This window comes from Apium graveolens, chromosome 1, assembly GCF_009905375.1.
Source record: "Apium graveolens cultivar Ventura chromosome 1, ASM990537v1, whole genome shotgun sequence".
Taxonomy (NCBI): Eukaryota; Viridiplantae; Streptophyta; class Magnoliopsida; order Apiales; family Apiaceae; genus Apium; species Apium graveolens.
The window spans coordinates 37564803-37708981 of NC_133647.1; the positions used below are offsets into that span (position 1 = coordinate 37564803).

The following is a 144179-nucleotide window of genomic DNA, read 5'->3' on the forward strand; positions in this document are numbered from 1 at the left end:
GAGTTATGCCATGCTGAGTCCCCAACCATCTACTGTGAAGTTGTCGAGGAAATTTGGACTACAGCATTGTTCAACTCTAAGGACAAACTATTACCTTCACTCTCAACGTAATGAACATTGTGTTAATTGTGATGATATTGAAAAATGCTTTAAACTGCCTGAAATAACATACTTGCTCCACACCAGACACTGATGTGAGTAATATGCTAGTTTTTATGGGCTATGCTCTGGATGCCACTAAGTTAGGTGATGTTAGGAGATTGGGTCTTAGAAAAAAATGGAATTTTCTGTGTGATTCATTCATTAAGTGTTTTCTAGCAAATTAGCAATTTTGATGTTATATCTTACTCACTTTGTTCACATGCTTTATATGCTCCTTAGTGATATGTACTTCAATTGTAGCACTTCAGTTATGTATGAAATAGGGAGTAAATTATTGGATACTAAGAAAGGTCTAAGAATATTTATTTTGCTAGATTCTTCATGATGCTAGCTAATTTGTTCTGACAACCTCTCAATTAAGAACCCAACAAACAAGTTAGATTGTTGAGTCCAAGAGAGGAGAATTATTGCTGATTTAAACAGGGCAAATCATCACAGGATGTTACTCTTATGTACATGCCAATCATGGAACAGTCTCAGGTAAGTGAGGTAATGTTTATGTCCCTACTACTTCTCCACCTATTACTTTTTACAATCAATTGTGGCAATGGCATCTGTGAAAGTGACCAACAGATGCCTACCCAAGCCACAAAACCAAAATTTTCAAATCCAAGTCAAGAAGGCCTCATCTAGTTCTCTCAAAAGAAGCTAGTTATAAATCCACTAAAGACCAAGAGGAGTGTGAAGGGAAGTGAGTATGGTGAGGGATGGGTGATCATCAAAGAAACCCTAAGAATAAGGATGGAGAGGTGAGTGCATACCAGCCTAGCCACACTGCAGTTTCCCAACAAACTGCAGTGCTTAATAAGGACTAAGCTCATTGCTAGTTGCACCCTCCCAAAAGGGTGTCTATTGAACAAGCTCCCCAGTCAAGAGCACAGGCAAAAGCATTAGGGCACAAGCTCACCTCAGACTTATGCTAGAAAGAAGAAATCTAAAACCCTTAGGGATACACAGGGTGCACACACTGTGCAAACTGCAGTCAAGACTCAGTTATAGCACCTTCTCAAATTCAGATTGATGTGGCTCCTGTAAATATGGAGTCACAGCCAAAATATTAGTTATAGAAGCACCCTCACAACTCACTCACCCATAAATTCTCTGGACGTGGACATGATTTATACATCAATTCCTGATTCTCCATCTTTAACTCTCATGGAGGAGCCAAAATCTACAGCAAGTGAGCATCATCTTTTAGATGATTGTTGGCTCACTTGCCATTTTTTTAATTCTACTGAGAATACTGTGCAAAATCTCAGATCATCACCATAGATTCTACAGTAGTTTTCTACTCCAAACTCTGTCATTCTACTATCTCGATGGATATTGTTCATCAGTCGACTAGTGATTGTATCTCGACAGATGTGCTTAACAGCAGTCATCTTTTGACACTATCAACTACTACCTCGATGGATGTTTCTCATCCGTTGAACATCACTGCACCACTTCTAATTTCAGCTACTGTTACAAGTGCAGATGATCTAGTGGTTGTACGTCACTCTTAGGATTAAGGGAAGGAATGAACAGAGTGGGAGGCTGAGTTTCTTTCAGGGAAAGGAGAGGAAAGAGTGAAAATATACAAGCTATTTCTTCCATCTTGGTAAAGTGAGTGAGTGGAGTCCCACCTTAGTAGGTGAAGGTGAGAATGTAAGAGTGGGAACCAAAGGGAGCCCTTGAAGCAAAAATAGAGAAAATGAGAGAAAGCAGGTACAGAAGAGATAAGGGTGGAAACCACTGCTAGTGAGTCAATGAATGTCAGTGAAGCAAAAGGAGAAATTGTTTCAGCAAGAATATCAAGTTGTAATAAATTCTATCTCTTGGATGCTGAGATATTTACTCATCTTGTCCAGCATATCAAATTATGTCTGGACAAGGAAATGAGGAGGCTGAGAAGACATTGAACCTGGTGCACACTACTGCTTCTATGTAAGGGCCAAGGAGGATGTCGTCACTGCCATGCCATCCACAGCTGGTGATGATGTTGATTATCCAACTGTGGTTTTGAAGATATATTTGGGATGAAGATGATGATAAAGGAGATTCTGGATATAGGGGGAGAAGCAGGCCCTAGCTCAAAATCAAACATGCCATCTTGGGTGTTTGACAGAATGTGATGAGCACCATTTCTAATCCACTCTTTTTCACATCATTCAATAAACTCAGACAGCTCTTCAAGCTACTACAAATGCCAACACCAAGAGACTTCTTCAATGACATCTAAACTCTCTTCAACTGCACCAAATTTAATCTCTCAAGCAAAATCTAGATGTCACTGAGCTGAAGACATAAATTGATCAAGCAATAAAGATATTATTGTAAGATTGGAGGCTACCTTTCCTAACACAATAATGCTAGATATTAACAGACAATTTAGGAAAAACTCTGATCTAGCCAGCAAAGTGGACTCCTTAGACAAAGGCTCAAGACCCTGGAAACATCAATTACTGAAATCCATCTACATCAAGCCCACAAACTCTGCTCCTTCAAAACTGGTGGCTGCACAAACCTCAACTCAACTTGATGCTAACAAAAGGGGGAAAAAGACTCTATAAGTTAGTCAGGGGAGTCCAAGTGAGGGGGATAAAGTGCTGAACATTTAAGTCAGTAAAGTGATTGTGCCAACAATTGCTTTCTTTAAGTCACCAGCTCTTGACAGCATTGATCTGATCAAGATAGCAGCTGCTAAGTTGAATCAAATGAAAAATTGCAAAAGCTTGATGTAGCAGCAGTTGAGCAAGACTGGATGCCAAATGGAGGAAGCCTGATGAAAACATCAATAAGTTTGGTCCAATTGGGACAAGACCAGGTCTTCTCTCACTTCTCCCAATTGAGACAAATTTCAGCTAATGAAATGAGCTTAGGGAACATGGAAAGGGGTCAACCTCATCAATCAAGTCTCCAAAGGCCAGTGTGATTTTTCAGCCAAAAAGAATTATCCAAAGAATTCAGACAAAAATCCACTGGACCTAACTTATGAAACCCCTAGCCAGATGAAAAGAACTGCTTGCAAGGTCCATTGCATTTTCCAAAGATCCCAGAGACACAGTGTCAAGAACAGAATTTCAAAAATCTATAGAAATGGTAACTAATCTGTGTGGTGGCTGGACATCCACAGTTTGCAGAAGTTAAGAAAGAAGAAAAGGTGAGGCTCAAACAAAACAAAAGCAAGCTACTTTAGAAGCCAAGAACCTAGCCAAGAAGCCTGCAACCACAGAAGTTGCATTGCCAGCTGTGACACTGAGAATTTGAATGAAGGAAAGCAAGAAAAACCAAAGCATATAAAGAGATAAGGTACAAACTCCCAGCAAAGAGGAAGCTTGATTTCAATGAAGATAAGAAAGACTACTTGCAAACCCAATCTACAACTTCAAGTCAACTAGCCATACCTACATTGAAGGAGGATGAATTCAAGGTTGATCCTAACATCACCTTTCATTGTGACCTGTTATTCCTAAGGATGAACCTTTAGATTGGGATAGCTTGCCTCTTTCTAATCTAGATATTCCAATCTCATCCAAACCAAGAAAGACAAAGAAAAGAGCAGTCAAACAGTCAGCCTATCAAACTTCAATCCAGTCTTTGGCCAAACCCAACCTACTGTCAACAAGGGAGATCAATCTTCATTTGTGACATCAAAGAATTTTCAGACATAAATTTCTATCTTGATGAGCTAGAAAAAGTTAGAGCCATTGATGCCTACAAGCACCTTCCAGAGAGATTAGTCTTCAGGTATAAGGGTGGAAAAGAGCTAACTTGGCCACTTTACAGGATTCTCAATGAAGGCTATTCAACCTTGGTTACTGTCTTCTCCTCAATCAAGAAAAACTCTGGATTCAACATGGTTTCCAAAAAATAGTACTAAACAGATTGAGGAGATAAGAAATAGCTGGAAAGGACCAAATGCACTCCCAAGAGTATTGACAATCCTTTTTGCTGGAGATAGGGTGCCTTTGAGGCCATACTGGATTATGGAGTTCAAGGATGAAAAATACATTTGAAGATTCTTCAGATTGGAAGATCAGCTAAAGATTGCAAGTAATGAAACTCTTATGGAGATTCAAGAAAAGCTGGATCAGACAAATGAGGATAAATCTGAATTTTATAGACAACCCCAAAATCAAATGAGGAAAATAACGTGAAGTTGGAAAGAAGTCAAGGTAATCAAGGAAATTATCTAAATTTGCTCAGTTCTAAGGAGCACCTTGAAAATGATCTGTAAGACACTCTAAAATTCTTTCTTTGTGAGAATTTTCAATAAACTGCAACACCTGTAATTTTATCTACCTTATTTTATTCTGTATTCATAGAGTGTTTTTATCATCAAGTTTTTCTTAATTTATGGCTACAATTCCATAGACATAAATTGGGGGAGACTGTTAGGAATATGTTGTGTACTTGATGATACTTGAACAAAACACTAAGTAGATTTTATTTAAGTGAAATTGTAGCTTTCAACGGATGATCATTTCAACATCCGTTGAAAGAGTAGCGTATGTAACAATAAGATTAGTTGAACATTTCTGCATACTTAAATAGCTTAGTTGTAACGACCGAGGAATTACGCTTGTATTATATTATAATAATGATAAATTATGTGTATTATTATGTGGTTAAATGTGTTAAGTCGTTAAACCCTAACTGCTATGTGATATGTGTTGGCTGTTTTGATCCAAACGTGTTTTGGATATTTATTGAACATTTTATCATCAGTTATATATATATTATATCAAAACCTGTACAGCTCAAAACTATGTTTTAAAAGCCCGTATTTCAAACAAAATCATTGGCCCTATTTTGCCAAAAATTCCCTATCCCATATCGCTATTCTGAACCCCTAAACGTTTTACAAATTTACCTTTTTCGCGAAAAACGACTTTTCCGGACCCCTTCGGATACCAAAAGCCCCACAAAAATCACATTTTTATTTTTATATGATCATGAAATTATCATATATCATTTTTCTTTGCATTTTTGTAATATTCACAATTTTTGGGAATTTTTGACATTAATTTTGTATTTATTGGATATTTAAAAATTCATTATTAATACCCAAAAATTATAAAAATTGGGGCCAAATATTTTTATTAGAGGTATAATTAGACCCTTAATTTTATTTAGGGGTATTATTTTCATTAGTATAAATACCTATTTTATTATTAATTATTCATTAATTAATTGTTAAAAAAATCAGAAAATAAAAATTAGAAAGTGTGGGTGAAGTTTGTGTTCTTGAAGAAGGGAGAAGATCAAACTGTGATTTTGGGAGATTTACCAATCCACTGAAAACGCTCGAGTAACCAATACAATCCTTGTGAAGAGACGAATCTATTGATACTAATATCAACAACTGAGGTTTGTTTAATCTCAAAATCGATTTTTATGTTCTTGGCATGAATTTCGGTTTCTGATTTTGAAGAATCATTTGATTGTTTGGATTATGTAGTTAGTTTCGTGGTAGTGTTAGGAGTAATCAGGTATTTTTATTATGATTTTACAACCCCTGAATCGATATGTCGAGTTCTTGAGTTTAACTATTTTTGATTTTGTTTTTTTTAGATTTATATATGTTTTTGCTCGCGATTGATGTTAGAAAGTAATTGTAGAACTCTATAGCTTTAATTTGACACCGGAATCACGTTGTTTGGTTTTGTATTCGTCAAAAACGATTTCGCCGGCCATGGAGTTGAAGGTCGCCGATTTTGGATCGGTTTTCGTCGGGAAAGATGAGACAGGCGACGGGGAAGGAGGAGAATGGCAGGGATGAATGGCTGGGATGGTGAGGAATTGATTTGCAGCAGGAACGAGTCGAACCACACGGTTTTTGGTCGGGAATTAGTATCGCCGGAGTTGGGCTCCGGTGGCCGGAACTTCGCCGTGTTCTGGAAACATGAAGAACACCGGCGAGTGTTCTTGCCAACCCGGATCCGACCCGGTTGGGTTTTTATTTGACCCGGAGTTGATCCATATAACCCTAACCCTGTTTCTGTTTTCATGTTTCTAGTTTTTTTTTATTTTTATTTTTCTAAAATCAGAAATTAATTTTAGTAATTCTAAAAAGTAAATAAAAATCAGTTTTAAATTTGAAAAATATTATAATTAATTTTTAAATTATTTTATTAATTTTGAAATTCGAATTTAATTATTTAATTATTTATCTAATTATTTCTTAGTTATCTAAGTAATTACTAATTAGGTAATTAATTAATAATTAGGTAATTAATTAATAAATAAGGATTAAATAATATGATTAATAATCCGATAATTAGTTAATATTACGAGTAACTTGTATTCATACGAGTAGTGATTCGATAATGAGAATTATTATTCGAGCAATAATTTATTCGAAGGATATCGTTTTATTCGTATCGAATAATTAAATACAGATAATTAAATGATTAATTAATCGTATAGGTATAGTAATAATAATAACAGTTCGATAATAGTCAAGAATCGCGAGTAGCTCGTATTTATACGAGTAATTAATCATTGAGTTAGATTATAATTCGAGTAATTAGTATTTATTCGATAAATAGCGTATCAGTTAGTTGTATCGATTTTTATTTATAAATAATCGATCTGATCGAGTAAGTATTATTAATTTTTAAATAATTGTAATAAATAGTAATTAATCCTAATAATTAGGGATTAATTATTTTAAAATACAATAATTATTAGTTAATTATTTAAAAATGTAATTAAGGATTATTTAATTATAATTAATTATTAATTAATTAAATCTTGTTTAATTCATAATAATTCAACCGTTAATCCGATTTGAGCGAAACGAAGACCCCTAGACTCAGAAAAATGAAAAGAATCCAATAAAAATAATTGTGAGTTATAATTTCCTCCAAAAGAGAATGGTTTAGTGATAATTAATAGTTCGTAGGCCCTAATAGGGGTATAATTTAATCGAATAATCCCGAAAAATTATAATATAGTCAGATAAGGCTAGTTAATGCAGGTATGAGTCTAGAATCAATTCTAAAAATAATTATAAGTCTAAAAAATTGATTATGTGCTTTATGTGCTATGTGCTTTATGTGATTATGTGAACCTATATGCTATATCAATATATGTGTATATATGCGAATCAGATAGAAACGCATGGGTAGACTGATAAGGTTACGTGATATCAATTCCAGATACACGTATATAGTAAGTTATCTAAACAACTATCTTTCCATGATTGGTTTAGTGTTAGCAAGGCAGAGTAAGCTAGGGACAGAAGGCGGTGAGTTGAATCAGGTTAAGTACGCGCGAGGCAAGTTTTTCCCCTATTCTAAATTCAGAATAGTGAATTATATTCCATTTTACATATCAATTACACTTTGATAATTCTTGTTCATATGCACTGATACATATCTATTGATTCTTGTTTCTATTTCATTTCGATTCTTGATTTCTCCCAATTTATTGAATCCTCTATTCATATTCCAATATTTTTACCCTTATTACATATATTATGATATATCCTGATGTTGGGATGCATCAAAAGCATTCCGATTGTTCCGGATGCTAAACTTCGGACTGGATGGTTACGATACAGGCTGGGTTTTACTCAGACCTTTAATTAATAGGCCATAGCTGCCTGAGTACTCCTTATGTTGGTTGGATCTATACAGTTGGGTATAGATTCGCACTGTATCCTGACTGATCAGCGGGTTATAGTGCATATGTTGGTTCTTGTTTCCAGTCTTGTTCATTTGGCACTCACCAGTATTGGCAAATTATTAGTCTATACAGACTCAGATGGTTGATCAAACCAGCAGCTTATTGGTTCACTTATTTCTCTCTCTTTATACTATCTATATTTTTGCAGGCTTGTTGAGCAATTTTGGCTCATCCTCTTTTATTGTTATTCCTATTGTCTTACAGTTAAGGTAGAGAATGAAAACCATCAGAACCCGCGTAGTCAAGAAGCGAGTCAAGCAGCGGGACCCTCTTATACCATGGGTGTTCATCCCTATCCCTGAAGAGAGCTTTGAGTTATCAGATCAGGTGTAACAGGATAAGTACTATTATGGTTTGAATAAAAGTTGTGTGGTGAGCATGTAGATAGAATAAAGTTTTGTAATAAAGAGAGTTCTTGAGACGGATTGTTTTTATTTGGTTTGTAATAAAGTTAGTATGTGGTTCTTGTTTTCAGATCTTAACCTTAAAAGATCCTGATAGCAGTAGTTCGGGGTAATTATTCTATTTATATTCCGCTTGTGTAAGACTAATGTGTAGTTAATATTAGTAATGCCCCAAATCTATACCCCGGATTTGGAGGGTGTTACAGTTGGCATCAGAGCTTAGGTTTGACCTTTGAAAACAAGAACGTTAGGGCTAAGATAAGATAGGAAAATGAGATAGGATGAGAGTAAGAATGTTAGGATTGTTTGTCTATGTGATTAGAAGTTATGAGTTTAGGATTGTGATTTGATTGTTTTTGTGTTATTATTTTTATGTATATTAGATGGCTTCTTTATCATCATCTACGGAGAGGACCGAGACAGATCCAGGGGATGCACCGGTAGTAGCCCCAGTGTCAGAGCAGATCTTACCTCTATTGCCACCTGAGCCAGCACCAGAGATACCACTTCCCCCAGAGGTACCGGGTTTTGTAGATTATTTTCCATATTTTGAGCCAGAGATACCAGATTTTCCACCACTAGAGTTCCCGATGTTCGATATTCCTGACATGATTGATCTTCCGCAGTGGGAGGATTTAGAGCCTCAGATTCCTATGCCACCAGTCGAGATTCCAGAGCTGCCACATATGGAGCTAGAGGCAGAGCCGCCAGTGTATGTGACGATGGAGCAGCCTGTCTTATTTCCTGCCCCATTAGCCATTTATGCACCTGTTCCAGGAGTTTATCAGTTTCCTCAGCCAGAGTTTATGGATGATATTGTGGTGGATGGACCATTACCTTCTCGAGGTTCCAGCACTGATCTTCGGGAGCATCATACCGTGACTTACCAGCGCTTTCAGGAAGAGAGGGAGGAGAGGATTAGATGGCAGAACCAGTGTAGGGAGATCCTTGGGTTGTATGAGACACAGACGGATGGTCCTGTCAGAGCATTATGACCGGATTATATACTGAGAGAGAGGCTACATCATATTCACCGGGTTAGTTCGCAGCAGCTTACTGAGTTGAGACAACAGGATCTTAGTGCGGAGACAGCATATCGCAGAGCATTGGGACTTATCGAGGCAGTGCTAGAGGCATTGCAGGAGGAGTTGAGCCACGTACCACCAGGATTTTGAGACCAGCAGATCAATGAGTGTGGTATTATGTATATTTTGTAGATAGAGGCAGCATAGTGTTGTATGACTAGTGTGTATGAGTGTAGTTACTGACTTTGACCGATAGTAGTAGTAGCAGTATGACTGTTATATCATAGGTTTTTGTATCAAGCACTGACACCTGTAGCTGGTGTTCTACATATATATATACGAGATGATCTTTTGCACGTTTATTTATTTTATTTCCAGTTATTTAAGCATTTATATTTATTTCAGTACCATTGCATATTTACAAATATAGTTTTATTTACGATCATGTTGTATCCTTATGTAAAAAAAAAACACATCATACTGTTTTATCTATTCAGTTATTTAATAAGCTATTTTATTTTCTCAAATCGACTGTTTTAATATATGTTTAATATACTATTATTAAAGAAGACCATTGTTTATTTACCAGAAAGATGGCACCTAAAAGAAAAACACAACCCGATTCATCGAATGGGAACACCGAGGGCCAAAACAATAATAAACAGATGGATCAGATGTTTAATCTCATGCAACAGCAAATGTTGATGATGCAACAACAAATGCAGCAGCAACAGCAGCAGTTCCAGCAACAGATGTTACAGCAAGCCGCTCATCCAGGACATCAAGTACCACCAGCAGCGCCTATGACCACTTTCAAGCAATTTCAGTCGGTGAAGCCACCAGAATTTATGGGTTCCACGGATCCTACAAAAGCGAGAGCTTGGCTGAAAGAGATGGAAAAGGCTTTTTCGTTGGTAAAGGTTGAGGAAGAGCAGAAGACGGATTTTTCTAGCTATTTCCTGAAAGGCGAAGCTAATTACTGGTGGGAATCGAAGAAAGCTTTGGAAGAAGAAGGTGTGGTGACCTGGGATAGATTCACTGATCTTTTCTTGGAGAAATATTTTCCTCGTTTTATGAAAAACTAGATGGAGATCAAGTTCCTGGAGCTGAAACAAGACAACTTATCGGTTGCGGATTATGAGACCAAGTTTACTGAATTGGCAAGGTTTGTTCCAGAGCAGGTGGATACGGACGAGAAGCGGGCCAAGAGATTTCAGCAAGGACTAAAACCATGGATTCGTAGCAGGGTAGCTGTGTTTGAATTGACAACTTATACGGCTGTTGTTCAGAAGGCTATGATTATTGAAGGAGAAAGCGAAGCAGCTCAGAAAGAGAAAGGACTAGGGAATTTTCAGAATCGTTTTAACAAAAGGCCGGGAATTCAAGCTCGAGGAAAAGTAAACTTTAGGAGGCCAGAACAAAACAACCAGAGGATGGGTAATCGACTACCAGCCCCAACTCAGCAAAGGCTTATTCGACCGCCTGTACCGGATTGCAGAACGTGTGGTAGAAAGCATACGAAAATTTGTAACAAGCCAAATGTCACGTGTTTCAAGTGCAAGCAAAGGGGACACTATTCTGGAGAATGTCCGATGGGAAAAGCAAAAGTTACTTGTTTTCAATGTGGGAGAAAAGGACATATCGCCAGAGACTGCAGAGGAATTGCAATGGCCGCTAGTATTCCAAGAGTGTTAGCATTACCTCCACCTCCACTACCACAGCAACATCAGCCCAGAGCAAGGACTTTCAACATGTCAATGAAGGAAGCGGTACAGAGTCCGAATGTGGTTGCAGGTACACTTCCTGTAAATTCCGTGAATGCTTTGGTATTGATTGATTCAGGAGCTACTAGATCTTTTATTTCTGAAGCTTTTATCTCTAAAATAAATTGTGAGGTACAGTGGTTAGATGAAGTGTTAATCATAAAATTAGCGAATAATGATCAGGTTGCAGTAGATCGAGTATGCCCGAGTTGTGATATTGAGATAGGAAGATGTCATTTTTCAGTTGATTTGATACCTTTTAGGTTAGGGGAGTTTGATGTTATTCTAGGAATGGATTGGCTATCTAGTAATAATGCTCAAATTGATTGTGCGAATAAGAAAGTGAAATTGCAAATTGAAGAAAATGAAACGGTAATATTTAAAGGTGAGAAGCAAAAGCATAAATTCCTATCAATAATGTAGACGAGAAGATTGCTATGCCAAGGATGTCAAGCTTATTTAGCCTATGTACGTGATGCTAATAAGGGAAATCCAAAGATTGAAGATATTCCATTAGTTTGTGAATTTCTTGATGTTTTTCCAGACGAATTACCAGGACTTCCACCAGATCGAGAAATCGAGTTCACTATTGACTTGACGCCAGGGACCGAACCAATTTCGAAAGCTCCATATCGAATGGCACCTGTTGAAATGAGGGAATTAGCAAAGCAGTTGCAAGAACTTCTCGATAAAGGAATTATAAGGCCAAGTGTATCCCCATGGGGCGTGCCAGTATTGTTCGTGAAAAAGAAGGATGGCAGTATACGACTGTGTATTGATTATCGTGAGCTGAACAAGTTAACTATCAAGAATAAATATCCTTTAACTCGCATCGATGATTTATTTGATCAATTAAAAGGAGCAGCATGGTTTTCGAAAATCGACTTACAATCAGGCTATCATCAGTTAAAGATCAAGGCCGAAGATATTCCAAAGACAGCATTTAGAACGAGGTACGGACACTATGAATTTTTTGTGATGGCTTTTGGATTAACGAATGCACCTGCAGCGTTTATGGATTTGATGAATCGAATATTCAAGAAGTATTTGGATAAGTTTATCATTGTATTTATTGATGACATTTTGATCTACTCAAAGACGGGAGAAGAGCATGCAGCGCATTTAAGAACGACATTGGAGATATTACGAAAGGAGCAGCTTTATGCAAAATTTTCAAAATGTGAATTTTGGTTGAAAGAAGTGCAGTTTCTAGGGCATATCATCAGCAGAGAAGGCATTCAAGTTGATCCAGCAAAGATTGAAGCTGTGTTGAATTGGGAAAGACCAAAGACGTCGACAGAGGTTCGAAGTTTCTTAGGTTTGGCAGGATATTATCGAAGATTTGTCAAAGATTTTGCGAAGATAGCAACACCGTTGACCATATTAACTCGACAAAGTGAAAAGTTCGAATGGAATAGTAAATGTGAAGAAAGTTTTCAAGAGTTGAAGAATCGGTTGGTGACTGCACCAGTATTAGTACTGCCAGACGAGCAAGGAAATTTTGTTATTTACAGTGACGCTTCATATCGTGGTTTAGGATGTGTGTTGATGCAACATGGTAACGTCATTGCATATGCGTCGAGACAACTTAAACCTCATGAGCAGAAATATCCTACGCATGATCTGGAATTGGCAGCAATTGTATTTGCATTGAAGCTTTGGAGACATTATCTGTATGGTGAAAAATGCGAAATCTACACGGATCATAAAAGTCTGAAGTATATCTTCACGCAAAAGGAACTGAACATGCGACAACGTCGATGACTGGAATTGATTAAAGATTATGATGTTACAATCAGTTATCATCCAGGAAAAGCAAATGTTGTAGCAGATGCACTAAGCAGAAAAGAAAGATTGAATCGGTTAACTTCATGTGAAGAATTGGTTAAAGAATTCGACAAATTGGAAATTGAGATTCGTATTCCTCATGAATCTGCAGGAACTATTTACGCTATGACTTTTCAACCAGGGTTGCTAGAAAAGATTCGCCATTGTCAAGATAAAGTGATGAGTCAAGACGACAACTTAACAGGAGAAGAGATTACAACTCAGAAAGATAATGAAGGAATTTTACATTTTACGTCAAGAATCTGGATCCCTAACGTGGTAGAATTAAAAGAAGAAATTATGCGAGATGCACATAATTCGAAGTATTCCATTCATCCAGGAAGCACGAAAATGTATCACGATTTGAAGGAAAACTTTTGGTGGCCGAATATGAAGAAGGAGATAGCAGAATGGGTGAGTAAATGCTACACATGCCAGCGAGTTAAAGCAGAGCATCAATGTCCGAGTGGGTTATTGCAACCATTAGACACTCCAGAATGGAAATGGGAACATCTAGCGATGGATTTCGTAGTGGGACTTCCAAGGACGAAAGCCAATCACGATGCAATTTGGGTTATTATTGATCAATTGACGAAATCAGCACATTTTCTTCCAATTAATGAGAGATTTTCATTGGACAAGCTAGTGCATTTATATCTTAAAGAAATTGTGATGCGTCATGGAGTACCAGTATCAATGGTATCGGATCGAGATCCTCGTTTCAATTCAAGATTTTGGAGACAATTCCAAGAATGTCTAGGAACGAAGTTGAATATGAGTACAGCCTATCATCCGCAAACTGACGGTCAAAGTGAAAGGACAATTCAAACGAATGAAGACATGTTACGAGTTTGTGCGATCGATTTTGAAGGTAGTTGGGATGAACATTTACCCCTAGTGGAATTTTCTTATAATAACAGCTATCACGCCAGTATTGGAATGCCACCGTATGAAGCATTATATGGAAGGAAATGCAGATCACCAGTGTATTGGGATGAAGTTGGAGAACGCAAGATTTTGGGTCCAGAATTAATTCAGCAGACAAAAGAAAAGATTAAACTCATTCGAAAACGAATCGAGACAACACAAAACAGGCAAAGCAGATATGCAGACCAAGCAAGGAAGGATGTGGACTATCAGGAAGGAGAACGCGTATTGCTCAAAATATCGCCATGGAAAGGATTGACCAGATTTGGCAATAAAGGGAAATTGAAGCCACGATACGTTGGACCATTTGAGATTTTGAAGAAAATTGGGAAGGTTGCGTACGAGTTAGCTCTACCACCCCATATACAGCACATTCACAACGTATTTCATGTATCTATGCTTAAAAAGTATAATCCTGATACAAGGCATGTAATAGAATATGAACCAGTAGAACTTCAGGCAGATTTGTCATATGTAGAGCAGCCAATAAGAATTTTAGATAGGCAAGAGAGGATATTAAGAAATAAGTCTGTGTCATTAGTGAGAGTTTTATGGAGAAACCCAGTGGTTGAAGAATCAACCTGGGAGCTTGAGAGTAAAATGTTAGAAAGGTATCCTCAGTTATTTGCATAATGTGATTCTGAGGACAGAATCTTGTTAAAGGGGGGGGGGGAGAATGTAACGACCGAGGAATTACGCTTGTATTATATTATAATAATGATAAATTATGTGTATTATTAAGTGGTTAAATGTGTTAAGTCATTAAACCCTAACTGCTATGTGATATGTGTTGGCTGTTTTGATCCAAACGTGTTTTGGATATTTATTGGGCAATTTATCATCAGTTATATATATATTATATCAAAACCTGTACAGCTCAAAACTATGTTTTAAAAGCCCGTATTTCAAACAAAATCATTGGCCCTATTTTGCCAAAAATGCCCTATCCCATATCGCTATTCTGAACCCCTAAACGTTTTACAAATTTACCTTTTTCGCGAAAAACGACTTTTCCGGACCCCTTCGGATACCAAAAGCCCCACAAAAATCACATTTTTATTTTTATATGATCATGAAATTATCATATATCATTTTTCTTTGCATTTTTGTAATATTCACAATTTTTGGGAATTTTTGACATTAATTTTGTATTTATTGGATATTTAAAAATTCATTATTAATACCCAAAAATTATAAAAATTGGGGCCAAATATTTTTATTAGAGGTATAATCCGACCCTTAATTTTATTTAGGGGTATTATTTTCATTAGTATAAATACCTGTTTTATTATTAATTATTCATTAATTAATTGTTAAAAAAATCAGAAAATAAAAATTAGAAAGTGTGGGTGAAGTTTGTGTTCTTGAAGAAGGGAGAAGATCAAACTGTGATTTTGGGAGATTTACTAATCCACTGAAAACGCTCGAGTAACCAATACAATCCTTGTGAAGAGACGAATCTATTGATACTAATATCAACAACTGAGGTTTGTTTAATCTCAAAATCGATTTTTATGTTCTTGGCATGAATTTCGGTTTTTGATTTTGAAGAATCATTTGATTGTTTGGATTATGTAGTTAGTTTCGTGGTAGTCTTAGGAGTAATCAGGTATTTTTATTATGATTTTACAACCCCTGAATCGATATGTCGAGTTCTTGAGTTTAACTATTTTTGATTTTGTTTTTTTAGATTTATATATGTTTTTGCTCGCGATTGATGTTAGAAAGTAATTGTAGAACTCTGTAACTTTAATTTGACACTGGAATCACGTTGTTTGGTTTTGTATTCGTCAAAAATGATTTCGCCGGCCATGGAGTTGAAGGTCGCCGATTTTGGATCGGTTTTCGCCGGGAAAGATGAGACAGGCGACGGGAAGGAGGAGAATGGCAGGGATGAATGGCTGGGATGGTGAGGAATTGATTTGCAGCAGGAACGAGTCGAACCACACGGTTTTTGGTCGGGAATTGGTATCGCCGGAGTTGGGCTCCGGTGGCCGGAACTTCGCCGTGTTCTGGAAACGTGAAGAACACCGACGGGTGTTCTTGCCAACCCGGATCCGACCCGGTTGGGTTTTTATTTGACCCGGAGTTGATCCATATAACCCTAACCCTGTTTCTGTTTTCATGTTTCTGGTTTTTTTTATTTTTATTTTTCTAAAATCAGAAATTAGTTTTAGTAATTCTAAAAAGTAAATAAAAATCAGTTTTAAATTTTGAAAAATATTATAATTAATTTTTAAATTATTTTATTAATTTTGAAATTCGAATTTAATTATTTAATTAATTATTTAATTATTTATCTAATTATTTATCTAATTATTTATTAGTTATCTAAGTAATTACTAATTAGGTAATTAATTAATAATTAGGTAATTAATTAATAAATAAGGATTAAATAATATGATTAATAATCCGATAATTAGTTAATATTACGAGTAACTTGTATTCATACGAGTAGTGATTCGATAATGAGAATTATTATTCGAGCAATAATTTATTCGAAGGATATCGTTTTATTCGTATCGAATAATTAAATACAGATAATTAAATGATTAATTAATCGTATAGGTATAGTAATAATAATAACAGTTCGATAATAGTCAAGAATCGCGAGTAGCTTGTATTTATACGAGTAATTAATCATTTAGTTAGATTATAATTCGAGTAATTAGTATTTATTCGATAAATAGCGTATCAGTTAGTTGTATCGATTTTTATTTATAAATAATCGATCTGATCGAGTAAGTATTATTAATTTGTAAATAATTGTAATAAATAGTAATTAATCCTAATAATTAGGGATTAATTATTTTAAAATACAATAATTATTAGTTAATTATTTAAAAATGTAATTAAGGATTATTTAATTATAATTAATTATTAATTAATTAAATCTTGTTTAATTCATAATAATTCAACCGTTAATCCGATTTGAGCGAAACGAAGACCCCTAGACTCAGAAAAATGAAACGAATCTAATAAAAATAATTGTGAGTTATAATTTACTCCAAAAGAGAATGGTTTGGTGATAATTAATAGTTCGTAAGCCCTAATAGGGGTATAATTTAATCGAATAATCCCGAAAAATTATAATAAAGTCAGATAAGGCTAGTTAATGCAGGTATGAGTCTAGAATCAATTCTAAAAATAATTATAAGTCTGAAAAATTGATTATGTGCTTTATGTGATTATGTGAACCTATGTCCTATATCAATATATGTGTATATATGCGAATCAGATAGAAACGCATGGGTAGACTGATAAGGTTACGTGATATCAATTCCAGATACACGAATATAGTAAGTTATCTAAACAACTATCTTTCCATGATTGGTTCAGTGTTAGCAAGGCAGAGTAAGCTAGGGACAGAAGGCGGTGAGTTGAATTAGGTTAAGTACGCGCGAGGCAAGTTTTTCCCCTATTCTAAATTCAGAATAGTGAATTATATTCCATTTTACATATCAATTACACTTTGATAATTCTTGTTCATATGCACTGATACATATCTATTGATTCTTGTTTCTATTTCATTTCGATTCTTGATTTCTCCCAATTTATTGAATCCTCTATTCATATTCCAATATTTTTACCCTTATTACATATATTATGATATATCCCGATGTTGGGATACATCAAAAGCATTCCGATTGTTCCGGATGCTAAACTTCGGACTGGATGGTTACGATACAGGCTGGGTTTTACTCAGACCTTTAATTAATAGGCCATAGCTGCCTGAGTACTCCTTATGTTGGTTGGACCTATACAGTTGGGTATAGATTCGCACTGTATCCTGATTGATCAGCGGGTTATAGTGCATATGTTGGTTCTTGTTTCCAGTCTTGTTCATTTGGCACTCGCCAGTATTGGAAAATTATTAGTCTATACAGACTTAGATGGTTGATCAAACCAGCAGCTTATTGGTTCACTTATTTCTCTCTCTTTATACTATCTATATTGTTGCAGGCTTGTTGAGCAATTTTGGCTCATCCTCTTTTATTGTTATTCCTATTGTCTTACAGTTAAGGTAGATAATGAAAACCATCAGAACCCGCGTAGTCAAGAAGCGAGTCAAGCAGCGGGACCCTCTTATACCAAGGGTGTTCATCCCTATCCCTGAAGAGAGCTTTGAGTTATCAGATTAGGTGTAACATGATAAGTACTATTATGGTTTGAATAAAAGTTGTGTGGTGAGCATGTAGATAGAATAAAGTTTTGTAATAAAGAGAGTTCTTGAGACGGATTGTTTTTATTTGGTTTGTAATAAAGTTAGTATGTGGTTCTTGTTTTTAGATCTTAACCTTAAAAGATCCTGATAGCAGTAGTTCGGGGTAATTATTCTATTTATATTCCGCTTGTGTAAGACTAATGTGTAGTTAATATTAGTAATGCCCCAAATCTATACCCCAGATTTGGAGGGTGTTACAGAATAAGTATTTCATAGGTAAATAATCGACCTAGTTTTTTTTTTCTATCAAAGATAACTTATACGTCAACACGACCCGATTAGTGGTACTCATTCTCAACATCCATTCCAATACCACTCTCATGGTTGTAATAAGCTCATTACTCGCAGAATCATTGCTGCATTACTATGGTCCACCACTGACCTACTGTCGTCATTCACTTTCCATAAAATCTTAATATCTAACCATACGGAGTCCATACATGTCATATAGAATTCTTCTAAGGAGTTAACATAATCACCATTTATAATTTATGAAGAACACTCCAAATTCTGACGTACTTTCATGACATGAAGCAGATAAAATTGCAGAAGAGTTTCAATCAAAGCAACGATAGCAGGTTAATACCATTCTTAATTATATGCCCTAAATAGAAGACTTAACTCAAAGGTTCGTCTAGTCCTTTTTGAAACATGGTCCTGGCTTATCTCAAGATAGTACCTTCTGAGATAGATAGCCCGCTCATGGCGATTACACGAATTAAACCTTTACCAACTACTATTAAGGTTGGGTATTGCACAGTCATCAGAAGGAATGTCAATCTTCCAAACCATAATACAACCATCACATCTTTAACCATCATCACTGTATTCCTTTGGCACAAGAGCCTATAATTATCCTCTTACCTTTAAAGTATCAGCCACCTCTTTGGCTTTTCCTGATAGTAAAATTTCCTTACAGTCAATGTCATTTTAACCACATCCAACTATATTTTCTACCTCATTTCAATCACTGCTTATATGAAAATGCTTTCCTTAAAATCTGATGAGTAAAAAAAAAAATACCACCATTTTTCCATAAGTTATTGCCTCAGTCTTTAGAGGTTAATCATTGTCACGACTGACTCTCGATCGTACTTAGGACGTATCTTATCTTGGGTCCTTCTTATCTTCACCATTCTTGACCTTCGTTCGGTTCAATCTATACTTTCTCATGGTTTAACATGTGCCCCACTTGGCATTATTTTTATTACATCATATTTCCTTTATCAAAATTTCTATTCTTGAGAATTTTGAATATTACCTTTTTCCTTGTAAAACCTCTAAGGTTATCCTTGAATCGTTCCTCCTGTATTCCCTAGATACAGGGCATATCAAAATACCCTATACTAATACTAGAACCATTGTCTATATGTTTCTAAAAAAATTTTCTCCACTGATACTTAAAGGTTGTTATTACCTTAATCTTTTCCAATTCATACTGTCAAAGCTCATACTATCCCTATTAAGGGTGAAATGCCAACCTTTATGCATTCCCCTGGTATTCATTTTAAGTTACCGATGTTCTATCTTTAATTCCACCTTTAAAAAGGTACATGCATCCTTTCATGGATAAATCAAGTCATATATCCCTGATAAGGGTGCCTTACTCAATCCTTCCCACCTCGATAGTATATGCCTAATTTCACAATAACATCTGTATTCAAAATGAGGTCAATCAATATGGCCTCCAAAAGATAACTACGGTTATCTACTTTTTTTGCTTGATTTGGTAACGATAACAAGGATGTTCTGGAAGATATTGGTCGTGTTCAACGTGAACTTCTTCTTAATAATTCCGTATTTACTTTTGTTGCTTATTTCAACAGTCATCTCAATGTTGGGATATCTCTCATTCCTGGCGTCTCCCTTCCTGGGTATCAAGCCACCGCTCTTACACTTCACATTCTTGAAGGTCACTTCCTTCATCCAATTTTCCTAATTTCTTACTTCCTTGTCTCCTCAGTCTATCCGCGTCTCATTATTTATCATTCGAACCATCTCAAGGTTTCCTTGAATCCTCCCAACTTACAGGGGATAAAATATATGTATCTCTTATTCCTTCAATCATCAACTTTAACTCATGGTGAATCACCCTCATCCTGACGATTACATACTTTTCTATTTCTATTGCTACGAGTCTTTAGGGCTTCCTCATACCCAACTCCCTTATCATTCCTCAAACTCTATTGCCTTTATATTCCTTTCCACTTCAGTTTCTTTTTATTTATTTTCCTTTCTCTTACAATCATTTTATGAACCCACTAATCATTTACTTCAAACATCACGTCGTTCTGGGATTCTTGTCTTCAGAACGAATCTTGACAACTTTTACAACTTAGCTTCATATTTCATCATACTCGTCCGCCTTTGTTCTGGATCTAAAGCTTTTACACTCTCTCCATAACCTTGGGAATTACTTTCCCGAAAACAATTGACTGAACTTTAATCAGTTTATTCTAACCTCTGGCTCCGTGCCTTTCTTGGTCTTTCACCAGCGGGTGGCCCCTCTCTTAGGAGGGTAAGTGACAAAAACAGTCTTTTGTGATTCGTCCATCATTTAGAATCTCAAATAATTCCTCTATTTCCTTTAGCCAGGCTCTTGCCTCGACTGGGTCAGCTTGTTCCTTGGAACTCTAAGAGCTTAGCGACTTAAAGGTCCTGAAAGAATTTCTCGCCGCATTGTTTCCTCAGGGTGGTGGTTGGGGATAATAGTCTAAGTTCTGTTTAGGTAGGTCCATGAATTGCCCAATAGGAGTACCATCCTGATTCTCCCTATCTTGTTCAACTTCTGTTTTCTCAGTATGAACTGTTCCAACCTTCTCCCATAATCGGGGTTATCTTATACGTTAAAAATCCTTGTTTTCCACTTCATTATGTTATGGGTTCCTTCTATCTTGATGTCAACCTCCCTAACTATCACGTTCAGGGTTTGCTCTAAATCTTATTCCTCAAACTAGCTTTCATCTAAGATCTCATCTTTAAGCTCTTGACCATTTGGAACCCAAATTCTGTAGGAATACCTCATTATTCCCTTATCATCTTTCTCGGTATTAATCTTTTATCTAATTGTTGGCTCTCTACCTTCATTCATCACTTTTTCTGGCACAATATGTTCTCTTCCGATAATTTGGACTGTATTGCAATCTCAAACAGCTTTTCGGTACCGGCTCCGGTTACCTTCACTTCCATTTCCATTTTCTAAAAGTCTCTTATCAATTCTCCCAAAGACATTGTCATCTTGAGTCTTTCCTTTCTACTAAGGGTGTCAGCCACCATATTGGATTTCCCTGGATGATAAAAAATCTCCCAATCATAATTCTTGATTAGCTCTAACCGCCTCCTCTGGCGTATGTTGAGCTCTTTCTACGGGAAAATATACTAGAGCACTTATGGATTAGGTAAATCTCGCACTTCTCTCCATACAAGTAGTGCCTCCAATCTTTAGGGCAAAACTATTGCCACGAGCCCAAGCTCATGGGTGAGGATATCGAATTTTTATATTCCCTTAATTGTCTTGACGCGTACGCGATTACCTTGTTGTGCTGTATAAGAAGCACCCTAATTCCTTATGCGAAGCGTCACTACATATCACAAAATCTCCTTTTCCATCCGGCAACGCCATCATAGGGGCCGCCACCAATCTTTGCTTCAGTTCTTAAAAGCTGTTCTCGCATTTCTCAGTCCATTAGAACTTCTCAGTCTTACGAGTAAGCCGCGTTAAAGGGGCTACTATCTTTACAAACTTGAACGAACCTCCGGTAGTGACCGGCCAATCCTACCTCTGGTAGTTTCCCTAACCATGGTCATCAATTCCTCAGTGGTCCTTTATTCATTCTTGTCAGGATCCTCCACGGGATCCTCCTCAGCCACAATCTCTTCTAGGACAACATCCTCAACCGCTATATCCTCAATATGAACATCATCCGGTCATGCGTTAGGACGCTCTATCGGATCCACAATCCGATCTCCAATTAGTAATAAAACATCATCACGCTGTTGCTCCTCAAGCTCAGGGTTCAGAGTCCCGCTACCATATATGATAACAAACTACGCTTCTATCACGATATTTATAAGGGTTCCCATAAGGGTTTTAACTGTCAGTACTACGTTAGGTAGCCCGACTATGAACTTGGCAAGAGTTCTTATTATCTTAGTGAACTTATTATTTTAACGTCACATCTGAGGTTTATAACGCTTAGCTCTGATACCATTTCTGTAACACCCCCAAATCCGGGGTCGGGGATTCGGGTTGTCATGAGTTCCATTTCCCTTAATAACACCCAATCTAAATAAACAATCAACTACTCCGTACTGTGACCCCACAATACACACACACGCCACACGTTATAGTCTCTGAGATGAATACCAAAAAAATAACACAAGTCATTTTATTCCACATAATAAGCCATTACACCTCAAGAAGGTTCTGAATAAATTTACATTTCTTTGCCATTATTACAATTCATATTATACATAAGTCTGGTTCATCAATAGTTGAAAACCTAGCCTATTGGTAGCTCCTACCTCAGCTACAGCGGCATCAACGCTTCCAGAAAACTGCGGAACGTTTTCTAACCGCTTGCGAATTGGAAGCTTGGTCTTGTTCATCTTTTCTATCTGTTGTTGTGTGATGAAAGAAGAAAGCAAGGGTGAGCAACAAGCCCACCAAAATAATATGTATAATGATTAACAATATATGAACATTCTCACAGTACTCATGAAAGTCTTGGTCAAAAGAAATGAACCAAGCTGATATCTTAACGCGACCAAGTCGCAAAATATTCAATATATATATATATACTTTTCACAATATTTGAAATCCTCTGACATGTATAACATCCACAGAGTTCCAGTTTATAACTGTATAAAAATATCGTTGCAAGGTGATCTCATATATCTAACCTTGTTTCAACGTTTTTCTGAAACCTTTGTCATTCATAAGACAATCATTAACTAGATATAAGTTTAAAAGATGAAGTTACAAGATACTCCAATATACTTATATCTTTTCCGAATACTACTTGAACTACCACCGTTCAATGTATAAATAGTTTATCCCATAGATTAAGCTACAAGACAAAACTTGTATAGAATCAATCTTTAAAATATCATCAAAATAAAATGAAGTTATGAGATACTTTATTTGATGCAACATCATTTTGAAAACATGACCCTGCCAACACACAACAATCGCCCAACCGTAGCCTTTCTATCAAAGTGCTCTGGGTAGTGTTGCAGAAATATCCAATTGGATGATGAACTCATTACGGGAGTTTGCCGCGCCAGGAAGACCACTTACGATGATCAGTCGTAGTAGTGCAACCCTACCATTTTCTACATGTAGAGGAGAACCTGTCGTATTTACTTGTCAACCGAACACTGGACTCCTAAGGAATGGACCGTCTTAGCGGAACTTCCGGGCCATTTGGGCCAATATAATAAGGCTGGGCCGGCGCTACTCGACCACTTACGCCACTCCTAGTTCAGATGAAATCCATGACTCTGAAATGTAAAGCTCGTCCCCCCTTTCCCCAAGTAGAAACTTGTTGATACGGCTCTACCAAGAAATCGTATCTAGTTGGAAAGGAAAACTCACCGATATTTCCCAGGTGATGCCGGTTAATGGATTAACTTGTTCCAAGAATTTTACTTCCCGAGTGTTGGGTAAGTAATCAAAAACTCTTCTATCAAAATAGCAACCTTGTTGCGAATATGAAACACACCACAGAGCCAGATCCCTCAGGTTTTGAGCGAGTATTTAAATCCCCTTCGAAAGGAGGATCTTAAATATAAAAAAATGAGTTTTGGGATCCGCCCTAACCTTTAAAATCATTTTGAAGAATCGAAAATATTTTTAAGAATGTTTGGAGTAATGCTGATTTAATAAAATAAATCAGTCCCAATATATTAGAAAACATCTAAATATTATTATTTAAATAACATTCTCATAAAGAATAATCTTTATAAAAATAATTGAAGTAGAAGTTTTAAAACTTATACTTGCAATGATTATTAAATAACCAAAGATATACTTATACGAAAGTTCTATCTTTATTTGAATAATCAAAAGTGAGTTTGATCATCGACACATTATTCCTTAATAAAATAAAGAATAATAATTAGCAATTAATCGAAGTCATAAGTCCTCGAATGAATATTCAAAATAATATTCATTAATAAAATAAACGGAGTCATAAGCCCTCGGATGAATATTCAAAATAATATTCATTAATAAAATAAACGGGGTCATAAGACCTCGAATGAATATTCAAAATAATATTCATTAATAAAATAAACGGGGTCATAAGCCCTCAAATGAATATTCAAAATAATATTCATTAATAAAATAAACGGGGTCATAAGCCCTCGAATGAATATTTAAAATAATATTCATTAATAAAATAAAGTTATCGAATAAACCTTATTTGATTAATAATTTTAAAAACTATTCATATATATATATATATATATTATACTCGGGAGCATCGACCCCCGGTTTTAGAAAAATGTTCTCCTTTGGGTCCCCTATACTAAGGGTATATGCAAATTACCGCTTATCTCTAGCATATGTATTATCAACTGAATCAACAGATATATGTATCAAGAATACGAAACAGGCATGCATATATACCATATCATATGTTACAATATATCGCAAGAATTTGCTAATTAACCATCATGCATCTATCACAAGATAATGCATATACAAATGTATACATCACAACAACAGTATAACGGGTAGAAAACTTGTCTGAGTGCTCCCGGATAGACTTAAGCTTAGAGTGGGTCCGATAACCTATGAACAACAACATAAGTCGGAATTAAACCCCGGTCGCTTAAGAAACTAGACTTTAACCATTTAGAGTCCTAACGTTTGTTTTCGCGCTTAATGATTCACTTAAGTCGCTCGAGTACCCTCGGCTCCACCATTTTTAATAAATTAACCATTCAGGGTTTTAAGGCGATTCTTTCGCGAGTACCTTACCAACTGCCTAATCCACTTTACATAAATGTTTCATACCCCAATTAGTCATTTAAGATCCTTAACCAAGGTTTCAAAGTAAGGCGAGGGGTAATGGTTCGGTCGCGAAATGCCGTTACTTAAAACGGTCATTTCTCCTAAACCGTACATCGGATTCAAGCGTACCACATATCAAAACGAAGCTCGTAACATGAACTATCTAAACATAGAAATGGTCAAAACCTAACAGTGATTTCAAGGGTTCTGATGTTAAGAACAAAAACAGTCTACGGTAAATCGGGCATTACGACGGTTATGTTTACGCGATTACCCAAATTTATACCACCCCAAATCAACCCACAATCAACCCACAATCAACATCACAACCAAAATCCATACATACTTCACCATAACAGCCCCAACAACTTAATATTATCAACTTATACTACTTCCCAATCATGAACTAAAAGCTTACTTAAGTTCTTTAACTAATTAACAAGATTTACAACTCCAAAAACACCACAAAACCAACTAATCTATACATACACAACAATCAAGCCTCTCATGAACTATAATACTTATTTTATGCTCTTAACATTCAATAACAAAGCTAGGTTAAGAGATTATACCTTCCTTGTGAGTGGGAGTAACTAATTAGCTTGGAATCACCCTTGAAAGTCCTTATCCAAGCTTAATCTAAACAAAAATTCAAGAACAAAAATTTAAGTTCTTGAAAAACACTATTCACCCTCTTCTTCCATGATTTTTAGGAAGAGATTATGAAGGAAATTGAAGCTTAGATTCATGGGATAGCTATATCTATGTATAAGGAACCTTGGATAATTACCTCATGATTTAACAATGCTTGGATCTTGGATTTTGATTTTTTTCTCCTTGAAAATGAAGGAAAGCCGAGAGCTTGATGAAGAAAGTGAAATAAACTGTGTTTTTGTGTTTTTGCGTTTTGTGATTTGTGATTTGTTTGCTTGGTTGCTAGCTTTTGTTTTTGATTAATTACCTTTTTAACCATGAAAAATTGTGTGGGTATTAATCAACCACACCTCCTTCCCTTATGTCATGCTTAGGTCATCATGTGATGTCACTCTCTCACACTTGTCCTCTTCTTGTTGGTTTGATGACATCATCATCCCTAACCTCCTTGATTAACTCTTAATTGCTTGCCTAATGACCGCTGATCTGTTATACGGTTTGCTTAACTTTCGTTCTCGTTTATCGTTTGAGGGATCATACCCGGGATCTTATTCCTTGGGTTCCCTTAACCTTTCTCAATACATTATATTCCTTTTATGATCCTCTCTTAAAATCCTTGAATTTAAATCCTTATTATCCTGTTACCTTATACTAAATTCCTTCGGTATCTGGTGGATTTTCGGGAAAAATCAAAGTGTTTGGATTTGGATTCTGACGATCTTTACATACACTTATATACCACATAGAGTATTAATAATATCCTAGAAGATCAATAAAAGAACCCCTACATAGTGTGGCATGAAAAGTTTTCTTATTCAGCATAATCAGCAAAACACTATTCATAAGGGTTTCAAAAATTCCAAAAATTGGGGTTATTACAAACTCCCAACTCAAATCAAAGATCCATAAACTCAGGGTGACTTTCTTCTAATCAAGACCCAGTCACACATCAAGACAACAATGAGGCCTCTTCATATAGAGCTCATCTACCACAACAGAGAAAATGGACAAGAGATCACTCATTTGAACTGATCATTGGTGATGTATCCTCAAGAGTGCAAACAAGGAAAGCAACTCAAGAGGAATGTCTGTATAGCAGCTTTCTATCAAAGGAAGAGCCTAAAAAGGTAGAAGAAGCTCTATTGGATCCTGATTGGATTTTAGCTATGTAAGAGGAGCTAAACCAATTTGAGAGAAACAAGGTTTGGAAGCTGGTACCCAAGCCTAAAGGAAAGAATCCAATTGACACCAAGTGGTATTCAGAAACAAGATGGATGAAAATGGCGTAGTCATCAGGAACAAAGCTAGACTGGTTGCTAAGGGCTATCGTCAACAAGAAGGAATAGATTTTGATGAAATTTTTGCTCCTATTGCAAGACTTGAAGCCATCAGAATTTTCCTGGCCTATGCAGCCCATGCCAATTTCAAAGTCTATCAAATGGATGTCAAAAGTGCCTTTCGGAATGGAGATTTGGAGGAGGAAGTCTATGTCAGTCAGCCTCCTGGTTTTGAGGATCCAAATTTTCCAGAATATGTCTACTATCTTCTAAAAGCACTTTATGGATTGAAGCAAGCACCTAGAGCCTGGTATGATACTTTGTCAAAGTTTCTCTTAGAGAATCACTTCACTAGAGGTACTGTTGATAAAACTTTATTCTTTAGAAATGTTAATGGCTCTAGCATACTTGTTCAAATTTATGTAGATGGTATTATATTTGGCTCTACAGATGAAAAACTTTTCAAAAAGTTTGCGAAATTAATGCGCATGTATGCTATTCAAGCATCACAGAGTTCTCATTTATATATATCTCTGGTGGATAAGTTGAAATCCACCAGAAAGTTTTAAAGCCTTGTGTTTTATTGCTTTGTGTTTTGATTTCTATTTTCTTTTTATTCCGCACTTCTTGAAAAATCAAACACAGTTATATATTAAGTAAGAACATTCTTAAAATCAGAAAAAGAAGCCAGAATTACATTTAACCCCCCTTCTGCAATTCTTGTTACATTGATTGGGAATAACACTGTGTTTTGACTTTAGTATCACCATACCTATGATCAATGAGATGTGATCATCAGTCAACGTACTTATTATTGTCCCTTAACAATAATACTTGACCAGGGACCTTTAGGAATATCATTACTATTCTCATAATCTCATTTCTAAGTCACGTACTTAGAGATATAGATTTACATATCATATTCCAAGGACATTTATTAATCTAATATTTTATCACAAAAAATAAAGATATAATAAATTACTAAAGAATAATCCATAAAATCATAATTAATAATCCAAATGTTTCATAATATAAACCTAATAATGTTGTCTCTAGGGCATAAACACTAACACATGTGATCTTGGATTCTGAAGAAAAAGAAGAAGAAACATTTTATTTCCATGCAAGACAAATTGGAGGGTTATTCAAAGTAATACATCAAGATAAAATATAGCCTCATTTGTCAAGTTTTACAAGAAAGAATACAAAAGCAATCATACTGGACTAAGAAGACCGTGCATCGAATTGACTATTAAAGATTGTAACTTGGTGTTATATAAACCAAGATGTAGCAGTGTCTTCTCTAAGAAATAATAACTTAGAGTTTTTCATAAAACTTAGTTAAGAGCACTATCTCTGAGAGAAACACTATAAAAAAAGTGAAATTCTTCTAAATTGTACATATTATTTCTTCAATATATAACTCGGGTGGCAAGTCAAAAAATAAATCAGCTGAAATTTTTATGTCTTGTGTTCTTATTTCAGTTTAGTAATTGTTCGAGTTGTAAAAGTTAAAGTTATAATTTATATTCAACCCCCCATCTACAAATTTATCCCAGTATTGATTGTTAGTAAATAACATATACCTCCAATATATATATATATATATATATATATATATCCCTACATCCGGTCCCCGAGGCCCTCCCCGATTTCGAAAGTTATGACTAAAAACGAACTCCTTAACCTAGGAAAAGAAACCTTTACAAACCCTACCAATATCTATCTCAAAGCGTAACTTCCAATTACTTTTTCAAAATACAAGTATAAACCACTACTAACCTATCTTGGACCGTAACTCCCCGTTACCCCCTCAAAGTAAAGTAGCAAATATACAAGAATTATCTTGGAGCGTAACTTCCCATTACCTCCTCAAACTAATGTATAAAAATCTTTACACGATCTATCTCAGACGATGACTCCCCGTTAGCTCTTCACAGCCGATGTAGCTCTTGTGTAGTCCTTGTATCAATAATCTTTTTCGGTCTTGGATCTTAGGTCTTAAGTATTGGGTCTTTCTTTTATCTCACGGTACAAAAACACCCAACTCCCCGTCGGTGCTTTTAAGACTTGAGTCTTAGAATAAAGATCACCTCACTTCACTTTCACCTCACTGTTAAAGTTAATATACAATACTTATAAATGTCCATTTATAAAATAAAAGGATTGAACTAATATTACAACAATATTAACTCAGGAAATCAAATATATAACTAACAAGTCCAACCTATTAGAAATATAAATGCAAGAAATTTACAACATGATATACAAAAGATATGGCAATTTGCATTTTATAAAAAAAGTAAATAAATGAATTAATATCACACAAATATTAATTCAAGAGAGTTTATATGGATAGAAAATACATCTTAAAGACACATTAAATATCGTATTAATTACACTTGGGTTTCTTGTCTGAATTCCAGTAAAAACCTATCTGGTCCAAACTTATAGCAGACCCAAGACGACCTATGTAGTCAAAGCCCACCAGCAGAGGTCGTCAAGGTCCACGAACATGAGTTGTTTACGGACTAGGCCCAATACGGCTGGAAGAGTAGGGACATGTGTCCTAAATGGACTCAAAGTCCTACACATAAGGTTCAGGAGTTTCTTCCATTATAGGACTCCTAATCACCATCTAAGTTGGAGACTTGTCCACCAAGTCTCCCAACACAAGTTTAAGCCTGAACTCACCTCTATAGAAAGGGCTCTACCGCCCAATCTAGAACTGCATTTTTTTGGCTTGATTCTCTACTACACAGAGATACGTAGGCATCTTGCAAGGACCGATAGTCCCGAACGCGAGAGTAGTCATTAAAACTCGAAGCTCACAAACCCTAGCATTAATTACTAACACACTATAATTTTTATTTCATAATATTTGGCGCCGTCTGTGGGAAGACTACAATAACCATGGTGAACACACGGAGTAGAAACAATAGTGGAACAGACACCCCTGTCCCGTCGCGAACAATCGCATCGATGGTGGAAGTACCACCACTCTCAACCTATGAATCCACCCAAGAAGGAACCCTGGTAGGGGCAACTGAGGCTCAGCCATAAGGGACGGATCCCCCGGCTCCTCAAGGGATGAATCCCCAATTTCAACAGCTTCATGGACTCGTGAACCCTCAACCCGTTGGGTATGAGTACTCGACGATCGTAACAACTAACCCTCCTTACAGGATGCCTCTATACCCCGAGACTGGAGGAAGTGGACACTCTAATCGGAGTGAAGCACAAGGGCGGACGCCCCAATACATACGTGGCTTGACTCCTGACCCCAACACCCCCTTGCTGTGAGACAAAGAGATCTTCCTCCAATCATAGACCTGGATGGTCCAACACCAAGAAGGGTTGTTGCCCAAGGGCTAATACAAGTGATCTTATGTCCCTAGGAGATCCTGATGATCCAAACCCACCATTCACTAACGAGATAATGAATGCCCGTATCTTAAGAAAGTTCAAGATACCCACCATCAAAACATGTGATGGTACTGGAGACCCTGTTAATCATGTCAGGATGTTCTCTAACGCCTTGTTGCTACAGCCCATGAATGACGCTATTAAGTGTCGGGCCTTTCCTCAAATCCTATCGGGTATAGCTCAAAGGTGGTACAACCATCTGCCCCCAAACTCTATTGGATCCTTTAAGGACTTGAGCCAAGCTTTTATCAAGTAATTTATTAGTGGCAGAGTACACGAGAAGAGTTAGGCTTCCCTCATGGGCATAGTCCAAGGAGCAAAGGAGTCCCTGAGAGACTACCTGAACCGATTCATGAAGGAGGCTTTGAAGGTCCCTGATCTTGACGATAATGTGGCTATGATAGCTCTACAGCAAGGGACTAGATACGAGTTCTTTAAGATATCCCTGGACAACGCCCTGCTAAAAGTATGCTGTAGTTCAAAGATAAGGCCGAAAAGTATATCAAGGTGGAAAAAAGTATGAAGAAAACAACTGTGAGTAATGAACCTGCCGGAAACAAGAAGCAAAAGACGGATCAGGAGTATGATGCCAAGGACAAGTTTCCTCGAATTAGCAAAATCTCTGACTCCCCCTCTTCTAAGAAGAATTAGCAACCAAGGTTCACTGAATATGCGAGGTTAAATGGTCTAAGAAGCCAAATCCTTATGGAAATTGAGAAGGACAAAGAGTTCAAATGGCCGAAGCCACTAAGGGGAGGCCCCGAGAAAAGAGTTGATACTGCAGGTTCCACAAAGATGTTGGTCATGATACTGACGATTGTAGGCAACTTAAGGATGAGATTGAGTATTTGATCCCAAGAGGAAAATTCAGATGTTTCACCAAGGGTGAAGAGGCTGGAGGCCAAAAAAGAGACAATGACCGAAGAGATGACGATCGAAGGGGTAATGACAGAGATCGCAACCCACAGCCCTGAGGGCAGTAATCAATATGATTTCAGGAGGTCCTACAGCAGCTGGTACTACAAGGAACTCTCTAAAAGATTATGCGAGAGAGGTGATGAGCATACTTGGAGAACCATCTAAGCGCTCTAAGTCATCTCTTCGGTCATTGTCTCTTTATGATTGATGGGTTTATGAGCAGCTGGTAATGACGATTGATGGGTTTATGATTGAATACTTTGAAGTTAGACTTCCCAACTATGAACAAGGAAGCAGAATACGAAGCATTGATAGCTGGTTTAGGCTTGGCTCGAGCCGTGAGGGTCAAAAACCTAAAAGTCTGTAGAGACTCAAGACTTGTGGTTGCTCAATTTAATGGAGAGTTTGAGGCCAAAGATGATACTATGGCCAAGTACCTGAGAGTCGTAAAGGGAATACTGACTCAGTTTGATGAATGGTATGCTAAACATGTTCCGAGAGAGGAGAACACTACGGCGAATGCTTTGTCCTAGTTCGCCTCGTCTGGAATCGAGAACTATCCGAGAAGTATCTACTTCCAAGTCCTGAAGACCCCTACTATTCATGTCATAAATCTGATAGCATTGTTTGGTGTGACAAGCTGTTGGATAGACCCGATCAAGACCCACTTAGAGACTGGGTGGCTCCCCCGATGATGCCCAGGAGGCACGCAAGCTGTCGGTGAGAGCATTGAGATATTCATTGATTGAAGGCCTTCTCTACAAAAGGTACTTTGTTATTCTATACCTGAAGTGCTTGAGACCTCTTGAAGAAGAAGAGGCCCTTAAAAAGCCCATGAAGGAATTTATGGGCAGCACATGGGGGCAGACACAATATAACTCGATTATGATTCTACTAGCCAACTATGCTAGCCGATGCAAAGGCTTATGTGAAGAAATATGACAGGTACCAGAGGTACACTCCAATAGTATAACAGCCCCCAAAAAGGTTTACATCTATCAGCACACTCATCCATTTTTTAATATGGGGAATTGATATACTTGGACCATTTACAGTAGCGTTGGGACATAGAAAGTTCATTGTGGTAGCCATAGACTACTTCATAAAGTGGATTGAGGCTAAAGCACTAGCCAAGATAACCACCAAGAAAATTGCCAAATTCTTCTGGGAAAATGTGATATGCTGATTTGGGATCCCACGCATCCTTGTCACGGATAATGGACGACAATTTGATAATGCAAAATTCAGAGAGTACTGCGATGATAATAGCATAGAGCTTCGCTTCACCTCAGTTGCTCACCCACAAGCAAACGAGCAGGTAGAAGTTTATAAAAGAATCATCCTTGATGGACTTAAGAAAAAAGGTTGAACGCCCAAGGAACACCTGGGCAGATGAGTTGCTGCCTATACTATGGGCATATTGTACCACCTGCAAAGTGACTACTGAAGCAACCCCATTTATACTGGCTTACGGAGCCGAGGTCGTGGTGCCCCTCGAGATCAATCATGGATTCCCTCGGATCGAAGCTTATGAGCCAGAGACCAGCGAAGAAGGCATGAGGCTCGCTCTCGATCTCATTGATGAGGTCAGAGATGAGGCCAATGCCCGCAGTACAGAGCATCAATGAAGTGCCTCCTTCTATTACAATAGAAGGATTAAAGAAAGGTTCTTTCAGCAAGGAAATTTGGTTCTAAGGAAGATTGTTGCATTGGGAGTCGAGGAGAGAGGAAAGCTAGCCCCTAACTGGGAAGGACCTTATAAGGTTAGAAAGATATTAGGACGAGGATCCTACAAGTTGGAGACCCTGAACAGTGACGAAGTGCCCCGCACTTGGATGTTTCAAACCTGAAGCTCTAATATGTTTAGAAAATTTATGATGTGTTCCTAGTACTTAGTATTAAGTTTATAAATAAGGTCGACAAAACCATCTTATATAAGGGTTGAACCCGTTTCTCAGAGATATTATCTATTTATGCAAGTTTATTTCTATCATCTAGTCTACCAATTTATTTAAGTACGAGCATCTAAAGAATGCAAGTCCCGAAGGACCAAATGCCGAAAATAAAGACAAGTATGAAATGAAATCAAACGAAGTGCATAAATAAAGAACCTGAAGGATCACGAGTTAAGTCCTGAAGGACCAATAGGTTACAAACCAATACAGTTTTAAAAAGAAGTTCTTAAAACAAAGCCACATATGTCGATCAAAGCCGTTTAAGGCTATCATAGTCACTCCTCAGAATAGTCCTCCTCTTCCTCCCGATTCCCCGCTCCCTAGCCTTCTTGCTCCCATCCTCCTCCTCATCTTCCTCGTCCGAACTTGTCTCGGAGGAGGAGCTGCTGCTCTTTGCAACCGGCTCCCTAACTTTCCCGTAAAGAGCTTTAGAGCTGGGGCTACCCGTAGGGGCCTTGCCCTTAGAACCAGAACCCCCTTTGATGGAACTGGATTAAGGCCGTATGAGGTGAGTCATGGGCACGGACCCGGAGGCCTGCCCGGATGGGTCCATAACAGGTAATGACCAGGGGCAAGATGGGAGACTCGGGTCAACGAAGTCCGGCCATAAGCGTTGAGTATCGTTGATTCCCCTCTTCCAACCAAGAGTAAGGTTAACGGGGATCATCTCATCATCATGCTCGTCCATCATCTTGGTGAACAGCGAGGATCTGTGGTATGATTCGACGAGGTATTTGTATTCCTACTTCCTCTTCTCTTCCACTCTAGCACACTTCCTTTCCAAGGCAGCAATATTGCCCTCTGCTTCATGGGTTTTGAACTTCCATTCGTCTGAATAGACCTTCATCTTGTTCATTGAGGTTTGAAGCACTATATAATCACTTCTCATCTTTATGCTCTGAGTGGAGGTTGCAACAAAGTAAACATTGGCTTGCCAAGAAGAACATGGAAAAGAGTTATAAAAAGTGTAACTCAGATGTTCCGAGTCGCCAAGCACGAGGCCTAGGCCGACCAGCCTTGGACGAACAAAATAAAACAAGTCCCTTTGGCCGAGTAGGGCCACCTGAAAGGGTGATTCCTATGAAATTTCTACAAGTTCCCAAAAGAAGTGAACTCAAATAAAATTTTACACGAGTTAAAAGTGTACCTGATATAAGGCATGAGCCCCCAACATCTCAGCCTCAAGAAGTTTATCCCCAGAGGAGACAAGCAGAAGGTCGGGAGGAGTAACACAGTTCCTCGACCACTCAAGGGATATACCCGAACTGTCGAACACCGAGTCATTATTGGAGATACCCCAAGAAGGTTCAAAAGGGAACCTTGTACTCCCATCGAAGTTTTTGGTCCTCTTCTGGACAGATCCATATGCTTCAAGGAAAGCAGGAATCTTAGGGACGCGGTTGGCCTGTTTGGTTACATCACGATCCATCCTTCCCGTGACCACATCGCTCTTGTTGGCCTTGGTGCCAAGAGCCCCAACAACTAAAATAAGAGGAACATAACACATATATTGTGACACCTTCCAAACCCGGGTCAGAAGTTTGGGGTTCACAACACACACACGCAATATATCAACCTGTTTATGAAATATTATATGCAATGACCCTTCTTTACAGAATCACGGATCACAACAGGTTAAAGTATGAAAATAAGCCACAACCTTAACTTTTATTACATCGTACCAAATCCCAACTAGTTTAACTTATAACTAATAATGGAATCATTCTTACAAGCTTACATAACTCAAAACTAAATATAAAGCTCCTTCTAGCTCGATCCAACTCAACCTGGAATCCTAGCTCGCACACTGGACTGGGGATCTTTGCTACCAACCATTTCCTTTTTAACTGTAGAATAACATAATAGATTCGCAAGAGTGAGCTAACTAGCTCAGCAAGTTATAATGACAATAACTGAGGTTAAACAATGATCAATTGAAATGATTCAAAGGAATCAAGTTTTTTGTCAAATAATCATTAGAATTGGATATTCATTTTAAATTTTTTAAAATTAAGGTGAGGCTGCTGATCAGTCACGCACTAACCCCGAGTAAGGCACACAGTTCTACTCTATAAACGGGATCCAAGGAACATATTGGCCTAATACGACCACGAATCTGGTCTGACGACGAATCTAATCCACATAAAAAACTATCCAATTCTAAAATAATTCAATATGATAAACATTGTAATTCAATAAAATATAATCATAATGAACATTGATAAGACATTTGTCTTAGAGTATAATGTAATTCATAAGTACCGCCCAGGTATATCAAGGTATGTATGAAGAATGGCTTCAATCCTGTAGGAAAATCAGGTAATAGATGAACAATGGTTCAATGATTATACAAGGTTTAGATCTTTGATGTTACAAGGTATTGTAGATTATATAAGTTTCTGTATGTTCGAGCAATTATGTTCCAGTGTTTGGTATATGGTGTATATGTACTTGTGGAGTAGTATCGTATTTGTGTTGTTTAGAATCTGGGTATTCAACAATCAATGGTTCACAATGAATAAATCTTACAACTGAAGTATCAAATGATATGACCAGGGTTTAGGGTTAAGCAACTCAACTATCACATGCTAACATATGGTATGTCTCAAGTATATTCAAAGCATTTGCAATATAAAACATGAACATCAGGGTATATTTGCAATAAAACTCAAGAAGGTTTAAGGACACTTGCCTTATCACGAATGATTTCCAACTTCACTTGCATTCTTCTAACGGTTTTACTTAACACCACTTGTCTTCTTTTTTTATGCCTTGCTTCTATTCACTGATCACTTGCTTTCTTTTTTCTATGCCTCGGTTTTATATATTGATCACTTGTTTTCCCTTTTTATGCTTTGTTTCCTCTGCTAGGCATCACAAGTATCTATCAATACTCAATCTCATATTACTCTAATCGTCACACAGATGTTACAAGCTTGTATCTACCCTTTGTTTCACCCAAATCCAACGTATGGATTGAAAGTTATAACCAAAACAGCCAAACAATAAACACATAGGCATATAACACATTAATCAGATAGCACATAGCACATAGCAGCAAGGTATTCGATAAAAATATTTTTTCAAAGAAGGTTCGGGGTTAAAAATGTTTTTTCTAGTATTAAATACGAATTTTGAACATTTTTCGGAATTAAAACGATTAACAAAATCATTTTATAAATGAATAACAAGGTTCGAATACCCGAATCTGACTTTAAAATCATTTAACACTAATTATCGAGCCTTGAACATAATTTAGAAATGAATTTTAGAAATCAAATAATGAATTTTTGAATTTATTTTTAAATAAAAACTGCAATAACAGGTTTTCAGATTCGGAATAGAGGAAAAATGAATCAAAACGGGTTTTAAACGGGTCGATAACCGGGATGCCAATAACAACCAGGTTGTCGGCTGAATTCTGGAAAATTCCGGCGGCCCACAGCAGTTTCCGGCGAGCCCTGTTTTGCCCCAAACAACACAGTTTGAATAGAGTTTTTACTCGAATCGTATCACAAGTGTCACATAAGTTTAGATACAGCAATAATAGTCAAAATCAGTCCAAGAATCGATGATTCCGGCCAAACCACCATTAACACCGACGACCCCGACTTTTTCTGGTGAGCACAAACCAAGAATCTTTTGTACTTCGAACTACCATTAATCGATTCTTTTTTAAATGCTCTATAAACTGGTAACAATCAATTCAACTAATAACCCTCAAATCAAAAATGCCTAAATTTTAATTAAGTACATTCAAACTATATAAACCCTAATTTCTTTAATTCGAAGGTCAAATGCAATTTTGAACATGTTATTGAACTCCAAATCAAGCTATGATATACCAAAATGACCAGAATTTCATGATCTACAACACGTAATCATCAAAATACATTAACAACTTCAAAATAAAAAAGTCATAATTTAAATCAATTAAATTCGCATTTAATAAAATAAATAGAAAATTACTTGATGTTTCTGTAGTGGTATAGATCGTAGAACTTGATTGTAATCGTCAAGAGCTTCGATTCGACTACTTGCATGCCCAAATCGGAGTTCGATAACGCCTTTGAATCCTTGTTTGATTATGAAGAACGCGATGAATTTATGTATTTTCTCCGGATAATTAAAAGATTTTACTGTTTGTTTATGATTATCAGTACAGAATAAGATACTATATTGGCTATTGATATTTACGAAATATTGGTACCCCGTTGGATAATATCGGATATAAAAATGGAATACTTAATCATTAAGTATTGACAAAATTGATCCAGTTCGGTACCGGTTTTTAAAATAATTATCAAAACCAAGCTTTTTGTAAATGCAGTCTTGGTCTCAGCACTTTGGTTACATGAATTACGAGAAGATAATATAATAGTTTAATCAAAATATCCCATTTCTCGAAAATACGGGTTTTATCGATATACCGGAACGAAAATTGTATCGTAAAATATGTGCCTAGAACCGCACAGGTAAAACCGTACTCCGGATCGAAAAAGTTAAAACACAAAAAATGCTCGTAATAATCAAATTATGTTAGAAAGGAGTTTTCCCGAGACTTTCGGGTAGTAAAAACGTAAAAACGGTTGAAGTTGGATGATTCCCGATTATTCAAAATAATTTATAATTAAACTGAATAATAATTTATTAAATCTATAAATCCTTTATAAAATCATATAAAAACATATAAATTAACAGAAAAATATAAAAATTATCTATACTTCATTTTAGACATAAAAAATTAAAATTCACAAATTCTATAACATATAAACACCAAACACAGATATCAATTAACACATAATTCACCAAAAAATCATATAATAATCACATAAAATTTATTTATTGACACAAATAATTACACGTTATATCCTGGATATTACAACCTTCCCCCCTAAAAGGATTCTGTCCTCAGAATCACTTAAGCAATAATTGAGGGTACTGTTTCACGCATATCACCTTCTAATTCCCAGGTTGAATTTTCAACCCTTGGGTTTCTTCATAATACTCTTACTAAATTTACAACTTTATTTCTTAACGTTTTCTCTCTCTTCTCTAGAATCTCTATTGGATTCTCAACATAAGATAAATCTGCCTGAAGTTCTATCGTCTTATACTCTATCACATACTTATAATTTGGATTATACCTCTTAAGCATCAAAACGTGAAAGACATTATGGATATGCTCCATGTACGGGGTAACGCTAATCCGTATGCTACTTTGCTGACACATTTCAAAATTTCAAAAGGCCCAATGTATCTAGGGCTCAGCTTTCCTTTCTTTCTGAACTTGGATAATTCCCTTCCACGGTGACACTTTTAACAATACTAGATCTCTATCTTCAAACTCCATGTCTCTTCCTGGATTGGTCCGCATATTTCCTTTAATGATCTTGTGTTACAGTTAACCTTTTCTGAATAATCTCAACCACTTCCTTTGTCTGTTGCACCAAATCTGGTCCAATAAAAAGCTTTCCTTGTGTTACTTGGTTAGTCTCCCCACTATAACCCAAAAGACGTTGTGGTTCACTTTTGTTCTTGGTATTTTAACTATGAAATCCATAGAAATATCTTCCCATTTCCACTCTGGAATCTCTAACGGTTGCAATAATCCACTAGTTCTCTGATACTCCGTTTTAATTATTTGACATGCATAACACCTACTAATCCATTCTGAAATTTTCCTTTTCATATCTGATCACCAATATTCTTTTTTAAATTTCTGTATATCTTGACACTTCCTAGATATATTGAGTATTTAGAATTATGGGCTTCCTGTAGAATCTCATTATTTAATTTTGTCACTTGTGGAATCCAAATTCTAAAAGAAAATATGAGAATACCCTGTTCATCTTTCCGAGTGCATATCTTTTCCCCTATTAACTATTAACATCCTGATCCACTATCTCCTCTTGACATCTCTTCGTCTTTTCATATAACTCCGGTCGAAATGTCATACTATACATCCTTGCTTTTTTTGTATTAAAAATTCTGACTTCCAATTCCAAATTCTAAAATTCCTTATATAACTCTTCTGGTATAGTCAATACATTCACTTTCTCCTTTCTTCTTATCGCGTTGCCACTACATTTTCTTTTCCTAGATGATTGTTAATCATGCAATCATAGTCCTTGATCAACTCCAACCATCTTTGTTATCTTTTATTGAGTTCCTTCTGCGTGAATAAATACTTCAAACTCTTATGATCCGTATAAACTCACACCTTTCTCCACATAGATAGTATCTACAATTTTTTAAAATAAATACTATTGCTGCCATTTCCAAGTCATGAATGGGATGCTTCTGCTCATGAGGTTACAGTTGTCTAGACATATATGTAATGAGTTTATCATGCTGCATCAAAATACAACCTAATTCCTTATGAGGAGCATCACTATTACAAACTCTCCTTGATCGTCCAGAAGTGATAAAATAGGTGCCGTGATTAATCTCTTTTTCCATTCCTGAAAACTTTCTTCACACTTCTCATTCCATATAAACTTCTCACTTTTCCTAGTAAGCTTTGTCAAAGGTGTCACAATCTTGTAAAAATATTGAGCAAATTTTCGATAATATCCTGCCAATTCTAAGGAACTTCTTACTTCTGTTGGTGTTTTTGGTCTCTCCCAATTTCTAATAGCTTCAATCTTTATTGAATCCACTAACTATATATCTTAAGAATTAAACTTCCTGCAACCAAAACTCACACCTTAAAAACTCAACATAAAACTTCTTCACATAATTTCCACAACTATTCTTAAATATTCCACATGGTTCTTCGTTGACTTCGAGTAAATCACGATATCATTTATATACACAATTACAAACTTATCGAATATTTTTTAAAGATTCTGTTCATCAAGTCCATAAATGCTGTTGGGGCATTGGTCAATCCTAAAGACATCACTAAAAATTTGTAATGGCCGTACCTAGTTCGGAAAGCTGTCTTCGGTACGTCTTCAGCTTTAATCTTCAACTGATGGTACTCAGATCTTAAAGAAAGTGTTTGGCTCCTTTCAACTGGTCAAACAAATCATAGATTCATGGTAACAGATACTTGTTCTTAATATTAAGCTCATTGAGTTTTCGATAGTCGATACATAATCTTATGCTTCCATCTTTCTTCTTAACAACTAACACTGGTGCACCTAATGGGGATACACTAGGTCTGATCACTCATTTTTCTAATAATTCTTGCAATTGCTTTGCCACTTCCTTCATTTTAATTGACACCCTTTTGTACGGGGCCTTAAATATAGGTTCCGTTTCAGGTGCTAAGTCAATTACAACTCAATTTCTCTATCTGGAGGAAGTCCTGGTAACTTTTCTGGAAACACGTCTAGAAATTTATTGATTACTAGAAAATCTTCAAGTTTTTCTAGCTCCTGACTTCTCTTTATCACAAATCAATATAGTTCTCACACCTTTGCCACAATAACTGTTTACCTTGAATCCTCGTTAAAAGCTTATTTATTTGTCTTTGACCTCTAAAGGTCACCACCTTCTCATCCAGCGTCTTTAGAATTATCTTCTTATCACGACGGTCTATCTGAGTATCGCGCTTAGATAGCCGGTCCACTCCTAGAATAACGTCAAATTCTCTTCTCTTAAATGGTATCAAATCAGCACAAACTTGTTGCTATAAATCTCAATCTCACAATTGATACGCGCTTGGTTAACATATACACGTTCTTGATTCGCTAGTTCTACAGTCATAATCTTATTTAATAATACAATTGGCAATTCAACTTATCAACAAAACCTTGAGAGAATACAAGAAAATATGAATCTATTTGTTACTTCTAAACTAAGGACCAGTGCATGCTTTATACACTAGAAGCACGGGTTTACAAACCTTGCACTAAAATGTACTAAACTCTTTTCTCAGGCAACCTTTTTCTATTTCCATTTCTAGCTTAGAAGATCTGTGCGGCATCTTGTAGGTCTGTGACCATCCTTCTTCTAGTTAATCTTGGACCTTCATCTTGTATTCTCTCCAGCTACTTTGTAGACTTTTCAATCTAGCTGATAGATCGTTTGTTGACTGATAATCTTGAATCTTGAATTTATTTGCATTCTGTATTTGAGAGGCATATCGAGATCTCCAGTTTTTTTTATAGAGAAGTGACATCTTGATAAGTATAATGACTTATGGAGATCTCTGAGTCCTTTATAGGTATATTTGACTTCTCGAGGTCTCTTGATCTTTGCATGATAAATGACTTGTCGATATGTCTGAGATCTCTACATGTTCAATTGACTTATCAATATCTCAGAGATCTCTATATATATTTTGACTTATTGATATCTCTCAGATCTCTAATGAGAAATTGACTTGTCGATATCTTCAATCTTCACATCTTCATTTGACTTGTCGATATCTCCGAGACTTCTCTATAAGCCATTTTAGACTTCTCGATAAGCCATTCTGGACTTCTCGCATTAATTCTCTATATAGCTTGATCTGTGACGTATTGATATCTTGACTTATAACATTTTTCATAAAACAGTTTTATTCAATTTCAAACTTCTTTACTTTTCTCTGAGGCATGATCATGACTTGGTCTTCTTCTTGAGTTTATTCATTAGCTTGAATATGTTTATAGAAAAATACTCTAGTCTAAACTTCTAACCTTTTACAGAATCAAGAAATACAATACAAAATACAAAGTTGATTATCAAACAACTAAATCTTAGGGCAATCAATGTGACTTAGTCTTGTTAATATAGACATATCTTGCACAACAAAACCAAATATATTAAAATATTTTAAAAATTATTAAAGACCTTCCTAATATTTTATAATACATTCCAAAAAATTTGAATTTTTTTAAAGTAACACAAGTCGACTTATAATAATCGAAGTGAAATAATGAATAGTAACCACTAAAATGAAAAACGACTTCCGAAAAAATATTTTTTTAAAATTATAGAAATATTCCTAGAGCTTCCTAGACCTATTATAAGACATATCAAGAAGTCCTACCAAATTTCAACTCAATCTTGACTGTCAAAATTCGCTTACGCTCAGTTTTAGGGTTTGTCGGGTGACGTTTTCGCGTAGCCGACAACCACTATAGTTTTGGTCAACACCAGGAGACCAAATAATATATTTTGACTAAAATAAGTCATAACCTAGTATTATACAAAGAATATAAGATTTGAAGGTATTGGGAGAGGTACTAGCGTAATTTAAAATAATATTTCCTGAATAAATATAAGATTAGGGTCTTCCGAAGAACTGTATTTTTAATACGATACTGGACTTACATTAAAAGGAAATTATCATGTCAAAGAATTATGGATATTTATAAAAGAATTTCAAAGTGTGTAAGTCATGAAATATCCATTGGTACGCGTCGTCATTTAAAAAAAACCGTAAGGATTAGAACGACCAACACCAAATATAGATTGCCTCCTAAATGTCACTTCTAAAATATAATAAAATACCATTAAATGATATTTTTCATATTTTAGTTAGGTCAAACCGTAATACATATTTTTTTATTTTAAAGCACGTGTTTGATCGTGATTAACTCGGGTTTGGCCAATGTTTGACTTGTCAATAGATAAGACATTGACTCCTACTAGGAGATACTAAGTGACCTATTATTAATTTCTTAATAATTCAATAAATATAAAACAAGATATATTGAAATAATTATTTTTTGGTATTTATTCAAAATTATTAAGAAATAAAAAGTGTGCGTATGTGGACTCTCTTTTTTAAGCACATAAGCACATAAAGGTTAAGTTCAGAATTGTACCAGAATTCCTTTGATGTCAGTGCATAAAAATTAAAAATTAGGGTACTTTCCTGTTTGCAGCTTCCCCTTAAGGATTCCGGGAGGAATCAGTTTAGAAATAGGCGGGGATACGGTTCACTCATAACAACCTCGAGTTCTCATGTTGACTTCACAGTAGTTGATCTTTTCATTAAATTTCCACTTGTCCGTCAAATATATTTCCGGGTACTCGTTCTTGTAGACCTACGACCTCTACATGTTACTCCACATACTCTAAGTCTGGCTGCAAGTTTATTAGCTCATTTTAAATCATATGTTTGGCGTTGACGATTAAATTTCCTAACATCGATTCGTGGTACTCGTTATAAACTTGGAGACCGTTCGACGATGGTGCTAATTAATAAGACAACTTTCTTGGTCCTTTAAAGATTTCAACTGGTCCAATAAACCTTGGGTTCAACATTTCTTTCCCTTTCGAATCTCATCACTCCCTCCACGGGAGGCATTTTCAACAAAACTTGTTCTGTTACTTCGTACTCTCTGTCCTTATAGTTCTAGTCCGCATATCTCTATTGTTCATCCTGGGCTGCCACTAGTCGGGTTCTGATAAGTTCTAGGAATTTCTTTGGTCTATTGACTCAGCTATGGTCCAGTATCCTCTGCTTACCAATTTCTTCCCAACCTAAGGGAAAATGATTCTTTCTTTTGTGCAATGCTTTGTAGCCGTTCCAATGTCCGCATGATAACTCGTTATTGTCAGTAATTCGATTAACGTCAACTGGTCACTTCATCTACCTTAAGAATCTATAATATGGGCTATTAGCGCATCTTCTAGTGTTTGGAATGGTCCTTCAACTTATTTGTTCCCCTCCATGACTCTTACTAGTGCTAGAGTTTTGCTCCTTAACATTTGCTCATTTTGGCGCATCATCTCTATCGATTGTTTTATTTAAGAAGTTTCTATTATATTTCTACATGCTTGTATCATGTTACATGTTTAGCGTCAGATTTAACATTTCTTCCCGTATTAACGTAAGGCACGTCGGGATCTGTTGCCATCTTGAAGAAAGCACCATTTCATAAGCAATTGATTGATACATTTTAAAATCGTGGAACACTCAGCTTCCGCTATCGATCAGACTTCTTTAATCATTCCCCGTATAATATTTATAGTACTATGATACCTTTCGGGTTGTATTCATTATTCTCGCTAGCGCATTAGACGTATTCGCGTTTATTGGGAACTGCTAAAGGGCGGACGATCTTCTTTGCCTTCAGTCAGCTCTAACCATAACATCCTTCATTCGATGTTATCCTTCGTAAGGGATATCAGCGGTTATTTTCCTCATGCTAGCGTGGTAAGTATATCTACATGAATTTTCCGTCAACGATATGTGATTCTCCTAACTGTTCCAAATAAAAGGCAAGCCGATAGACATATCTTCAATGTTCTAGATAGTCCTCCCATTCTAGTTGTCGATTTGAGAACTCTAAGTCGTTCCTCTATTCGTCCTTTCTCGTAAAATATCTTGGAAAATAATCCAGTTATGGAATTAATTCTTAGGTCTTGCATGGCGCAATATCACGAGGTCTCTTTATCACCATTTATCTCTTCTGCGTTAATAATAATTTTATAGAGCGGAGATTTATCATTTGCATAATAAATTAAGCGGTCTTATTTAATCTATTACTCAAAATCATAATATAGCACGACGACTTACTTGGTTCTTGATAATCCTCCTCCAAAATTTATTATAATAAACTCTTACTCCCATTTGGGTCACTTACAAGTCGCAATCGCCAAAATTTTAATCCTCGCCTTTCTGTTTTCATTATCAACCATGTCGAGTACTTACTTACCTACTCAATGACATCCCTTTTCATATTCAGTCATGACTAATATCCTATTAAGTTTCTAGTTGTCTTTAATCCTTCCCGTTACATAATAATGGGTTCTCTTCACATTTTCTTACTTCAAATTCATCCGTGCGGTCCTCCTCATTAGTTATTCTGAAGTTTTGTCATCCTCAATCTATCTTCTCCTACTTAAAGTGTCTGCCACCACATTGGCCTTTCCTTAATGATAATAGATTTCTCAATTATAACTCTTGATCAATTTGACTATAGCCTCTATCTCGTGTTCAGTGTAAGAAAAAAATTCCAAATTTTCCTTATAAGTTAAACTCTTTGTCCCTTATAGTGCGAACCTTATCGCGATTATTCTAGATTATTACTAGAACACCTTGTGTCACGGTCTTAAGCCTCATAGTCATATCATTATACTTCACAAAAAATCCTCTTTTTATCGTCAGGTATGCTAACACGGGGTTGTTACTAATCTTACCTTCACTTTTTCAAAATCCTATTCCTCGAATTCATACATGCTTAGTCTTTCCAGAATTCATTAGTACCTACCCCAATAATGTTTCACAGAATCGTACCTCACTAATCACGTTGTATCTATATTATCGTCCTTCTATAACCATGTTAAAGATCCTTATGATAATAACTAAACATGGTATTCCTTTTTTTAAAAAAATAACTTACTCATTACGATGCTCCGATTGCACCATCATAGCACTGAGTTTTCAGTCTCATATTACAACAATCGGTTCTTAACTATACCTCTCTTTGTTCGGAAGGCAATCAACCCTGGAAGAATTATTTTCACTTTATCGATGTAATTTAGACAATCTTAACAAGATTTTAAATTTAATACCCGAAGAAATAACGAGATCTGAATAAAAGAGTCACAACACTCAAAAGATTATAACTTGGAAGAAAGAATACAACAAGGATTATCCTTCCATGTCCTTAGAACTTTATATTATGATATAATAAAGAATATCCCTCGAAAGCAATGATTGCTGAATAATAACATCATACGAATTATACTTGTAAGATTTCCCCATTGAAAGAATACTTTTCTTTTAGAATAATAAAAGAAATCTTGAATAACATCCTCAACCAAAGGTTAACCATTGAGGTTTCAAAGAGATGCTATTTTGGAAGAATGAATTTTATTCAGTGATTAACAAATAGGGAAGTATGTTGTTCTTCAATCACTTTAAGATTTTAATTGATATTCGTTATATAAACAAAAGAATAGAACATTTCATGAACAAAATATTTCATAAACTAAATATGAAACTACATTTGAGTGAGCGACCTAGCTAGGTTTCAATTAAATCATTCTTTGAAAATTTCATCAACAATTAAATTTTGCATATATAATGCACTATGGAATAATAAAAATTTGATTGGAAGTGGAACTAGCAAAATAATATTTAGTCCATATCAAGCAATATTATCAACCAGCTAAGAAAATGGCCAACTCAATTGGTTTGGCCCATAACAACAAGCTAGGACGATTAGCTAGGCTTCTGTCATATTAATTAAAATTTCAAGTAGTTAGTATAATTAACTAGCCATTCATGAAAATATATGCAACTAAGCATATTTCAGTTAGTTTGTAAAAAACAAATCTCAACATCGTAACCACTAAAGAAATTTATGGCTACCCGGATGACGATTTTGAAATAAAGAGTTTTAAAATTTGGGCCGAGAAGACAATTATAACTTTGAATCGAGTGGTCTTGGCATTGGAAGAATCAATAGCCCGTCATCAAATGTTTCTTGTCAATAAAATGGTACACTCAGAGGTACCCTCGTTTACATACTTTATCAAACTCAAGTAGAATTGAATTCAGAATACCAATATCAAATTGATACCCTTACCATGATTTTAAAGTTCAATATACAATCTCACCCCGAATAGAAGAAAAGGATTCCCGAGGAATATATGGATATTAGATCATCCACGTCTTTAACAATTTGTTAAATATTTAAAATCTTGAATGAGAAGAGTAAGTATGAAAGAAGAATCAAATGAAGTTATTCATTATAAATATTCATCTATTAATTAAGGAAAATTTATTAAAATTTCCTCGGATAGTTGGAATAAGGTATAAATAGCTTTGAGTTGAACCAGAAGAATATAATCTATGAATGAAGATTCATGGATCAACTAAAAGAATTGAAAAAGTCTTGATGCGAAGAAAGACTATTCAATTTGTTGGTCACAGAAGAAGTTCAAAGTAGGGAACTAAAATGATTGCCTGATATGATTTATCAAGAAAATATGAATGATCAATAATTTGGAGGGAGTAGTGTGACAATGAGTAGGTGCCAAAATATTACACTGATTATACTGACTTTCGTCATTATCTGTTCGACGATGATCCCACCTCTTCGTCTTCATAATTCCATATTTCAACTAGTGTCTCTTTCAACATCATTTTAAAATCGCTTACCATCTTGACTTTCGCAAGAATATCTGTCATTCCGGTGTTTTACCTCGAAGACCTTACTCAGAATTATTCCAAAAGCATATGTTAAGGCAATATAGTCCTACTATACGCATCCATTACTAATTACAAGTGGCCAGTTCCCCCTGGGAACAGATCAAAGAGATCTCTCGGGGATCTCAATGCAGTCTATAAGTTCGGTGGCATGTGTGTATAATTGAATATACGTTACCGAATATATTAGAGGTCTACGAGTATATATACGTAGTCTCTGGCATCATATCTACCGAATAATTCTTCTCTAAGCTTACTGGTCTATCCTTTTAAAAGGTTCTAATTATCAAATCATCGCTCATTGTAATCATATGCCATTTAAGTGTGGACATGCCATCAATTCTCGACGTTCTTGATCTATGAGCTAAACCATCATAACCTTAAATATTAAGCACACTAATAATATCATGTAGTGTAGTCATCCTACGATAACGTTCTTATATTACATTCAAATCTTCCTTAATAGAAAATATCCTTAAGGGTATATTGGACACTATCTCTGGTGAATTCGTGATTAATACGATATTCACATCCTCATTGGTAAAATGACACCTTCAACTAGTTTGGGTCAATAACCTCAACTGTAAATTAATAATTAGACTTCATGCTTCTCACATGTGATGCCCCCTCATGGGAAACCTATAAGGAACTACGAGTAACCAGGCCCGTGTTATCAAAATTAACATATGGTGTTGGTAATACCGTATTTACCCCAAATGCCCTGGAGACTCAACTCCGAGTTCTACATCCACATCCTTGCCAAATCATAGATGATTATAATTTTTTTTCCTCATCATTCTTATAATCTTCAATAGTTCTATTAGTCATACTTTAATACCTCAAATATACACTTATCCTAACCTACACATTGGGGCTACATCCGGTAGTCCAATGATGAACTCTATATGAGCTCTTACGAAATCTCGCATCTAGATAAACTCCTAACACTCTCATCTCTACGTACTATAACTTAATGCTCTGATACCATTTCTGTAACGCCCCCAAATCTGGGGTCAGGAATCTGGGTCGTCACGCCATCTTTCACACATGTGTAACATGTATTGATTCAATAATCCAACATACCCCAATCTCACGCACACATACACACACACAAGTTATAGCCTTAGAAAAGATGTACAAAATGTAATCTTCTTTTACTACACTCAAATGTACTTTACAGGATCTTAAATAATTATTCGTAACCTCTTCATGAAGTACAATAATTACTACTAACTTCTTATACCTATATGGATACTCTGGTCCACCTGAGACAAAGCTGTAAGGGATTATCCCCATGATTTCAAGTGCCTAAGTCCCACACTGGCATACTGGTAATATGTTGTGTTGTGACATTTAAAAGAAAGCAAGAGTAAGTAATAATGCTCAGCCATAATAATCAACAGTATGAAAAGACTGTTAAAGGAATTATATCAATCCGTATAAGGATATGTATTTATTTAAAGTAGTTTTCTTGGTGATACACACCTCTTTTCAAAATAATTGTTTGATTGACTTATTAGTCTGCAAATACCTTAATGGTAAATCCAACACCTAGGCTTGGGTTACGATATTGCATCTCAATTTCATTGGAAGAATAGGACATTCACCTGAGCCCCCCGAGATACGATGATCAGTCGTATAACGGTATCATTCTCTACATGTAGATGGACGACTTCCTTACATCCTGGTTGTCACCCTAGCCGTATTCGGGCGTTATATGCTTCCCCTTTCCCCCGAGTATGTTTTGCATACTTCGTATGTCCTTCGGTACACATGGTACCTTCACATACAGAAAATTAAAATGGCAGTCTCCCCGGTCCACGAAGTACTGAAACTCTACCCCTCCCTTGTCCTTTTTAGAATCCTATCATATACTTGGAACATCGAACTATATAAAATTCCCCAAGCATTTTGTTTGTTGATAGGCACGACTCATCTCATATATGTATATATATGTACTTCCGAGAATTTCCGGAGGAAGTACTAAGATAATATGGGTTGACCGTTGTCAACGAATAAATAAATAAGGGGGAGTTTCTTTTGAAACTATATTCAAAATATTTAAAATATATCGAGATAATATTCTCTGATGATCTGAAAGTATTAGCATGATTTTCTGAAACTCAAAAATATTTTAAAATAGGTTTAATGATTTTTAAAATCATATTAAATCATTTGATAAATATTTAATAATTAATTAATAATTATTAAATAATTAAATCTCGAATAATTATAGTTTTAAAAGAATATTTGAAATAATATTTTTCAACTAATTTATGTGTAAATAATTAAAGTAATCTTTAGTAATATAATTAATCGAGTTTGAAATAAATAATTGTTGGAGAATACTTCTCCAATATTAAATGAATAATTGAAATAATATTCATTGTTCGAGTAATTAAATATAATTGAGAGAATATGATCTTTGGAATCGTTTTAAATAGATTTGAGGTATTTAATCACTTCGCAAGTGGACGTCGAGTCCCTTAGAATAAAATAAGTACGGACTTTTAATCGTCCAAAACAACTCCGGGATGATCCTCGGATTTTTACTTTGTAAAAGCTGACCGACTCTCAGTCTCACAACTTATACATCACGCTCTACTATAGCTTTAATATTCTTAAATAGAACACCTCGGAAATACTTCTGGGTTTTCATCAAATTATACTGACCGATCGTCGGTCTAAAATATACACCTCATATACACAACGTTACTCTCTAGCATTATCGATTGAAATTCGGTAATATTAATATACCAAAATCATTAACATATCATATGATATTATATAGAAAAATTTGTAATATATCGTAATACAACATTATGTATATATATTATTTATTTGAAAATAAACACAACACAACAGTTTTAAAAGGTAGGGTTTGGAAACTTGTCTAGAGTCCAAGATATGTTTTCCGACTTCCTCTCGTTCCGGGTTTTCTAATCAACAAATATCATATTCTTAATCAGTATTCCTAATCCCATCACCGACTTATATTTCTAATAAGACAATACTTCATATTTTTCAATATTCGACCGACTTGAAATAAATATCAATCCTTGGTTGAAACAAACGGTCAAAGTGGTCTTCTAGAGTTGACTTTACCGAATGTAACTATTACGTAACTTGCACTCCAACATTTTTAATAAATTAAAAAATTAATCTTTTAATAAGAAACCACCTCGAGGAGCTTCTTGAGTGCTTGTAATATTTATCTTAAACGTTTTTTTTGATAAAATGAATTTAAATAGGTGAAAAGTATTTTAAAATTTTAGTTAACTATGGAGTTTTACTATTCATACCGGTTTCACTAAAACGTTGATTTCTCTCAAACCATTAACTCAATTGACGCATTGTTTTCGTGTGCGTGATCTAGACAAAATAAAGAACACATTATTTGAAAATAGTTTTCTGGTAAGCTATTTTCCTATATTTATGATAAATATTGTAGTATATATTCCTAGGATTGGCAAATCTTGCAATATCTTCCTAGCCAAGCTATTTTCCAAGCTACTTTGCTAGCTTAGTACCTTGGTTACTATTTATGTTACTATTCACTAGCTAGGTAATAATGTTCTCTAGCTAGGCTACTATTTGGTTATTAACCATGGTTAATTTCTTACCTTAGTTAGCTTGTATGGTTAGCTTGGCTCGATACGTTTATTTATTCGCTTACGCGCTCGCTTGGTCGCTTATTTGTTTTCTTAATAAATCTTTGTAAGCGGTACTATTATTTGTTTTCGTAAAAAATCCATTAGCGGTACTATAAATCTTTGTAAGCGGTACTATTTCTCGGGGTAAATCCTTTCTTATATGTCTTTTACATTTTGAAGCCTCGTACTTGGGTGTAATTTTGTAGGATTTTAGATTTATAATTGTATCGTGATTCTCGTATTCCTCGACGGTTCATAGATATGATCGTTTTTCAAAGTTCATTTTCTTCATAAACTAATAGCCTTTACATACACTTATTGGGTACGTATAATCACAATATCATCTCAGAATCTTAAATTAAAAACTCATATATGGTGTGGTCGCAAAAGTTTTTATTAAAATGCAAGGTTACTATTTGTAAGGGTCTTTTACCGATGTCGAAAATTCAGATTTTCACATGTAGCTAATATCTAAATTGTATTGTTAATCTCTATTGAACGCGAAATTGGATATAGGGGTTTAGAACTTGCCATGCTAGCATAGGTTTATGGATGTTATAACATGCATGATTCGTAATGTAATTTTAACCATCTTACGATGCCCTATGTAATTTCAATGGATAACTTGCTCTTAAATCGTTATGTTTTCAAATCTTATAAACATATAGGGTCTAAACATAATTGGTGTCTTCCCAGCTTCTATCTAATTTGTAGATGCTGGGTAGTAAGGTACACGTATATTGAAAGGTAGTGTGTACTAATTTCGTGTTGTCTGATTAGTTATCGTAACCATCGCATACTATGATTAAAGGCATAAACTCTGAACGAAGTATTTAATGAAGTAAGAATCCCATGTTTTATTTCATATAAGTAAATTGATTATCATCTCTTAGTTAATTCATTCTAGCATAATTACTTTTAGATAATCAAACTCAATTTGATACTTGTCTTAGCAGTGAATAATAATCATACATTATTGCATAAGTGCACATTCTGAATTAAACCAATCTCTGTGGGAATGAACTAAACTTAATCTTATACTAATTGTGACCGCGTACACTTGCCTTTTTTTGTGCAAACAAGTTTTTGCACCATAGTCGGGGATCGGTATTAAATTTAGTTTATGTGCTTGTCATCAATGGTCGTTAAAGTTCATTTACTCGGATTATTTCTCTTGCCAATTTTACTTTTCTTGTGTGTTTCAGATAGTCGAGAGAGCGTGTATGAAAACATGTTCTCAATCTCGTAAGGACACACCAAAAGAAGTAAAAACAGAAGTGATCATTGAAATGGAAGAACCAGCTGCAGAAACGAAAGCATTGAAGGATTATTCTCAACCGAAAATCAATGACATTCAGTCTAGCATTGTCAAACCATCCATTGCAGCTAATACCTTTGAAATCAAGCCTGGAACGATTCAAATGGTATAAAATTCAGTCCAGTTTGGGGGAGCTCCAACGAAAGATCCCAATATGCACATTAGGGATTTCATCGATATTTGTGACACCTTCAAGTTCAACGGTGTTTCGAAAGATGCTGTGAAACTGAGACTTTCCCATTTTCTCTGAGGGATAAAGCTAAGAGCTGGTTGCACTCTCTACCAGCAGGTTCTATTGCGACATGGGAGGTTCTTGCTCAGAAATTTCTAACTAAATTCTTCCCTATGGCAAACACAGCTGCAATCAGTAATGCTCTTACTCAATTTGCACATCAGTCAGGAGAATCTTTATGTGAAGCTTGGGAGTGCTACAAGGAGATGCTTAGGAAGTCTCTTCATCATGGAATGCCGGATTGGATGGTAATCAATTGCTTATATAATGGTTTGGAAGCACAGTCACGACCCATGCTCAATGCAGCATCAGGTGGAGCCTTATGGGATAAGAGCTATGAGGAAGCTTATGAGATTATTGAAATGATGGCTGGTAATGAATATCAATACCAAACTCAGAGACTACCATAAGGTAAGGTAGTTGGAATTCTGGAGGTGGATACAACTATGACTATAGAGGCTCAGCTAAAGGCGTTGACTATGATAGTGGATTCTCTGGCTAATTATGGAGTTCATCAGATAGCAAGTGTTTGTGAGCTTTGTGCAGGTGCACATGCGACGGATCAATGTGCTATATCTAGTGAGTCCGTACAGTTTTCTAAGCAATTTTCATAGACCACAGCAACCAGTTCCTGCCACTTATCATCCTAACAATAGAAACCATCCTAATTTCAGCCGGAGCAATAATCAGAGTGGTATGCAACATCCACAACAGCCTTATCAGTAGTTTGGAGCTAGGCCATTCAACCCTCCTGGTTTTCAACAATAGTATGCACCATGGCAACAATTTCAGCCACCGGTAATGCAACAACGATCTCATGGAAGTGTCGGTCACTCTTCTTGTGAAAAATCTGAATTGGAGGAATTGAGGCTAATGTGTAAAAGCCAAGCGGTTCTGATTAAAACTTTAGAGAGTCAAATAGGACAAATTGCTAATGCGCTGCTGAATCGACCACAAGGAACTCTTCCTAGTGATGCGGAAGCTAACCCAGGCATGAGGGAAGTTAAAGAACAGTTAAAAGCAATTAATTTGAGGTCTGGAAAGGTCGCTAACCATAAAAAATCAGAATCTGAAAATTTTCAGAAGAAGCCAAGTGCGCCCGCACCTGACCCTGTACCAGAAATTATAGATGTTGATGATACAGCTGATCAGAAGGAAGGAGAAGCAGAAACAAAGAAAAATTCTGCTGAGCACACTATTCTTGAGCAGAATACAGGAGACAAACATGTCTATCCACCTCCTACAAATCCTAAAAGACTTCAGAAGTAGAAGTTCGACAAGCAATTTGCCAAGTTTTTGGAGGTTTTCAAGAAATTGCATATTAACATACCTTTTGCGGAAGCTCTAGAGCAGATGCCGAGCTATGCTAAGTCATGAAGGGTATTCTATCTCGGAAGTTGAAGCTTAAGGAGTTGGAAACCGTTGCTCTAGTGAAAGAGTGCAGTGCGGTGTTACAATAGAAACTACCTCCTAAACTTAAAGATCCAGGAAGCTTCATGATACCATGCACCATTGGCAAGTTATCTTTCGACAAGTGTTTGTGTGACAGGGGATCTAGCATCAATTTGATGCCATTGTCTATCTTCAAGAAACTTGGTCTGCCTGATCCAAAACCAACAAATATGTCCTTAGAACTGGCTGATCGGTCCATCACTTATCCGCGAGGTATAGTGGAGGATTTCTAGGTTAAGGTGGATAAACTCATCTTCCCTGCTGATTTTATCATCCTAGACTTTGAGGAGGATAAGAAGATTCCTATTATCTTGGAAAGACCATTCTTAGCTATAAGCCGAACTTTGATCGATGTGAAAAAGGGAGAACTTACAATGAGGGTTTAGGATCAGGATGTCACTTTCAATGTCTTCACCACAATAAAATGCCCCACTGATGAAAATGAGTGCTATAAAGTAGAGATGGTCGACTCTGTAGTGAATTCAGAGCTTGATCAATTGCTAAAGTCAGATACCTTAGAGAGAGCCTTAACAGGGGAATTCGATAGTGAAGACGAAGAAGGGGCATAAAAACTTGAGTTTTTGAATGCATCTCCGTGGAAGAGGAAGTTGGATTTTCCATTTGAGTCTCTTGAATTAGAAGAGCTGAAAAATTCTCAGGAGCGTCTTAAACCATCTGTTGAAGAAGCTCCCACACCTATGCTCAAACCACTACCTAATCACTTGAGGTATGCTTTTTTAAGTGATGCATCTACTTTACCTGTTATTATTACATCTGACCTTTCAGGTAGTGATGAAGAAAAGCTCTTGCGAATTATGAGAGGGTTTAAATTAGCAATCGGGTGGACTATAGCAGATATCAAGGGAATCAACCATTCCTATTGTATGCATAAAATTCTACTTGAGGAAGGAAGTAAACCTATCATTGAACATCAGAGAAGAGTCAATCCTATCATGAAAGAGGTGGTGAAGAAGGAAATTCTTAAATGGCTGGATGCAAGGATCATCTATCCTATTTCAGACAGTTCGTGGGTGAGCCAAGTGCAGTGTGTGCCCAAGAAAGGAGGCATTACAGTTGTGGCTAATGAGAAGAATGAGTTCATCCCTACTCGGAAAGTCACATGGTGGAGAGTATTCATGGATTATCAGAAGCTGAATAAATCTACCAGAAAGGATCATTTTCCGCTTCCATTAATCGATCAAATGCTTGACAGGTTGGCTGGTCATGAGTATTATTTCCTTCTGGATGGGTACTCAGGCTATAATCAGATTTGTATTGCCCTAGATCAGGAGAAGACCACTTTTACTTTTCCTTTTGGCACTTTTGCTTTCCGTCGAATTTTTTTCGGGCTCTGTGGAGCACCTGCTACTTTTCAAAGGTGCATGATGGCCATATTATCTGACATGTTTGGTATTAATGTGGAGGTGTTCATGGATGACTTTTCTATTTTTGGCTCTTCTTATGATGAATGTTTTGCATAATCTGGGTTGGTGCTGAAAAGGTGTGTTGAGACCAATCTGGTGCTTAATTGGGAAAAATGTCACTTTATGGTGCAACAGGGTATCATTCTTGAGCATAAGATATCTAACAAGAGGTTGGAAGTGGATAAGGAGAAAGTGGGGGTCACTGAAAATCATCCTCCACCAATCTTAGTTAAAGGAATCCGCAGTTTTCTTGGTCATGCGGGTTTTTATCGGCGATTCATTAAAGACTTCTCCAAAATCTCTAAACCCTTGTGCAATTTGTTGGAGAAGGATGTTCCCTTCAAATTTGATGAAGAATGTGTAGCTGCTTTCAAGAGTTTGAAAAAGAGTTTGACTACAACACCTGTTATTATTGCACCTGATTGGGATGAGCCCTTCAATATGCTGTGTGATGCTAGCGACTTTGCAGTTGGAGCTGTTCTTGGTCAGAGAAAGAAGAACATTTTCCATGTGGTTTACTATACTAGTAAAACCCTTAATGGTGCTCAGATGAATTACACTACTACGGAGAAGGAGCTTTTTGTAATCGTCCACGGGTTCGAGAAAGTCAGACAAAAGTGACGGTTTACACTGATCATGCTGCTATTAGATATCTGGCCTTGAAGAAAGATTCAAAACCTCGATTGATTTGATGGATTCTCTTGCTTCAGGAATTCGAGTTGGAAATCAAAGACAGGAAATGTACAGAAAATCAGGTAGCGGAACATCTATCACATTTGGACGATCAAGGTAAAGCTTCACAAGATAACACGTTAATCAATGAAACTTTTCCTGATGAGGATCTTTTTGGGGTGCAAGAAGAAGAACCATGGTTTGTAGATATTGTGAACTATCTTGTGAGTAATATTATTCCCTCAGAATTTTCTTATGCTCAAAAGAAGAAGTTCTTACATGAAGTGAAGTGGTATCGATGCGATGAGCCATTCTTGTTCAGACAGGGGGCAGATCAGATAATCAAAAGGTGCATTCCGTATAGTGAAACAGAGGGTATTTTGTGAGATTGTCACACCACTGCATATGGCGGCCATTTTGGTGGAGAGAAGACAGTTGCCCGTATTCTTCAGGCGGGATTTTTCTGGCCAACTTTGTTTAAAGATGCTCATCAGTTCGTGTTGAGATGTGATCGCTGTCAACAGGTTAGAAATATGTCCAAGAGAGAAGAGATGCCTCTTAATGTGCTTCTGGAAGTTGAGATTTTTGATGTGTAGGGAATAGACTTCATGGGACCATTTATCCCGTCGTGCAACAATTAATATATTCTTTTAGCAGTGGATTGTGTATCTAAATGGGTTGATGTTAAAGATTTGCCAATCTATGATGCTAAGGTGGTGATAAATTTTCTTCATAAGCACATATTCACACGTTTCGGTACTCCAAGGGTAATAATCAGTGACGAGGGATCGTATTTCTGCAATCACAAATTTACTGCATTAATGGAAAGATATCGTGTGAATCATCATGTTGCCACAACTTATCATCCTCAAACTAATGGACAGGGTGAAGAATCGAGAGATCAAGCGAATCTTGGACAAGGTTGTGAATCCGTCAAGGAAGGATTGGTCATTGAATCTAGATGAAGCTATGTGGGCTTATAGAATAGCATTTAAGACTCCTATAAGAATGTCGCCTTTCTAGTTGGTGCATTGTAAGGCGTGTTATCATCCTGCTAAATTACAACATAGAGTGTACTGGGCTTTGAAGAAGCTAAATCTTCACATGTCGGCTGCTGGAGAAAAGAGAATGCTTCAAATTAATGAACTCGATGAGATTCATCTACATGCTTATGAGAACAACAAGCTATACAAGGAGAAGGTCAAGCGATGGTATGATAGGAGGTTAGTGCACAAGTCATTTGTGTTTGGTCATCAAGTCCTACTTTTCAAATCTCGTCTCAGACTTTTCTAGGAAAGCTTAAGTCAAGGTGGTCAGGTCCGTTCATAGTCAAGACCAAGTTTCCACATGGTGCACTAGAGATTTTTGATAAGCATACCAAGCATTCAAGGTTAATGTCAGAGGTTGAAACATTACTATGGTGATATGGGGAACCACGAGGCGGTGACCACTAGTCTTGCTATGACTTGAATTCAAAGTTTCACGTCAAGCTAAAGACGTAAAACAAGCGCTTCGTGGGAGGCAACCCATGCATTCTGAAGTATCTTGCTTTTATAAAAAAACAGAAAAATTCAAAAACAAAACCCCAATCCTACCTGAATTTTACCCTAACCCTATCCATTATTCTATATCCTTTATAACTCAGCCCCTTTATATATCCCTGCTACATATTCACATCTCTATATACACATCCATCTTATATACATACAAACCATCTATATACACTACTTACACCCAATTCACACTCACTTGTTTGATTATGGCACCTAAGAGAGCAAGATATACGGGTAGTAGTAGCACTTATCCCTTTTCTGAAAAGGACTCTAGTATGGGTGGTGGTGATAACAAATTTACTTTATCGGAGGCACAAGCGGAATTTGCTCGATTGATGTCTAAACTGGTGGAAAAGGAGATGGGATTTTTGCCTACGGCTCAAGATGTGAAGCTATTGGAGATGATTGTAGAGAAAGGTTGGGAGAGTTTTTGTGAGGTACCATCTGCGGTTCCATTGAGCATTGTGCGGGAGTTTTATACCAATGCTAAGGCAGAGAAGAATGGATTTATGTGGTTCGGGGTTTGACTATGGATTATCGGCCTACTGATATCACCAGGTTCTGCATCAACCTGCAAAGCCTAGGGATGCTGATGATTGGGTATGCAAGACCCAGGCTGATTTGATATGGACTATATCTTGGAGGAGCTATGTGTTCCAGGCACGGAATGGAAATACAAGGTGGGCATAACTGAGCCACTTACCTTCCCCCTGCTTCTTCCATGAACAGGTATGCGAGGGCATGGAATTTGTTTCAGTGTGCTAATATTCTGCTTTCTTCGCATTCGCATGAGGTCATTATGGACCGTGCCATACTCTTGTGGGGGATTCTAAATGAGGATATGTTGATCATGGTTATGTCATTCATCAGAGCATGCTTCGGTTTTTGTGAGGGGGGATGACAGGGGTGATTCCTCATGCCTCTATTGTTACTAAGTTGTGCACGTCTGTAGGTGTTAGATGGTCTGAGCATGAGCAGTTACAGATGCCGAGTGCCCCTATTGATGGTTCTACAATTTCTCGGATGGAGGAATGGGACGACGGTTGGCCCCATGAGAAGGGGTTGGGATATATTATTGATGATTCAGAGGGTGGGCACCCGGATCCTCCCAGGCCTATTAAGGGTTCTTCTTGTGCGCAGTAGGCAGCTGTTAGGTCCTCTCTTGCGTAGCAGATAGTTGATAGGTCTGGTCTTGGCGATGCTCAGTACAGACGGTTGACTCGGCATATGGATGCCATGCATGACATTCACCACCTTTTTGCAGAGGACTTGACACAGGCTCTAGATATTGCTTTTCGAGCCACTGGTGTCGAGGTTGATTGGCCAGTTTTTGGAGCTAGAATAGTGTATCTACCTCCTGATTCTCCACCCGAGAAGGGTAATCCTGCCGACAGCTAGGTATGCTCTTGCTATCTTTATTATTTCCTTCAATGGGGTCATTGAATATTTCAAGTTTGGGGTGGTAATTTAAGGATTAGTAGTAGTTGAGTCGTGTTCATTTAGGAATCATATTGCATGTGTAGTGGTAGTTCATTCATAATTTTGTATAATTGTTCATATAGGCCATAATTGTTTGCATAATTGTTTATGCTTATTAATTGACTTGCATGTAGAGAAGCAGAAGCTATTCACAAGTCTCATCGGGTGCTTTTGGGCTAGATCAGGTCCATACTTGTTTGGTTTTTGAAATTTATCACTTGTTTACATTTAGAATGCTTGTTATTCCCTTGATGATGAAGCAACACTAGAATATAAATTGGGGGAAACCAGGGATTTCATTGCTAGTTATTAATAAAAGTTAGGCGTCAAAAGGCTAGTAGCCACTCATATTTATGAGTAGTCTAGGGTTGGATGAGAAGGAGCGAAACACACTCATTCCAGAAATGAAAAAAGAAAAGAAAAAAGAAATGAGAAAAAAAATAAAAAAAGATAAAAAAAAGAAAGAAAAAAGGTTATGTTAGTATCCGATTATGCAGAATGGACCACGGGTGAGCTCTTTAATACTCGAGCAATTAAGTTCTAGGGGACTTTGTGCCTAGTGACCTAAGGCTTGTTTAGTCTGGGATCTGCTAACCTAATGCTCGCTACAGGGGTATTATTGTATAAGTCTTTCGGGGCCTCATCCATTACACGGTCAAATAAGCATGTGTGCGATGTGTTCAGTGTTATAGCATGAATCCCTGTCTAACTCTAGTGATAATGGACGTGTTTTGGAGTCGTGACGTGTTTAGCGTCCATTCTACTTATAAATTGTGATTGTTTTGGCGAAGAATAAGATATGGTTTTGATCTAGTGTTGGGAGTATTTCTGTAAGCAAAGCACACACTCACGCTTCTGTGCTTGTAAGTTAGTGCATTGGATTTAGTCGAGATCTATTTAGATTTATTGCATTCTTAGATACATGGACTTATTGATTTGGTTATGGTTATTCCGATGGGATCTTTGCATTGTCATGTATTTGCATTCATTCATTTAGTTGCAATTATGCATTAGTAGTAGTAGTTGTCGAGTCTGTTTATGCTTGAGGACAAGCATCGATTTAAGTTTGGGTGTTAATAAGTGGATTTTATATCCATTTAGAATGCTTCATATCGTCTTAAGTTGATGATTTCACCTCAAGTATGTGGTGTTTTTAATGCATTTTATGTTTAGTATGTGCAGGGATTTAGTTGGAGATAGGAATGGACTTCTATATGCTTTTATGTTGATAAGAGATCAGAAATTGAAGTGCGAGCGCTTGCAAGAAGATCAGAACGAGAAACAAGAAATCTGCAGAAATTTTCGAAAAGCCAAGCGCGCCCGCGCTTGACATAGGCGCGCCCGCACCCATGTTTTATTTCATATAAGTAACTTGATTATAATCTCTTAGTTAATTTATTTTAGCATAATTACTTTTAGATAATCAAACTCAATTTGATACTTATCTTAACAGTGAATAATAATCATACATTGTTGCATACGTGCACATTCAGAATTAAACCAATCTTTGTAGAAACGAACTAAACTTAATTTTATACTACTTGTGACCGCGTACGCTTGCTTGTTTTTGTGTGAACAGTCACTTTCCTTCCTGAGCTTTTGCTATATTTCTCTCATTGTTGCTATAGGAAGCTTCTCATCCAGCTTTGTGTATATGTCCTTCTTGACTTCTTCAATTGAGAGTTTGAGATCATCCAAATCTAGATCCTATTTGAGGTGTTGAATTCTATGAAGTTGCAGAGACTCTAGATGGGATTGCAAAAGAAACCTTGTACCAGCATTGGAAGTGGCTGCTAAAGCTATTTGAGTTGGTTGATGAGCTTGAAAAGAGTGGATATTAAGTGATGAGAGCTGCACTCCTTGCTAAACATCCAATCAGGAGTAGCTGTTGTAGAATTAGGGCCTGCATCTCCCCCTATGTTCATGCCAGTTTTTTCACCAAACTATTCATCGGTATCATCAGCTTCATATTCAAAATCATCAGCTACAGGAGGCATAGTAGAGATGACATCTTTGGCCTTTTTCATTGATTTAGTTGTATGTACTAAATTCAATGTTCTTTATGCCTCTTAATTGCCCTAAACAACCAATGTTTGATAAGATGTTACAGTATGAGTAAATGTCTCAGCATCCAAGGAAATAGAATCCATAACAGCACTGTAATATTGCTGATATAGTCTTTCATGTTCAGCATCACTAACATTCATTGACTCACTTGCAATGGCTGCCACCTTTATTTCTCCTGTAAATGCTTTTCTCTCATTTTCTCTATATTCTTGCGTCAGGGGCTCTCCCTGACTCACAGTCCTTACACCCTCACCTTCACCTACTAAGATGGAACTCCCTTCACTCACTTTTTCCACACTGAAAGAAATAATGTGCATTATTGAACTCTCAGCCTCTCGTTTTTCCTGGGAGAAACCCAACCTCTCACCCAATTCACTCCATTCCTTAATCCTAGAAGTGATTGGACAACCACTAAGTCATCTGCACTTGTTATAGATTTTGAAATATCAATTGTTTGTGAGTGACTGTCAACTGCTGTGAAATAGCAGTTGAAGGTGTAGTTGTGACAATCAACGAATAACTATTGTGAAGCATATCCGTTTAAGGACAATCACATATCAACTATTGATGGATATCCGTTGATGAAGAAGAAATAAGAGAATAGGAGTTGAAACTATTGTGGAGTCTGTGGAGATTGATTTTAAATTTTGGTGCACAGACCCCTCAACAGTTTGTGAAAGAAATGGCAAGTGATCCAACAAATCATTAATTAGATGATGATCATTTGTTTGAGTATGTGGCTCCTCCATGAGTTTAAGAGATGGAGAATCAAGAATTGATGTAGAAATCATGTCCATATCCAGAGATATAGTGGGAGAGTTGTGTTTTTGATGTGTTTAGATTGTTAAATAGTGGAACTGTGACTCCATATTTACTAGAGCCGTATCAAGCTGAATTTGAGATGGTGCAGAAACCAGGTCTGTGACTTGAGTTTGTACTATGTGTGCACCCTCGGACTCCCCCATGGTTTTAGATTTCTAATTTCTAATATAAGTTTGATCTAGGTCTTTAGTGTCCCTACCTCTTTTGTTTACTGTTCCTGGTTGAGAGCTTGTTTCAATAGTCACATCCTTTTGGGAGGATGCAACTAGGGATGTGCTAATTTCCTTTTATATCACTACAGTTTTTTTGGGAGACTGAAGTGTGGCTAGCTTGGGTTACACTGACCTTACCCTCCTTATCTTTGGGGCTCTTTGATTTTCACCCCTTCCTTCACCTTTCTCACCACCCTGAACACCCCCCTCATGTTCTTTAGTGGTTTTTACAAATGGTGTCTTTTGAGAGACACTAAATGTGTGTTTCTTTGATTTGGATTTGGAAACTTTTGTTTTAGTGGCTTGGGTTGGAATCTGTTTAGTGACTGTCACAGATTCCATAGCCACAGTTGAGGACAAAGAAACTTGAGGTTGGGAAGAGAGAGAGATAGAGGTGTTTACCTGACTTACCTGAGGTGCCTCAAAGATTGGAAGATAATTGAGAGGTACCTCACTATTGAGGTTGTTCCCGATAAGGTCTGCAAGCACCTTTTTCTCTTGAACCCAACAATCTAACTTGTTGTTTGGGTTCTCAATTTGCAAATCCTTAGAAACATGGTTAGCTAGCATCATAAAAAATCTATCATAGTACACATTTCTTGGCCTCTTTTGAATATCCCCTAATTTATATCCTATCTCTAGCATGTCATAGTTGCTAAAATTAAAGTAGTTATCATACATAAGCATATAAAGCATGTTAAATAATGTAGAGGTGAATAACATCAAAATTGCTATTTTTACCAGAAAGTACTTTGATAAAAGCATCACACAAGTAACTCCATTCTTTCCTAAGTCCTTTTATTTTAATGCTACCTAGACTAGTAGTGTCTAAAGCATAACCCATAGACTTAAGCATGTTAATAACATTATTGTTAGTGTGTGGAGTAACTGTGTTATTTTCAGGAAATTTAAAACAAGATTGGACCGCATCAGAATTTATACAGTAATTATTACCTTTAAGAGTAAAGGAATGGTCCAAATCTCCTCGATAACTTCACAGTAGATAACCGGTGGCTCGAGCATAGAGTACTTGAGTTTGCAGTTGCTTATGAAATCTATAATCTTGTGATAGTCCTCATGTTCAACACTCTTGTCCACCAGAGCAACAAAGTTGTTCTTCTCATACACAAATCCTGTCTGAGATATATTCTTCACAAATGGTGCCATTTTTTCTAGGATTGCAGTTGCGAAGAGAAGGAGGGTTTTTGGGTAGAAAGAGAGTAAAATTTGCCTTGAAAAATTAGAGAAAGTTGAAAGTGAGATCTTAAAATGAGATTGGCTTTTATACTTTCCCAGAATAAGACACACAAGTGATTAAAATAAAACATAAATATCCAATGATTTATGCGAAAAATAACTGTTTAAAAATAAAGTAAACTGTAAAAATCCTAAAATTGACCATCAACGTATACATACACGACTGAAAGTATATATATCAATGAATAAAGTTTTAGAATCAACGGTTATGATTGATGTATAGATCAACGGATATAAAATACACCATTATCCATTGAGGGATAATGTATCCAGAAATATTTTTGACTTTCAAGGGATAAGAAATATCCGTCGGGGGAGTAACTTTGACTTAGCCAAAATTTCACTTCTTTAAGAAAACAAATTTATTTCTGGCTATATTATAAATGGCATAGACATCAATAATAGTAAATGAAAAGTAGTTTAGCATACCTAACTAACTTGCCAACCTAGTGAAAGTTGATTCATCAAGTGCCTTGGTAAATAAATCTGCAAGTTGTTGCTCACTTGGAACAAAATAAAGATCCACAGTACCATTCATATATCCCTTATGAAGTGATACTTGTTGTCAATGTGCTTTGTCCTAGAATGTTGCACATGATTTTCAGTATTGAAAATGGCACTTGTGTTGCCACAGAAGATTGGAATCTTATTCACATGTAGACCATAATCCAATAATTGATTTCTCATCCATAGAATCTGCGCACAACAGTTGCCAACATCAATGTATTCAGCCTCAGCTGTAGAAGTAGAAACTGAGTGTTATTTCTTACTAAACCAGGACACCAGCTTATTTCTTTAGAATTGACATGTCCCTGTTGTACTTTTATGTCACTCTTGCAACCTGCATCTGAATAGCCAATTAGATCAGAACCAGAATCTCGAGGGTACCAAATGCCAAGTTTGGTGTCCCCTTGAGATATCTGAAAATCCTCTTAATAGCTATTAAATGAGATTCTCTAGGATCAGCTTAGAATATAGCACAAAGATATGCGGAAATATTATATCTGTCCTACAAGATGTCAAATATAAAAGGTGAACCAACCGAACCTCTATAACTTGAAATATCCACAGACTTTTCAGTTGTGTTTAATTCAAGTTTGGTGCCAGTGGCAATGGGAGTTTTTGCATATGTATAATCCATTTAGTCAAACTTCTTTAAAAGATCATAAATATATTTAGTTTGACTAATGAATATTCCATCAATAACTTGCTTAACTTGTAAACCAAGAAAATAAGTTAGTTCTCCCGTCATGCTCATTTAATATTTACTTTGCATCAATCTGGCAAACATTTTGCAAAGTTTCTCATCTGTAGAGCCAAATGTTATATCATCTACATAAATTTGAACAAGTATACTAGAGCCATTTACATTTCTAAAGAAAAGAGTTTTGTCAACAATACCTCTAGTAAAGTGATTTTCTAAAAGGAACTCTGACAAGGTTTCATACCAGGCTCTAGGTTCTTGCTTCAATCCATAAAGTGCTTTCAGTAGATAATAAACATAGTCTAGAAAGTTGGGGTCTTCAAAGCCTGTAGGTTGACTGACATAGACTTCCTCCTCCAATTCTCCATTCAGATATGCATTTTTTACATCCATTTGATAGACTTTGAAATTAGCATGGACTACTATAGGCTAGAAAGATTCTGATAGCTTCAATTCTTGCAACTGAAGCAAATGTTTCATCAAAATATATTTCCTCTTGCTGAGAGTACCCTTTTTCAACTAATCTAGATTTGTTCCTTATGACTATGCCATTTTCATCCATCTTGTTTCTGAATACACATTTAGTATCAATAAAATTCTTGTTTTTAAGTTTGGATACCAGCTTCCGCACTTTATTTCTTTTAAATTGGTTTAGCTCTTCCTCCACAGCTAAAACCCAATCTGGATCCATTAGAGTCTCTTCTACCTTCTTTGCTTCTCCCTGTTATAGGAAGCTATTGTATAGACATTCATCTTGAGTTACTTTCATTGTTTGCACTCTAGATGTTGCATCACCAATGATCATTTCAAATGGATGATTCTTAGTCTATTTTCTTTGAGGTGGTAGACTTTCTCTAGATGAAGTGGCCTCATTGGTGTCTTGATGTGTGACTAAGTGTTGACTAGTTGACACTCCCCCTGAGTTGGTGGAACTTACATTTGAAGAATGAGTTCTGTCAAATAGTGATCTAGAATGACCTTCAGTGCCTATTGAAGAATGATCATCAACGGATGATATATTTTGTTTTTCAACGAATGATGCACTTTTTCTTTCAATGGATGCAACACTCTGTGTATCAACGCTGTTGCTTCATTTGAATATCCTTTTACCATCCCTTTAGATCACTTTCATCATCATTATCATCACATTATATCTCAACTTTGTCAAATTTGAGGCTTTCACGGAAACCTTCATCTTCCAGTCCTTCAATCTTTTTATCATCAAACACAACATGTACAGATTCCATAACAATGTTGGTTCTCAGATTGTAAGCTCTATATGCTTTTCTAACAGTATATCCAACAAATATATCTTTATCAGTTTTTGCATTAAACTTTCCATGTTGGTCAACTTGATTACATAAAATATTGCAGTTACATCCAAAAACATGAAGAAATTTCATTGTTGGCTTCCTTTTATTGAACAATTGATAAGGAGTCATGCATTTGGCTTGATTGATCAAAGAAATATTCTGAGTATAACATGTAGTGTTAACAGCCTCAGCCCAAAAATAGGTTGGTAACTTTGATTCTTCTAGCATAGTTCTTGCAGTTTCAATTAATGATATGTTCTTTCTCTCAAACACTCCATATTGTTTTGGAGTCCTTGGAACTGAGAACTCATGCATGATTCCATTTTCTTCACAGAACAACCTTATTCTAGAATTTTTGAACTCAGTTCCATTGCCACTCTTGATTTTTCTAACTTTGAGATCAGGATGATTGTTGACTTTCCTGATGTGATTAATGATGATTTCATTTTCTTCATCCTTTGATCCAAGAAAATATGTCCATGAGAATTTAGAAAAATCATCTATAATCACTAGGCAATATCTCTTCTTAGAAATTGATAATCCATTGACTGGTCCAAATAAATCCATGTACAGTAGTTGTAATGGTTCATCAATTGTTATTTCAAGCTTCCTTTTGAATGATACTTTCATTTGCTTTCCTTTCTGACAAGCAGCACATAGTCCATCCTTTGAAAATTCAACTTGAGGAATGCCTCTAACAAGGTCTTTCCTGACCAATTCATTCATTTTCTTGAAATTCAAATGAGAGAGCTTCTTGTGTCATAACCAACTTTCATCTTGACTTGCTTTTCTGAAAAGACAAGTAACTGAATCTTCATTTGTGGAGTTAAAGTCAGCTAAAAACACATTCCCTTTCCTTATTCCAGTACAGACCACTTTGTTCTCCTTCTTGTAAGTGACAACACAGGCTTCAGAATTGAAAGTAACTGAGTTGCCTTTATCACACAGTTGGCTAACACTCAAAAGATTTTGTTTGAGTCCATCAACTAGTGCAACTTCATCAATAATGACATTCCCTTTTGAAATCAAGCCATATCCCATAGTATATACTTTGCTGTTATCTCCAAAGATAATTCTAGGGCCACCTCTTTCCTTAAACTCTGGGAGCAGGGTAGAATCTCCAGTCACATGCCTTGAGCATCCACTGTCCAAGTACCATATATTCTTTCTCTTTCCCTGCACACATCAAAACCAAATCAAGTTGATTTTGGTACCCAAGTTGATTTTGGTACCCAAGTTTCCTTAGGTCCTGGCTTGTTAGCTTTCTTCTTAAGTTTCTTAGACTTTCCACCATTAGACATGGGTGATTCAAGATCAACCTTTATCTTGGGTAGTAGGCCTTTGAAACCCATGATTGTCTTGAGATTCATCAAGCACATTGTCATTAACATGATATGGCATAGGTTGTGCATATATGTTATTCCATAAAGGCATGCTATATGGCATTTGTGGCATATTAAATGCAACATAGTAAGGATTGTGTGCACATGACATATTAGGAAAATATGTGCATGTAAATTTTATGGAGGTATAACAGGCATGGCATGCATAGGTGGTATAGGCATGTTAGGCAAAGAAGAAGGTACATATATGGGTGCATTCATAACGGACTTGCAATGAGAAGACATATGATTGACACTACCACACTTTATACATGTTTTTCTATGTACATACTTATCAGGAGTGTAGTTGTTCTATTTTTTAATCCCTGCTTTCCTATTCTTATTATTTTTCCTTTTAGATTCTATTTTAACCTCAATCTTTTCTAACCTGTCATTCAATTGCTAAATTGACAAATGCCCTACATTTACTTTCCTTACATTCTTGGTTTTTCGTGATTCTCCTGAGATAAAATTCCTTGTAACTGAACCATATTTCTCATTAAGCTTTGATACCTTTCCTTGGCTGATAGCATTTTTCTCCTTCAAGGGATGAGTATCATCATTCAACGGATGAGCTTTATCATTCAACAGATAAGCTTCATCATCCATTGATTCAACATCCATTGATAGACCATCAACTAACTCCTGGTTCAGTTTCTTCTTGTCTTTCTTCCAGGTTGCTTCAAAGAATGATTTAATCCCTTGAACAATGGCAATCTGTGCACTAACATCCCTAGAATATTTCCAGGCCTTAATGACTTCTTGTTCTCATTCAAGCCACTTTCTCAGAAATTTATCTTTCTTCAAAGACTCTGTTAACTCATCTTTAGAAATTTTACATTGAAATTTCAATTTCTCAAACTCAATAAATAGAGTTTCTAATGCAGCATTTCTATCACTCAAAAATAGATTATTCTCTTTAATTCTAGTGTTCTCTTTTATGAGTGAATTAAGTGTGACACACAAATGATACAATTCAGTTGACATATCATTAATAGCATTATTGCATTCATCTTTAGAAAGATGTGAAAAATTAGTAGTGATTACCTTATTTTCAGATGAGTTAACCTCTATTTCATCTGACTTGGCCATTACAGCATGGTTGACATAGTTCATGTCTTCATCTGCATCATCTCCATCAGCTGCCTAGTCATTTTTCTTGAGTTATGAAAGCCTTCTCTTCCTATTTGAGCAACTCAAAATATTTCTTTTTGTAGTCTATAGGATCAAATCTTTTCTTTTCAGAATTTGGCTTTCTGCACTCATTTGCGAAATGACCACTATAACGACTCGTGTATTTTTATTTTATTTCTAATATTTGGAAGTGTAATAAAGGTTTAAGGAAATAAATAAAATGTGTGTATTGGTTTTGGCAGCGGTTATGGATTGTTATTTAATTATTTATGATTGTTGTTATATGAGATTGAATTGTGTGATTTATTAATGAGATATATGATTTTATTTTTTTGCTTATAAAAGTGATTTTTATTGTAGTTTTAATTTCATAACTACTTGGTTGATTTCTAAAATTAGTTTTATAATTTTGATAATTATTTTTAGGACTTTATAGAATTGAGAAATCAAGATTTTATTAATTACTTATTTTTAAATGATTTTCTGATTGTGTTTATTTGTAAAATCCATATTTAATTATGGAAACCTTCAAAAATTACGAAACTCATATTTTATGAAGGTTATAATATTCGGAGAATTTTAAAATTATTTTGAGAATTTTCGGGAATCGTTTCACCCGCGCTTCGTCTCGCTATTTGTTGAAAAGCGGATACGAAGAGCACCATAAAAAGTGTTTTAAAAATTTCGAAATTCACGTTTTATAAACTCCGGGATATTTATGACATTTTGGAATTATTTATGTAATTTTCTGAAATTATTTTTCGTACACCCAAATTCGTTAATTTCAATTCCGGGACAAATCGAGCCATAAAAACCCTCATATTTATCATATATACTACGTGTCAGTTTATTAAAACAGGAGGACACGTGGTGCTTTAGTTTTGCAGCAGCTGTTAAACAAAAAAATATAAACCCCCTCCCCTTTTTCTTTCTATTCGTCCCTGTTACAATCTCTTTGTCTCTCCTCTCTTTCCTGTTTCTTCTTTCACTTCCCGTTTCTGTTGTTGCTTCGATTTACCGGCACCGTCATGACCCCGCTTCATTTTCCGGTTGCTCTATTTCCGGTAATTATCCCGGTTGTTTCTTCCAGTTTCGTTGTGGCTCACTTTTCTTGCATATGTATATACTTATATGTATATGTATGTGTTGTGTTGTGTGTGTAATTGTGTTATGTGTGTAATTGTGTTGTGTGTGTTTGAGTGGTGGTAGAAGGCGGCACCGCCGCTTGTGTTGCCGCCCTTTTGTGGTTCTGCGGCGCGTTTGCGCGTGTTGATTTCTTGGGTTCCTGTTCTGTTGATTTGGCTATTGGGCCTGCAGTTTGGGCCGATACATTTGGGCAATTTTCTGTTGGGCCGAGATTATGGAGTTGGGTTTGATTATTATTCTTTTTCTGCAGGAATTATTGAGTAAAATTCGTGATATTATTAATTCGCATGGGAAAGTATTTATTAATAAATCGGTGGAATTTATTTGGATACCCGAATATTTCGGGCACCAATAAATTTTGCCGCCGTACCGCGATGACTCGTTACGAGCGGACGGTGGACGGTGATGACGATGTTCTGAGTCCTAAATTTTACAAATAAATAAAAGGATTATGTAAAATATTTTCAGACTTAAATAATTAATTTTGATTGGTATTGGGATGTACGTTGTATAAAAATGGTGGAATAATATTGTGGATTGTTGCGAGTATTGACGTTGATTGTAATCAACGGGTAGTTTTATAAATAAATAAGATGCTGCCAAAATTTTCTAAAAAATATTCTGACTACGTAATTATGTGTATAATAAGGATACGAGTCGGGTTATCAGATTGAGTTTGTTAGAATTTGAGGATATCAAGCATGTCGGTGTAACTGATTAGGGTATTCAGTATTTGTAGATTCCGATCGAGTTTTCCCAGGATTAAAGTCAACGTGAAAGCTACTTAGGGTTTTGTAAAGTGTTGCAAGGCAAGTACCCCTGACCATTCTTTTATGGTTCAGTGCATATGAATAGCTAAATGTTTTATTCTCGTAATGGAACAGAAACGTTTTAAGTTACGTATCCCCTGTTGTTATAAATCACTGTTTTCAAATTGTTTTGGGGAAAAATAACTTCGCAAGGTACCTATCTCGAATGAAATGATTTGCGAACTGGATTTTATATGTGTGCTGGTTAAATAAATGATTTTGAAAATGAGATAGGTACAAGTGTTTTGAAAACTGGATAAAACGATCAGATATGGGATACGTTGGGGCCAGAGTAGGCCTATTGAGGTGGCGTAAGAGGCTAAATCAGTTGCGCGCATTGTATAACCGATTAGTCCAGCAGGTCAGAGACTTAGCTAGTCTCTGAGTTCCGGAATAGGTAAATGAGATGGCAGTTGGAGCTATAAATGAGATGGCAGTTGGAGCCGTCTGGTGTTGATAGCCTGATCAGCTGTCTTCACATATCCGCTATGTATCTGATTTGGTTTTATGATTCCCGTAAGGGTACGAGTAGTTGATACAGTAATGTTATAAGTGTGACTAGCTTGCTAAAATTTGGACTCTGGTGTTTTTATAGCACACTGCTATGTTGTTTTGATAAGCATGCTAGTTAGTGATATCCAGTTTTCTCTGATTTTGTTGCATAATGTTGATATCATGATTACAGTTCTGTTCCTATCATTATTACATTACTGTTTTATTATGTTATTCATATTTTGGTACTGCTGAGCGATTATGCTCACCCTTGCAAACTGTTATGTATATTTCGCAGATGCCTAGAAGATCAGTCAGACCGACCCATATTTCCGCCCCTACTGAACCCGGCTCCTCTGAGGTAGTTTTTATCAGGCCATGAGGTATGAGGAGTTGCTGAATAAAGTTAGAGTGTGTTAGATGTTAAATAAAGAGTTTGTAGTATTGAGAACCTGAATTATACTTGAACCTGGATCGGATCTTGGTTCGGGGTCAAGTTAGTATATTTTAATAATAATTCTGTTGTTTATATTTTTGGTAATTGTGTTTAGCGACATCAACTCCTGACCCCGGGGTTGAGGCCGTCACAGTTGGTATCAAAGCTACAGGTTCAAGTCCCTGATTCAGGTTAGGGATTGTGTCTAGTAGGTGATAATGTGAGTCTTTAAGTGTGAGTCAGCAACTCATATAGAGGAGCAAACCTTTAGAGTCAGTCGAGGGTTCCGATGGCGTTACCCTGACATCTATTAAATGTTTTAATAGAATTTCCTTGACCTGGTTGTGTCTTGCCTGTATATTTATTATGTTGGCAGTGGCCTATTGCGATTTCGAGTTCTCCATCTCGGGAGAATCCTTCTGATTCGGATAGCTCAGATTCTGAGAGACTCCCTGATGCTGTTACTGAGGAGACCCCTATGCCTCCTCCCCAGTCCCTTCCTTTGTGCCGAGAGACATCCCTGAATCGGGTCCTCGTCCCCGTTGGGTACGTAGGTCTGTGTCTGGTGTCAGGGATTTCCCTCCCGGCTGACGTCCCAGTTCTTCCATGATGAGACCTCCGGTACCTCCTGTGGCCCCTAGTGGTACTTCTTCACCGATCCCTTACCATGTCCATAGGGCGGTGAATACTTCCTTTATCAGAGATTAGAGTCCAGAGTTTGCCGCTCAGTTGGATCAAGTACCTATTGCACCATTTCAGGGTATTTCTGCCCCTTCCCCTGAGGTGCGAGCCCGTGTGCGGGCATTGACCCAGATGGCTGTAGAGAGGGCTAGATCTGTTGACCGTTTCATTAGTTCAGAGCGGTGCAGTATCAGGACCTAGTGAACTGGCTAGTGTTTGAGCTAGGTTCCATTGGTGGCAGTGGTAGTGGCTAGACAGAGTCGCATCAGAGAGATACAGAGCTCAGAGTGACTTCTAGGAGTTCTGTAGTTGTTTACTTTATATATGTACATTATGTTGTGATAGTTTGTAGTAGGCGAGGCTGTTATGACAGCCAATTTTGGTGTGTATTCGGATGGTTCTTTTCAGTTGGATTTTCAGTTGTACTGGTTGGATTCTGTTAGTTATTGTGTTTCAGCTGCTTTATCTTATTGTTCAGTTTTTATATATTGTGTGTTGCTATTATTGTTGTTATTATTATTGTTGTTTCTGTTGCTGGCATTTTTAGATTATAATCATTCACTCAGGACGGATCCAATTAAAATGGGGATGAGAATATTGTCTTAGTGGCAACGCTCTCCTGATGCATAAATATCAACTGTTGGAGCAACTTATTTTCTTAAATATGACTGTTATATTTCAGGAGATGCCACCAAAGAGAAATTCTCAGCCCAATAACGGATCTGCTGGGGATTCTTCCGTGAGTGACATGATGAACTTGTTGCGTCAGCAGTCTGTACAGCTGGCCCAACAACAACAACAATTCCAGCAGCAACAACAACAATTACAACAACAACAATAACAACAGCAACAACAGTTCATACAACAACAGCAACAGCAAAGCCAACAACAACAACTACAAATCCAGCAGCAGCATGAGGTAAGAGGGGCAAATCAGGGTGTTAGTTTTAAGTCTTTTCAAGCGGTGAAGCCCCCAGAGTTTAAAGGAGAGGTAGATCCTGTTGCTGCCAGGATATGGTTAAAGGAGATGGAAAAGGCATTTGCGCTCACCAAGGTGAGTGGGAGTTTAAAGACTGATTACGCTAGTTATTTTCTAAGGAATGATTCGAATTATTGGTGGGAGTCTACGCAAGCCCTAGAAGGAGAAGGTCCAGTTCCATGGACCAGATTTACAGAGTTGTTTTTGGAGAAATACTTTCCAAAATGTCTCCATAGTCAAATGGAAGTGGAATTTTTGGAACTGAAACAAGGGGATAAAAGTGTCACGGAATATGAAGCAAAGTTTACGGAATTGGCCCGTATAGCACCAAAATATGTGAGTTCAGAAGCTCAATGAGCAAAGCGGTTTCAGCAAGGGTTGAAGCCAAAAATAAGGAGTGGAGTTGTAGCCTTACAACTCAAGACATATACTTCGGTAGTTCAGGCTGCCCTAGTGATAGAAAGTGATCAGAAATTAGCTGCAAAGGAGCACGGTGAGAAGAAAAGGAAATTTGAAAGTGGACCCGCTAGATCAGAATCAGGAATAGCGAGTCGGAAGTTCCAGCGTTGGGTTGGAAGGAATAAGAATAAGAGGTTCAAGAGGCAGGATTTTCCCCAGGCTAAACCCGGTACTACTTTAGTTAACTCTGCCCCGACGAGAATGAGTAAGCCAGTGGCTGATTGTAGGATGTGTGGGAAAAAGCACAGTGGACAGTGCCGAGAGAATGTTAATTGTTTTAAGTGTGGACAGAAAGGTCACTATTCCACGAAATGTAAGTCTGAAGTTCAAGGAGTTACTTGTTTTAGTTGCGGCAAAGTGGGACACATAGTTAGGAATTGCAAGTCAGTGACCCAAGGTAATGCGGGAAGGAGTGTGTCTCAAGGACCAGCAACTAGTACTACGAGAGCTAGGACTTTTAAGATGACCCAGAAGTCTCCAGTTCATGACTCTGATGTGGTTGCAGGTACGCTTACTCTTAATTCCGTACCTGTTAACGTTTTGTTTGATTTGGGAGCGTCCAAATCTTTTATATCTGTAAATTGTGTGAATAAAATGCAATTAATGTTAGAAGACCTAGACAAACCTCTAACCATAGAAGTGGCTAATAAAGATAAAGTACCTGTAAAACAATTTTGTCCTAGATGTTCCCTCGAGATTTCAGGGTACATGTTCCCTGTTGACTTAATACCTTTCGAGTTGGGCGACATTGATGTTATTTTAGGCATGGATTGGTTATCTTTGTATAAGGCGAATATAGACTGTAAGAAAAAGAGAAATGTTATGTATACCCCAGATAATAAAAGGATCAGTTACCAAGGGCAGAGGCAAGATAGGAAGTTCCTCTTAGTGATGCAAGAAAGAAGATTGTTGCGGCAAGGATGTGAGGCGTACTTGGCTCATGTAGTAGATACGAAGAAAGAGACCCCTATTTTGGATGAGATCCTTATAGTAAGAGAGTTCCCTTACGTTTTCCCAGAAGAGTTACCAGGATTTCCACCTGATCGAGAGATAGAGTTTTCCATTGATTTGATACTTGGAGCTGAACCAGTTTCTAAGGCTCCATATAGGATGGCCCCGATGGAAATGAAAGAATTGGCTAATCAACTTCAGGAATTATTGGATAAGGGAGTTATTCGACCCAGTGTTTCCCCGTGGGGTTCTCCAGTGCTATTTGTGAAGAAAAAGGATGGAAGTATGAGATTGTGTATTGATTACAGAGAGCTGAACAAGTTGACAATAAAGAATAAGTATCCTTTGCCGCGAATCGATGATTTGTTTGATCAACTTAAGGGAGCATGTTACTTCTCAAAGATTGACTTAAGATCTGGCTACCACCAACTAAAGATAAAGCCTGAAGATATTCCCAAGACTGCATTCAGAACAAGGTATGACCATTATGAGTTTCTAGTAATGTCGTTTGGATTGACGAATGCGCCATCGGCTTTCATGGATTTGATGAATAGAATATACAAGGAGTATTTTGATAAGTTTGTTATTGTATTTATTGATGACATCCTTATATATTCGAAGAACCCAGAAGATCACACGGTGCATCTATAGATTGCCCTATAGAAATTAAGAGAAAAACAATTATATGCGAAGTTTTCTAAATGTGAGTTTTGGCTAACGGAAGTACATTTTCTTGGTCATGTAATAAGTAAGGAAGGTATCAAAGTAGACCCGATAAAGATCGAAGCCGTATCAAAGTGGGAGCAACCAAAGACACCAACAGAAATAAGAAGTTTTCTTGGATTAGCAGGATATTATCGAAGATTTGTGAAAGATTTCTCTAAGATTGCGTCCCCATTAACCAAGTTGACCAGGAAGAATGAGAAGTTCATTTGGACGGAAAAGTGTGAAGAAAGTTTCCAGGAATTAAAACGAAGATTAGTGACGGCTCCAGTATTAGCATTGCCAGATGAGACGGGAAACTTTGTAATCTACAGTGATGCTTTTTTGAAAAGATTGGGTTGTGTGTTAATGCAGCATGACAAAGTGATTGCTTATGCCTCCAGACAGCTAAAGCCTCATGAGCAGAAATATCCAGTTCATGACCTTGAATTATCAGCTATAGTATTTGCTTTAAAATTATGGCGTCACTACTTGTATGGAGAGAAATGCGATATTTATACTGATCATAAGAGCCTGAAGTATATATTCACGCAAAAAGATCTGAACATGAGACAAAGAAGGTGGTTGGAATTGATTAAGGATTATGATTGTTCAATTAATTATCACCCAGGTAAAGCCAATGTAGTGGCTGATGCCTTGAGTAGGAAAGAAAGGTTGAATCTGGTTAAGATTGCCGAAGAATTAGCACAAGACTTGGAAAGAATGAAAATTGAAGTTTGAGTTCTTAACGAAAGTCAGGAGCAACTATATGAAGTTACTTTCCAACCGACATTGATGGAAAAGATCAAAAGGTGTCAAGAAGGAGTTATGGAACAGGAATCGGATACGTTGACTAGAGAAGAGTTGTGTACTCAAAAAGATAGTCAAGGTTTGTATAGATTTTCATCCAGAGTTTGGATTCCTAATGTAACGGAATTGAAGAACGAAGTATTGCAGGAAGCGCATAACTCTAGGTTTTCTATCCACCCTGGTAGTACCAAAATGTACCAGGATTTGAAGAGAAATTTTTGGTGGCCAGGAATGAAGAAGGATTTTTCCAATTGGGTAAGTAAGTGTCACGTGTGTCAAACGGTGAAAGCAGAGCATCAACGATCGAGTGGATTGTTACAACCTTTGGAGATTCCCCAGTGGAAATGGGAAGAGATTGCCATGGATTTTGTAGTGGGATTACCAAAGACGAGAGGGAATCATGATGCTATTTGGGTAATCATTGATAGGTTGACTAAGTCGGTGCATTTCCTTCCGATTAATGAAAGGTATTCGTTGGAAAGGCTAGTTAAGTTATACTTGGATGACATAGTTACCAAACATGGAGTGCCTGTTTCTATAGTGTCGGATCGAGACCCGAGATTTAATTCCAGGTTCTGGACTAAATTCCAAGAGTGCCTAGGAACGAAATTGAATATGAGAACCGCTTATCATCCTCAGAAGGATGGCCAAAGTGAGAGAACGATTCGGACCATAGAGGATATATTGAGAGTCTGTGTTCTAGATTTTAAAGGTAATTGGGATGAGCACCTACCTTTGATTGAGTTCTCGTATAATAACAGCTACCATGCCAGTATTGGGATGCCACCTTATGAAGCTTTGTATGGACGAAAGTGTAGGTCACCGTTGTATTGGGATGAGGTAGGAGAAAAGAAAGTTTTTGGTCCTGAGTTGGTTCAGCAAACCAAAGATGCCATAGTGCTTATTCGGAAAAGGTTGGAAGCAGCTCAAGATAGACAAAGAAAATACGTAGATTTACATAGGAAAGATATGGACTTTGAGATAGGAGCTCTGGTGTTACTAAAATTATCACCTTGGAAAGGGTTAGTACGATTTGGGCAGAAGGGTAAACTTAGCCCTGGATTCATAGGACCCTTTGAGGTTTTGAAGAAAGTGGGAAAGGTCGCTTATGAGATAGCGTTACCACTGCAGTGGAAGCACATGCATAATGTGTTCCACGTGTCTATGTTAAATCCCTATGTCCCTAATTCAAATCAAGTCATAGAATATGAACCGATTGAGCTTCAACCAGATTTGTCCTATGTGGAACAACCGGTCCAAATCCTATATCGTAAGGAACGAGTCCTTAGGAATAAATCCATTCCTATAATGAAAATTTTGTGGAGAAATCCTCGAGTAGAAGAGTCTACTTGGGAATTAGAGTCAGACATGCTTGATAAATATCTTCATCTGTTTAGTTAAGTCAGATTCTGGGGACAGAATCTTTTTAAGGGGGAAAGGATATAACGACTCGTGTATTTTTATTTTATTTCTAATATTTGGAAGTGTAATAAAGGTTTAAGTAAATAAATAAAATGTGTGTATTGGTTTTGGCAGCAGTTATGGATTGTTATTTAATTATTTATGATTGTTGTTATATGAGATTGAATTGTGTGATTTATTAATGAGATATATGATTTTATTTTTTTGCTTATAAAATTGATTTTTATTGTAGTTTTAATTTCATAACTACTTGGATGATTTCTAAAATTAGTTTTATAATTTTATAATTTTGATAATTATTTTTAGGACTTTATAGAATTGAGAAATCAAGATTTTTATTAATTACTTATTTTTAAATGATTTTCTGATTGTGTTTATTTGTAAAATCCATATTTAATTATGGAAATCTTCAAAAATTACGAAACTCATATTTTATGAAGGTTATAATATTCGGAGAATTTTAAAATTGTTTTGGGAATTTTCGGGAATCATTTCACCCGCGCGTCGTCTTGTTATTTGTTAAAAAGCGGATACGAAGAGCACCTTAAAAAGTGTTTTAAAAATTTCGAAATTCACATTTTATAAACTCCGGGATATTTATGACATTTTGGAATTATTTTTGCAATTTTCTGAAATTAGTTTCCGTACACCCAAATTTGTTAATTTCAATTCCGGGACAAATCGAGCCATAAAAACCCTCATATTTATCATATATACTACGTGTCAGTTTATTAAAACAGGAGGACACCTGGTGCTTTAGTTTTGGAGTAGCTGTTAAAGAAAAAAATATAAACCCCCTCCCCTTTTTCTTTCTATTCGTCCCTGTTACAATCTCTTTGTCTCTCCTCTCTTTCCTGTTTCTTCTTTCACTTCCCATTTCTGTTGTTGCTTCGGTTTACCAGCACCATCGTGACCCCGCTTCATTTTCCAGTTGCTCTGTTTCCGGTAGTTATCCCGGCTGTTGCTTCCAGTTTCGTTGTGGCTCACTTTGCTTGCATATGTATATACTTATATGTATATGTATGTGCTGTGTTGTGTGTGTAATTGTGTTGTGTGTGTAATTGTGTTGTGTGTGTTTGAGTGGTGGTAGAAGGCGGCACCGCCGCTTGTGTTGCTGTCCTATTGTGGTTCTGCGGCGCTTTTGCGCGTGTTGATTTCTTGGGTTCCTGTTCTGTTGATTTGCCTATTGGGCCTGTAGTTTGGGCCGATACATTTGGGCCTTTTTCTCTTGGGCCGAGATTATGTAGTTAGGTTTGATTATTATTCTTTTTCTGCAGGAGTTATTGAGTAAAATTCATGATATATTGGGAAAATATATATTAATAAATTGGTGGAATTTATTTGGATACCCGAATATTTCGGGGACCAATAAATTTTGCCGCCGTACCGCGATGACTCGTTACGAGCGGACGGTGGACGGTGATGACGATGTTCTAAGTCCTAAATTTCATAAATAAATAAAAGGATTACGTAAAATATTTTCGGACTTAAATAATTAATTTTGATTGGTACTGGGATGTACGTTTTATAAAAATGGTGGAATAATATTGTGGATTGTTGCGAGTATTGACGTTGATTGTAATCAACGGGTAGTTTTATAGATAAATAAGATGCTGCCAAAATTTTCTAAAAAATATTCTGACTACGTAATTATGTGTATAATAAGGATACGAGTCGGGTTATCAGATTGAGTTTGTTTGAATTTGAGGATATCAAGCATGTCCGTGTAACTGATTAGGGTATTCTGTATTTGTAGATTCCGATCGAGTTTTCCCAGGATTAAAGTCAGCGTGAAAGCTACTTAGGGTTTTGTAATGTGTTGCAAGGCAAGTACCCCTGAACATTCTTTTATGGTTCAGTGCATATGAATAGCTAAATGTTTTATTCTCGTAATGGAACATAACCGTTTTAAGTTACGTATCCCTTGTAGTCATAAATCACTGTTTTCAAATTATTTTGGGGAAAAGTAACTTCGCAAGGTGCCTATCTCGAATGAAATGATTTGCGAACTGGATTTTATATGTGTGCTGGTTAAATAAATGATTTTAAAAATGAGATAGGTACAAGTGTTTTGAAAACTGGATAAAATGATCAGATATGGGATACATTGGGGCCAAAGTAGGCCTATTGAGGTGGCGTAAGAGGCTAAATCGGTTGCGCGCATTGTATAACTGATTAGTCCAGCAGGTCAGAGACCTAGCTAGTCTCTGAGTTCCAGAACAGGTAAATGAGATGGCAGTTGGAGCCATAAATGAGATGGCAGTTGGAGCCGTCTGGTGTTGATAGCCTGATCAGCTGTCTTCACATATCCGCTACGTATCTGATTTGGTTTTGTGATTCCTGTAAGGGTACGAGTAGTTGATACAGTAATGTTATAAGTGTGACTAGCATGCTAAAATTTGGACTCTGGTGTTTTTACAGCACACTGCTATGTTGTTTTGATGAAGCATGCTAGTTAGTGTTATCCAGTTTTCTCTGATTTTGTTGCATAATGTTGATATCATGATTACAGTTCTGTTCCTATCATTGTTACATTACTGTTTTATTATGTTATTCATATTTTGGTACTGTTGAGCGATTATGCTCACCCTTGCAAATTGTTATGTATATTTTGCAGATGCCTAGAAGATCAGTCAGACCGACCCATGTTTCCGCCCCTACTGAACCTGGATCCTCTGAGGTAGTTTGTATCAGGCCATGAGGTCTGAGGAGTTGCTGAATAAAGTTGAAGTGTGTTAGATGTTAAATAAAGAGTTTGTAGTATTGAGAACCTGAATTATACTTGAACCTGGATCGGATCTTGGTTCGGGGTCAAGTTAGTATATTTTAATAATAATTCTGTTGTTTATATTTTTGGTAATTGTGTTTAGTGACGTCAACTCCTGACCCCGGGGTTGAGGCCGTCACAACCACTCAGCCCACACTTGAAACATTTAAATTTGGTTTTGTCAACCATGTTTCTTGTAGGCTTTGCAGCTCCAAAATTTTACTTGAATTTGAGCTTGGAAAATCTTCTAGAAAGAAAGGATAGATGCTCATCAACTTCATCCATGTCATCTTGTCTTGGACACTCTTCATCTTCATCCATCAACCCTTTTTCCTTGCTCATCTCAGACCTGCCTTCACAAACATTAAAGTTTGGTGCAGTTTTTAACAGCTTCAACCTTCATTTCCACCACTCTCTCTTGCTCAGCTACCAATGCCACATACCCACCTTTCTTCCTTCCTTCCTTTCTCTATCAGCTCATCTTGTTCCAATTCAGACTCATAAGTCTTCAAAATTCTATAAAGTACCTCAAGAGTAAAATCATTGCACTATTGTGAAAGAGAGACGACCATTAGCTTCCATTACTTGGGTAAGGACCTTAGGAATTTTAGGTTGGAGACCTTGGTTTGGGAGACTCTTCCACACAACTTTAGTCCATTCAGCAACTTTTGAAATCTACTGAAAGTATCATTCAAGACTCACCATCTTTAAAATGAAAATGTTCATATTGTTGTATGAGAAGTTGTATCTTATTTTCTCTGACTTGCTCAGTTCCCTCACATAGCACTTGAACTTGATCTCAAATATCCTTAGCAGTTTTGCAATTTATGTTCATTGTCGAACATGTTTTGATCATGTCTTCATCCGCATCATCTCCATCAGCAACCGAGTCATTTTCTTGAGTTATGAAAGCCTTCTCTTTCTGTTTGAGCAACTCAAAATATTTCTTTTTGTAGTCTACATGCTCAAATCTTTTTTTTTCAGAATTTGGCTTCCTGCACTCATTTGCAAAATGACCACTCATCCCACACTTGAAACATTTAAATTTGGTTTTGTCAACCATGTTTCTATTAGGCTTTGTAGCTCCAAAACTTTTCTTGAATTTGAGCTTTACAAATCTTCTAGACAGAAAGGCTAAATGCACTTCAACTTCATCCATGTCATCTTGGATTGGACAGTATTCATCTTCATCCATCAACCCATTTCCATTTCTCATCTCAGAGTTGCCTTCACAAATATTAATGTTTGGTGTAGTTTTAACATCTTCAACCTTCATTTCCACCACTCTCTCTTGCGCAGCTACCAATGCCACTGACCCACCTTCCTTCCTTCCTTCCTTTCTCTATCAGCTCATCTTGTTCCAGTTCAAGCTCATAGGTCTTCAAAATTCCATACAGTATCTCAAGAGTAAAATCATTGCACTCTTGTGAATTTTTGAGAGAGACTGTCATTGGCTTCCATTACTTTGGTAAAGACCTTAGGAATTTTAGGTTAGATTCCTTAGTTTGGTAGACTCTTCCACATAACTTTAACATTCAGCGACTTTTGAAATCTACTGAAAGTATCATTCTAGGACTCACCGTCTTTAAAGTGGAAGTGTTCATATTGTTGTATGAGAAGTTGCATCTTGTTTTCTATAGACTTGCTCAGTTCCCTCACATAGCACTTGAATTTGATCCCAAATATCCTTACCAGTTTTGCAATTTATGATATTGTCAAACATGTTTTGATCAAGACCATTGAACAATATGTTCATGGCCTTTTTGCCTTTATGAACTGCTTCAATATCTCCAGTCCATTATGATTTAGGCTTTGGAACAGTCTGCTCATTTCTAGTAGCTTCACCAACTTTGGTTGCAACCCAGACAGGAATATAATGTCCCTTTTATATGCATTTGACATAGCTTTCATCTTGAGAGAGTAGATGAATGTGCATCTTCACTTTCCATTGATGATAGTTGTCTTTGTTCGGAATTAGAATGTTCACTCCAACATCCTTCTAGCTCATGTTGTTTGATTACTTTGATCTTTAAACTCTTTGTTGTTAAAAGCTTGTTCCAATAACAATTTTTATTCCTTAACAATACAACAACAAAATTACAGAAGGGGGTTCAAATGGAATTCTGGTTACTTTTTGATTTTCTAAAAAATTCTTTCTAAAATATACAAATATGTTTGTGAATATGCAAGAATGCAAATAAAGCTTTAAAATTATTCTACTAACACAAAGTAAATAAACACAAGTTTAAATTTTTTTTGGAGGATTTTGTTTTTCCGCCAAAGATGTATATTTGAAGAAATCTCTGTGATGTAAAATGCACACAACTGCTTATAAGTATTTGTTACATTGTAGAACTTGAGAGTACTAAAGATACAACTTGCTTGTTCTACTTGTTGTTCTTAGTTCTTGTAAAAAACTTGCTACACTTGGTTTATATACTCACCAAGTTTACATGTGTAATAAGACAAGAATAATATTCCAATCAGCTAGGTCCAATCACATGTTTCTTCATTTCTATGTCCAATGCAATCCCAGTAAGATACATCATCTTTGAACGAGCTTGTTTTGCATGGAAATGGAAATGTTTCAGTTTCTTCTAAATCCTGCAATCAGGCTGCCATATTCCTTTTATGCACCATCAACTTATGTGACTCTATCAGCTTCTGTCAAGTCACTATCAACTGCTATCTTTGATGATCATCCGTTGAAGCTACATTGGTGTTATTTATTGAAGCTTTATCAAGTTATTCGTTGACACTACATTAGTGCCATCCGTTGAATCTTTCCTGTTTAACATCCGTTGAAGCTTTATCTGATATCAGTTGAAGGGATTATCCGTTTTAGGCATATTGAGTTATCCATTGAAGCTTGTAGTTTAGCAGTTGAAGATGTTTCCTTAGCAGTTGTTACTCTTTCACTTATATAAAATTACAAGGTATTTTATAATTACACTTAACCAACCTATTTTGTATATTTTGCTACTAGTTAACATGACTTAGAAATCATTAAAACTCCCAAACCCCTTAGCTGTTATAGTGTACAAAATGTGCTACATACTTATTAACATAAGCTTCTCCTTCAACAGATAGACTAACCGTGGTTATGCGTTGAAGGCTATAAAAGACACTAAACAATTCTACTTAAGGTTTTTGGTGAGTTATCATCAAGCCTATAACATATTCCTGACACAAACCCTCAGACCCAAATAGCCAATGAAGCCCCAATTGAGACTTATAATCCCTAATTGGACTTTAATCACCCAAAGCATATATCCATTTATAACCTATAAACTATAATGCTTTATACTGTCAATCTCAATTTATGACCCTAAATTGCACATAATCATATATAGTCTATCATAAATGCAAAGATTAGCGACATATATGAGCATGGACTATACGATTTATACTGCACTGCACTTGAAGCGACCTCAACTCAACACACATAAACACATCAAGAACTGATAGATACATCTCAGTACACACATCTATTAACTGTTGGAGTGTGATTCATAACCAATAATTCATTAATAGAATTATCAGCTTCAGTATTCAATTCGATTTGATATCTCTACTCAGAAACCTCAAAAATCATCACGCTTTTGATCAATTTTAGATTAAAAACGTAATTGATATATTAACCATAAATAATTGATAGTCTATAAGAGAGAATATCGACTAATATTTGAATAAAAAACTGGAGAAATATTGAGAGAGAGATGAGTCGAATTAGATGAGAGACGAGAGAGAATGAGAGAGCACTGTAGAGCGGCCGTACAAGGGCTAGGAAACAAATGACACAAATTTGTGTTGTTTATTTTATTATTTTTGATACAGACGGCTGAGATTAGAAGTTAAATATAATCAAGGTTTAGGATTAAAAGATGTTAGGGTTGAGCTAGGGTTTGGTCTTGGACCAGGTTAAAGAGAGAAATGGGATGGGCTTTTTAATAACATTGGGTTGGATTTTTCAGAATATAGGCTCAAATTTTGATATATGAAATATATAGAATATATTTTCATAATTCGATTAAGAATATATAAAAAATATATATTTTCTTGGTTCTAAGAAATCCTAAATGGATGAATATTTTCATTTTGAGTCGAGTTTGGGCTTATAAGGTAATGAGCTGGATCTGGGTTGAAATATAAAATGGGTTTTACTTATATTTTCGAATTCATAATATATTTTAAATATAATCTTACAAATAAAATTATATATTCATATATTTGAAATAATTCAAGGAACGTTTCAAAATTTAATCCTCTCGAATTAAACGGAAGACCCAAACCTTGTCCAAACAATTTTTATGATTTAGGAATCCTAAAATACCTATATCATAATTATGATATATAATATGAGAACCACACATTATGGAGTCTAATACAACCCTTTAGAATCATAAAGAGGACCGTGACTATGGTAGCGTCAATTACCCCGATTAAATTTTGTGAGAGAGCATTTTAATCAAATATTACCATAATAATATTATTAAAAATAACTCAAATACTAAGTATGTCATGAAAAATAAATTTAATTAATACAAAAATTCTTATAGCTAAGATTTTCTATAATCAAATATTTTCCAATGAATTTCTAATTTGTCCATATTAGATAATATCAATTAATCAATACTAAATTTCAATTTAGCAAGCGACTAAAACTAATTTCTATTATATTTATTAAATCCTAATTCTACTTGGTAAAGTTTACCATTCCGTGATCTACTCTCAGTTTTGCAAATCTCTCAGAACTTAATGGTTTTGTAAATATATCCGCAACAATATATCCGGTATCAATGTGTACCAACTTAATATCACCTTTATTTGCATGAAGGAAATGATGTCGTATATATATATATATATATATGCTTTGAATGAGCACGAAGAATGGGATTCTTGCTAAGGACAATACACTCATATTATCACATAAAATAGACATTGCATCAAATTTAATTACCATAATCTGCAAGTGTTTGTTTCATCCATAATATTTGTGCATGACATTTAGCGACCGTAATATATTTTGCTTCCATAGTTTAAATAGATACGAGATTTTGTTTCTTAGAAAACCAAGAAGTTGACAAGTGACACTTGTACTTTTTCTATCTATTGAATGACCCGCGTAATCCGAATCGAAAAAACACACTAGGTCAAAAGATTATCCTTTTGGATACCAAAGTCCTAGATCCGCAATGCCTTTAAGATATCTAAATATCTACTTAACGGCCGATAAATGAGATTCATCATGCGCCACTTGAAATCTTGCGCATTTGCAAACACTAAATTGAATATAGGGTCTATATACAGTAATTTATAATAACTTACCAATGAAACCATTATGGTTCTTTGTATCCACATATTCCCTTCGCATCTTCAGTCAACTTGTCAGAAGTTGACATAGGGGTGCTAATCGGTTTAGCATTTTCCATTTTGAATTTCTTAAGAATTTCTTTAAAACACTTAGATTAAGATATACAAATCCCATCTTCAGATTGTCTAATTTGTAATCCCAAAAAGAAATTCAGTTCCCCCATCATACTCATTTCAAATTTCGTACTCATATTATCCGAGAATTCTTTACATACAGATTTTTTGGTTGACCCAAATATGATATCATCTACATAAATTTGGACGAGTAGGATTTCATCATCAATATATTTGAATAAGGTTGTATTAGTTGTTCCAATTTTGAAACCTTTTTAATGAGAAACTTGTCAAGCCTTTCATACCAAGCTCTAGGAGCTTGTTTTAGACCTTATAAAGCTTTGTAGAACTTGTACACATATTTTTAATGTACATTATCTTCAAAATTGGGAGGTTGTCTCACATAGACTTCTTCCTCCAAAATCCCATTTAAGAATGCGGATTTCACATTTATTTGATACACTTTGAAATCTTTATGACAAGCATAAGCTAAGAACATACGAATCGATTCGATTCTTGCCACATGAGCATAAGTTCCATCAAAATTAATTCCTTCCATCTGAGTGTAGCCTTGAGCTACTAATCTCGCTTTGTTTCAAATAACCATACCATTTTCATCTAATTTGCTTTTAAATACCTATTTGGTTCCAATAATGAAAGTATCTTTGGGTTGTGGCACTAATTCCCAAACTTTACTACGAGAAAATTGGTTCAGCTATTCTTGCATAGCATCATTCCATCTTCATTTAGTAAAGCTTTTTTTGCTGTTTTTGGATCAATTTGAGAAAAGAAAGAAATATGACGTGCAATATTTTGCACTTGAGCTCGGGTTTGAACACCTTTACTAATATCACCTAAAGATAGGATGATCCCCAATATTTGGAATGTCTTGTGGTAGTTTATATTTTGGCTCATCAATTTCAAGAGGATTGCTTGGAATGGTTGTTCCGATATCCTTATTTTTAACTTGATGGATACAGTTTCAACCTCCTTTGAGTTGACATTATTTGTACCGTCATCCTTATCAACTATATTCTCAAACTTTGAATGTAGTTTTGATTCATCAAATATTATATTCATGGATTCTTCCACAACCAAACTACAAAGGTTAAAAACATGATACACCTTGCTATTTGTCGAATAACCAAGAAAGATTCCTTGATTTGAGTTAGAGTCAGATTTAGTATGATAATCTTTTGTATACAACATGTAACATTTACTTCTAAGCATCTTGAAGTAACTCAACTTGGGAGTCTTATCAAATATAACTCGTAATGAGTTTTTGACATTATGAAATGAAGTAAAACTCGATTTATAATATAGCAAGCGGTAGACATAAATTCGTCCCAAAAGTACTTAGGTCATCTATATTCATTCAACATCGTATTTTCCATTTTTTGTAACCTTTAATTCTTCCTTTCAACAACCTCATTAGATTGAGGTATGTAAGGAGGATAAAATTTATTAGTGATACCAATTTTATTACAAAAATTAACAAAATTAACATTTTCAAAAAAACAAATCCATGATAAATCCTAACATAAACTATTAAATTAATTTGTTAATTTTGAATTCTCTTGCATAAAGAAGAGAATGAGTCAAACGCGTCACTTTAGCTTTTAAGAATTCGGTTCAGTGTAAGCGTGGGTAGTTGTCCCCCACTACAAGAGCGTAAAAACACCCTCCAAGGCTTTGTACCACAACAGATCCAATTAAATCCATATGCAATAATTCAAGTGGTCTAGTAGTAGATACTTTGAATTTTGCCTATATGAGACGCTCAAATTTGTTTGCCACTTTTATAAACCTCACATATTTGATCCTTCTCATATTTTAACTTTGGTAATTACTAACATGTTTTTTTTAACATATTTTTTAAAGAGTTTCATATTCACATGCCCTAAGCGGAGATGCCATAACCATGAATCCTCACTAGTGGATATTAAGCAAATATTTTCACGCTTACTAATGTCACACGTATAAACATTTAGATTACATGGACATGTTAATACTAATTTTCCATTTCTATCATAAATTGCACAATGAGTGGAATAGAAAATTACCTTGCATCCGTTGTCACATAGTTGACTAATGAAAATAAGATTGTACTTTAGTCCTGTGACTAGTTGTACATCCGAAATTTTGACATGCTCATTTCCAATATCTCATATTCCCACGATGCTTCCTTTACTACTATCTCCAAAAGTGACATTCCTGGTGGTTACCCTTCTAATGTTGTTCGAAAGTGACTTATTTTCAATCATGTATCTCGAACAACCACTATCGAGGTCCCACAAGCTTTGCTTAGCAGTAAGGCATACCTACACGAAAAATTAGTTAAACCGTCTAGTACCTTTTTTCTTTGAGGGTCCATGGGTTAGATTATAAAATGAATCATACATATAATCATTATATATAGGTACATAAATGTCATGCATATAAGGAATTCTAGACGAGGATCTAGAAGTAGCATGATATCTTGTGTTTCTAGTTTGATACACAATCAATTGTTGATAATAGTAAGATCTTGGATCCTTTACTATTTCTTTATTCTTTTGAATCAGATTGTTTTCAATCTTTTTCTTAGATGGGTTCATTCCTTTTGGAACCCAAATAAACTTTCCTTTAAGTTCACCGTTCCTAGCTTTGCACCTTAAGACATCATGTCCATCACGGCTGCAATAAGAACATTTAACCATTGGTGTAGGTTGTATACGAACCTTCCTATTTGGAATCTTTTGTTCATTAATTTGATCATTTCTAGTTTGAGGAACTTGCTCAAATAATTGATTCTGCATAAAGTGCAGTATATGACCATGAGCTCTAGTGTTCCCTTTACGAGGTTGGATTCTTTTATGAATGTGCACTCTTCTAATATAAGCAATTGGTTCATGAACTTTTCCTTCCTTACAAGGACTAATAGGTACTTGAACACAAGCGACCGAATTTGATGTGTTTCCAAACCCCAAACCTTCTCGATAACGGCTTACAGGTTGATTTACCATTCTTTCCAACATTCCGTTGGTGAATTTATGAACTACACCTTCAAGATTTTTTTTTTAAAAATATTATTCTTGTGAAGAAGAGATTCATCTTGATTTCTTAATTGAGTTACGAGAGTTTTATTCTCCTCACTCAATTTTTCTATTTCTCTCTTAGCTCTATCTAACTCCGGTGAAAGTTTAACCATAAGATATCGATTTCCTTCCACGAGTTCTTCATAGTAAGCTATCTCTTCCTCTTTAGCCTTAAGCTTTTCAAGGAAATCGTTTTGTTTTTGCTCGAATGCTTCCTTTTCATTATTATCTTTTTAGGCTTGCTCAAGCTCTTTAACTTGAGAAGAATAGGAAGCATGAGATTCATTTTGAATTTTTAAATTCAATAATTCAACATGAGTTTTATAATTTTATCATATAATTATTTTCGTGCAAAACTACTTTCATCGGCCTCTAAAACTAGAGAGCAGCCTTCAATCTCTAGGTTGCGAACCTTATCTAAGAGGACATTATTCTCATATTTAACATTATCAATAATAGACGAGAGATTATCAATTTTGATAATATCCTTAACATGAAAACTAATTGAGGATTTTAATTCTATTTATTTTTCATTTCATGAATCTCTAAGATTGTATCATTCACTTAAGACTACAACATGCTTGCAACTTAGTTCATTTAATTCATCTTTAAGCATTTTAAGGAATATCATTTTATCAATGTTATCTAATTTAGATGAAATAATGTTATCACTAAGCATGGCATAAATATGATCACTACTAACCCTAATATCAATATCATTAATACTAGGCATGGAACTAACATGATCAATTATTTACTAAGCATGGCATTTGAGTCAGAGTTTAGGATTACTTCTTGATTAGAAGTAGAGATTTCTGTTGGTGAAGAGGCATCCACGAGTGCCGTAAGACAAAGATTGACAATTTTTTCGGTAGGTTATGATTCCTCTTAATCTTCACTTAGATCCCAACCAATTTCCGCTTTAAGAAATCATCCTTTATCCAATTTAGGACAATCTCGCTTGAAGTGTCCCGATTATTTGCACTCGAAACAAACTTCTTCCGGTTCTTGTTCCTTTTGCTTGTTAGGAACACAAACATTGTTATAGTTATTCTGAGTTTGTTGAATAACTTTGTCTTTGTTGTAATTTTTAGTTGGATAATTACTCTTAAAATTTTTCCTCCCTTTAGAGTTGAATACTCTATTTTTTCCCTTCCCATAGCGTTGAGCCTTGCTTTGTAAAACTCGACGAAGTTGTTTTGACAGTGAGGCAGTTTCAAGATTTTGAATTTCTTTATTGAGATCATCGTCGTTATGCTCTTCATCAATTAAGATAGCCTTGAGTGCCATACTTTTCTTCTTTTTTCGACTTTCGAAATGATCATTTTCGGATGGTTGTCTTCTTTGTAAGCTCGGAGATTCCCGAAGAAACTATCAATTGCATAATTATTGAGATCATGCATTTCCTTGATTGTAGTAACCTTGACCTTCCAAATTGGTGGTAAAGCTTTCCAAATTCTATAATTTTTCTCATTAACCGTGTAAGATATTCCAAGTTGATGTAGTTCATCGATGATACAAGTGAATCTCATTTCCATGTTGATGTTAGTTTCTCCTTTGAGAGGCTTAAAATTTTCATACTCATGAATCAAAGTATCCATTCGAGATTCCTTGATGTCGATGGTTTCCTTGTATGTGATCATGAGTTTGTTCCACATCTCGTGAACCAACATGCAGTTGTTGACTCGCTTGTATTCCTTGCCGCAAATGCACTAGTCAAGACCATTTTCAGTTTTACGGCTATATATATGACTTCTTCTTCTAGATTGTACTCACTAACTTTCTTTTCAATGATTACACCATCCACGATCCTCATTGGAATAACAACCCATCTTCGACAAACATCCACACCTTGACTCCTTGAGCTTTCACATAGATGCGAAATCTAGTCTTCCAACTTAGCAATGTTAGTGACATCAAACAAAAGTGGCCTTGAGCTCGAGAGACCTTCACCACATCCGATAGCACTAATGTATGCCATAGAGGATCTACTTCTTGTTGTATTTTTTGAAACCTGAAACACTCGACAAATATGATAGAAGAACCGCTCTGATGCCAATTCATAGGCCCGATATGACGTAATGATAACTGAGAAGGGAAGGGATTGAATAGTTCATCACTAATTTAAAATATATATTGCCCTTTTAAAAGATTATCTTTGTTAAGTTAGTTAACGAAAGCAAGTAATCTATAACCGTTTGAGATCAACCAACCAGTTCCAGAGGAAAGCTAGAGAGCTAATAAAATCCCCCAACTCTAATATATTGATTTTAACCCTCCGAGAACAATGATACAGACTTCTCGTTGAGCGGATTCAAAAGTTTAAGATGACTTTCCCTGAAGGACTTTACCAAAACAGGTTTTTCTCTTTTTGAAAAACATGTTATAACAAATTATATGTGTAAGTAAAGAGAAAAGAGCAATAAATCACGCAGACAAGTTTTCATCTGATTGGTGCTATATATACCTCTAATATATATATATATATTAAGTGGATTTTATATCCATTTAGAACGCTTCGTATCGGCGTAAGTTGATGACTTGATCTCAAGTCTGTGATATTTTTGATGCATTTTTTTTGTTGAGTCTTTGCAGAGCTATAACTAGAGGCAGGAATGGACTTTTCTATGCTTCTATGATGGAATAAGATCAGGAAATAAAGGGTGAAAGTTTTCCAGAGGAGCAGAGCGAGAAGTAAAGAAAAGCATAATTTTTTTGCAGAAGGCAAGCATGGCCGCCCTCTATCCTAGCGCGCCCGCGCTGCTTAAACAGAAGACACGCACGCCCGCGCTAGATCGTGCAGACAGAAATCCTGTTTTGATTCTGATTGGAAGTTTCGTGCGGTCAGAGTAATTTGAAAGGATAAATACCATAAGATATCAATTAGAAGAAAAGAACTAGAGGGAGAACTTTGGAGAGCACAAGACGGCTAAGAAGAAGAAGATCTAGTTCTACATCTTATTTTTGTATTTTACTAATTAGGCGATACTTTGGATGCCCGTTTCGGATTTGTTTTCTAGACCTTAATACTTTAATATTCTCTTGTAGTATTCAGTAGCTTTTTACTTTCCTGTTTTCATTGGAACCCATGATGACGAGCCATTTGATTATGAAATAATCATTATCGTGGGATTCTAATGGATTTATTTATGGAGTTTAATAGTTGATTGCCTAAAGTATTTAGTGTGTGATGAATTATTGATTTCCTAGTATGGTTGTGCTTAATCTTCTTGGATGTGTAGCTAACATCTAAGTTGCATTGTTAAAAACTATTTATTGCGAAAGTAGATATATGGGTTGAGAACTTGCCAGAATGCATACTGCCTCGTGTCATTTGCTGATTGCTGAGGAATAACTAAATAAAATAAAAAACAGAAGCACATCCCCGGTTCATCTCTTTCACAATTTCTCTCTTGCTCCCCATCTCCTTTTTGCTCTCCTTTTTTTCTTCTGGCAGCCCAGTCGCCGCCCGTGTTTTCCCCCCGATAATTACCCCCCTGTCTGTTGCTTTGGTTTTTCTTTGCCCTCCCCCGTGTACGCGGATCTCTGTGTGAGTTAGGTGTGTAATCCTGTGTGTGAATGTTAGTGATGTTACTGCTGCCTTTCTTTTATTGACAGTATCGAATTATTCTTTCCGGCTACCTGAATTTGTGTGGTGTTATTTCCGGTTACGCGATTATTAATCGATTATTTTTTTATTTTATTTATTTATTTCCTGCAGAAATTTTATTTGAGAAAGTTTGTGATATAAATAAGATAATTGCGAGCGGGAAAAATTATTTAATCGGTGAATTTCGTGTCGGACACCCGAATTTCTCGGGTACCCGCGAGTTTTACCGCTGTATGTGATGAGCCTCGGCGAGCCAACGGTGGACTGTGATGATTTGTTCTGAGTCCTAATATTTTAAAATATTAATTTAGTTCGTAAAATTATTATCAAAACGAGAAATGTGTATCTGGTATTTAAAGATTGTACTGACATTTAGATTGCGTACTTATTTATGATTGGGTTATGAATTTGAGCTGATTGGGATTGTTCTGTAATCAATTAAAATTGTGATTGTTGCGTTGTTGTTGAGAATTGAGACGTCGATTTATGTTTTGACGGGTAGACCGATAAATAGAGGAGATGCTGCCCGATTTTCGAAATATTTAATTCAAAAATATGGTAACGTATCGTGTAATTGTCGAAGATACCATTCGAACGTATATACTTGTATATTATAAATGAGTACTGTGCGAGACCTACTCACGTATCGTGATAAAGTTTTGTAATATATCTGACAATCCTAGTTGTTGCGTGTGTTATAATAATATGTATAAGTACGAGTCGGGATTTGATATCGAATGGGTAGATTAGTTAGCGAGGATATGTCAAGTATAACTGGATGTCTAACATAGAGTAGTTCGACTCTGTAGGTGCTAGTCGAAGGATTCGAGAATTGACGTTGGACTAAAGATAACCTAGTGATCAGTCGACAATCACAATGAGGTTCCAAACGAAGGACCTGAGTGTCAAAGTCGGATCCAGGATAGTCTGATAGTAAAGCGATAAAGCCGAGCGTCCGAGTCAATCCAAAATCAGTCAACGATAGTTATAAGCTCTACAAGGCAAGTACCCCTGACTATACTCTTATGGATCAGTATATATGAATAGCTGTTGTTTTATTCTCGTAATGGAACAGAACGTTTTAAGTTACGTATCCCCTGTATTTGGAAATGTTGTTTAAAAATATGTTTTGGGGAAAAGTAACTTCTGAAAGCACCTATCTCTAAACGTGATTAAAATAAAAGGAAGTTTTGAATAGTATGCTATGACAGAATTGGTTTAAATAGAGATAGGTGATAGTGAATTTGAAAACTGGATAAAGAGAAGGTTTTGATCCACCTATGTCGTGGAAGGTTGTGATCCACCTATGTCGTGGAAGGTTTTGATCCACCTATGTCGTGGAATGTTTTGATCCACCTATGTCGTGGAATTTTGGAAAGAGGTAAAAAGGGAATTCATTTGATCTACTGGAATTGAGTAGGCGTAAGTGGCTAATTCAGTTGGGCGCTCTGTTTAACCGATTAGTCCAGCGTTGGGGAAAAGACCTAGCTAGTATTTTTCCAAGTTCCGGAACACATTCTTTATTCTGGATGGACGTTAGTCACTGTCCGGTGAGGATAGACTGATCAGCTATCTTCACCCGTTGAACGTCCAATAGATTTGATTGATTCAGTTTTAAAATTGATTATCAAATCAACTTGTTTGAGACGGATGATTTGAAATGAAATAGCATGCTAAGATTTAACTCTTGTATTTATACCCAGCGCATGACTGATATTGTTGTTTTATTTCAGAGCATGCTAGTTTTGAATATCCAGTTTTTGAATGTTTACCATGTTTCTGTAATGAGTTATAATTTCTGTTCCTATCACTTTTTTATCATAAATTGCTTTACTTGTTATTCATATAGTGGTACTGCTGAGTAATTTATTGCTCACCCTTGCAGAATGTTATATATATATATATATATATATATATATATATATTGCAGATGCCTAGGAGATTCTTCCGTGGTAGCCGGGCAGAGTTCTAGTTCCTTCCGTGTCAGGCTCGTCTGAGGTAGTTGTGTCAGACCAGAAATGGTCTGTTGAGTCATTGTATTAAGATAGTATTATCAAGGTGGTTGTAGTGAGTTAGTTTTGTAGTAATTATAACCTAAGTCATACTTAAACTTGGAAAAGATCTTGGTAAGAGGGGTCGTGATTATGTTTTATCAGTGAAATGAGTTATATTATGTTAGTTGTTGTGTAGTGGATTACGTCAACCCCTGACCCCGGGGTTGAGGCCGTCACAGTGTTAGACCATGATCATGGTTTATTTGATTTGTTGAGGTTTAATCGCTTGTTTATTGTTAGAATTTAGGATATTCTCTTAATAATAAAAGACATGAATATTTAAAAATTGAAGAATTTGGATTTCATTGCAAGTTGTGTGGCTAGGTGTCAAATGGATAGTAGCCGGCTCATATTTATATGAGTAGTCTAGGGTTGAATGAGATGGAGCGAAATGATTGGAAAAAAAAAAGAAAACAAAAAAAGAGAAAAGAAAAAAAAGTGTTATGTATAATTGATCACGAGTAGGCTCTTTAGTACTCGATTTATTAAGTTCTTAGGAGACTTTGTGCCTAGTGACCTAAGGCTTTTATAGTCTGGGATCCGCTAAGCCAACACTCGCTACATGGGTACTATTGTATAAGTCTTTTGTGGACCTCACTCATTGCACGGTCAAATAAGCATATATATGTATAAATTTCAATATAAGAATTGAAGTGCTATAAGTTATTTTGAGTCTTGCTTTTTATTCTATGTATAACCTTGTGATTGCCTTGATGAGTAGTGAGTCATGATTATTGATCTAGTTACGATAGTATATCTGTAAGCATCTTCACACACGCACGTCTCTAGTTTGTAAGTTGATTTGTATGATTTGATTGATCTTTATACGAATAACTGCATTTGTTGATATGTTACTTGTTGATTGGTTGAGTTATTCTATTGGGGATCATTGCATTCATATTAGTTGCATGCATGCATTTTTATTTCTTGGTCTTTGAGTCTGTTTATGCTTGAGGACAAGCATCGATTCAAGTTTGGGGGTGTGCTAAGTGGCATTTATGGCACTTTTTTATGCTCTAATAAGCTTTGAATTGGTGTATTTAGTCACAAGTTATTTGTGTTTTAACGTGTTTTCAAGTGTTTTTGCATTTCAGGCTTTACTTCGTGAATCAGGTGAATTACCATGGTTTTAATGCTAATATGGTGTCTAGGATGTGTGCATGTAAAAGCTTGAATAATTGGCTCAAATCTGCAAGGAATAAGGAGAAGAAATTATGTTTTCTGGCAGAAGGCCGGCGCGCCCGCACTGATGTAGCACGCGGCCGCGCCATAAAGCAGGGAGCCGGCGCGCCCGCACTGTTGAAGCGCGCGGCCGCGCCGTGTCGGGATGTAAAAATCCTGATTCTACTACAATTTGATTTGCTGGACTCCTGGGATGCATGGACTGCTATATACAAACATATCTTTAGGTCATTTTTAACAAGAAGAAGTCAGAAACGGACCTGAGCACAAGGAGAAGAAGATAAGAGACCTTTTGGCACAATTCAACAAAGGCGAAGACGATCTAGTTTATTCTTGTGAATCTTTGTTTAATTTGTAATTTGGATGCTTGTTTCTTGTTTTGCTGAACCTATACTCTCGTTTATATTTGGTTTTATTTATTCGTATAAAGACTACGTTTGCTATATCATGTTTTCATCGGAACCCAAGTTGATGATCAGTCCGATCATGGGCTAATTGTTATCATGAGGTTCTAGCGGATTTTTTACGGATTTCTTTAGTTAAATTATTCGAATGCCTTAGTATGTAGTGATTATTTGATATCCTAGTATTGGTTGTGCTTATTCGTCTTATGAGCGTCGCAAACTTATAAGATAGCATGTTAATTCTTAATGAAGCGAAAGTGAATTTAAGAGTTTAGAACTTGCCATGCTAGCATAGGTTCATGTCATTGTTATGCATGATTCGTAGGTAATTTTAACCATCTTACTTTCCCTATGTAATCAGGATAGATAACTTATGCTTAAACTGTTATGTTGTCAAATTCTATAGACATATAGGGTCTCAATATAATTGGTGCCTATTCAGCTTCTATCTATTTTGTGGATGTCTGGTAGAATGGTACTCGCGCAACGAAAGTTGGCGTTTATCAGTTTCGTATTATCTGATTAGTGTTATCAGTTTCCCATGTTTGTCAGATATATCAATTCAGTCAATCTTATTCTCGTAGTTATAATTGCTAGTATAATTCTTAGTTATAAACAACCTCAATTTGTTATCGTCTTTGCATTGGATAATAAAAATACATTGTTGCATAGGTGCATAAATTAAATATTTAACCAATATAGTCTCTGTGGGAACGAACTAGAAAAGATTCTATACTACTTGCGAACTCGTATACTTGCGTGTAATATTAACGCGTGTTTAGCGACTAACAGTGACTTAATTAAATAATAAATTGGGACTTCGAATTAGTATTAATTATAATTAGAAAACTCATTCTTCTCTCAATATAACTCTTTGAGGGATGATTTATATATTTGGATACATGGTTTACAAAACCCTAGCCGTTCAAGGAGAAATATGAAGAGAGGTAGAGATGGAGTTTTCGGGTGCTAGTTCACATAAATCCTTCAAGAAAAGCGTTTGTGTGGATACCGTAGAGCGTAGATCGCAATAGCAGGATACATGGCGATTCAACAATGTTTGGAACTCCATTAATCCTCCATTAATGAACTCTTAAAGCTTATTTAAGGTAAAGATTCTTACTACGAATTAATATCTATTTTCGCATGGATCTCGCATAGGGTTTCGATTTTATTCTAGTTTTGATTTAATTTAACATCATTTCTGTTGCGTTTATGCACTCTAAACCTTTCAATGTCATTAGAGCTACTTGCAAAAGTGTTTAATTCATTTATGTGTTTAATCATTTTTGATATACAAGCATGTACGTGATTTGTCATGTTTTGATGCTGATACAATATATTTGTATATATATGGTTTGAAAATACGATATTCATGTGAGTTGTAAATCAAATGATGGTTATATAATCTATTTTTATACTGACATATACATGATTTTTGTTTGTTCTTATTATAAGAATCGTATTAGATACAGATTCTGAATCAAATAATGCAGATTCTATGAAATTTGAGTATGATGTCCGATTTTCACGAATGAATACCCTATTACATACGGAATCGAGCGTCTAAACAAAATTGATGGCTAAAGTGATCAGCGACTCATCTATAAGGCATTTGACATTATTTACTGCCTGTAAACAACGATTTAATGTTTACAGAATTTGATTCTAATTTTTCTAATTTTTGCCATATATTATTTTATGATTAGATCATGATGGGTATGATATGTTATGATTAGATTATGTGTTTTAACATATTCTTAAGTATTAATTGAACATGGTAGATGGTTATGGCTTATGACCTTTAGGTTAATGGTTTTGATTTTTAAATATGGTTTGCATGTCGTTTGATCTTGTAAGTAATAAATCTCAAATGTAACCCAAGTTCTTCTTGTTAGTTCATTAAATTAGTTTTCATATTTCATTATTGTAATGTACATGAAGACATGAAGACTTAAAGATCAAGAAATGACAATTTTATGGAGGTCATCCAAGGAAGCAATACAATGAGGCAACTCAAGAAAAGTAGATATGTAATAGTTAGCTTGTATTGATTTTACCACCTTAGAGTGACCTAGATCATTATCATTAGCTTGATGAAGATCAAATAGGATGAAGTCATAACCAACCATGTTTACTTTATTAGATACGACACCTATGCCATGCTTGCTAAACAAGATAAAGTCTATTATGATTCAAGATTTAAAAAAACAAACAATTATGAGATTCTCGTGTTTATAAAACACGGAATAAAATACCAATCTTCTTTATTTATGAAATGAGGCGATTTTGTCAAAAGCGGGTTCATTGAACTTGTAAGGTTGTGGATTTTAAGCGAGACCGTTGTGACTCCCTCACTACCTGGAAATCGAACCATTGACGAGTATTGATTTAAAGTATTTTATTCAAGAAAAAATTGGGAATCTCTTTATGACGTGATCATGATCGTTTTAAAATTAACAAAATGATAAATTTAATATTAAGTTGATCAGATGCCTTCCAATGAGTCTAATGCGTTAACCCCTAGATCGATAATGAGTGGGTTCGCAAAGCGAAATACTCCCATCTATCGTGGGAAATGTATTGAAGTATATTGATACTTTTTGACTATTGGGTTTGACTTAACTAAGTTACCACAATGGAATTGTGAACTTAGAGGCATATAGTACGGCGAGATTTATTAGATAAATATAAACAAATGTTGTTCCACCAAGCTATCCAAGAGTTATATAGTTGATATAATTGACAAATCTGGTTTACCTAAATAATCATGTTTTAGGAGAAAAAGGCAAAGTTGACCTAATGCATGGTGAAATATGGATCTTGGCTCACTAGAAAGGATATAGAAGATATTCTTTCCGAATTAATAGTTAGGGCTATTGATTTGATAAAAATAGTGGGAGATATATATTGTGAATATGTATGCATAATCACTTGAACATAATTTAATGATCATATGTAGACTAATTTATTTTATGCACTTTAATATTGTAGATATAAAATGACAAATAACACAAATAATTCTCTATATAATAGTCCTTGAGAAGGACAAGATGCCATGAAATAATTTCCTCGACTGAAATGGGAACTTGAGAATTGTCCTCAAGTTCAAGGATGTCACTCAAACCCCTCCCATATTTCTTCTAGCTGAGAATGAAAGATGCGCTAAACAAAATGCATACTATAAGCAAATTAGTTACTCAACTAATGTTTCAAGTCTCATATAATACCCTCAAATCCGGGAGCGGGGATCCGGGTTGTCGCGAGTTCCATTTCATTTAATAAAACTTAATCTTAATAAACAACCAACTATTATGTACTGTGACCCCATAATATACCCACACACACACACCATAAGTTATAGTCTCAGTGATGAAGACCAAAATATAATACAAGTCTGATAGGGAATAAATAAATCCTGATTACGTAGTTAATGTTGTATTAATTACACATGATTTGGGCTACAGGGCCCAATAAGAAGATGTATGTCATTCAGACCAAAAAGGTTAACATATTGATCAGGCCTGATGGACCAGATCAGGCCTGATGGAACAACGAAGACCCAAAACCCTGAATATTTAATTGATTTTGTAATTAATTAAATAAGGGAGAAAGCAGCTGTTAATATGAGTCCTAATAGGGACACGGATCCTTGTAGATCAGCCCTCAAAGGATCTAATTAAATAAGGGATCAAATTCCTACTTCTTAGGACTCCAAAGTCCATTCTAATACAGAGACTTGTCTACCATGTCTCCTAACCCTAGTCCAATTCAAGGACTCCCAATATCTATACAAGGGGTCTCACTCCCACTAATCAGAACTACGTTTTTTGACTTGATCCTTGGCAATCAGCAAGGTACGTAGGCATCTTGTTAGGGCAAATTGAGTCACGAAACACAAGAGCAGTCAAATCGAGCCTCGAAGCTCACGTTCCTTAGTAATAAATACAGCAGTTATATACCTTAGTTTTTAATTCATAACATTTGGCGCCGTCTGTGTGAAAGCACAACAACAACCATGGCGAGAACACGGAGAACAATTAGAGCCCTTGAAGGAGGAACACCAGCGGGGACAACCCAAGTGATTTCATCAACCGTGGAGGTACCTCCTCATTCAACTTATGCAGCCACCCAAGGAGAAGCCCAGATAGGGGCAACTGAACCTCAGCCACAAGGGACGATTCCTTCGGCTACTCAAGGTACGAATCCCCAACTTCGACAACTACATGCACCTGTGAATTTTCGACCCATTGGGTATGAGTATTCAACTATTGTGACTACTAACCCCCCATATGGGATGCCCATTTACCCCGAGGTTGGAGGAAGTGGACATGCTGGACGGAGTGAAGCATGAGGGTGATCGCCCCCTATATACAAGGTTTGGCTCTTATCCCTGAGGATCAAGAATTTTCTGGTCCTTACACTGAGAGAGACTCCGAATCTTCAGATGATGAAGTGGCCCCAAGAAGGAGGCGTGTTGGAAAAGAGCCGATGGCTGATGGTCGCCAACGTTCTAGCCGCACCCAAGGGACGAATTCCCAAGAAGTATAGGAAAGGATCAGGGCTCATGAGGCTGAGATTCAAAGGCTGAAACGCGACTTGGAGGCACACCAGAACACCAAACCCCCACTACCTCCAAGAGGGAGGAATCCTCCCCCTATCATAGACCTGGATGGTCCAATACAGAGAAGGGATGTTTCCCCAAGGGCTGATCCGAGAAATCTTCTTCCTCTTGGAGATCCTGATGATCCTATCCTACCATTCACTGAAGAAATCATGAATGCCCATATCTCTAGGAAGTTCAAGATGCCCACTATCAAAGCTTATGATGGCACTAGAGATCCCGCCAATCATGTCAGGACATTCTCTAATGCACTGTTGCTGTAGCCCGTGAATGACGCTATTAAGTGTCAGGCCTTTCCTCAAACCATGTCGTGTATGGCTCAAAGATGGTATAGTCGTTTGCCCCCGAACTCTATTGGGTCCTTCATAGAATTAAGTCAGGCTTTTATTAAGCAGTTTATAAGTGGGAGAGTGCATGAGAAAAGTTCAACATCCCTCATGAGCATTGTGCCGAAAGCGAAGGAATCCTTAAGAGACTACCTGAATCATTTCACGAAGGAAGCTTTAAAAGTCCCGGACCTTGATGACAAGGTAGCCATGATAGCACTACAACAGGGAACTAGGGATGAGTTCTTCAAGATGTCCTTGTCCAAGCGCCCCCCCCCCAAGAGCATGTTGCAGCTCCAAGATAGGGCAGGGAAGTACATCAAGGTGGAAGAAAGCATGAGGAAGATATTAGTGAGCAACGAGCCCACTGGAGGCAAGAAGCGGAAGACCGATCTGGAATTCATCGCTAAGGAAAAATATCCTAGAACTGAGCAAAACCCTGATTCAAACCCTAAGAAGGGAGGACCTGGGCAAAAGTTCTCTGAATACGCTAAGCTGAATGCTCCTAGAAGCCAAATCCTGATGGAAATCGAGAAAGATCAAGATATTCGTTGGCCTAAACCCTTGAAGGCTAATCCTTCCAAGCTAGATAAGAGTAAATATTGTAGATTTCACAAGGATGTTGGCCATGACATCGATGAGTGTAGGCAACTGAAAGATAAAAAAGAATTCCTCATTCGAAAGGGAAGATTGAACAAGTACACTGGGGAAGGAAGAGATAGGAATAACAATGGAAGAAAGAACTTTGAAGATCGTAGGAGGGACCAAGACGATCAGGGCGGAATCCCCAGCCTAGGGGACCAGTGATAAATACAATCTTTGGAGGACCACGACCCCGGGGGCTTGTGATAAACACGATTTTTGGAGGACCAACTGCTGCTGCATTATCCAAGAACTCCAGGAAAGCGTATGCTAGAGAAGTTATGCATATTGTTGGGGAAGCCCCGAAGAGGGCCAGGACAGAAGTAACAATGGCTTTCGATGATTCTGATCTGGAGGGTGTGAAATTTCCCCATGACGACCCGCTGGTCATAACCCCGATAAGAGGGAACAACCCGGTAAAGAGAGCCCTTGTGGATAATGGTGCTTCAGTGGATATCTTGCTCCATGACACCTTTTTAAGGATGGGATATAATGACTCCCAATTGACCCCAATCGACATGCCGATATATGGATTTACGGGAGTGGAGTGCCCCGTGAAAGGGATAATCAAGTTGCCAACAACCATAGGACATGAACCAAGGTAAGCAACACAGATGTTAGACTTTGTGGTGGTAAAATCTAGTTCAACTTATAACGCTATAATGGGAAGAACATGGATACATGCCTTCAAAGCAGTCCCTTCTTCCTACCATTCAGTTATGAAGTTTCCCACCCGGAATGGTATTGGAGAAGAAAGAGGAGATCAAAAAATGGCTAGAAGTTGCTATGTGGCCACACTGAGGGCAGATGGCGTTGGAGGGCAGGTTCTTCCTATTAAAGATCTGGTTATCTGAGAGAATGATGAGAAAAGAGGAAAGCTAGCAGAAGACTTGGTTTCAATTCCTTTAGCCCCCGAGGATCCTGAGAAGGTGACTTTCATTGGAGCCACGCTCAAGGAGCCCCTTAGAGGGAAGTTGGTGAAATTTTTGCAAGAAAATAGTGATGTATTTGCATGGTCAGTAGCTGATATGCCAGGTATAGACCCGGAACTGATTACTCACAAGTTGAATGTGGACCCAAATCGGAAGACAGTGAAGCAAAAGAAAAGAAGTTTTGCTCCAGAGAGGCAAGAAGCTATAAAATAAGAGGTAGAGAAGCTCTTAGAGGCCGGTTTCATTGAGGAGATACAATTTCCGGAATGGTTAGCAAACCCTGTAATGGTGAAGAAGCCCAATGGAAAATGGAGGATGTGTGTAGACTTCACTGATCTGAATGATGCATGCCCTAAGGACTATTTCCCGTTGCCAAGGATAAATACTTTGATATATGCCACTGCTGGACATGAGATGCTGAGCTTCATGGATGGATTTAGTGGATATAATTAGATCAAGATGTATAAGGATGACATCCCAAAGGTATCATTCATCACTGACTTTGGTGTTTATTGTTATCTTTTTATGGCATTTGGTCTTAAGAATGCAGGAGCCACCTACCAAAGGTTGGTGAATAAGATTTTTAAGGATCTTATTTGCAAGACTATGGAAGTCTATGTTGATGACATGTTAGTCAAGAGTCTAGTAAAGATTGATCATATAACCCATTTGAGGGAAGCTTTTGAGGTCCTGAAGTACCACCAAATGATGTTAAATCCTACGAAGTGTGCTTTCGGAGTAGGGTCTGGAAAATTTTTGGGATTGATGGTCTCCAAGAGAGGAATCGAGGCCAATCCCGATAAAATAAAGGCAATCTTGGACATGGAACCACCAAAAACTATCAAAGATGTTCATGAGCTCACAGGAAGGGTTGCTGCGCTGGGACGATTCATCTCCAAGTCAGGGGACAAGTGCTTGTCGTTCTTGAAGTCCTTAAAGAAGGTTAAAGATTTCGTATGGAGTGAGGAAAGCCAGAAGGCATTCGAGGAGTTAAAGAAATATATGGATCGGGCCCCGTTGCTGGCCAAGCCGGCTTTGAATGAAGTTTTATACTTATATTTGGTCGTTTCAGAGAGTGCCTTGAGCGCTGTATTGGTTAAGGAGGAACTGAAAATCCAGAAACCCGTATACTATGTCAGTAAAATTCTGCATGGAGCTGAGTTGAATTATTCAACTATTGAGAAGTTTGATTTATCCTTGGTAATGGCTTCGAGAAAGTTACGTCCTTACTTCCAAGCCCATAAGATTGAAGTGCTAACAAACCAACCCCTGAGAAATATAATTCATAGTCCCAAGGCTAGTGGGAGACTGATCAAATGGGAAATACAGTTGGGAGAATTCGACATCAAGTATAAGCCACAAACAGCGATTAAAGCCCAGACATTGGCTGACTTCATGGTGGAATGTACCATACCCAACCAAGAAGTCGGGGGCAGGAAGATACCATATCTCAAGACAAGGAAGTTGATAAGGAGGACAAAAAAAGGTTGATAAGTAGAAAGAATACTGGGTTCTCTATTTTGATGGAGCATCAAAAACAAATTCAAGTGGAGTAGGTTTGGTTTTACAAATCCCTGATGGGTTCTTAATTGAGTATGCCATGAAGTTAGACTTCCAAACCATAAATAATGAGGCAGAATATGAAGCTCTGATAGTTGGTCTTGGCTTAGCAGGGACACTTAGAGTCAAGAACTTAAAAGTCTGTGGAGACTCAAAGCTGGTCATATCACAGGTGAAGGGAGAGTTTGAGGCAAGGGATGATAGGATGGCTAAATATGTTCGCCTAGTAAGGGCTGTGATGACCCAATTTGATGAATGCCATGTTGAGCACATTCCAAGGGGGGAGAATACTAAGGCAGATGCATTATCAAAATTTGCTTCGTCCGAGATAGAGGAAAGTTCAGGAAGTGTATACTTTCACGTTCTGAAGACACGGAGCATTGATGTTAAGCTTGTAGCTCCTATAGGTCTGGGGACGTCTTGGATAGATCCCATTAAGACTCATATTCAAACCGGTTGGTTGCCTAATGATGCTACTGAAGCATGGAAGTTGGTTGTTCGAGCAGTAAGATACTTTTTGATAGATGGGATTTTGTATAAAAGATCTTATGTAGTTCCTTACCTAAGATGTCTCAGGCCCGATGAGGCACGTTTGGCTCTTGAAAAAGTGCATAAAGGTATCTGTGGGCAACACTTGGGGGGCAGAGCACTAGCTCATAAGATAACCCATTTGGGCTTCTATTGGCCAGAAATGATGGCTGATGCCAAAGAGTATGTGAAGAAGTGTGACCGCTGTCAGAAGCATGCACCTGTCGTTAGACAACCCCCCGAGATGCTGACCTCCATCAACTCACCCATCCCCTTTGCTATGTGGGGAATGGATATACTGGGGCCTTTCCCCATGGCCATGGCACAAAGGAAGTTCCTGATTGTAGCAATTAATTATTTTACTAAGTGGATTGAAGCCAAGCCTTTGGCCAAAATCACAACCAAGCAAGTTGCACAATTTATGTGGGAAAATATCATGTGCTAGTATGGAATTGCCCGCATCCTAGTCACTGACAATGGAACAGAATTCAATAATGAGGAATTCAAGAAGTATTATGAGGAGAATGAAATTGAGTTACGATTCACCTCTGTGGCTCACGCGCAAGCCAATGGGCAAGCGGAAGTGGCGAATTGAATAATCCTGGATGGACTAAAGAAGAGGATTGAGAAGTCGAGGAATAACTTGGTGGATGAAATACTCCCAATACTATGGACCTATAGGACTACCTGTAGAGTCACGACTGGAGCAACTCCCTTCATGTTAGCATATGGGGCAGAAATAGTTGTTCCTGTAGAGATATCACATTCCTCCCCGAGGATTCAAGCTTTCAATGTTGAGCAAAATGAGGAAGGGTAAAGGTTAGCCCTGGATCTAATTGATAAAGTGCGAGATGAGGCACATGCGAAGATAGTGGAATATCAGAAAAAAGCTTCATTCTACTACAACCTAAGGGTTAAAGAAAGGTTCTTCAAATAGGGTGACTTAGTCTTAAGGACGGTGGAAGCTTCTGGTATAGGGCAGAAAGGGAAGCTTGCTCCAAATTGGGAAGGGCCATACAAGGTCAAGAGTGTTCAAGGTGGGGGAACCTACAAGCTTGAAACTATAGATGGTTTTGAAGTTCCAAGAACTTGGCATGCACAAAACCTGAAGATTTACTATGTGTGAAATGGTTGAGCACGATTCTCACTTGTCAAGATGACAAGTAGGTTGAAAAGCATCTTGAAGCTTTGCTTGCTTAGGATTTACATATTTTAGTTTTGTTTTGAAGTTTATTAAGACTGGTGTAAGGGATGAATCCCAATAATTTGTGAAATTCAGAAAGTTTTCAAACTATGTTTTAAATTCCAGTAAAAAAACAAGTAAACTAAGTGCATGAGATGAAAGCATAAAGTTCGATAAATAAAAAAATTTTAAATAAATAATACAAAGTCTGATAAATAAAGTCTCGAAGACAAGATAAAATAGATAAGCCATGCAGGGATGGAAAAACTCTAAGGAGCAGATGTGCCCTCGGCATCCATATCATCATCTCCTCCGCTCTTGCTGGAAGTCTTTGTCGTCTCGGAGGAGGAAGAGCTATCATCCTCAGCAGGCCTGGAAGACGACTCGGGAGGAGGAAGAAGCATGTCCTGAGGGATACGATCAGAGATAACCACTCAGGTACGAAACCTCTGCAGCAAAGCCTCGTCATCAGGGCAGACATAGTCTGCCGTGTTAATATCAAGACAGGCCTCGTTCACGGTCCCAAGGGTCGTGTCCCAACCAGTCCTAAAAAACACAGGGAAGACTGAGTCGTCCCTCACCCTCATGGACTGGGTAAACTCCTTCGAGTCCAGATAGTTATCAATCGCCTTGTCTTTCTCGGCCCGTAGCACCACCAGCTCGGCGTTAGACTCCCCGAGCTCCTCCTCCTTATGCTTCAGCTTCCGCTTCAAAGCGGCGTACTTCTTCTGCTGCCTCCTGAGGGCATTATCAGCTTTGTCAGAGGCCCTCTTCCATGATTCAGCTTGCCTCACAGCGCCTTGGAAGTAGGCGTTAGACTGAAATGAAACAATAAACAAAAATGTAAGGCAAGTGAATGCTACAAGTAAGAATGAAAAATTTCAAGAAATAATCATACCGAGGCTATAGACTGAGTTCCCATGAGCTTTCTCCTCTCCAAGTCAGGAGTAGCCACCACATCGGTGAAGTCCTTGGGAGTTACCCCATGGTAAGACCAATCCCAGGCGTGCTTCGTGGATCCGACCACGGTATCCCCTCGGCAGAATCCCCAGAGAGGCTATAAGGCGCCCATAGCAGCAGAGACAGGAGTAGCAGTAGTGATAGGGGCACTGTGGCCCTCATCTCCCTCAGCCTGAACCTCAACCATGGGCTCCTTATGCTTCCGTAGGAAGCTTGGCTCCGTAGCCTTTCCTCGATTATCCAGTCCCGCAAGATGAGCCTTCTTCATCCTGGCAGTCTCCTCAACGAGAGGCACATTATCCTCGTTGATCTCCTTAGCAGTTGTAAAACAAGAGAAAAAACAAAATAAGTGGTGTCAATAATGCATGAAACAAAATAAAAATGAGAAGGAAAGAAAAATACCCTATTGAGAAACAGAGGAAACACGTCTTCCTATTCCATCTTTTCTTGAATCTTCTTTAACGGAAGAAATAGAAGCTCGAGAAGGAATACCAAAACCTAGTTCACGTGGATGAGGGAGAACTCCTCTAAAAGAATCCAGCTGATAGTGGCACCGTCATTCCGAGTAAGCTCATCATAAATGATAGTTTCCTCGGGGGTTAAGTGAATGGATTTGAGGCTACCATCACTAACCTTCCAGAAGGAAGATCTGAAGAGGGTGCCCCGGTCACCATTCTCCCACCACAACCCGACAAAACTATTCCTCCAATTTTGGTTATTGTCGGGAATGGAGGCGCTGTTAAAAATATGCTTACACTTGGGCCTTTGTTTAAAATAGACCCAACCACAATTACCAGAAGAATTGTTGTAACATTGAAAAACCTTCCTAAAAATAGCTACGGATAAGGGAAAACCTCCCCTAAGGCAACAAACCATAAAACATAAAATGTTCTTCCAAGCGTTTGGAGGAAGCTAACATAGGTTTATTTGTAAATAAGCTAGAAGGTGAGGAATGAAGGGATGAAAAGGAAACCTAAGCCCAATATCAAGGGCATCTGTGTAAATAAAATGAGTATCGGATTTCCAGTGGCAAGTACGGTCACCACCAGAAATTGGAACTAGCCTAAGGGGAGGACGAACATTATAACGTGCATTTAACTTATCATAATCTATATTGTGCCAAGTGTTGTAATGATTAAAAGAATGAAGATGTGCAGTGGAGGGATAGTCGTCCCCCCTAGTGTTGATCATATCTATCAAAGACATGTAAGAAGAGCGGATCTCGACATCATTACCTCGTTTTGAAGCCGAGGCAATCTTGGCCGCTCTCTCAGCACCTTTGTCTTCCATTGATAGAGAATGAAGAAACCTGGAAACCTTGGAAGGAAGGGAGGATGGAAAACCCTAAGAAGAGGAATGTTGAGAGTGGGGAGGATAGAAGAGATTGAATGAAGAGTGAAATGAGAAGTGTGAGGAAATCACACTCTCATCCCACCCTTATATAGCCAAAAGGAAGGAAAGTTGGGCCTAAAAAAGCCCATTTGGGCCCAAAGAATGGAAGAATCTGAAATATTCCAGAAAATTTTGGAAAGCTTTAAGAAAATTCTGGAAAAATAGATATTATTTGGCAAAAATCTGGAAGAATCCAGAAAATCCAGAAAATCCTGGAAGTTGGGCTTGAAAATAAGAGCCCAGCCCATCTAATGGGCTCAAATTCTTGAAGTTTCCAGAAATAAGCTAGAAAAAGAGCCTAAGAAGGCCAAGTGTTGTTGGGCTCAGTAAGAATAGAAGCCCTGCTAAGGGCCCAGGAGGAAGAAGCCCAAGTTATGGGCCCAAATTCAAGTTGAAAGAAAAAATCTAGCCTAGGTTTAGGGCCCAGCTCATGTATGTGGGCTTGAAATAATAAAAAATGAAAGGCCCAAAAAAGAGGCCCAATTAAAAAGGTCCAGGAAAACCAAGAGAGAGCCCAATGAAGATAAGCCCAGAAAAATCAGGGGCCCAAGACATTGTTTATTTTAAATAATATATAAAAAATATATATATTCCATTCGATCAGAATCCTTATGGAATTTATGGTCGAAAGGATGAGGTCGAAAATGCCTTCGACTAGGGCTGAAATAAAGGGATAATTCGACCAGGTTCTGACCCAATTCGACCATGATCTCCGTTTAATTTCTGGTCAAAATTAATGAGGTTGAAAGAGTCTCGACCAGGGCTTAAATGAGTGGCTAATTCGGTCAAAATAAGGAATCCTGACCGAAAGGATTAAATTCCTGGCCGAAAATTTCCTGCTCGAAAAAAAATAAAATAAAAATAAAATAATATAGTATAAAATCCTAGTCGAAATTCGACCAGGAATTGAGGTCGAAAGCATCCTGCTCGAAACCCTGTCGACCAGGGCAATTAGAAGGCTAATTCGACCAGGATCCTGCTCGAACAGGATTCCTGGTCGAACCATGTATAAAAAAAAGAAAAAGAAAAGAAAAAAGAAGAAAAAAGAGAAAAAGAGAAAAAAAGAGAGGGAAGAAAAATCCTGGAAAAAAAAGAAAGTCAAGGAAATTCCTTAAAATATTTTCTGAAAATATAGATATTCCCAGAAATTTAAGGATAAATCCCAGAATTAAGGGAAAAATCCATAAAATTAAGGATAAATCCCAGAATTAAGAGAAAAAATCTAGAAAATTCAGGAAAAAATCCCAGAATTAAGGGGAAAATCCAGAAAATTAAGGATAAACCCCAGAATTAAGGGAAAAAATCCAGAAAATTCACGAAAAAATCCCAGAACTAAGGGAAAAATCCAGAAAGTTAAGGAAAAATCCCGTAATTCAGGGAAAATTCCTGGAAATTAAGATAATTATTAAATAATAGGGATTAAAGCAGATCATTGTGAATGTGTAGGTCGCTCCATACTTTACACAAAATGATACCCTGTAAGGGAACGAATAAACTTAACTTCTGCGAAACCTAGTTACTATTTCCCAAAAGTTGGGGGGCAAATGATAGGGAATAAATAAATCATGATTACGTAGATGTATGTCATTCAAACCAAAAAGGTTAACACATTGATCAGGCCTGATGGACTAGATCAGGCCTGATGGAACAAAGAAGGGCCACAACCCTGAATATTTAATTAATTTCGTAATTAATTAAATAAGGGAGAAAGAAGCTATCAATATGAGTCCTAATAGGGACATGAATCCTTGTAGATCAGCCCTCAAAGGATCTAATTGAATAAGGGATCAACTTCCTACTTCTTAGGACTCAAAAGTCCATTCTAATACAGAGACTTGTCTACCAAGTCTCCTAACCCTAGTCCAATTCAAGGACTCCCAATATCTATATAAGGGGTCTCACCCCCACTAATCAGAACTACATTTTTTAACTTGATCATTGGCAAACAGCAAGGTATATAGGCATCTTGTTAAGGCAGATTGAGTCACGAAACACAAGAGTAGTCAAATCGAGCCTCGAAGCTCACGTTCCTTAGTAATAAATACAGCAGTTATATACCTTAGTTTTTAATCCATAACAAAGTCATTTCATTCCATAATTATAAGTCATTACACCTTAAAAGAATTTCTGAATAAATTTACATATTCTTTGCCATCATTACAATTCATAGATATACACTACACCAAATATCACCTATCGTAAATCACTCCAAAAATATGTTACACCAATATGTTACCTTAGCTATACTACATATGAGCTAGTTTAACATTGTTATTTTTATATTAACTTAGCCAAAATCATGATGTTACATTAGCTATAAAATGTTGCGGCTTGTAACATACATGTAAAAGTGTTGATGTCGATCGCACCACAAAGAAAGAAAAGAAGAAGAAAAGGGATAAGAGAAGAAAATGATATTTCAAAAGAACACGATCAATCCAAAAACGTGAACTTTGAATCTCAAATTGCTTAGATCAATCCAGAAACTAAGTAATTTGAATCTAATCTTCAAAATAATCCAGTAATTGAAGTTTAGAGAAAAGAAAAACTACTCATAGTTTATATCAAAACACAAGTTTTATATCATCCATTATCTCTCTTAAAAGATTACATGATAGGGGTATTTATAGGCTTAGACAATAACCCAAACCCAATAGGATTCCAAGAGAAATTCAATATCAGCTTGAATTAGCCAATATCTGAATCCTTCCAGGAAACAAATTTAAAAACCAAACCTGAATAGAAAAAAGACAAAAAATAAATCCAAATAGGAAAATAAAATCCTAAGTGCTTAAAACAAGAAAAACCCTTTCAAGTGAAAGGTAAAAACTTGCAAGCAAAATTCAAATTAATAATTATATAATAATCAGCTCCTTGTCCAACTTCATGCATCGCTCCCTTATTTCTTGTTGTCCAACTAAGCTTCATAACTCATGTTTGCATCCTCTCCAATTGAACATCACCACGAGCATACATAACCAAATCCAAATTAACATATTCATTCCTTGATCCTCATCATTCTCCTCTCCTTTGCAGAAAACTCATCCTCGAGTTCTAAAGTATTTAAGAATTAACACATAACGATATGATTTCTCGTAGAACTTGAAAGTGTTGAATTTCAATTTCATGACCAGTATCTTAGGAAGTAAACTCGAAAGAATAAGATAGTTTGTTGAGATAGATACATTCAACAAGTTCTCTACCCCCAAAAAATCAATGTGTTCCACTAGGATGATGTTGTTTTCCTTGTACACAATCTCTTTAGTTTCGAACTTCTTCTTTAGTATCTTTTCTCCTTCAATAATGTCGTCACACATAAATTTAGGGATGCATCTATCTGATTTTTTTCAACAAGTGACTTTCTTTCTTCATGCTTCTCCATCATAGTTTCTTTTGTAACTGGTTCATCCTTTTCATCCAAACTTGATATAGTCACCACATGTAACACCTGGTAATCAACAACAAGATCCGCGACATTCTCTACACTGACAAAGTCTTCTTTTTAGTTTCTTCTGAAAGAGTAAACTTGTGAAGGGAAGACTTCAATTTCTCATCTTTTTGAAAAGATTCAAATTCCAATGCAAGGTTGCATGCATCATTAAACGAGATATATGGACTTGATTTAACCTTTCGATAAAGAGGCAAATTCAATCCACGAATAAATCTTCCGATTTTCATTGTTTCCGTCTCCTCCAAGTCACAAATAAGGCGCAATTTATAAAATTCAGAAGTATACTCAGAAACACACATAGTACCTTGAGAGATGGATGTAATCTTCATTATACATTCTAATTTATAATCTAAAGGAATATATTATGCACGAAGTTTCTTCTTCAAAGATGTCCAAGTCATAATCTTTTCTTTTTCCAGATCTAACTCTTTTTCTGTTTAGATTATCAAACCACAAGTCTGCTTCCTTTGTAAGTTTAAGCGCTGCAATCTTGAATATTCTCATCTCAGTCCAACCTGTATAAGCAAAAATCTTGTCGACTTGTGTAACCCATTAAAAAAAATCATATATGCTCTCCAAACCTGTAAAATAACCAAGCTCTATGCCAGGATCATAGACTTCATCACTATCTTTCACCTTAATTAAAATTTTACCCAATGCATCAAACCTTGATTCCGTTGAATTAGCAAGCTTTTGAGTACGTTTATCAATCTTATCCAATTTTCCAAGTAATTTTCTGAGCAATTCATCCGTAGCCATAAGAAAAATATGAAAAAAAATTGGTTAACAGTACCCCGTGAACAGTGTCAATGAACAGTAATTTGTGATCAGTACCCCCGTGAATAGTACTCGTGAATAGTAAAAAAAATTTGAAACATAGATCTCCCAAAAATTAAGAAATTGGAGAAAAAACCTTGGCTCTTGATACCAAATTGACGTGGATCGCACCACAAAGAAAGAAAAGAAGAAGAAAAGGGATAAGAGAAGAAAAAGATATTTCAAAAGAACACGATCAATCCAGAAACGTGAACTTTGAATCTCAAATTGCTTAGATCAATCCATAAACTAAGTAATTCAAATCTAATCTTCAAAATAATCCAGTAATTAAAGTTTAGAGAAAAGAAAAACTACTCATAGTTTACCTCAAAATACAAGTTTTATATCATCCATTATCTCTCTTAAAAGATTACATGAGAGGGGTATCAATAGGGTTAGACAATAACCCAAACCCAATAGGATTCCAAGAGAAATTCAATATCAGCTTGAATTAGCCAATATCTGAATCCTTCCAGGAAACAAATTTAAAAACCAAACCTGAATTAGAAAAAAGATAAAACCCAAATCCAAATAGGAAAATAAAATCCTAAGTGCTTAAAACAAGAAAAACCCTTTCAAGTGAAAGATAAAAACTTGCAAGAAAAATTCTAATTAATAATTATATAATAATTAGCTCCTTGTCCAAATTAATGCATCGCTCCTTTATTTCTTGTTGTCCAAGTAAGCTTCATAACTCATGTTTGCATCCTCTCCAATTGAAGATCACCACGAGCACACATAACCAAATCCAAATTAATATATTCATTCCTTGATCCTCATCAAGTGTTAGCTTAGGGTATTAAAATATAAATATATTATATTTTTAAACTTAAATATTATTTTAATTAGTTTTACAAGAATATTAATATAAGCACTCATATTGTAAACATACGAATTATATATGTAGTTAAATATATGTAATTAATTTTTTATTAAAATGACTTTTTAACCTTTTATTATAAAAATAATACAAAGCAATAAAATATAAATAACTGGTTTTGGGCAGAGCACGGTAAACTTATTAGGCTCTAGCAGCCCAACATTTTCAAACAGTTCAAATTATTTCAAACACCTCTCACTCTCTCGCTGACTGGACTTTCTCATAATTCACTCAATCAAACTCTCTCTCCCTCTCGCTCACTACTCTCTCTCGTTAACCATCTCTCTCTCTCGCTAAACTCTCTGTAGCATTATCAATCCGCTCAACTTTATCTCTCACTCGCCACCATTATCAATCTCTGGTAAGTAAATAGGGATTTACTTTTTCTAATTAGGGCTTAATTGAATTGGGTATCGATGCTTTGGTGATTCAATTAGAGCTTTTAAACTTCAATTATTCATCTAATTGCTCTCTATCTCTTTGATTTCAGGTGCTCGCTCCTGTTTGGGTTTGTAGTTGAAGGCATATTTTAAAATACTTTTCAATTAGAGCTTTGTTTTATTTTGCTTTTGTGTGCTTGTGTATGTGTGCGCGTGCAATTGTGTGTTTACTCTCTCTCTCTCTCTCTCTCTCTCTCTCTCTCTCTCTCTCTCTCCTCTCTCTCCCTCTCTCTCCCTCTCTCTCTCTCCCTATCTACTCTCTCTCTCTCTCACTCTCTTTCTCTTTGTTTCTCTTTATATCTCTCTCCCTCTCTCTCTGTCTCTCTCTGTCTATCTCTCTCTCTCTACCTCTCTCTCTCACTCTCTTTCTCTTTGTTTCTCTTTATGTCTCTCCCCCCTCTTCCTGTACGCTATTGCTTGTGCGCTTGTCTGTTGTGTATATGTTTGTGGTTACGTGTTTTTTTATTTTTTTGGATTTAATGTTTCTTTATTTTATCAAAATTAATTGTTGTGTATTTATTAATTTTTTTGCAAGACTTTGGATCTTTTAGTAGAGTGAAGTAAGGTGAATTAGGCTGTTAGTTTTCACTTTCTGTAGGTACTACTGCCCCTTCAGTATTTATTGCCTAATTGCTTGTATTTATGATGTGTTTAGTTTGCTTGTATGATGTGCTTCTATGCGTTCACTGAATTGGGTTTGGACCTAATTTTCCTTGTTTATTTGATGAACGACTCAATTGGAACGGGTGTATAAATAGATAAATATATATTGTTAAAAAATGTTGCATAATTTTGTTTTATTTTAAAATGCTAGCTTGATGTGTTAAAAATGAATACGTTATTATCCGTACATAATAGAATATTTATGGTCGGTTGCGTGAAGATGTGTTTCAATACGATCATTTGTTTTATAAAGTTAAAAGCTACATATTTTAACATATCATTTATGTTAAAATGTATACATAAAATTAACTGTGAATCTAGGTTTATTAGGTTAAATGAGTATACACAAAATAAGTGTTGTCCAATATGACATTTTGAGTTGTCGTAATTGTATTGATAGACGATGAGATGCATGAACTTTGGATAAACCTGCAAAATTTAGTGAAGGGTATGTCAAGGGGATAAATGCATTTATAAAGAATGCATTCCCTAAAATATCTATAGGTGATGAAATGAAATACCTTTGCAAAAACTGTAAGAACAGCAAGTGGCATTGTCAAAATATCATCTATGATCATCTCATCTGCAGTGGTCCTGATCCATTGTATGGAAACTGGATCGTAGAAGTTTTAGAGGTTGGAATCCCAAATTTTGAAAGTAACGAGGATATAGACTTAGAATTAGAGAACGATATAGATTTTGGAGATAATCTAGAAGAGATGTTGCACCGTGCAAATGGACCAAACACAGATGCTAAGAAATTTTATAGCCATTTGGAAGAGGGAAAACTTCCTTTATATCCATGCTGTAAAAAGTTTTCTAGGTTAATTTTTATTGTTTGACTTTATTCCTTGAAGTATGTTCATGGAATTATGGAGCCAGGGTTTGGGGAAATACTAGAGCTGATCAAAGAAGCATTTCCATAGGCAAATATTCCTTTATCTTTCAGCGGTGCGAAGAATATAATTAGAGATATAAGTCTCGATTATAAAAAAGATTCACGCTTGTCCAAATAGTTGTATGTTATATTGGGGTGAAACTGAAAAGTAAAAAAAATGTAGAACTTGTGGTCTTTCAAGGTGGGTAGTAGTTAAAAAGACAAACACGAATGACGAAGAAGCAGAGAAGATACCTTGCAAAGCCCCGGCAAATGTGATGCAATATTTCCCACTAAGACCAAGGTTACAGAGATTATTCATGTGCAAAGATTATTCAAAAGTTATGGTATGGCATGCACTAGGACGTAAAAAGGATGGCAAACTTAGGCACCCTGCTGATGCAGAGGCTTGGAAGAAGATGGATGCTCTTTATCCTAATTTTTCCTCAGAAAATAGGAGCATCAGCTAGGTCTAGCAGCTGACGGATTCAATCCTTTTTGTTCGATTAATATTAATTATAGTACTTGGCCAGTAGTTCTTGTAAATTACAACCTTCCTCCTTGGTTGTGTATGAAGCCAGAATACCTTATTCTTTCAACACTTATATCTGGTCTAGAATCACCTAAGAATAACATTGATGTGTATATGCAACCTTTAATCTCCAAGTTGAACGAGTTATGGAATGAAGGTGCATAAATATACGATGCTTCTACTGACCAGACCTTCACCTTACGTGCCAGTCTTTTATGGATAATTAGCGATTTCCTGGGATATGCAATGTTATCTGGATGGAGCACAAAAGGGTATTTAGGATGTCCCATATGCAATTATGAGACCTCTTCATTGTACCTAAAATATAGCAGAAAAGTATGCTACATGAGCCATAGAAAATTTCATGATTAAGGACACAAATGGAGGTTCGATAAAAAAAGTTCAATGGTCAAATTGAATTGGGGGAGCCTCCAGCAATTTTATCTGGAACGGACATCGACGAGTTATTGTTGAATTTACAAAATGAGTTTGGAAAGAAGAAGAAGGATCCGGGATGAAAAAAGGTGAAGAAGGTTGATTCCCCTATCAAGAAAAAGTCAATATTTTTTGACTTGCCGTATTGGAGTCAGAATCTACATCGGCATAACCTCGATGTTATGCATATCGAGAATAACATTTGTAAGAGCATATTGGGCATTATATTGAACATTTATGGAAAATCAAAAGAGCATGTCAATGCTCGTTTAGATTTGCAAGAACTTGGCATCAGGAAAGAGCTTCATCCTGTTGAATCAAGTGATGGGAAATATCTTGAAATCAGAGCAGCCATATTTGACATGACAAACGATGAGAAAGATTATTTTTCTTGGTACTTAAAAATGCCAAGTTTCCCTATGGTAGTGCATCTAATATTACTCGATTTGTGCACACCAAGGAGAGAAAAGTCTCAGGATATAAGAGTCATGATGCATATTTTGTGTTGCACCATTTATTACAGTTTGCTGTTAAAAAATCTCTTAAACCTGTGGTTGCCATCCCTTTAATAAGATTAGGGGCCTTTCTGAGAAGTGTTTGGAGCAAAGTGATCGACTTATCTGACATAAAGAGGCTACACCAAGAAAATATGGAAATTCTTTGCCAATTTAAGACTATATATACACATACTTTCTTTGATATAATGGTCCATCTGTTGGTTCACTTATGTACTGAACTAGCTTATGGTGGACTAGCACACCTTTGTTCCATGTGGGGAATTGAGCGGTATTTATGCAAATTGAAAAATTACGAAGCAGAATTAAACCAGAGGGTTCTATCGCCAAGGGATACCTTGCAGAAGAATTCTTGAAATTTTGTTCAAGATTCTTAGGTGGAAATGTGGGTTCAAATATTACCAAGTCTGGAAAAATGGAAGGTTCTCTAGAAAATTTGGAATACCATATTGGTACACGAAAATATAAAGATGGAAAAGCAATACATTTAAATGTATCTCAGTGGAAGGAAATACATCGTTATGTTTTATTCAACTCTGGAAACAAAGAAGTTGAGGAGTTAATTGCGTAAGTTTTAACTCCTAACTTATTTTAATTATAGAATTACTTGATTTTTTTATAGAAATTTAAACTATGTATTTTTGTAGAAAGCATCAATGGTTGATGATCAATCAAAGTGGAAAAGATAAAGGGCAAGTGAGCATAGGAAAGACTTCTGGAAGTGGATGAAGGAAGAGGTTTCCAGAGAGGGGAATATTTAAAAGCAGTTAGAAGTGCTTGCAATGAGCCCTAATCAATCAACTAAAAGGTATGGTGGATATATAATCAGTGGTTACTGATACCATACAAAGAATAGGAATTCTAGATGCACAACACAAAACAATGGTGTGTTTTTTACGGCTACAATGACCAGTTTTTAAAGCTCGAAAGATCAGAACCCAAAGGTCAGGAAAGTCAATTACTATGGAGCAATTGAAGAGATAGTAGAAGTTGATTATTGGGGGGGGGATTTTCTGTAGTATTGTTTAAATGTTGCTGGTACCAAGAAGAACATAACTTATACAGGCTGACTCGAGTGATTTTCAATCAAAAATTCCAGAAATATGATCCATACGTCAAGGCTTCACAAGTACAAGAGGTTTTCTACATAGAAGATCCAGTGGAAATGATGATATACAATGTCATCAAGAAACTGCCATGGGACTGGTGTGATGTAGAAGATGATCAAGATCAAAATAACGCATTTTTACCTGATGCACACCTTGGTGCAGAAATGGAATCAGATGACGAGGTTGTTTGGTCAATGGATGATGTTCCAAAAAGACAAGTCATTCTCGAGACGGACGTAGTCAAAGCCCCTCCTTAATTTTATAAATCAAGATGTTTTATGCAATAAATTAACTTTGTTGCTTTTAATAAATTGAACTTGCCAATTTAATTAAGGGGCTTCTTGGATCTTGATGTTTATTAATTTATTGTAATCTTTGAACGTAATCCTTATTTTTAATGTTAATGTACTCAAATTAGTTAATTTACTTGCCAGTTCATTTATTTAAAATTGAACTTTGTGCATTATGTTTTGCTTTCCATTTAATTAAATTTTTTTATCTGCTAGTTTTTGATTTTTTTATTTATTGTGTGCACTCTCTTTTCGTAATCTAGTGCCCCTCTTTCCTAATTATTTTACAGGATGGAAAAATTAGTTCATCTCAGATTCCACTATGAGGGTGAATTTCAGAATACACGCTATGTTGGTGGGACAGACATTGTTGTATGGGCTATCGATACTGAAAATTTCTCATATACGGTCCCAATGGAGCATGTAAAAGATGACCGTAATTATTCAAAAATAGGTGGAATTTATGCCGGTCCAGAGGGTGAATGGAAGTTGTTGACTAATGATGTTGAGCTTAATCAATTGGTTGACCAAACAAGAGTGGTGACCATATTGATTTTTATCTCGATAATATCACTGACATGTCTGTAAAGCCAATGCCAAAAATGCAGCCCCATGTGGTCAATGAGGCCAACACCTAATCTATTTGCAGGTACATGACAAATATGAATGTTTGTGAAATTAATTTACCATATCTACACTATTTATTTTACATTAGTTACATTGTCTACACTTTAATTTTAAACTCTTGTGTAACTACCCCTTTTTTTAAGCTAAAAAACTGCCTAAGCGCCAATTCAAAATGGCTCATCAGCTATAACAGCAACAACAACAACAGAAGAACAAAACTATGCAGATATCAGCAGAAGCTACTCGGAAGTCGTCGCGACTGAATAAATTGGAAGAAGGCAATAACAAACCTGTGACTTATAAGCCTTTAGCTGTCAAAAGGAAGTTGGATTTATGCAAACCACATGTACATAAAACAATGGGAGAAAATGAGGTCCAGGTTAGATATGTTCCTTAAGTAAATCTCCAAAACCATATAATTTAGTCCTTCTCTGAATAGATAAATGTGACATGCTTTTTAATTTTTATATGCAGAGTGAGAGGACCATCCTACAACCTCCACCGCCTCTAACAGAGTAAGAAAAACAAAGGACTGTAAGAGTCAAAATGAATAATGAGGTTCTATATGCTCTCAAGTTACCGAACTGTCGGTGGGATTAAAAACTGGAAACAAGAAACATAAGGGAAATGAGAAGTCACAAGATGGAAGTGAGGATTATGATACAGTAAAGGATGCAGGACAAGATATTGTTATTGAGGGTGATGCATCGGGGACTCCACCGAAGATGTGTCATACCCTTCGTTCTTAATATTTTTTTGTTCTTGTATCATAACTCAATAATTGGTACCTAAGACAATGTATCTTGTAGGGTAACAAGAAGACAAATAACAAAAGGATGCTAATGGGATATGGACCAACAACACATTCCCGAGCCATGCCTGCAACTCAGGAAGTAAGCAGAAAAGGTTCAATGGATGAAATATCCCAAGCTCCTATAGCTGGCTTACCACAACCAGATCACAAAGGTTCACTGGCTTCTTTTTGGGCTATGTGGCAGCGCAAAAAAAGAAGAGACTGAAAAGGAAAAGGCTGAAAAGGACAAGGCCGAAAAGGGACAAGGCCGAAAAGGAAAAAGGTGAAATAGTCGAGAAGAAAAATGTAGATGCAAGTGCAAGTAAGAAGGTCATTGAGGAAAATATCTTGCCTGATATTGATTTTGAGGAAGGAGATGAGGAAGACCGTGAGGAAGGCGAGGAGGAAGGTTAGCGTAATATCTTTCTCTTCATTTTAAATTTTGAATTTTGGTCATTCCTCCTTATTATTCTGCAAAAATTATAAAAATACAGTTTTAGTTCCTCAAAGGATGAGAGGAAAAATGAGGATGGACAAAGTTCATACGAGAATCTTGGACCATAGAATTCTCATCGGTATGAATGATGAATGCCAGCCTGTTACAGAAAATGACTCGGTATTATCAGATAAGTAACTTCCTTGGAACGTTTGCTAAGCGATGTTTTTGCTAACTTATGTTACTTGGCGCCATATCCTGAAAAAGCTGAGGCGGACTTTATGTAATTATGTCAAGGTATTTATGACCATATATCGATATTTCTCATTACTTTTTATTTATGTTTGCAGAACTTTGAATTAATAGAAACTTTACTATGTTATTAGAGGATAATTAGAAAAATAAAATTAGTTTTATTAAGATTGTTTTTTTAATTTATTCTTACTGATAATTAGGTAGTTCTGAAAAACTGATTAGGCAAGACTGTTTTATTAATTTATTCTTATTGATGTTTACAAGGCCCGATATATAATTCCTAATGAGTTGGAATATTGGGTGATCAAGATAATTCATTCTTCTTGGAAGACTTATAAGAGTTGAATTAAGGCGGATCATTTTACAGCCTATGAAAATGATGAATTGAGGTTGGCAAACAGACCAGATGACATTCCACTGGAGACTTTTAAAATACTCTTGGAATATCGAAATGATGAGAGTGTTCAGGTATTCTTGTGATTATTTTATCATTTAGGCTATCTCGAAAACACATTAATAAAATTTTCAATAATTATTCTAGAAAAGAGCAAGGAAAAACACAGATTGTCGTAAGGCGTATATTGAGACTCATAGTCCTGGTCCAAAAAGTTTTGCATAACATCGGAATAAAATGGTATGTTAGTAATTTATATAATTTTTTGGTTTACTTTGTCTTGTTCGATTTCATGATATATGTGTCTAAATTAGTACTACAATGTTGCTCATGCTGTCTTTGATCAATTTTTTGCTAGAAAAATGTGGTAGCTGAGGGTGAACCTTGTGATGCAGAGGTTTTTATCGAAACTCGGGATCGAGTTCCAGGACGCGAGTACAAAACCAATCCTGGAATAATCAAGAAAAAAATTGTACATATTTAATTGTAGTTGATTAGTTGTTTAACTATATGGGTTATGGTTCTGGTTGTTACAATGAATTTTAAGTAATTTTTTCAATTTGTAATGACAAAGGAAAGTCAAATTTCTATTTTAAAACTTAAAATATATATGTTTATGGTGGTTAGTTTTGTAGGTTATGTGTTATAAAGTGGTATTTTTAGTTTGAACAATTTACGGACACGGGACATGTTTTGCGTGTGTGTTTTTAATGTAAACACAATTTATCAGTGTAGTAATCTGGGAGAGTTATCAGAATCACTAGGTTCTTGTGTTTGTGTATCGACCTTAAGTCACAATGCCCTAGAGTTTTTTTGAGCTTTTCATCTTTGATTCAGGTCAAATTTTTGAAGTGCATATTCTTATTGAAAGTTTATTTAGTTAAAATGTGATATACAAGTTTATGGTATTGTCAAAATATTTATGTTTCTCTTTCCCGTCTACGTATTGCAAATCAATTTCCTAGTTGTTTAGGCAGTTTTGCCTCCAATGTCTTTGGTTATAATATGAAACAAGAATATTGCTTCTTTCAACACGCGGACACACTCAACATGGTATTTTCTGATGACCAGTTCTCTTTTTTTTACAGGAAACAATTACCAAAAAACTCAGCACTAGAGATGTTGCTTCTAGTGAACTTGGTGCAAGACACGTTCTAAATTGGCTCAAAGGAAGATGCGTTATGTCAAAGATGCAAAAAATAAGACGCCAACAGGAACATATGTCATAGAGCTAACCACAAAGGTAAAGGAAGGCCTTGCTGCTAAATTGGAGGAGAAAATTAAGAAAGTCGAGTCCGAATTCCACGAGAAAGTAAAGAAATTCGAAGAAGGAGTTGAGCAAAAGGTGTAGTAGAATTTGGCAGTTGTTCTTAAAAGACTTGTTGAAGCCAACCCTGACATCAAAATTGATATCCAAAACTTGTGTGTGATTGCTGCAAGTGACAATGATGATGGTACACGTATAAATGGATGCATTAGCTTCTAGTACTGGCACCTTCTAAGTTTATAAGTGTATAACACTGTCTATTAAGTCGTGCACTAGTTTAACTTAAGAATATTTTCATTATCGTTCTTCTAGACATGTTATTAATGGGCTGTGTAAGTATTTGAATTTAGTTCTTTTGCGGTTGCATCGGTTTGGATGGTTAGATGATGGGATGAATGGATGAACCATGGTATTGTTGTGTTGATGATTTGGTATTTTTGGAATGCATATATCCAAACAGTACATTTTTAATTTTTACTGGAAAAAGTGTTATATTAGCTTCATAAATTGTTACAGTAGGTTATGTAAATGTTACATTAGATTACATACACATGTTACATTTGATACTAAAAGTGTTAGCCTAGGTACAAAAGTGATACCAATAGTAGGGCCCACATGCCACGTCAGTATCATGGGTCCCACATACTATGTTAGCATTCTGGGGCCCATATGCCACATCACATGCCACGTTAACTTTCCACGTCATCACCGTGACACGTCAGTATGCCATTTCAGCAAAATATGAGACCCACATTGGGTCCTACTTTTTAAAAAAATCTGACGCTCTAAGGTAACATGTATTTACATTACAAAAGGATTGATTTATGTTACCTAAGGTGCCCTAGGATAACATAGGTGTTTATGTTACAGTGGGAGGTTAATATGTTACCTTAGGTACCCTAAGGTATAATCAAAAATTGTAACACACAGTTTATGTTACCTCAGGGCATGGGTAACATTTTAGGGGCCCTATACATAAGTCTGGTACATCAAGGGTTGAAAGCCTAGCCTATTGGTAGCTCCTACTTCGGCCATAGCGGCATCAACGCCTATAGGGAGCTGCGGAACATTTCTGTTGGCGAATTGGGAACTTGGTCATGTTCATCTTGCCTAGCTGTTGTTGTGTGATGAAGAAATGAAGCAAGAGTGAGCATTATATCTCGCAAGATAATATATAGTTTAATCAATAATGCAAGTATCTGAATCGATAACTTACTGAAAATCTTTATCAAGAGAAAGATAATTACTTACTGGATATAAGCTTAAAAGGATGAAGTTACAAAATACTCCAATATACTTATACCCTTTATAAAAACTACATGAACTACCACTGTTCAAAGTATAATAAGTTTTCAAAAGTTCATCACATAGATGAAGCTACAAGATAAAACTTGTATAAAATCAATCTTTGAAATATCATTCAAAAGAAATGAAGTTACGAGATACTTCATTAGGCCAGATATATATATATACACGCATATATATATATATCATACACTCCTTGAAAAGCTCTGTTATGAAAAGTGTAAAGAGAGTTGTAATACCCAATGATTTTGGAAGAAGGAAAACTTTGATATAAACCCGATACCTAGATGATAATGCAAATATATCAATCAAATCACCTTTTATACTAATAGATGGCTGAATTCCCCACAGTCATCACCCTGGCCACATTAGGACCTTATGCTGGACTGCCACTCAGCCATTTACGCTTTGATGGACTCCCATTGAGCCCATATCACCTATACCGGCGCATTTTCATCGGGCTTACGTCTCGAACGTTGTGCAAGTAGTCGAAGACTCTATTATCATTTCGCAACTACGTTGCGACAAAAATACACCACGAAGCCATAATTTTTAGATTTTGAGCGAGTATTTAAATCCCTCCACAAAAGGAAAGGTTTAAATTAAAAATGAGTTTTGGGATCTACTACAACTTTTAAAACCATTCTGAATATTTGAAAACATTTTTTGGAAACGTTTGCAGTAAAAATGATTTAATAAAATAAATAAGTTCCGATAAATTAGAAAATATATGAATATTATTTTTTAAATAATATTCCCAAAAATATTTTTTATGAAATAAATGAAGTAGAAGTTTTGAAAATAATACTTGAAACGAATAATAAATAACAAAAGATATACTTATACAAAAGTAAGATCTTTATTTGAATAATCGAAAATAAAGTTGATTATTATTCAAAATTATCAAATATACCTTATTCGACTAATATTTATAGAAAACTATATCGAATATACTAGGTAACCTAGCCTCCCGGTTTTAGGAAAAATGTTCAACTTTGGGTCCCTTATACTAAGGGTATTCGCAAATAATGCCTATCTCTAGCATAGGTATTATACAATTTATAATCAATTGAATCGACAGTGAGATATCAAGATTACTAAAGAAGGCATGCATATATATATATATCATATCAACATGCTTCAATATATTGCAAGATTTAATAATAATCACCATGCACTTATCTCAAGATAATGCATATGCATATAATCATCACAACAACAGTATACAGGTAGAAAACTTGCTTGAGCGATCTGGCGTGGAAATAAATCTGGGATGAGTTCAATAACCTATAAATAACATATGAGCCAGAATTAATCCACGATCACTTAAGAAACTAGACTTTATCCATTTATACCCTAACGCTCGCTATTATGCGTAAGGATTCACATTAGTCGCTCGAGTACCCTCGACTCCACCTCTTTCATTAAAATAACAATTAAATATTTTAAGGAGACTCTTTTGTGAGTACTTTACCAACTACCTAATCCACCTTACATAATTTTTTTGTGATCCAATTAGTCTTTTAAGGGCCTTAAACAAGGTTTAAAAGTTATGCGAGGGGTAAGGGTTCGTTCGCGAAATGCCGTTACTTAAAACGCCGTTTCTATTAAACCGTAAGTCAGATCTAGGTGAACTACATATCAAAATAAAGCTTAAGACATGTATAGGTAAACAAGGAAATGGTAAGGTTTTGTGGTTGGGGTTTCAAGTCCGAATGTTACTCACAAAATAGGGGATTGAAAAATCGGACATTATAACCTTGTGTTTACTATGATTTCAAGATTTTCAATCTTTGATATCCATTCAAATAACAACCCAAACATTATCAACTCTAGTTTGTCTTCACAAATATCCCAAGAACATCATTTAATACTCAATTTGAAAAGAATATGTCCTAAGTCCAATCATGTATTAGGATTTAGGAATAACTTTTATCTGTTTTGATTTCATTGATATTAATAAAAGACTTGTTTTGTTTTTATTACGGGCTCTATCTATTTAAGTGTTTGAATAAGATATACCATAGTTTAGAGTAAAGCTTTTTATGGATTATTATGAGATCATAATAGTGAGACCTAAAAGATGATAACTCTAAATTTAAATAGTTCCTGATCATAGGATTACTAACTGGTAGTTAATAATCCGAAAAGATCGGTACATACTATGCATGCTTCATTATGAAGGATGTATGTTCTCATAGACATTTGTGTGGTGACACTATAGCTAGTATGTAGGTGCTTATTATAGAATAAGTTCACTGAACATGACTCGCACAGCTGAACAACTGATGGAGTTCACTCACGTGTCAACAGTTGTTCACATAGTGATAGTTGTACAAGTATCCTTAGACTTGAGGTCATCATAGTCATCTTGTGTACACTGAACTATGCTTTGGTTTAGTTCTTAGTCTCCAGGGACAATTATTAGGGCTCTACTGGGTATAGGAATTTGTACACGAAGATAGTGTATGATCAATAAAGGATGTACCCCTTCCAGTGAAGGAAGCGAATGTTCAAGGCTGATCCACTTATGCTAGTTCAGGAATCTCTGGCCAGAGCGAATGAAATTAGAAAGGAGTTTCTAATTTGCATAGAACTAAGCATAGTAAATGGTAAGCAAGTGATTAAATTAGATAGGCTTGACACAAGATCCATGCCTTGTATTTAATCAGGACATTATAGGGTAGAAGGAATTTATTGTATGGTAACTATTCACTGAATAGGTTCTTGGTATTCTAAGCAGTGAATTCATATTATCCGGATAGTCGCGATATGCTGAGAAGTATCCCTCACGATGTAGAATAAATGTGATTAATTAATTAATCATATTTAATAAATTAGAGAATTTATATAAATAATGATAAAATAGTTTTATTATTATTTATTTCTACTACCGGCTTAATATTGAACCTACAGGGTCACACCATAAAAGGAGAATGATTTAATGGTGGAGGAATTAATTAATAATGGCTAATAATTATTTATTTGTGAAATAAATAATTAATTGGCAAATTTAATAATTGATTAAATGAGATTTAATTGATTAAAAATTAATTAAGAAAAGTTCTTAATATTATTAATTAAGGATTTAATTTTTTGGAAATTAAATCAAGAGAGAGAATTATTTCTAAAGTGTTTAGAAAAAGGATTAATAATTAAAAGGTGTTTTAATTATTAATGAGAATAATAAATGGGTTAATAATAATAATATTTTATGGAAAATTTCAGTTGAAAATTTTGCCTATAAATATACTATTATAAACCCTATTTTTATTCTAACCCTAAAATTTTAGAAAAACCTAATTCTCTCCACCTCCTCCTCCTCCTTAACGTCATTTTCTTGGTGGATACCGGTGGAGTGCTTCACGTTTGAGGAGCAGCTGCTAAGGATCTCCGATCGTTGCTTTTGGATCGCTATTAAAGGTTAGTAATTGATTCATATGTTTTAATCACGATTTATATGCTTTTATTTGGATTTCATATGTGTAAAAGTGTTTTAAAATCCAACAATGGTATCAGAGCTTAGGTTGTATGCATATAGATCTGTGGTAAAAATTTCAGAATTTTATGTGCTTGTAGGAATTAATTATGATTTTTACTAGTTATATCATGGATTAATTTTGTCTGATGAGAAATCGTTTCTCAGAATAATTTTGAATGTTGATCTGGGTTCTACAAGTGTTGTAGATCGTCTGGGTATTTTTTTTCATAATTTTATGATGTATAGATTTTTTATTATGAAATTTTGAAGTTCTTGCAATTAAATTCGTAATTAAATAAGTATGTATATATATATGTATATAAAGTTGTATATATATAAATACATCTGTGGCTGCTATACATCTGCATGCTGTGTTGTGTTGTTTGCACGGAGAAAGAGAAGTCAGGACGGCGGCACGCTAATCGAGAAAAGGCGGCGACTCACAACAAAGGGAAGGACCGCGCGACTGGCGCGCGTGCGTGGGGCACACGCGCTCGTGTGTCACGCGCGGCGCGTGTCAGCCACGCGCTGGTCAAAGGTCAGACGGATGCTGATGTCATGCTGACATCATCAGATGACGTCATGCTGACATCAACACAGGGGTTCGGGCGCGTGACGCGCGTGTGCGCGTGGGGGCGCGTGGGGAACAGTCACACACGCGCCTGACAGCGCGTGTGCACGTGGCCGCGCGTGGGGAAACTTCTTTCGGCGCGTGAGGGCGCGTGCGAGCTCAGAATTGGGCGATTTTGGTGCCGTTGGATTCGTCTTTTCGAGACGCTTCTAATGGTATATTATATGATATTTTATGAAATTGTTTCGAACTATTTATAGCTAACAGAAGTGTTTTTAAGCCATTTTTGACTGTTTTAATTGCTTTTAAATGCTTCATGTGATACATAGAGATGTATAATGCTTAGACTAATGTGCTAGATGATATAACATACCTACCTTGATGTTTATTCATGTTGATATATGTGATATATGCTTAATTTATCATGCGATGATAGATTTAGGTGAACTTAAATGAACATAAGGCGTTTGTTAGACAACCTAGTATAGTGAAATTATTTCATAACCTTAATAACAATATTATGAATACAATCATGAGATTCTTGTGTTTATGAAACACGTAATTGAATATGAATTTTCAATATGAGAGAAAGGATGATTCTGTCAACAACAGATTTCTATCTGTAAGAAATGGTTATTAAGTGACGCCTCTTGACAATGCTCCACCCGATCTGGAAATCATCTGATTACTGATTATTGATTTGAAATATTTAATTTAAAAGGAAGAATCTCTTTATAATATGATTATGATTGTAACGTAATATAATCCCTCTAAAATTAAATAATATCAAGTAGTAATTGGCCAATGATACAACGAGCTTGTGTCGGTCATAGCCTTCCAACATGATAGAAAAGTAGTTCTTATTTTTGAATCATTGTCGGTTCGTGCTACAGCCGAGGGCTTTGATTTCAAAATAAGAAATACTTGTCTATTACATAGAGATGTATACATTGAATAAGAATCTAAAGGTCGGTACGTGCCACAGCCGTGGGCCTTTGGGGACTGTAACAACTGTACGGAATGTTGGGTTAGACTTGACTTAGAATATTGAGTTTGTCATGCCACAACCGTGACTCAATTATTCAAGAGGCTAAAGTTTGATTAGGGAATAACATAAGATGTAATTGATAAGAGTTTTCTGCCTATTGAACATTACATGGCGGTTCGTGCCACAGCCGGGGTTGTGTAATGCAATGTAGGATCCCTATTCCCACTAGCATTATGAATGCTTAATTTTTCACGTAGGGGGTTGAATAAATTAGATAAACTAGTGGGAGCCACTTATGAATAGAGACCCGATTCATATAGTGTTTTAAAATGAAATCGAATATTTGCTAAGTGTTGTTATGTGTTTATCATTTACAGATTTACTTTGTACGTTATGTCTTCTGCACTATCACTCAGGAGCATACTAGATGCTCACAAGTTGACTGGTCCTAATTATGCTGACTGGCTTCGAAACTTGAGAATTGTTCTCAGGATTGAGAAGCTGGAATACGTGATTGACTCACCTAAGCCTATTGAACCTGCTAGTGATGCACATAATGATGAACATGTTGTGTATCGTAAGTGGGTAGATGATGCAAATGTTGCTCAATGCATCATGCTAGCTTCCATGAACATTGAGCTACAGAAGCAACATGAGCATATGGATGCTCACACTATCCTCATGCATCTACAAGAGTTGTATGATGTGGCAGGGAGGACAGCTCGATATGAGATATCGAAGGAGCTGTTCGGTTGTAGGATATCTGAGGGATCATCTGTGAATGACCATGTACTTAAGATGATCAATTTGATTGAACGTCTTGGACAACTTGGTTTTGCCATGGATGGGGAGCTGAGCCAAGACTTGGTCTTGCAATCGCTTCCGAGTTCGTTCTCGCAGTTTGTTGTGAACTTTCACATGAATAAGTTGGATATCAGCCTGCCTGAACTCCACAACATGTTGAAGACTGCGGAATCAAATTTCCCCCTAAGAAGAGTTCTGTTCTTCTAATTGGTGAAGGTTCCAATCCTAAGAAAAGGAAGAGGAACTCTTCCAAGAAGAAGAAAGTAGGTGAAGAAATGCCGGTTCCACCAAAAGCTGAAGACCCCAAGAGCAAAGTTGTTTGCTTTCACTGTAATAAGGTGGGGCACTGGAAGAGGAACTGCAAGGTTTACCTTGCAGAATTGAAGAAGAAGAAGGGTAGTGAGACTACCGCTTCTGATTCAGGTATGTTCATGATAGAAGTGAATATGTCATTAAATCAAATTTCTACTTGGGTATTAGATACCGCCTGTGGTTCTCATATCTGCAATTTGTTGCAGGGACTAAGGAGAAGTAGGACTCTTGAGGAAGAGAAGGTGATTCTACTGATGGGAAATGGAGCAAGAGTTGCTGCTGAAGATGTAGAATCATTTCATTTACATATGCCTATGGGCAAGACTATTGTTTTTAAATAATTGTTATTTTGTTCCCTCGATTGTGAGGAATATTATTTCTATTTACATGTTAGACTTGGCTGGATTTTCATTTATTATTGAGAATAATGAATGTTCTATTCTTAGAGATAATATTCTTTATGGACGTGGTGCATTAAATAATGGTCTGTATATATGTGACATAATTTACTTCAGATTGAACAAACTAATAAAAGAAAAGGGATGATGAAAATCTCACTTTATAGTGGCAGTGCGGTCTCCATTTAGTAGACATGGAGAGAGGACTGCAAATTTGCTAGGAATGGTACACACAGATGTATGTGGACCAATGTCTAAGCAAGCCATGGGTGGATTTTCATACTTCATTACTTTCATAGATGATAGATCTAGATTTGGATATGTGTTTGATGAAACACAAGTCTGAAGCCTTTGAAAAGTTCAAAGAGTATAAGTATGAAGTGGAGAAACAACCAAATATAGTATTATAACTCTTCGATCAGATCGAGGTGGTAAATACTTTAATGGAGTGTTTCTAGATTATCTCAAAGTAGATGGTATAGTCTCCCAGTGGACTCCTCCAGATTGGTATCTGAAAGGAGAAATCGAACTTTGTTAGACATAGTTCGGTCCATGATGAGCTATGCGAATCTTCCAGTATTCTTATGGGGTTATGCATTGGAAACCTCAGCATATTTACTGAATAAGGTGCCTTCCAAATCTGTTCCTCAAACTCCGTATGAGATATGGAAAGAAAGGAAACCGAGTCTTAAACACGTTAAGATTTGGGGATGTCCAGCTTATGTCAAATAAGTTGACCCAGATAAGCTGGAATATCGATCCCTAAAATGTAATTTTGTGGGATATCCTAAAGAGACTTTAGGGTATTACTTTTACACCGATCATCGGGTGTTTGTCTCCAGACATGCTACCTTTTTGGAAAAGGAGTTTATCCTTGAAGGAAACAGTGGGAGCAAAATTGTAGTTGATGAAGTTCAAGAAGCACAAACTACTACGGATCAAATGGAAACACCTGTTCTGACTGAACAACCTTTTGTGGAACAGCCCATTCGTAGGTCAGGGAGAGTGTCTCGCCAACCTGAGAGGTAATATGGCCTTGTCATTGAGAATGACAATGAGTTGTCGATCATTGATGATGACGACCCTGTGACTTATAATGAGGCTATGAGTAGTGTTGACTCAGAGAAATGGCATAGTTCCATGAAATCCGAAATGGAATCTATGTATACCAACCAAGTATGGACTCTGGTTGAAGTGCCTGAAGGTGTTAAGCCTATTGGATGCAAGTGGGTATATAAGAGAAAGATTGGAGCAGATGGCCAGGTGGAGACCTATAAGGCTAGGATTTAAACAAAGACAAGGGATTGACTTTGATGAATCCTATTCGCCTGTAGCCCTGTTAAAATCAATCCGGATTTTGCTTGCGAATGTTGCTTACTACGACTATGAGATCTGGCAAATAGCCAGATGGTTTTCTTTCCAAGAGAAATGAAAACCTAGTGTGTAAGCTGCTGCGAACCATATGTGGTTTAAAGCAAGCTTCTCGTAGATGGAACATCCGTTTTGATGAGACAATCGAAGAGTTTGATTTTATGAAAAACGTAGATGAACCGTGTGTCTACAAAAGGGTTAGTGGGAGCACGATAACATTTCTTGTGTTGTATTGAAATAGAGTTGACACACATAACAACATAGCAGACCCACTCACAAAGCTACTTTATGAAAGTCACTTTGATCGTCATAAAGACTAGATGGGTATTAGATACCAGAGTGATTGGCTTTAGTACAAGTGGGAGATTGAAAGGAATATGTCCTAAGTCCAATCATGTATTAGGATTTAGGAATAACTTTTATTTGTTTTGATTTCATTGATATTAATAAAAGACTTATTTTGTTTTTATTACGGGCTCTATCTATTTAAGTGTTTGAATAAGATATACCATAGTTTAGAGTAAAGCTTTTTATGGATTATGATGAGATCATAATAGTGAGACCTAAAAGATGATAACTCTAATCTTAAATAGTTCCTGATTATAGGATTACTAACTAGTAGTTAATAATCCGCAAAGATCGGTACATACTATGCTTGCTTCATTATGAAGGATGTCTATTCTCATAGACATTTGTGTGGTGACACTGTAGCTAGTATGTATGTGCTTATTATAGAATAAGTTCACTGAACATGACTCGCACAGCTGAATAACTGATGGAGTTCACTCACGTGTCAGCAGTTGTTCACATAGTGATAGTTGTACACGTATCCTTAGACTTGAGGTAATCATAGTCATCTTGTATACACTGAACTATGCTTTGGTTTAGTTCTTAGTCTCCAGGGACAATTATTAGGGCTCTACTGGGTATAGGAATTTGTACACGAAGATAGTGTATGATCAATAAAGGATGTACCCCTTCCAGTGAAGGAAGCGAATGTTCAAGGCTGATCCACTTATGCTAGTTCAGGAATCTCTGGCCAGAGTGAATGAAATTAGAAAGGAGTTTCTAATTTGCATAGAACTAAGCATAGTAAATGGTAAGCAAGTGATTAAATTAGATAGGCTTGACACAAGATCCATGCCTTGTATTTAATCAGGACATTGTAGGGTAGAAGGAGTTTATTGTACGGTAACTATTCACTGAATAGGTTCTTGGTATTCTAAGAAGTGAATTCATATTATCCGGATAGTCGCGATATGCTGAGAAGTATCCCTCACGATGTAGAATAAATGTGATTAATTAATTAATCATATTTAATAAATTAGAGAATTTATATAAATAATGATAAAATAGTTTTATTATTATTTATTTCTATTGCCGGCTTAATATTGAACCTACAGGGTCACACCATAAAAGGAGAATGATTTAATGGTGGAGGAATTAATTAATAATGGCTAATAATTATTTATTTATGAAATAAATAATTAATTGGAAAATTTAATAATTGATTAAATGAGATTTAATTGATTATAAATTAATTAAGAAAAGTTCTTAATATTATTAATTAAGGATTTAATTTTTTGGAAATTAAATCAAGAGAGAGAATTATTTCTAAAGTATTTATAAAAAAAGATTAATAATTAAAAGATGTTTTAATTATTAATGAGAATAATAAATGGGTTAATAATAATAATATTTTATGGGAAAATTTCAGCTGGAAATTTTGCCTATAAATATACTATTACAAACCCTATTTTTATTCTAACCCTAAAATTTTATAAAAACCTAATTCTCTCCACCTCCTCCTCCTCCTTAACGTCGTTTTCTTGGTGGATACCGGTGGAGTGCTTCACGTTTGAGGAACAGCTGCTAAGGATCTCCGATCGTTGCTTTTGTATCGCTATTAAAGGTTAGTAATCAATTCATATGTTTTAATCACGATTTATATGCTTTTATTTGGATTTTATATGTGTAAAAGTGTTTTACCATGGCTCCGCTGCGATTAAAATCCAACACAATTTTCATCAACGCAAGGTTCCCACCATTAAAACATGCTTAAGCATGGTTCGAGGTAATAGATCTAAGCATACATGTACTAAAACATAACTATCATCAAACCCTATAGTAACATCAAGCTAAACTAAGAGGCATACCTTCCTTGGATCCTTGAACACACTAACAAGAGATTTTAATCCTTAAGAGAGACTTGATCTATGTTTATAATGTTCAAACTTGCAAAGGAGTTCAAAAAAGAGTTAGAACTTTCGGAGTTACTATTAGTCCGCTTAAAAGAACTGGAAATATGAGGGCCTTACCGTACTTATCTGGACGAGACTTGTGAACAAGAGTTGTAGGCCCTCTGAATACCTTTCCAACAAGCTATATAACACAATATGTGAGTGAGAATCATAGGAGATAGAGCATTTTGAAGTTGTTATCCCTGATTAGTCCGAGAGCAAAGTGGTGAAGGCGAAATGAAATGTTTTTTATTTATGTTTTGTGAAATGTGTGGTGAATTCGCCTTGGTTAAGCTTAACCTTGGCTTAATCAAGGTTAATTTACTTGTCCACAAATCACCAAACAAAAAATATCTACTTAACCTAGGTTAATTGGTTAGTTAAAATACTTGGTCCAAAATTATTCTTATATAAATATCTTTTCCAATTGCTTACATCATCCTGCTTCATTCCCTTGCCACTTGTCATTATCTTGTGGTTTTCTGATGTCACCTTGTTTCTAATTCCTTGCTTCTTGTACAAGCTTGATTCTAGGTCGCTTATTCGTTTTACGGTTTGCTTAACCCTTGTTCTTGTTGATCGTTTGAGGGATCATATTCGGGACCTTATTACTTAGGCTTCCCTGAACCTCTCTTAATATCTTATATTACTTTATTGATCCTCTATTATAATCCTTGAATTGTATTCCTTTTTAATCATGTTACCTGATACTCAGTTCCTTCGGTATCTGATAGATTTTCTGGAAAAAATCACAGTGTCCGAATTTGAATTCTAACGACCTTTACATACACTAATTTACTTTATGGAATACTAATATGACCTCATATTTTCCATAACAGTACTCCAATTTAGTGTGGCTTGATAAGTTTACTCAATTAGCAAAAGTTACTATTCATCAGGCTTTAAAAAATCTCCAAACATTAGGGTTATTATAGTCTCCCCTCCTTAAAAGGATTCCGTCCCGGAATCAGATAGGAACCAGTTAGGGATAATTTTCTAGCATTGCGTTTCCTAACCATCAAGCCGATTTTCCCACATTTTGGTTCTTCCATAAAACTCTGACTAATTTGATAACCCTGTTTCTAAGCACTTGTTCCTTTTGATCCATAACACTACTGTTTGCTCCATATAGGTTAAGTCTAGTTGTACGATTTCGTGCTTGTATTCAATTATATGTCTAGCTTCCAGATTGTACTTCCTTAGCATTGACACATGGAACTCATTGTGAATTTGCTATAGGTTCAGGGGTAGGGCTAGTTCATAAGCTAACTTCCAAAAATGTATTAAGATTTTAAGGGTCCAATGAATCATGGACTTAGCTTCCCTTTCTTTCCGAACCTCATCAATCCTCTTTGCAAGGGAATAACTTTAACAATACTAGGTTCCTTACTTCATACTCTTTGTCCCTCCGGGTCAAATCGGGGTGCTTCTTTTGTCAATCTTGGGCAGCTACACGCCATCCTCATATTAGATCTACTATGTCCTTGGTTTTTTTGGACCTGTTCGGACTCGAGCATCTTGCGCTCTCCAACTTCATCCCAATATAAGGGACATCAGCATCTTTTCCATACATGGCCTCGTAAGGCGACATTCCAACACTGTCATATCATCTATCTTCATAAGAAAACTCAATTCGTGCTAAGTGAGCATTTCAAATTTCTTTTAAGTCTATCTCACAGACTCTCATTATATCTTCTAGCTCTATAGCTTTCACTTCTCAATACTCATTCTTTTCAAGTTCATAAGCGTTACTATCTTTCGTTCATAATACTATTCGGTCTATACTTTTACTCGTTGGGGTTTTATACCCTTTTAATAATTATGAACCTTAGTATCACGAACACGTTTCGATTCCGGAGACAAACACATTTATACTACTCATTTCATAGCCACTTCTATCTTTGAAAGCTTGATCAATCATGTGACGGCCTCAACCCCGGGGTCAGGAGTTGACGTCACCAAACACAATTATCAGAAATATAAACAACAAGATTATTATTAAAATATAAACTAACTCGACCCTGAACCAAGATCCGATCCATGTTCAAGTATGATTCAGGTTCACCATAATACAAACCATTTATTCAATATCTAACACACTCTAACTTTATTCAGCAACTTGTCAGACCGCACGTGGCCTGACATACTACCTCTGAGGAGCCGGGTCCTAAAGGGGCGGGAACACGGGTCTGTCTGATTGGTCTTCTAGGCATCTGCGATATATACATAACAGGTTACAAGGGTGAGTATAATCGCTCGGCAGTACCAATATATGCATAACAAAATAAAAATAGTAACGTAAACGATGATAGGAACAGAGATATAATCATGTCAACAATATTATATAATGAAAAACTGAGATAACTGGATATCACTGACTAGTATGCTTTATCAAAACAACGTAGTAGTGTGTTGTCTAAGTACCAGAGTCCAATTTTAGCATGCTATTCACATATATAAAACCGCTGTATCAACTATTTATACCCTTACGGGAATCACAAATCCAAATCAGATACGTAACGGATATGTGAAGACAGCTGATCAGGCTATCAACACCAGACGGCTCTAACTGCCATCCCATTTACCTGTTCCGGAACTCAGAGACTAGCTAGGTCTCTAACATGCTGGACTAATCGGTTATAGGGTGCGCGCAACCGAATTAGCCTCTTACGCCACCTCAATAGGCCTACTATGGCCCCTATGTATCCCATATCTGATCATTTTATCCAGTTTTCAAAACACTTGTACCTATCTCATTTTCAAAAATCATTCATTTTACCAGCACACGTATAAAATCCAGTTCACAAATCATTTCATTCGAGATAGGTACCTTTCGAATTTACTTTTCCCCAAAACAAGTTGAAAACAGTGATTTATAACTATAGGGGATACGTAACTTAAAACGTTTATGTTCCATTACGAGAATAAAACTTTTAGCTATTCATACGTACTGAACCATAAAAGAATGGACAGGGGTACTTGCCTTGCAATGCTTTCGAGACTCTAAGTAGCTTTTACGCAAACTTCGGTACAGGTGAAACTCAACTGGGATCTACAAATATAGAATATCCTAATCAGTCATATTATTTTTTTTGCTAAATTAAGTATATATCAACAAAGGACCAGGGAAGAACAGGGATCTACCCTATGCTCTATGACAGGCCATAGAGAGGGAGTTATCTATAGCCTATCTAAAGCGAAAGATTGGAGAAAGAAAGCCAAAAAGCAAACAACAAAAAACAAGCTACAAGCTATATAGCAATACAAGAGATACAGGAATGTAAATCAGGCCTGACATGCTTGATATCCTCAAACCCTAATAACCCAATCCGATAACCCAACTCGTATAGTTATTATACACATAATCACATAATCACGTAGACCGTATATAAATAGGGATAAAATGTTTAAATATAATAAAGTACATTTTCTCGTAATTAAAATAAAGTTTTAGAAAATTTTGGCAGCAACTCCTTTGTTTATAAGACTACCCGTCGATCGCAATCGACTTCCAAATTTCACAACAATTCACAATCTCAATTCGCAACACCATTTCACAATTCCAAAATTATTTACATACGAAACTGGTTATTCGAATTGTTTTATTTATTTATAAATTTAGGACTCAGAATAAATTCATCTTTGTCCACCATTCGCTCGTATGGAAAAATTCGTCGGTACCCGATAAGTTTCGGGTTTCCATACGAATCTCACCGATTAATTATTAAAATTCTCCGCATAAACTTTTATTTCACGTAATTTTAATCAATTTATTCCCTACAGAAAAAAGGAAATAGAATTAAAGTTAACAATCAAGTCCAACTGCTCAACTCGGCCCAACAGGGAAGGCCCAACAATAAGGCCCAACTGTCATGCCCAAAGAACCAGCCCAATAACAACATCACAGAAGACAGGGGAGAAAACGAGTTCGCGAGAAAACAAACTCCAAAACTTACCGAAATAACTTTAAAATTTTATAGATATCCCGAACTTAATAAAAATATAAATTTCATAATTTTAAAATAATTTTTAAAACACAACTTATACCCATTTTTAACAGTTAAGCGAATCGACAAGCGGGTAAAATAAATCCCAAAATTTCTAAAATAATTTTAAAATTCCCAGAATATTATAAATTTCATAAAATATGAATTTCATGATTTTTGAAGAATTCTTGAATTAAATATGGATTTTACAAATAAACACAGTCAGGAAATCATTTTGAAGGTAAATAGTTAACGAAATATTGATTTCTCAATTTTTTTAAAGTCCTAAAAATAATAGATGAAATTATAAAATTATAAAACAAAATTTAGAAACAATCCAAATATTTATGGAATTTAAACTGTAATAAAATCACTTTTTTCACAAGCGAAATAAAAATCGTATAACTCACTAATAAATCACATAATCTAATCCGCATGTCAACATATCACAAATAAATAAATAACAATCAACAACTGCCGCCAAAATTAATACACACATTTATTTAATTATTTAAACCTTTACTACACTTTGAAAATATTAAAAATAAAAGAATATACACGAGTCGTTATAAATCATATAGAAGTAAAAGAATTTATTGAGAGATCACTATGATCATCGCATAGTTAGTACAGAAGGTGGCCAGCATTTAGTACTTGACAAGTAATTTAACAACATATGATATCCTGTTAGGCTTCCATCACACAGATAGATAATCATTCGGCAATACCTCCCGTTCTGGAAAAGTTGTTCTTCTCAGTTTACAAAAAATAAAAAGGAGAGAAAAGAACGAATTTAAGTTATATCAAAAAATATATGGTCACAAAATATGTGGCTTGGAATCTACCTCTGATCTATAGAGGCTTATCACAGGAGAATGAAATACATATAAACATATATCAATATCGAGTTTTATTGCATCGTATTTCATGTGCCTCAGTATTTTTCTATTATGTCCATCATTCCATGGACCCATGCTCTTGCTCGAGATTATAAAGAACCACCTTTGAAACTCTTTCGACATCGAAAATCGAATCTGGGATTTCATTCTAGACAGCATTTTTACTTGAATCCTATGTTTGCACCACAACCTTCCTCGTATAGTAATACAAATCTTTGCCAAGAAGAAGGGATAAATATTCAATAGGTAAATAATCGACTTAGTTATTCTATCCACGATAACTTATACACCTTCGTGACCCGATTAGTGGTACTCAATCTTAACATCCATTATGATACAACTCTCATAGTTGTTATCATCTCATTAATCACATAATCATTATTGCGATACTATGGTCCATCACTGACCTGTTGCAGTCATTTGTTTTCCTCGGAATCTTAATAGCTAACCATACTAAGTCCATACCCGTCATATCAAAATTTTCTAAGGAGGTAACATAATCACCATTTGGTGATCCATGTAAAACTTTTTCCGAACCTGATGTCTATACGACATAAAGCAGATAAAATTGCAGAAGAGTTTAAATCAAAGCAACGATAGCAGGTTAATACCATTATTAATCATACATCTTCAATAGGAGACTAGAAACTCAAGGATTCATTTAGTCATTGTTTTGGAACATGGTCCTGAATTATCTCAAGGTAGGACTTTCTAAGATGGGTAGCCCGCTCACAGCAATAACATGAATTAAATCTCTACCAACCTACTATATTGTAATATCCCATATTTTTAAATATTATTATTATTATTATTATTTGGAATTGTTTATGTGATTTTATGTGAATTTTAGTGAATTATATGATAATTAAAATTGATGTTTGGGTGTGTATATGTGATATTCCTTGAGTGTTCTAATTTTTATATGTGCAGAATAAAATATAGATAATTGTGATATTTTCTGGTAATTTTTGGAGTGTTATATGATTTTATAATGATTTATGGATTTATTAATTATTTTTTTTTAATTACAAAATTATTTTATAAAGTCGGGAATCGTCCAACTTCAACTGTTTTTGCATTTTTACAACACGAAATTCTTCCGAAAACTCCTTCTTAACCTAATCTGGTAATTTCGGATATTTTTCGTGTTTTGACTTTTTCGATCCGGATACGGTTTGACCCGTAAGTGTCTCGGCGCAAAAATTTCGATACGATAAGCATTTTAATAGATCAACAAAACCCGTATTCTTGAGAGACGGGATATTTTTACATTATTTTCGTATATGGTGTTTTATAAAAAGTTTGGTTTTGATAATTATCCAATTCTGGTATTGAATTGTATCATTTTTGGATATGCTAGCTTCTTCTTTGACAAATTTCTTGGAAGTTGAACCAAACTTCTTACTGAGATTTTTCAAATTATTCCTTTTAGAATCATTTGCCTGTTTCAATTGATGAGCCTTCAACGGATGCTCCTTTTCTTCCTTCAACGGATGACTTTCATCATCCATTGATTCCACATCCGTTGACAATCCATCAATTAATTCTATTTCCTTTTTGTTTTTCTTCCAGGCATTCCCACAGAGTGATTCAATTCCTTGAACCTTGACAATTTGAGCACTAACATCCCTAGATGTTTTCCAGGCCTTGATTACCTCTTGCTCACGTTCTAGCTGTCTAGAAAGAACTTCTACTTTCTTAACAGACTCTTCCAGTTCACTCTCAACAGATAAGCATTTGATTTTAATCTTTTCAAGCTCAATTACCTTACCCTTTCAAGCTCAATTACCTTACCCTCTAACACAGCATTCCTATTGTTGGGCATATGTTGTGTACTTGATGATTTCATAAACAAAACATTTAAGTAGATTTTACTTAGTGAAATAATGTAGCACTCGACAGATAAGAATTGTTGGGCATATGTTGTGTACTTGTCGTATATGGTGTTACTTAGCGGCTAAGTAATCTATTTTTGGATCATTTTGTAGTTACTTAGCGGCTAAGCAACTAATTTAACGATCCAAAATGTAATATATAATAGATGATGTCAAAGATTACTGGAGCTAATAATATCATCAACATCTATGATCTGAGTATATCAGAAGATCAGAAGAGTTGAATGCAGCAGGCAAGAGCAGAATATCAAAGGATGGAAGATTTCTGAATATAAAAGCTTGCTCTTTATCAAGATACAGGAATGGATGTTAGCTAGTTATCCTAAGCCAAATTTGTTGAAAATAATAGAGGCTCTAACTGACACCCCCATCCTAGAAGAATTGGAAATACTTGTGCAAATTAAGAACATAATTGAGAAAGAATCAGACAACTCAGTCTTTACTTAATTATTGTAAACTGTCAAATATTCATTGTATAAGTGTTGTATCAGCTTTTGTATCATTTTATTTTCATTCTTTAACTTGGGGTTAGTCTTGTTAACAGGCATGAAATTGTGATAAGCAATCTTCTCACAAATTGGGGGAGATTGTTGTGCAATACATGCCTGTATCATAACAAGACTAAGTCATACTGACAACCCTGAGATTAGTTGTACTGTAACCTTAATATGTAATTCATACTTGTAACACTTAATGTCTATAAAATGTAAATGGAGCAGACTGGAGCATTTTTCTCTAAACAGTGTCAAGCCTAAGAATTCTATCTTGAAGAAGATCGAGAAGATCATGCCTTCGAAGAATTATAAATTAGCTTGGAGTTGAATAAATCTGTTTGGTGTAAAACATTCTAAGTCAAGATCTCTACAAGTCACAGAATTAGTGTTATAGAGAAGTCATTCGAGAACTCAGAAAGACCAATCGAGAACTCAGGAATTGTCTATCGAGAACTCAGGAAATGCTATTGGAGATATCGATAAGTCAGATACCCATTCGAGAACTCAGAGATATCGACAAGTATACATTCATTAGAGAACTCTGAGTTATCGATAAGCCAAAGTCCATTAGAGAACTCCGAGTTATCGATAAACCAAAATTCACTAGAGAACTCAGAGTTATCGATAAGTCAAGTCAACAATGAAGTTTCAGATATATCGACAAGCCAACATGCCTATCGAGATGTCGAGTTCTCTACAGCTTTATTGGAGATCTCGAAGTGAAGAAATTTCTCTAAGTACAGAATTGCAGAAAAGTTTAATATCCAAGGTTGCAAATCAACAAACAATTCACATAGCTGGATTGACAAGTCTACAAAAAGCAGCTTGAGAGATGTGCAATATCAATGGCAAAGATTAACTGACAGAGGAGATTAAAGTAATCACAGGATGCTAAAGATATGCTAAGACAGAAATGGAAGATTTGCTTTTCTATAACTAGAAATTACAAGTGACAGTTTAGAAAAGCTAATAGCATGTTTATTATCCACTTTGTAAACCAGCAGTTAACTGAGTTATAAAGTTAACACTGGTCCTCTAGTTAAAGAAAGAACAATCAAGATAGAAAATCTGGTAATTCTCTCTCAAGAAAGAAGCTAAGTTCTAAAACAAGAACTTAGAGATTTTGTAACAAAACACTGCTTGATTTTTAATATAAAATTAAGTGAGTTTTGAAGATCTTTGTTTTACATATTTGCACAGTTATTTATGTTTAACATCTACTCTACTAAATCATTGATACAACCAACTGCTAAAGCCAAAGTCGATCAAATTCAAACATTTAAAGCCAAAACACATTCACCCCCCCCCCTCTGTGTTGTATTTATACCCAACAAGTGGTATCAGAGCAAAATATGAAAGTAAACAGATTAGATCTTGAAAAAATGAATACACAGAAAATCAGTAGTATCAAGATTCCTCCCTTTGATAAGGCCAACTACACTTTATGGAAAAAAAAATGTTGCTGTTTATAAGAATGGCCAATCACCTTTATATTGGTATCCTCAAGAATGGGCCCTTCACTCCTATGGTTAGAGTTGAGGAAACCACAGATGGAGATATGGTTATTCCAGCTCATTATGCTCCCAAGGATCCCTCTGAGTATACTGAAACTGAAAGAGAGAAAGTTTCCCTAGACAGTGCTTTGCAACTAATACTAATTGAGACACTTGACAATATAATGTATAATAACATTGTCAACTGTGACACTGCTAAATAGATCTGGGAAAAGATTGAGATACTTTGTGAAGGAACTGAGGAGGTTAGGTCAAATCAAAGAAAGATATTGATTTCTCAGTATGAGGGTTTTATGGCTAAACCAAAGGAGGGTATTACTGATGTGTTTGAAAGGTTTAATAAGCTGATAAATGACTTGCAGCTTCATCATAAATTTTATGATGTCGAAGAAGTGAATTTGAAGTATTTTCTTACTCTCCCTGATCATTTGGAACAAAAGATCTCTGCAATCAGAGAAGGAAGGGATTTGAATCACACTGGAAGTGCTCTATAGGGTTCTAAAAACTTATGAACTTGAGATGATTCAAAAGAAATCATTAAGGGCTGGTCAATGATATGTACTGGATGGCTCAAGTGCACTAATTATGAATGATGGCCAGACCTCTAATGATGAGCAAAGATCTCAAACTCTAGAAATTTCTACAAGTGAGAAAAGAGTCAATGACACTAAAGAGCAAGTCATACTGGAATTAGATGAAGAAGATGAGTTCTACACTCTTGATGAGCTTGATGAGCTAGACAAATCAATGGCTTACTTGGCTAGAAAATTCTCTAACATTAGAGTGAAGAAACCAAGATTCTTCAAGAGCAAAGGACAGTCCTTCAACAAAGACAACAACTGGAAAGGAAAAGGGAAGTACACTGCTGATAGCAAAACTGGCTACAAAACTGAATCTGTTGATAGATCAAATATAAGGTGCTTTAACTGTGATGAGTTGGGCCATTTTGCTACAGAATGTAGGAAACCCAAGAAGGCAAAGAAAGACAAAGCCTATCTTGAATTGGAAGCAAAGTGTGATGCTCTTCTAAAGAAGCAACAAGGGAAAGCTTATATTGCTGAGGGTAAGAGCTGGGATGATTCAGATAATGATGAAGATGAAGAAGTTAGAAACTATGCACTCATGGCCTTGGAGCAAGGAGACTCTTCATCATCTAAATCACAGGTACCAACTCTTACCACAATTGATTTAAATGTGAGTCAATATAAGGAAACTGTTGAAAAGATGAGCACAGAAATGTTCCACATTCATACAAGCATGGTTGCTGCAACTGAGGAACTTAGCAAATTTAAAAAGATCAATGAAAAACTTGAGAGTGAAAAACAAGAGACTGGATTGTTGCTGGTTGAGCTTGATGCTGCTAGGCAAGAAAATGCATACTTAAAGAACAAATTAAAGTGTGCAAGTGAAATTGAAGCAGTATTGAGAGAAAGGCTGGAGAAGAATGAAGTGAAGCTGAAATCCTTCTAAAATGCTTCTGATTTGATTGGCCAATATCATGAAAAGAACAAGACATGTGCAAACATTGCCATTGGTCTTGATTATGAGGGTTGAACAACAAAAAGAAGTCTGTCATTGACAAAGGAAAATCAACTGAAACTGAGGATGTTCCAATTATTTTGAAGAAAGTTGAATCACCTTTGTTCAAGGCATGTGAAGTGAACTTCAGTGAAGAAGAGTTGATCATCAAACAGGAAATAACTGATAAGGACAAGGAAAAGAAAAATGATGAGACAACTCAGTCTTCCATCTTTGTTGAAACACCAAAGGCAAATCAAGAAACTAAGGAGCCTGTGAAGGAGATTAAAGCTGAACAGGCCAAAAAGAAAAAGAAGAATAAAAATGGAAAGATTGGGATAAACAAAAGCAATAATTTTGCTTATGTTGCAGATGCTCCCAGAAAGAGGTGTGAGAATTGTGGATCAATGAATCACCTAACTCATCTTTGTAAAAAGACTGTTAGCAATACACCTGAAGGAGTCTGCAAGTACAATGAAGCTAAGGCTAATGATCCCTATTCATTTTGTGACAAGTTTGACTGCATTCCCTG

The 144179-nt window shown here is 36.1% G+C and overlaps 1 non-coding gene across 1 annotated transcript; it reads right to left on the reverse strand.

Moving 5' to 3' along the window:
- Positions 1 to 52693: 52693 nt before the first annotated feature.
- LOC141682922 (small nucleolar RNA R71) lies at positions 52694 to 52800 on the reverse strand. The gene has a single exon (XR_012560007.1). It is a non-coding gene; the product is annotated as a small nucleolar RNA R71 (small nucleolar RNA).
- Positions 52801 to 144179: the final 91379 nt, after the last annotated feature.